Source organism: Hydractinia symbiolongicarpus, chromosome 3, assembly GCF_029227915.1.
Source record: "Hydractinia symbiolongicarpus strain clone_291-10 chromosome 3, HSymV2.1, whole genome shotgun sequence".
NCBI classification, from domain to species: domain Eukaryota; kingdom Metazoa; phylum Cnidaria; class Hydrozoa; order Anthoathecata; family Hydractiniidae; genus Hydractinia; species Hydractinia symbiolongicarpus.
The window spans coordinates 21,074,440-21,218,618 of NC_079877.1; the positions used below are offsets into that span (position 1 = coordinate 21,074,440).

The window sequence follows — 144,179 nt, forward strand, 5'->3', positions numbered from 1 at the left end:
GGGACCATTCCTTAACATGCTCGCCAATGCTTCGACAAGCCAAAATGGACGGTTTGGTCCTTTTTCACCTTCCTCAGCATCATCTGATGCTTCTTAGACACTCAGAAAGGACATGTAATGAACACTTTACGTAGTATATTTTTTACAAATAAACCTTTTACAACTATAGCAAAAAACTGATAAAACCTTTCTCGTTTAGTCCAGTATTCACTTGTTGTTTCATTTTATTCCCTTAGACATCAAGTCTCGCACAACGCCACTGCAACGGAACACATCCCTCATTGTAGAAATATGCATTAAATTCCTCTCTGATTGCTTTCGCCTCGTGAGTAGCGTTACTAGCTTTATTTAATGACAAAGAATTCCATGATTCAGTTGGTGGGTCTCTTCGCCAAGATTCCTCTATTATTTCTCCCGTTGTCACATCTTCACTGTCAACAAATCCTTAGGAATATACACTTTTCCGTAGGTGGAATCCTTCCGTAGCCAATTATGAAGCGTTATGGCAGCAATTGCGATGGTTTTAACCTTTTCTGGTTTCAGTGAGAATGGGCGTCTAAACACTCTCCAACGATTGGCTAAAATACCAAATCCATTTTCAGAAATGCGTCGCATCCTGGAAAGTCGGTAATTGAACACACGTTTTTCGGAGGTCAAACCTTTCTGAGGGTATGGTTTCATCATAAAAGTAGAGAGGGGAATAGCATCGTCACCTGTACATACATATGGTACTTTTCTAAGACGACCAGGAAGTGCTGATGGTTATGGCAAATTAAGTGCGCCGGACTCTAGGGCAAGTTTCAAGGAACTTTGGGACCAATTCCCGCCATCTGAATTTCTGCCATTCATCCCTACATCAGCGAAAAGGAATTCGTATTCTGGTCCAATCATTCCCATCAAAATTATACTATCACTCCCTTTGTAATTTCTATAATGCGAGCCAGAGTTTTTTGGTTGCTGTATAGCAATGTGTTTTTCGTCGACACCACCTAATCCATTTGGAAAATTCCATCGATGATAAAACTTTTTTGCAATTTCCATCCATTCTTCTGTTGTTTCCGGTGTTTTAAAGTTATTTTTTCCCAAAGCTTCAGCGATAGCACTACACACTTCCTGAACTATATAAGATATTGCTTTCTTACTGATCCGGAATTGATACTCTAAAGATCGTGTCCACTTTGTCTGCAAGAGAAATTGGAAATCCTTAGTTACGAAAATAAAGACGAACTTTTAAACAAAAGGTCGGAGATCGTTTCAAAATGCCGCCATATGAACAAATATCTATTGGCCAATTATAAGTCAAAAGACTGATAATGACATTTTAACACTTTTTTTATTGTAAATCACTGATTTTATTGCACGTTTTACAGCCTCAATTAATTTTGTTATACTTATAGGAATTTAGATCAGTTGAATTTATTTTACAGCTGAGGATTGTATAGTGAATACATGAAACTCTGAGTACTGTAAAAGCTCAGTTTACTTTATTACCCTTGTTATATGGCTCCTGTGATTTAATGTTATAGTCGAGCACTGTTTTGAGGATAGCATTACGCATCTGTATTGAATATAAACAGCTCCTGGATTTATCTTGTCGAGCACTTTGTTTTGCTTTCATCAATGGAGAAAATAAACCTTGCTTACTCCTTGAAGAACATACCGATTCCTGATAAAAATTCTTACAAGACTAAATTAATTGATAAAATCGAAGCAGTTATAAAACGTATGCGCTGGAAAATGTACTGGATTAACAACAGGGACGGAAATACAATTCCACAAGCAGAAACCTTCGGATTTAAAAGTAAGAACACTCCTCCACCTTGTACCGAACTGGAAAACTTCGAATCAGATTTACTGGACCTATTTGAAAACATCGAATTTCGTAACACACATGACACCTTCCAACGAAAACTGAAAAAGGACATTTCAAGCATTCGCAAATCAAACAAGGTTTACGTTTTTGCTGATAAGACTTCAAACATTTACACGATGGCACCAGACCTCCACGAAAAGCTATTGAAAAAAAACGTCACCAAAACGTACAAAAAAGCACCGCCCCTTCTCGAAAAAGCGATCAACTCCGAAGCAAAAGAAATTGCATCTTCTTACAAAATAGACAATTGCGCTGAAAAACTCGCAAAATCTCCTGCATTATATCCTTGAAAGATCACAAAGAAAACTTTCATCAAAAACATCCTTGTCGTCTTATAAACCCATGTAAAAGTGAACTTGGTGCCATTAGCAAATCGATTTTGGACCGAATTAATTCAGACCTACGAAACTTACTTCATGTTAACCAGTGGAAAAACACCGACCAGGTATTGGATTGGTTTTCTTTATTGCACAACAAACAAACCTGTACTTTCATCCAGCTTGATATCAAAGAATTTTACCCATCAATTACAAACAACATTCTAGACGAGGCATTACGCTTTGCAAAGGAACACACTACGATATCAGACAAAGAAATAAGAACTATCTTACACTGCCGAAAGTCACTTTTGTTTTTCAATGAAGAGCCATGGAAGAAAAAAGATATACATGGATGCTTTGACGTTACGATGGGAAGCTTTGATGGAGCCGAAATTTGTGAGTTAGTTGGCATTCTTATTCTGCAAAAGCTCTCTTCAATCGTGAGAAAAGACGACATCGGCTTATACCGTGATGACGGATTATTAGTATTAAGAAACTCAAGAGGTAGATCAACAGACACCAAACGTAAAAAAATAATCGAAACCTTCAAAACGATCGGATTCGACATCGAGATTCAAACTAACCTAAAAAGAGTAGACTTCCTCGACGTTACACTTGATTTAGATTCAGAAACTTTCAAACCCTACAAAAAGCCAAACGATCAGCTTCAATACGTCCACATTTTATCTAACCATCCAAAAAATATTTTGAAACAACTACCAATATCAATCAACGATAGGCTTGTCAAAAATTCGTCAAACGAACAAGTTTTTGACCAAGCCAAACCGGAATACGAAGAAGCCCTCCGAAAAAGCGGATACAAAAACCTGAACTTGTCCTTCAATAAAAAGGAACCCAATCGGATTGGCAGAAATAGGAAACGAAACGTGATATGGTTTAACCCACCCTTCAATAAAAATGTTGTTAACGACGTCGGGAGATCCTTTCTGAAACTAATTAAGAAGCACTTTACAAAAGAAAACAACCTTCAAAAAGTTTTCAATAAGAATAACGTTAAAGTCAGCTACAGTTGTACAGAAAACGTGAAGTCCATCATTAATTCACATAACAAAAAAGTTTCTTCAAAACAAATAATCGATACACCAACATGCAATTGCAGAGTTAAAAGAACGTGCCCTCTACAAGGAAAATGCAGAGTTCAGTCTGTCATCTACAAATGCGAAGTCACCGCTCAAAACCAACCAAAAAAGGCCTACATCGGGTTAACTGAGAAAGAGTTCAAAGAACGCTACGGTGGGCACAAATTATCTTTCAACAACAAAAAGTACATGAACAGTACCACGCTGTCCACTTACATCTGGCAGTTAAAGGACCAAAATATCACGCCGGAGTTAAACTGGTCGATCGTAAAACGTGTGAGAAGTTACTCGAACAAAAGCAAATCGTGTCCACTTTGTCTGCAAGAGAAATTGGAAATCCTTAGTTACGAAAATAAAAACGAACTTTTAAACAAAAGGTCGGAGATCGTTTCAAAATGCCGCCATATGAACAAATATCTATTGGCCAATTATAAGTCAAAAGACTGATAATGACATTTTAACACTTTTTTTATTGTAAATTACTGATTTTATTGCACGTTTTACAGCCTCAATTAATTTTGTTATACTTATAGGAATTTAGATCAGTTGAATTTATTTTACAGCTGAGGATTGTATAGTGAATACATGAAACTCTGAGTACTGTAAAAGCTCAGTTTACTTTATTACCCTTGTTACTCTAAAGATCTAAATGATTCACCGCTTGCAAGATATCTTAATGTGATACAGCACATTTCCTCTGGTTTTATGCATTCTCTCATGTTGGTATCTTGCTTATGCAAAACTGGAGCAAGTAGATGGACCAGTTCATCAAAATGGCCAACGTCCATCCTTACATATCCTTTGAATCCTTCTAGATCTTCTTCCTTTAATTCTTTGAACAAGGTGTGAAAGGCTCCATCGACCTTTCTACGTTGTAACCATGGCCTTGTCCAAATAGATCGTTTGGATTGTTTTTTCTTTGTTTCTTCTTCATCAAAAAGAAGTGCAATAGAAGCGATTATTATACTTCGATCAACTGCGACGGCCATCATTAATCACTGTCACACATGTTTTGGTTTCATTTTCATAAATTTTGTTTCATGTGCTGGAACTCATGCGACATGGAAACAACTTTGCATGCGATTGCAACAAATTTTTTTTGTTGCAATCGCGCATGAAAATTGTTGCCGTCCCCAGGAAAACAAAACATGTGAAATGGCTGAGGGCATCCACAGTCAGTATTCAGCTTTCCTTCGTGAATCATACAAGATTCCTTCTTCCACTTGTCAATACGTCTCGTATTATTCGTACAACCAACAACAGCGCAGTTTACAGGACACATAATGAGATTATATTTATTTTGTTTATCTTTTTTATGTCTTTCATTCACTAAAACACCATTACTATAACTTGAAAATTACCGTTTTGTCCATGCTAAACTAGTGTCCAGTTCCTATACCGCGCTACGGCTTGAAAAAGGCCGGATTGGTGTATGTGTATATTTAAGTAAAATGGCAAATCGTTTGTTAAAAGGGTTTGGTAAATTTTCACGAAAGCATCAAGAATTCTCAGTTCTTTTCCGTCAGGTAAGTCATTGTGCATAAATCATAGCTAGACAGCTATAGAGATAGCTAACCTTTGATTTGTGCACACTAGCTACCTACAATCTTGGTCAAAATATGTTGAGAATAAGACCACTAATTTTGAAGTTCACCACCATAATTGTGTAGGCTTCTTCTGTATTAGTTTCACACTTTTATACTTGTCAAAGTTCAGAGCGACTTTAGGACTTCGGATCTTATGCTATTTGGTTTAAGTCTAAACTCTCGTTTTCTAATCACATGCCCATGCTTTTGTGAAAACCCTGCATTTATAATGGCAAATTTGCTTGTGTAATACAAGTTATAATTTGTGGGGGAAAAACGCAGTTTCTGCTTTTAAAAAAAATTGTAATTTCGTAACATTGCTTTTTCTTAACCAAATTTTTAAGCTTTGTAATATAAGTCCAACATCATTTTATCCCTTTAGTTCTCTTAAGTGTTCTAGAAAAAAAGATCAGAGAGGAGATTATATAATACTAATTATATAATTGCTATTTTTTACTTCATTTCATTTTACTCTGCACATCATTTTAGTCCTCGATATTCTACGCTGATGGTCTTTACCTCAACGCACTTAGTATAGCAGTGTAGCAGAATCATAGACCTCTGAAGTCTTTAGCAGTCGCAATTTGAGATTGGATCTTGTCACCCCTAGTAAAAATGTTATTAAAGTGAAGGATACATATAAATGTCAAGAAACGGCTTGTCAATCTCGTTCCCAGGGTTGTTTTTGACTTTTTGATATAGGACGCCATGTAAAAGAATGAACATCGTCCCAAAATTAAAAGTAAAAAAGTTATATATGGGAAAAAGGAGACGGCTTGTTACTAAACAGGAATGTGCATACAAAAAAGTCTTGTAAGAAGTTATATTATATAAACTAGTCGATAAAGCCCGTGGAAAAATCCACTTAGGCAAAACAACAATAGAAAATAGGCTGTTTTCGATTTTTTTGCTGAGTCAGCAGTACAGATACAAAAAACATTTGGTAAAAATTAGTTCATTTGTTGCCTGTAATAAGTAGAGGTTGAAACGCTGGTCAAAATAATGTATAGAATCGTGTGCTTTTGGCAAATGCCTAACAAGATATAAGGGTTTAAATATTTTGTTGACGTCATCAAAGTCTTGTCAAAACACAAAATTTTTTTATATTGTATAGATCTTGGAACGCTGATCAAGAAAATGTATAGGATCATGTACTTATGACAAATGGTTGCAGAGATTTTAGGGTTTAAAGGTTTTTTGATGACGTCCATTCCGAAACAGATTTGGGGACCCAGGTTTGGGAAAATTACCCAAATTAGTCCTAGGTGGTCCCTAGTTATCCACACGGTGAAAAATCATTCACGTCACCACCTCGTTTCCAAGTTATTTGGCCTCAAGGTTTTCAGTGCATTGTAATGGCTTCACTAATGTTAATATACTTTTTAAGAGATGATTTTCTGATTTAGAATTTTTAGCCACAATATTATTAAAAATTTTATTGTGCACTTTTTTTTAATGAAATCCAATAAAATCTGTTTTGCAGGGGGTTATTTTATTGCTAAGTTTTTGTCAGTATCGGTATAACGGGGGATTGTTTCACACAGATTTATAATTCTTTGCTTGGTATATGAAGATATGTAAGGTGCCATTACAATTTTTTTTAAATTTTACAATTTTTTCTTCTTTAAATTTTTATGACATAAGCACATGCATGCTCGATAATCAATTTATTGTTCTTTATACATAACATGTGGTGTATAATTTAGCTGGTATCAAAAATACAAAGTAAAATAATGAAATACACACTCAGAAGAAAAAACTCAAAAGAACTCAAAAGAATTCCTTTCAAGTTATTACAATTTTTTAACTGTTTTAATTAAAACAATTGTCATTTTTTTCAACCAATTATTTAACAATCTTAAGAATTATTCAAGGCTCAAAATGTCGATTTTTAACCAACAAAAAAGAATGATTCTTATATAAAAATGTGTGTAAACTAACAACGTTTTACGCCTCCAGTTAAACCAGGCCCGGTCAGGAAAATTTAACCCGGCGAGCGCTAAATCGCTCACATAAATTAGTCTGGGTGAGCGATCCACGTGCGATCACAAAAGCTCGTCCAAATTAATTTGCATGAGTGGTCCAAAAGTTTAAAATATGTTATTTCTTGTTTAAATGCCTATTTAAATAGCTATTTTAGTGTTAGTCCCTTTTCTCGTTGTTTTATTGTATTGCATAACGAAAAATGTGTGTTCTTTTTACCGCCATATTGAATATGTTTACTTATGATTTCAGTGTAATAAAAGTTGGCACGGCAAACTATAATTACCAAGGTGGATGGGAAAATAATGGGAATTTCTAGAAGACTAAAAGGAGGGATAATGTTAACAAAACTTAAGTCATTTAAAACAAATTTTTTTGTTCATGTTCAAGGTCTACTCTGAATCAGAAAATACAACGCTGCTGTCATCATCGTCACTGTTGCTGTCTTCGTTATCTGACGACAAAATCGTGGTTACGTCAAACGAGCTAGAGCAGGACTTCTTATGTGGTGGTTCCCATGTTATGCATTTCACTTTGTGACGCTTTTCGAGATATTTTATTACAGCCATTTCTGTAATCTCCTCTCTTTCTTTTTCTGTCCAAATCTTGTTATTTAAATTGATGCACAAAAGATTCTCCATGGTGACGTGGCTCATACTTAACCTCCTATTGGATAAAAAAAGTGTGAGTAGGCTAAATGCTCTCTCCACCGTAGAGTTTGACGCTGAAAGGCACAAAACTAACTCAGCACAAGTTTGGAAACTCAGTACTTTTAAAGGCTAGCACTGTTTTCCAAACACTTAATGGCTCTTCCCCAGAATGGTTGGATTTTACAGAGCTTCTTAAAGAATGCCATTCACGAATTGCACCACATGAAATTCACCATAGTTTTGCCGTCAGCCTCTTTAGTTTTATAACCAATAATGTCATCTTTACCCGATTTTTTAAATGTAGAAATCTCAACCATATTTCCGACATTTTTTTTTAACTCATTTTTGCCGAAAAAAACGTGTGCTTCTTCTATTCAATAAAATAGGATAATATAAAGTGAATGTATAATGGCCTAAACAGTTTCACCTGTTCCCACTGGAGTAAAAAATTTGAAAGTGACAGCTAAAACAACTTTAACACCTTCATAAAAAATTGAAAGAAGTGTTACATTTTTAAAACATAAAAAAATCTGATCTTTTGATTTGGGCCGAAACATTTTTAACGATCGACACCAAAAGTAGAAAAAAGAAGTATCGCATGGATAAAAAAATATGAATAATATTTTATCAAGTGAAGGTATATCAACTTAAAAATTATACGAACCTCTCTACTTAAAAACGTCTTTTTCGAACTTTTTATATATTATTAGTAATCTAAAAAAATTAAAAAGAACAGAAAAGATATAAAAGAGTATGGGGACGAAATTGGCTCAGCAAAATATTTAGTTTCGATTCACGATCATATGAATGAAACTTTGACGTCATTAAAAGAAAAAGTTAATTTATTTGTAGCAAACAATGCACCTGTTTTTTACAACTAATAAGAAAGTTTTATGTGCCACATGCACGTGCTTGATCTGTAAAATAAAACTAAAAATACTCCAGCCGCCGCTGATCAAAGATATCAACAAAAAGTACTCGCTACACGTTGCATTACGTCTTTAAAAAATCCTTGATAAAGTAGTCCTACGCAAGCGATAAATCGCACGCGTCTCCTGACCGGGCCTGTTAAACCCAGCGAAAAAAATATTTAATTTACTCTTTATTATTTTCGTCGAAAGTCGGGCAACTTTATTTAATTTCATTTAATTATTATTTCTAAATTATCATAGAAAAAAAGAAACTCTTTAAAGCATTGCTTTGTTTTGTTTCAAGTTCAGCATTTAATTTAAAATAAGTTTTATAATGCAATTTACATCATTGAGTAATACTACACAATAGATCGAGCCTATTGTGACATCCTGATAGATGCGATATGATTCAGTTCTATCGAGACAAAAATATGCTCAAAAAGCTATCGTGTATCATAGGCGCACGATAGAGGGTTGCGATGTTAAATTTTATACAAATGATAAATTATCAATATACTTGCATTTATCCATTGTTAAGCGTCTCTAGAAAGTCTTGATTGTGTTAACCATTTTCTTCTTTAGTTGATGGTTACCCTCGCCTTCAAATATGCTGTTTGAGTTCTGACCACAACATTTCAATGGGATTCAGGTCTGGGCTCTCTGCTGGAATAGGGCAATAATTGATGTTATTGTCTTTCCTAAACTCCATAGCTAAAATAGATGTGTGCTTTGGGTCGTTGTCCTGCTGGAAATGATTTCCTTCCAGGTACAGACCTTGAAGTGACAGCTTTAAGCAGTTTTTCTGGGATCTCCCAAACAAAAAGTCCCCAAAAATTAATTTTCAAATTTAATTTTCAAATTTTTTTTAGGTTCAGAGTGTTTTTTTAAACAACGTGTAATTTTTCCTTATTTGGTCTATACATGGTCAATAAAATTAAAATTTTTATTTTAATAAAGCAGGCTTTTTCAGGAGAGGCGTTCGATCGCACGCGCGCGCCTTGACACACACCTAAATTGTTTCAGGCATGTGCTTAATAGCACGCCTGAAAAATAAATACTGAGTTTTGAAAATCAACCTATAAAATCCATTTTGTAGCATGCGATGGCAGCCCTCAAATAATTTTTGGAGACTCATCAGACATCCGCCACATCAGACATGTCCGTAGCTCGTTTCGAACTTTTGTCAGACAAAACGTCTGATAGATTTCCGTCTTAGTCGGACACTTTCAAATCTCAGAATTATTGAATAGTTCTGGTCCTTTTAATCCACGAGCAAGCCTATTCATAGCCAACCTGACCATTCTAGCTAATTCACCGACTCCTGACTTAGTTAAAAGAACTACGTAGACATAAATCTCTTTTGCCTGGCCCCTTCGTTGTTGGTAACCAGGTCTTACACAAGAAATCCAGCTATGCGGTTCTTAACTAATGCGGAGGTGAACGCCGACGGAGCACGGGTAAAGCAAGTCTGCAAAACTGCACTTACAGGCAGAACAGACATTTTATCATATATTTAATTGTAGATAATTTCTTCATTTGATAAAACAATTGAAAACCATAGCAGGTCCGAATTCAATTGAGTTTTTCTTTATGCCGTAAATGTTATTTTTATTCAAACAATTTTAAAAATGAAACCCAAGCGAAGCATATTTTTTCCTATTTGCTTGTGATGACCTGAAAAATAAACAATAAATTTATAAAAATGACAATATAGTCATGCATGCTATTTCGGCCATATAGAAAACGGACATGTAGAAAATGGAAAACGAATGTTAAGCCGAGAATGATGATGATGATGAGAAAAGAAAGTTAAAATTAAGAGAGTCGATATACGTAGACGCTCGATCATCGTGCTTGGGGTTCACGATGCAAAACGTCCCCCACTTTTCTACTGCAAAATGAATGCACAACAAAGATTAACCTCGGAGACCGTATCGCATGCGTAACATCCTTTGCATGTGCGTTTTACATCGCACGCGTTACTTGATTTGCACTTGCGAATCATCGCACACCTCAATTATTTCTGAAAAAGCCTGAATAAAGTCAGTTTTTTATAAAATCTTGCAAAGATGTGTCGTAGTCATTTCTAGTGTTTTCAATGAATTACAAGGATAAATGTTATATAGAAACATATTTATATAACATTTTTCCTTGTGTGTGTAACCTTTTTCCCTTGTGTGTAATATGTTTTGCTGAGTATAGAATTTTGTTTATTTAGTGGAGATATTTCGTCATCCCAGCACAACCAAAGGTACTTCAGAAATTATATTTCATTAGTACAATTTCTGTTCTACAGAACAAAGACTTGCAACAAAGAATCTAATTTTCTATTAAATTTATTTTAGCCATTTGACAAAGTCCTTATTGCTAACAGAGGGGAGATTGCATGTCGGGTAACTTTATTATGTTTTTGTAGTTGTTAATCCATGGTAGATTATAGTTTATTAATGTATTCAGGGTTCGAATGAACGCCTATAAAGTGATTCGTGATAATTAGTGATTTGCTTAGGACAGTGATTCCGAGAGGCGCCTCCATGGTGGGCACCAAGGAAATTTTTTTTGAAATATAGGTGTCTAGATTGGCGGAAAATTCACTTGCGGCAAATTTATATTGGTGTTGGATTTATTTAAAAAACACTATTTTTACAGTGTTATTTTCTTCGTTTGTTTTCAATAGCGTGTTGAAGCTAACATTGAGATTACATGCTAACACTTTAAGTCCTGGCGTTTGGTTGATTTACGATCAAATCAGCAACCCCATTTGGAACCATGCCACAGGGACCTGACACTCTGAAGAGCCAGACAAGTCTAAACTGATTTGCGTTATATTCAACTCAACTGCGGGAAAGTGCGCACCAACGCAAGCTATATATGATAGCCAGAACGAAGGAGCAATTGCCTTACGACGGAGTCGTAACTTTCAAGGAATTCTCTTTCTTCTGAACAAACAAACAAACCAATGTCACTTCTGAGAAATGATTTTCAAGTAATTGTTAATAAAATTTTTTTACAATCCGTCTTTTGTGAAATCACCTTTAGCACATGGTTTTCTTAAGCTTGTGACTGGTATAACGAAACATCCAGTCTAAAAATACAGAAGGAAAAATTCAGTTGTCGGCAGAATGTTTTCCCATGTAAACAAACATGGTAGGCTTACGCGACACTTTCTTAATTCGACGATCATTTTTAGGGAAGAACTTCCGAAAAAATACAGAGAGACCTCACTTTCCAGCGGAAAAATTATGTATGATGTCAATGTTTAAGTACACAAGGACATTGTGGTTCGTGATTTTATTATAATTTAAAAAAAAATTTTCGTGAAATTATGAAAATGGTTCGGGATTCATGAATCACGAATTGTTAATTCGTACCCTGGCATTGTTCAATCATGTATACATGCAAGTGTTTGAAGTGCAAAACTTATATTTGAATACCATATCTTCTAACCTGGATCCTCAAAGGTTTTTAAAGTAACTAGCAGTGTAGACCATTTTGTGAGAGGCGTGCAATCGCACGCGCACGCCCCCACACACGCTCAGATTTGTTTAGGAGTGCGATTAATCGCACATGTAAATCTTTGTTTTCTTTATGGCTGCGAATTATCGTAACTACGAAAAAAGCGAAATAAATCCGAGAATGATTTAAGAAGGCTTTGCAACTCTTATCGTTAACTTAAATTTTTTTCATGTACGTAGAAAATTACGTAGTTAAAATGAATATTTGTATAAATTTGCTAATTATTTTAATTCAAAGTGATCTAATGAAGTTAAAATAGAAAAGTAAATAAATTAATAACAAGAAAGTGAGAGGTGCTATTAAGGCGTGAGTATACAAAAAAGGTGTGATATTTTAAAATGCTATTAATTCATTAAAACTTTATTTTTATACATCAATGTATATATTTTTAGAAAGCTTGTATGATTTCCTATATAATGGTATAAAAAATTATTAAGAAAAAATAAAGTTTAAGGTTTAATAGACACGAATAAGAAATGACCCCTCTCCTACAAATGAGATCCCATTTACAAAACTACTAGGTTTTCATGTTTGCTGTTTGCTTTTTTGGGTTCACAAAACATTAATCTAAAAACGATTGTTAAATTTTTTCTTAACATTTTTTACTTTTGGAGATATTTAGTATTACATTTTTATCCACAATTTTTAAACTCTAATTGTCGGAAAACTCATTATAACTCGCCTTCTACTTAAACTCACAAAATAAATAAAAAATCGTTTTTAGATCAAACATTCCTCTCCACGCTAGAGGTGCTGTACACCCCAGAGCCTTTATAGTTTTGTAAAAGAGGTTTAAAACGTAAGAAGTACTCTCTTAAAAAATGAACGCTGTGAAAATGAGGTTTAAAGTTTTTACAGAATAGTTATACTTCTGCATAAATAATTGGTCACTATGGAACGACTATTAGCTAACAGGTTTTTTTAACATCTTTTTATGACGCATGTGTTTGCTCACATTCGCAATCACACACACAATCACAAACAAAAACAAATTTTAGAAACAAAAATCACAAAAAACCTGATGACTTTGAAAAGTATATTCTTATGGCAAATGTTGTAGAAAAACTTTTTTAAAAAAATCTTTCAACTACATACAAAAATCGTTTTCTTCTTGGAGGCCACTATTATTATAACCTTGAGTAGTAAAAATTAATACCCACGATGATTGTGTTTGATTAAATATTTGATCTTATCACATAGTAAAAAACTGATTTATGACAATTTTTTTTTTATTTTTGGAAAATACACTCTAACTTAAATACATTTTTTTGAAAATATTTTTGCACTATTAGAAAGATCAGATTTTTTCCTATCCAATCACTGTAAAAAAATTTTTTTTAAAAAAAATCGATTTTTATCCTATACTCACATTACGATGTTCAACACTTTCAGAAGAATGTGAAAAGTTGAATGTGCAACTAAAATTTAGTTACAGCGAATATTGAAGTAAGTTTTTTAACTAGCTAGCCAAGAATTCGGCTTTTTGGTTACTCAGTCAATTTTTATATTGACTGAGTAACCAAAAAGCTGAAGGAAAGAATCTGAAAATAAGGGGCATTTGTTATATATTTGTCGTCCTGTATTTGGTATAAATTTTTGATAAAACTGGATAACAAAACATCGTTTTTTTATCGACAATGTAGCAGCTAGCTAGTCAACTAGTATGTTGAAGAAGCATCTAAACAAACTGTTGCTGAATTTGGTTATTTTAACAGCTAAACTTGACATTGTTTTTGTTTCTATGCTATGAAAATGTTTTTTTAATAAATGTATTGTAGGACATGATAATAATCATTTCAAATGGTTCTTGAAACTTGTTTTTTCGTGCTTGTTTACATTTTAAGCTACCATTTTTCTTGAAGACGGGCAATACCGCAAAATATTGGCCCGTCGTCAAGAACGCTAAACCAATCAGAATGCCTAAAAACCTGTATTGCCCACTTGCGAAATCCAGAGGGTTAACAAATGTCAATAACACCTAAAATGATACCTGCCTTACTGCTCTATTACCAGAAATTAAATTTTAATTGTGTTCTTTATGTCATTTGTTCTGTTCAGTGGCGTTTTTGTGATTTTATCATTCAAGCTTTATATATTTATAATTATAATTCAGAGAAATACAGTTCAAAAATAACTAAAACAAAATAAGTTAAAAATAAAAAAAAATTTAATTGTAACGGAATATTATTTTAGTAAGGAATTTTATGATCCATCCTTAACATTGAAATGTTAAATATTGTTATTAGCCACGCTTCAACTATCCGTAACTTAATTTACAATAAATGTTGTTTGTCCCACAAATACTTACAAAGGTTAATTAATGACTTTATTGCAATTTTTCGTACCGTGGGTTCAAATTCCTGGCTGTGAACTTACGCCAAAATTATAGCCCCTGCGGCGAAGGGGGTTAAGGAAGTTTTTTCTTAATTTCAATTCTCGAAATTCCATTTTTTGAGACTGCACACGCAGAATTATACCTAAAATCTTACAAAATGGCGTTGCAGTGTATTTGAAATCTGCAAAGAAAATGTCACATCTTGCATCAAAATCATTGTTTGTGCATTCAAGAAAATGAACATTTTTAACAAAGCTACATAGCAGGCAAGCTTTCTAGTTTTTACTATTAATAACTGAGGGATTCAAAAATTTACTACTGGATTATAACTTAGTTCCAATGTACAGGATTGCTGCTAAAAATTAACAATATCTACAGGGTAAGTTCATAGCTAGTAAAAAATCTTTTCTAACCAAATAACTAACAACCACTGATCTTTTCTATTTTATTCTAAAATGAAATTAAAACCACCTAGTTGGAACGATTTTACCACAAAAAAGAGAGAACCTAATTTTATGGTACTGAAAATATTTTTTTGAATTTAAACAAGTTTGGTTGGACTTTTTGCTTCGGGATCTTTCCACGCAGAACAGAAAAATCAAAAATAATACCAATGTTTTTTTTATATTTCTTTTTTAACCCTACTAGGGGGAGGCATAAAGTATACACAAACTTCACTGGGCATATCTTCGTTCTATGTGTAACTGAGTGTTGAAATTTTGTAAAAATTTTTAATTTTATTTGGGGTTGTAATGAAAAATATGTTTTTTAGAAAAATTTATCGGAAAAGAAACTAATTTTTGGTAAATTTTGAAAAATGCTGACATCTATTAAAAAGTGTTGTAAGAGGTTGTATTGGTTATTAAAAACAAACTAGTATAATGTGTAAAATCTATTAGACATAACAAATATTAACGGTTCTAAATGGCTTTAAATGGGGAGGCATTAACTGTACCTGTATAACAAAAAGCAATTGAGTAATAACCTATATGAGCGTACTCCTGTACCTCATCGTCCAATTTAATGCTGGCCCTAACTGGCGTTAATTTTTGGAGGGTGCAGAATTAGGGCCGTTAGTAAGTGCTGGCATAAAATAGGCTAAAAAATGGAGAAAAATAGGGCAAAAGCAGTGGTAATTGAGCGACGACAATTAGTGGCTTCGACATGTAGTTAGGGGTCAATTTATTAAGACTCCGCTTACAGTAAGCGTGTATTTGACTGTATGTTTTATTTTTGTACCTTTGTGTTTTATCATTAACCTTGACCCTTCCCAAGAGGTCTTTGTCTACTTCTGGTATTGCATCTGGTAGTACAAAAGTTGTTTTTTGGTCAAACATTAGCTTGGCTGGTGATACTTCCATTGGGGTAAGTGATGTGTTTCTGTAAGCAAATAAATAATGATAAATCGCAACTGTCCTTTCGGTTTGCTCAATGCAGCCAATTTGTGAAATTTTTTTAAACAATCTCATGAATGTCTCGGCAGGCCCGTTTGCTTTTGGTCAGAAGGATGTTACACATCTGCGTTTGATTCTTGACTTAAAGAAATCGGGTAACTCTTTTGAGGTGAAGGGCAGACCATTATCAGAGACTACAGTTAAAGGATTTCTGTAAGTTGCAAACATCTTTGCAATGCACGATATCAGTAATTTTGTTGATGTGAATCGCGTGAACTTGATCTCTAGATATCTTGATGTTTCGTGTATTGCAATGAAGATATACTGACCATTAGGAAACGGGCCAATATACAGTGCCAATCGCGAGTAAAGCTACACATTTTCCAGAGTAAGAGTACAAAAATTAAATAGTGAGAGTGCGAGTAATGTACTCCCGAGTACAACGTGAGTACAATTAAAATATTACTCGCATTTTTGTTAATCATACTCTCAATGATAAATTTATTTTTACTCGCGAGTGTACTTACACAAGTACAGTTTTTAAAGTCAAATACATTTTATTAACACAACGTAATTACGCGCGTGAACACATTTAATTTTTTTGCCAGAGATATTAAATTGTAAGCTTTTAAAAAAATTAAGTTAAAAAAATTAAACTTTTCCTTTAAATAGTGAAAAAGATTTTGTTTAGAAAGTAAAACAACTTAAAAAAAAATTTAGACACAGAGAGTGAGATTACATGTTGTTTTTTTTTAAATGTTTTTTTTTCACACATTCATAGAAATGTGTGATTCGGTATGGGCTGCGTTCTGTCATGGTGGTAACAAAAAACTTAAAAGGGGCGTGAATAGTATCAAAATCAAAGCCACCACAAATACCGCGCTATATTGACTAAAAGTTTTTGTTTATGTATTGTGTTTTTGTGTATAGCAGCGTTTTTTTTTTGTTTTCTTATTATCCTGTTGCTTTATATAGTCTATATTATAATGCCCGTATACATCTGTCTGTCACGCAAAATGGTAGCTTAGCTGCGCAATAGCAAGAAGCACGCAATGCGGCATAAAAAGGACGGGCGAACCAGTGGATTTTCCACGGGCTAACAATAATGAAAGCCTTTTTATTCTAGCTAAAATTATATAGTCTGTACCCTGATCTACGTTTCAAGATCATCGCAAACATTGAGAATAAAAAAGAGACAAAACAAACAACAACAAAAGTGTAGTCAAATAAATGTATTAGTTGTTAAAATCAGAGTACCTATATTATAACACCCGTATATGTCTGTCCGTCGCACAAAATGGCTACCAATATTCCTTTGATCTTTCCGCAATTTTTAAAAATCCGGGGGTTGTTTAATCGAAAATCTTATTATTGATTAAAATATATTTGAGAAATGAATTTATTTCCTTAAATAATTTAATTATTTTAATTTACAAACCTTAATTAAATAAATAAATTAGGCTATTGAAACGAACGCATTATTTAAATACGCCATTTCTAATAATAATTACCCCCGTGATCTCAATCGCCAATTCCGCTCGGGAGCCACAGAAAACAAATAGGACAGTTGTACTGACAGTTTTATTACTTTGTTTTGATTGCTTGCACGCAGTATACCAATCAAAACGCCTAATTCTTTGAAACACCAATCCAAGATTTTTGCAGCCTGGGGATGCCAACAAAGGAACATGATGACAGATGCCATTTTGGTTTTGAAAGTGGTCGTAGCCAGTGCTGGGTTTAAGGTCTGTTTGACCTTTTTTGTCATTTAAAAGCTTTTTATTTTGTGATATTTGTTATTTATATGTTCTGTTAAAATAAATATATTGTCACGTTTTTTAGCCATGTACAAATCTTAAACACACCATTTTTTTATTTTTGGCTGGGAATGAAGATTTTTTAGAATCATTCTACAGCCAGCTAGCTATAGCTACCCTTACCTATTACTACTCAGTTTGGTATAACAGCTTTTTAACCTAGCTAATATTATTTATTTTTATGTCGAAGTTGTGTTTATCTTGCTCCCCTTAGCTCCCTCTGGATAAAAAGTGAAAGAAGCCAAATGCATTATTTGGCTTCAACACAATTCTTAATTCTTTTTCTGAATAAATGCAGTTAGGCAGCTACCACTTTTATTACTGTTAATGAAAACTTTTGCTGCAAAATAAAATTCCTGAGTATTTTTTTAACTTAACAAGATAACAGCAGGCGGTTTCTTGACTTTTTTTTAACCAAAGTCACGATAAAGTTTTTTTAAAAATTGTGTTACGCCTATATACTCATGTGCGACATGGTTTATCTGTACTAAGCGCTCAGTCCAGTGTTAACAACGGCTGTTGTGTTTCTGTTTAACTGAAGTTGCGGTAACGTTTTTCTCAGAAAAGGCTATCACACCTATATGGATATGTCACATTGTTTACCTGTACTAAGCACTCAGCTTGAAATAACATTTCTTTTGACTTTCACAGGAAGCATTCTCCGAAAAAGTTAAATTCTGGTGTTTAACGCCGAGTAACACTTGTGGCTTAATCTGGCGTTTTAACAGAGTCTATCCTGCGTCATAATTAATTTGTTAAGGTTTACTAATTTTTTTTGCTATGACGAGGTAACAACAGGTTGTAAACTGTGCGAAAAGGGTATTAAGCAAAAACACATGTGCAACACGGTTTACCTGTACTAAATGCTCAGTCTATTGTTAACGCAAGCTGTTTCCTCTGTTTCTGTTAAACCGAAGTTGCGATAAAGTTTTTTTTTTGGAAAAACGTATTATAACTACATGAATACGCACTATTGTTTACCTGCAGTAAGGTAAACAATGTCGCGCTGCCTGGAGTAACATTCATTTTTGAACTTTCACCAAAGTTATGTATACCTGTACTAAATTGCACCACCTGAATGTGTGGCACAGTTTACGGTTATTAATAACTGCGCCACAGAGTTTTTAATTTTGGCTAACCCCCGCGTGTGACGCCGGGTCCCCTGGCTAGTATATACAAATAACTTTAAACATGTTCATTTTTAATTATATAGTATAGTTTTAAAATTATTATTATTATTAAAATTGTTTACCCAGGATGACCTTTTCAGTTCCAAATTGGTACTGCTACCAAGAGGGTCCTGCGAAGGGGTCCTTGTGCATTTAAAGCTCTTGTTTAAGCTACGAAAGTCGTGCAAGCACAGCAATCGCTCAACTAGACAACCGCCTAAGATATCAATCCTATTCTCATGCCGAGCGCTAGAAAGAATAATATTCACACATTTATAGTCTCTGGCATGACTCTGCCGGGGTTTAAACCTAAGACCTCCCGCACTGGAAGCGAACGCTCCACCACAAGGCTACCAGTCGGTAAACCAGATGCTTTTCCGTTTCTTTCAATTACTTTCGGAATCACCTCGCGTGGGTGAGAAATATACCTTCTGCATTATTTTAGCATTACTGTTGACCATATTTGTGATGCTCTCTAGGAAAATCGACCGCTTCTCTTTTTGTATTAAAAAATACGAAATACGAAAATTTTGTATTAAAAAATACGGATTTCGTAATTTAAAATACGAATATTTTTAAAAATACGAAATACGGATTTCATATTTTTAAAAATATGCAATTCTATTTTTAAAAATAAATTTTCGTATTTTTAAAACTATTAGTGTATCAAGTGAGTGGTTGAATAAACTGAATAGAAAAGTTACTCAATTTTACAAGTTTGGTTTTAATAGGTTTTAAATTGGCTCAATGATTTCACAGGGACGTTTTCTCAGCATTTTAGAATGATATACGGCAACTTTAAAGCTTCACAGGAAAGTTTTCTCGTCATTTTAGAACGAAATACGGCAACCTCAGAGCTTCACAGGGACGTTTCTCGTTATTTTAGAATAAAATACGGCAACTTTAGAGCTTCACATGGACGTTTTCTTGTCATTTCTGAACGAAATACGACAACTTTAAAGCTTCACAGGAATGTTTCTCGTTATTTTAGAATGAAATATGGCAACTTTACAGCTTCGTAGGGACATTTTCTTGTCATTTAAAAACGAAATACGGAAACTTTAGACCTTCGAAGTGACGTTTTCTTGTCATTTTAGAAGGAAATAATGCAGCTTTGAAGCTTCACAGAGACGTTTTCCCGTCATTTTAAAATGAAATACAGCAACTTGAAGCTTCGCCGGAACGTTTTCTCGTCATTTTAGAGTGAAATACGGCAACTTTTAATTCATATAAAAAATCTTGGAGACGATCCTTAGCCAAACATTAGTTTTTTATATCTTCGTATTTTAAATCTAAAGGGTATTTTCAGAAATACAATTTTTAGAGAAAAATACATGTTTTTATTTTTAAATACGAATTTTGTATTTTTTTAAATTACGTAATATAGTTTTTAAAAAAATACGCGTATATTTAAAAATATGAAATACGGAATTCTATTGCTTTAAAAATACAAATTAAAAATAGAAGTGGTCGATTTTCCTAGAGACCATCACAAATATTCTCAAAGTTAAAATGTTAATGCCTGTAGTCCTGGTCAAGATTTTAGAGTGTGTGCTTTTTCTACGGGGGGAGGGGTGGGCTTATGCTGCTGGAGAGGGCACTTATACCAAGAAGGCGTTTATGTAGAAAACTAGACTTGACGCAATACAAAATATAAGGACCAATAGAACACAGTATTATATTGCACTTTTTTCCATCTAAATAATAATTTTGAACATCTTTTTTCTGTATCTTTGTCATGTAACACGTCTTTGCTGACAAGCAACATGGTTAGACTAGCGTCCACCATATCACCTTTATAGACTTGGAACAGGTCATCGGTGGCACAAGGCATTGCAGAAGAGAGGAAAGAATCTTGAATATCTTCTTGCTCAACTTTTTCCAGAACTTCAGAATCCGCTGAACCACTCCTCTTCTTGGGTTGTTTCAAGTTACAATCTGTCACCTTGTTTAATTATTTTGCAGCATGCCATTCATTATAAAACTCAGTACAAAACTGCTTGAAAGGTTTGTTCCAACTCACATCAATTGTTATATATAACATGTGAACTCTTCTGGAACGATGAGACACGTCACATGCAGAATCTTCTATGTGGCATTAGTACATTCCCAATCCAATAAACGTCTCCCAATAGAGAATGTCTAAAAACATTGTTTTTCTAGTTTGTCCAGTCGGTATTCATCCATACGTAATAGGTGAAGATGTGACCATGCATTTTACGCTAAATTCTTTTTTCATCACCTTGGCGCCCTTAAGAATAATAAACAGTTTCAATATTTTGCTATTTGCAAAAGTTTTGTTAGAAAAACTGAGAAAAAGAAGAAAATTCCCATGTTATGATAAAATAAAAAATAAAATGGAAAACTGAATCAAATATTCAATCCTTTCCATTATCAGGACTCCAGATAATTTTTCTTCTAAAAATTAGTAAAAACCACTGTTTCAGAATGCTGAAGGGTAGGGGTTTAATTCAGATGAAGGGCTTATTTAAGGGAAATGCTTTTATAAGGGGGAGCACTTATTCGAGGCATTACAGTAAATAAATTAATCTATGGGAGGGGGGGTAAAGCTGAAATTAGGCTGCAGAAACGTTCTCACAAGTCCTCAGATTTTGCCTACTTATTTTCCTGCATCAGTATTTTGTACATTTTTGTGGGCCTGTTAGCATAAAGTGATTAAATTACTTTATGTGGAGTCCGGAATTAGGCTGCAGGAAACAATTTTAAAGAGACAGACAGACAGACAGAGAAAATGCTAACTGGATTATGCCTCAAATGACATTTTTTGATAAAGATCCAGAGATGTGTAGCTATCCCATATGGTCTTAGCTTAACCTTGGTCTTTACTAGGCTTGTAGTATGTTGAAAAGTATGGTAAACCTGTTTCCGTATCAGGATTCTTTTGCATCCTGAATTAACTCTAGTTGCGGTTTCATATCCATTAATTTTAACGGTTATAATCTCCTCATCTTGATCACTACCTGTCACTTAGTATACATGGTAAATCCTACCAGCAACTTCTTCCTCTTCGGCTGCACCGAAATCTTCATCATCTGTCACTGTCCGGACTTCACCGCCTGGACAAACTTTGGCGTGTGCAAAGTGGTGCTTTTTTTTGCACACATTACAATTTTTCCTTTTGCAGGGCACTTTCCACTTTTATGAGCTTTTTTGACTCATATCCACAAAAATCACACAATTTTTTTTCACAATCTGGAGAATGGTGTTTGTTTCGTCTATCCCTATGTTTCTGAACGATATGGTTGATGCGGTCTATATTGGCTGCTTTTTAAATTTTATTGGCCTGAGTCGCAGCTGATTCTAATGCCAAACCTTGTTTGGCAAATGCGTCAAAATCTGTTGCTAACGCAAACTTACGCAGCTTATGATTTTCGGTTTGCATAGTCATTGAATCTCTAGCAGCTTTGTCTGCACTATAGCATTCAAAATCGCAAAGCTGTGCCTGCTCTAGTACTTTTGGATACCACTCAGAAAAAAGGTTGCTTACCTTGTGGCATTTCACAAAAAAGTTTGTATACTGGATAAACTTCATTGATTTGTCCTTTAAGGGCATCTCCAATTTTCTTTACTGCTGCTTCGAAAATGTCTCCATCAACAATCTTCCCTTCATGTTCAAACAAGCTTATCATATCATCTCCTCCCCAAATTTGTAAAAAGGATTTCTTCTGGTCATCATTAATGTCCTGTACTAAATATCATTTTCACCCGTTTAATATGCTTCACAAAACGTGTTGTGGTAACTGTGTCTGGATCTTTGTGAAAGGGACCAAGTGCTGCGTTTATACCAGCAGTGGTGGTCGCCATCCTGAATTAAATCAAAATAAACGTGATGTGGTCTACCTACGGTTCGCTCAATCGCGTAGCACGAGGAAGAGCAATGACGGTCTCATTTTCTTATCTGCAAATGCAAACTAAAAATAAAATAAATGTCTTCCGACGTTACAATACACGTCTGTGTTATATGTCACTAAAATACGACTAAAAATACCTTGCTCAGTCCAGTCATAACATATCCTCCCTTGAAAGAACTGTTTAGCTGAAACCTCCAAAAGAAGCTGATACTTTCAATTTCTTTTCCTTGTAAAAATGCAGATTTGATGTCAATAGAATTTCATCTCCAATTATTGTAAGCAATAAGTATGAGTATCAAAGGCAAACTTTTCTTCAAGCAAGTTGAGGAGTCTTTTAAAATGTCATTTTCTGTCTCTTCGAAACCCCGTTCAACTAATCTGGCCTTTATCTTTTTCTTCTGATTCAGTATTTTCTCAGTCATGACCCATCTCACAGACAATGCCTTTTGTCCATGGTTTTTAACATTTTCATAAACCTTGTCCCCCCCCTCAATAACTTTTCATAGGATTGTTCAAATTGAACCAAACTTGGCACACTTATAGTACGTCATAAAAGGAACAAAATGGCGGCAATAAATTTTTGCTTGCATCAGCACATTTTCTGTGACGTCATCAGAAGCTTGAAAATTGTTAAAAATGCCACTATCTGCTTAAAATATAATTACCTTTTACATTCTGTTTGAAGTTTCTGAAAGCTAAATAAATTTCTTTTAACATATCTTCCGGTTTTTACATGGATCGAATAAAAAATTGCCAAAAATTGCCTGAAAATTTGTTTTTTTCCAATTATAGGGTAAAATCCGACAAAATTGGGAAATCGGATTAGTCACGTGTCAAAATTATTCAAAATGATTCTTCTTGATGAAACAAAGTTGTGTTGCAAGTTTCAAGTTCTAAGGATCAGGAGTTATTATATTTTCCCCATTATAAGGATTTCATAGAGATTTTAGGGGTAGTTTCGAGTAATAGCCAATATCAAAGCCTCTGAAAGGTATGGGACCTAAAAATTTAGCATGCAGGTGTCTAATAGATAAATGTTGAAACTTAGTAAGTATCATAGCCATATAAGAAAGCAATCAGGAGTTATTAAAAAAAAACTGTCAGGGGGGGGCGGAATCCCCCCCCCCCCCTCGGACCGAATAGGGTTAAGATGATGGAGGATAGTTGAACATTTAGAACCACTGCAGAAGAAGGCTGCTGCAGTCATCGCTAGTTCAGTCATCCTAATAGTTCAAGACTAAAACAGTTGCTGATAGATGCAAATATTAATGATGTTGAGATATTTAATCATCTTGATGAGTTTGAGCATTCATGCCAAATTTGTTTGAAATACAAAATGCCAAAGCCAACTCCGATTGTAGGTTTTCCAATGTCAAGGCGATTCAATGAAACAGTAGCATTAGATCTAAAAGAATGGTCAGATTTGCCAAAGGCTTGCTTTTTGCATTTAGTTGACCATTTTACTTGCTACAGTACTTCATGTGTCATCAAAACAAAAGGGAAATCAAATGAATCTTTCAAATATGGATTTCCGTATTTGGTTCTGCTGAAAAATTTCTTGTCGATAACAGGGGAGAATTTGCAAATGAGGATTTTGTATCGATGTGTGAAAATGCCAACATCAGAATATGCACAACAGCTTCAGAACGCCCTTGGAGCAATGGTTTGTTGGAAAGACATAATGCTATTCTTGGTTATAAGGTTAGCAAGATGATGGAGGATAAAGTCACAGTCGATTTGGACATAGCAGTAGCCTGGTCAGTGAGCGCCAAAAATTCCCTAAAAAATGTCAATGGCTACAGTCCGAACCAACTTGTTTTTGGATTCAACCCAAATCTTCCAAACTGCGATAATGCGAAGTTACCAGCTTTAGAAGGAAAGACAACCAGTGAGATTGTTGCAACAAATCTAAATGCCATGAACGCTGCACGGAAGGCATTCATACGAAGTGAATCAGGGGAAAAAGTTAGAAGAGCATTAAGGCATCAAACAAGAACGTCAGGTGATAATAGATTTGAAACTGGGGACAAAGTATTTTGTAAAAGAAACACCAGCAATGCTTGGAAAGGCCCAGGTAGTGTCATAGGACAGGACGGCAAACAGGTTTTAATAAAGCATGGCAGTTTGTACGTCCGTGTGCACCCTTGTCTTATCCATAGAGACAAAGGTTCTTCTCTGATTAATGCTACTCCCATAGAAAGTTGCAGAAGTCAACCAATAATATCTTCAACTGACACCGATAATCATGTGAATGAAGAAATAGTAGGTGATGGAGATGTGATGACAGTGGCGAAGAAAAAAATTCTGATATTGATTTGCAAAACTTCCAAAGTGATGAACCAGAAAGTAAGGATGCCATTAGAAAGGAGAGACAAGTTGCATCAGATGAAATTGATGGAATGATATAAATAATCTAACCAGTAGCATAAGTCGACTTTCCTTAGGTGTAACGAACAGTGACACACAAGACCAAAAGTGGTTTGATCGTTCCGTTAAACCCAAAGCTAAGTCATTTGCAAAGTGTAAGTTCAAGAACTGTGATACAGTTAAAGATGTGGAAATTATATCAAGAGGTGGTAAAGGATCTGGAAAATACAAATCCTATTTAAATATACGAGATGATATCAAAATAAAGAAGACTAAAGACATTTACTAAGGAGCTACTAACAGACAAAATAAAACTCAAAGTCGATTTAGAGATAACAGAAGAACATATACCCAAAGATTTGCAGATGGGAATAGGAGATTGAACCCATTACATAGAAATGGTGAGCCTAGTAGATGTGCTATCTGTGGATCAGTTTTTCACTGGGCAAAGTCATGCTCAGATACACGTCAGGGACAGGAAAACAAAAAACAAGCACCAGATGAAGTTCAGGTAACCCTTATTGAAGAATGCATGACAAATCTTGTTGGAGAAACTTTAAGCATGGCCATACTCGACTCTGGGTGTACCAAAATGGTTTGTGGCGAAGAATGGTTGCAATGTTATCTGAACACATTGAATATAGAGAGTTCAAGTCTGTGATTGAAAGAAAAAAGTGCAACAATATTCAAGTTTGGAAGTGGTAAACATGTAACATCTGTTAAAAATGTCACCTTACCTACAATAATTGCTGGACGAAGCGTAATGTTATCCACAGATGTGGTACAGATACCAATACCCTTATTGCTAAGCAAGGAAGCTATGAAAAAGGCAAACACTAGAATAGATTTTGCCAACGATAAAATAATTATCTTTAACACAGATATACCAGTTTCTTTCAGTTCCTGTGGTCATTACTATATTTCAATAGGAAGAGTTGAAAAGTTCAAAGAAGGAGACATTACAGAAGAAGCACTTGCGATTTGTAATGCTGTAAATAAAGGACGGGCACACCCGTGGATTTTTCCACGGGCCACTGACTATTTTTTTCAATATGTCCAATTATGCACATATACTGCTTCTCTGGAAACTCCCCAAAACCTACATTCATATTTAATGAATTTATTGTGACTTAGGGTTTTATTAGGGTCAAACTGAAAGTAATCTCTGTTTTTATCATGTGTAGTTTTTTTTTGCACACGTCTGTAACAATGATGTTTGGAAGGTTTTTTTGACATTTTATATTTTTATTATCTATTTTTATATTAGCAATCAGAATATGTAAAATAAAATAAGGAAGGCGGAGGACATTGTTTCATGTACCTTTTTCACTGTATTTTTTTTTTATTTAAATTGGCCATCTGTTGCTTGAAAGTAACGAAGATAAAAAAAGAGAATTATAATATCATTTAAATTTAATTTGAGGTTTTTTTAATATTTCCAATCCTGGGCACTAGGGTGAAATACATGTCAATAACACCAAGAAATGATTCCTGCTATACTGCTCTATTACCAGAAGCAGATCATTTTGATATGCTTGATGTGTTTGCGAAGATATAAGTAGATTAGAATAGCATTTAACACAAAGGAACAAATATTCTCCAGGGTCGTTTATAGAGAGGGTTTGGATTGCTGAGCGAATTTCCGAACTTGGCACTCTGAATTTGTTTTTCAAATAATTCATTTTTTCATTTAGATTAAATTTCGAAATGAAAAAATAATAATGTTCCGCTTTTAAGTGCAATTATGCTGACTTGTTTTACCCGTATCTCATTCGCGTTCATCCTCGCACTAATGAAGCATAGCCTGGCTAGATAACAGCTGTAATCAGCAGTTACCAGTAATTATTTATCTGTGTCAGGAGTCTGTGGATTAGCTAGGATGCACAGGTTGCCTTTAACCTTTAGTACGTGAAAGACGTATATATACTTTTACGTAAATGCGAAAGGGGTATATATACGTTTTAAGACCATAGTCACTTTGAGCAAGTCATATGGTAGCTACAATGTGCCAAAACCCCCAAAAATCGTTAAAATAGTGAGCAGACAGATAAATAAGCCATATTAAAGAATTTTTAGCACCCTGTGCAACTTGACTTGCCTGTTGCACATATCCAAACTTGTTGTTCTACGACACAGTTGCAACAAATAATGGCGTCCAGTTCAAAACAAGTAAAAATACATTTTAGAAATGCTCAAGACGTTTTAGACTTCATAGATGACTTAGACTCTTCAGATGTGTCAGGTAAGATTGTTTTTTAATATTACATGCAACGAATATTTTTCAGGCCCTTTTTTATATAGCTAGATAGCTTTGCTACTCTACTTATGTTTAGACTCTGAAGTATCTGATGCCCACGAAAATGAAATGAGTAGTTCAAGCTGGTCTAATCAGCAAGAGGACACAACCTTAGATAACTGTAAGAACAACAGTTATCAGGAGAATGACATGCTACCCTGTCTATCATCCACACCAATACCACCGTCTAAAGCAAAACTCAAAATGAAGCATATGGGACAGAAAGAGATTCCACTTCTGATGATGATGATGAAACTACTTCAGAAAAACGGGTTAAAAAAGGCAGAGGCAGACCTCCTACAAAGGCTAAAGGCAAAGAACGACAACATCAGCAGTCTTCATTATCACCGCAAGTTGTTGCGAAGACACGTAAACGTCAACGAATGGCGGTCACTCAGGTCGCTGCCAAAAGGAGGTTACACGGTATCATGTCTTCTGAGCTTGCACCCATTTGAATAAAGTAACCAAAAAGTTCTAATACAAACCAAAATATTCTTCTTCTAATAACCACATTTGAAAACACACTATGCAGGTTTTGTTGCTTTTCTTTTTTACCACCATTAAATCATTAATACACTATATTAAATTTTTTCATCTACTTACAACCAACCATAATGCTGGGCTGTTCTAAATGGACTTAGGTCCTTTTTTTATTTAAATTGAATTTAATATGGACTTAGGCCCTTTCCCATGGACTTAGGCCTTTTTAAAACTGAAACATTTCATCCAGATGGACTTAGGCCCATATGCACTAAAACCTTAATGGACTTAGGCCTTTTTAAAATTAAATATGCTATTTATCAAAGGTTTGTGATCAATTTTCAAGACTTTCTAACCTCAAAACCCATACTTCAGACACATCAAAAGAAAGCCAGTGATCCAGAGATTCAGAAAAATCAAAATTCTTAATTTTCATAAAAATGGACTTAGGCCCCTTTAGAATTGTTGGGGACCTGGACTTAGGCCCATTTAGAATTGGGGAGGACCTGGACTTAGGCCCCTTTAGAACTAAGGTAGCGATTTGCATTTTTGCAGAATTTTTTTGCTGTTTAATAATGATACGTGGTTTAAAGTTTAAGGTTTTCAAAATGGGTTTACTTTTTTATTTTGCATAACTTGCATAACATTCCCAAATTATAAGCGGTTTAGCATGGCGATTATTTATACCAAATATGGAGCGGGCTGGGGTACCAAACTGAAAAAACATAGCGTGTGCTAAAGGTTAAATAGGCTTTTTTTCGTTAATTTCTTTACAGTAAAACAAAAATGATTATTATTTCTGTGGTCTAAGGTGAGTGATCATTACATTTCATAGGAAAGTATAATCACCAGGATTTTGAAAGAACGATCTTACAATCATCAGGTGTAAAAATATTATTTGTCTTTGGAGAAAAATAATGTAAAAGTAAAAGATAAAAAGATTTCTTGACAATAACGGAATAACATTTTAAGTAATAATTTTCATGATCCCAATTGTGAACTTTGTTGGAACTTGTATTGCGCTTGTTCCCCACGTCAAAACAGCAATCTCCATGCCGTCTACAGGGGCAAAGGATTTTAGAATTGCTCGCGCAAACAAAATTATGGAAGCTTTATTGATAGGCCTGAAGTGTAATGCAGTGTAAATTTTTAAATTTACTTGCATACCAAGTAGAAGACATGGTATGCGTTTCATGACACAGCAAAATAAGTAGTGGGGTGGTGGGGGGCGTGCAAGTGCGATTACAAGCTTTTCACGGCCAGGCCTGTTGTTAGTTCCCACTAACATTAATCCGTTTTTCCTTTTTTTGGATTAATTACGAAGTCATTATCTTGGAAGAACCTGCTTACATTCTTAAGCTCATTGTGCAAAGTATTCTTGATAGTAAATCAACGTGTCGTCATCAAACTTTATAACTTCAGCTCGAATAATGACATCTTAAAAATCATTGAAAAATATCAAAAATAGCAAGGGTCAATGTATGTGCTGAATTTCGGATTTCATGTTGTCTAGTACTACTTGTTGCAAGTGATTGAATAAGTACAAGTGACCCAGTTCAATTGGGTGTTGTTGATTTTATATTCAGCCAGTTTTTCAAGTAGTGTATCATAAGAAATGCATTTAACGCCCTTAACAAACCCATAAAAACAATTATAGATTATCTTTGTCCGCTTTTTTTCTTAAGCTATCTAGAAGCAACGTAGCTGCTAAATCTGTTAACCGCTTAGAACGATACCCGTACTGATATCGTGAAAGCAGCATGTTATTCTCTAGATACACTATTAATTGCTGGTGAACACACCTTTTAAGAATTTTTGAAAGTATCGGAAGAATATAATTGGGGGGTAGTTGTTCAAGGCTCTTAGTGATTCAGACTTGAAAATTGGTGTAATTGAAGCATGTTTCCAATTGGGTGAAACTCAGTGTTTTTTAATGACAAGTTAATGATGAAGCATAATGGTAAAGCAATTTCTGAAGCACAGTCCTTTCTGAAGTCCAGAAGAAAGATCATTGACCCAAGTGACTTTATTTCGTTTTAATTTTAATAACTGCTTTTCAATTAATATATTTTTGACACATAGTCAAATTTGAATGTCTTGCATGTTCTATGGGCTGGTTGTCTTGATTTACTTCATATAAAATTCTTAAGTATTCATTGATTAGTGACACAGTGAATTGACTTATCATTTATTTTTGTTGTCGATTTGCGATGGTAGGCTTTCGATATTATTGGCATCATCTTTTTCACAGTATTCCAAAACTCATCTTTTCTTTTCCATTTTATATGGTCATAAATAAAATCCAACACCACTGCACTTGCTACTTTTCCTGTTACAATATAAAAAAGTGTACCCCAGGATTGCATACAACTAACAAATATCGTTATACATGTTAGTTTTGATATGAGCTTCTGTTAAAGTAAGAATCTCCAAAGTTTTTGACGAGAAGTTTTATAGCGTCTAAGTTTGTAAATAAACATTGAACCTTGATGCAAGATTTTCATTCCTTGCCTCAAAACAAATTGTGATAAATCCGAATTTCTCGATATCTCCAGAAAATAGTAAAATATAACATAAGTATCTGTGACGCAAATAAGTAGGGCAAAACATAAAGTTACTTCTTTTTTGGCATTGTACGACCCATATAATTGATTCCATATGAGTTTCAACATCATTAAAAAGTTCGTTTCTCACATAAACTAATAATATCTTGACAGCAAAAGCCTTTTATCTTAATTATAAAGCACAAATTAACACAACTAAAGTTATAAATGGTAAAAAACATGTCTGCCCTCTTTGCCTTCAATATCTTACTTTTTATAAATTCTAGTAAAAATCTTCAAACTCAATGGTATACCCTGTAAAGACATTTCCTTTCTTTTAAATTGCAGAAATGCTCAAATTTTTCATATGTCACATATTTACAATGCTTTACATCTTCAAGGAATATCTTGTCTAATTTTTCAGTAAGTTTCATAATACCATCTTAAGCTTTGAAATCTGGAAACTCAAGTCTTTTAGTCCTTGCCATCTTATGACCAAAAACCACTAACCTTTTGTCTCCGATAAGACTTTCTAATACTCTTCCTTCCTCAGTAATATTTTCTTCCAATCCTTTTCCTTAAGAATTTTCTGATGTAAACCAACACCTTCTGTACAACCAATGTCTTCCATCATAACTTTCAAACAACTCAGTTATTCTTCACACTAATGCTCTATACTTCAACCAACTTTCTATCTTCTGCTATATTTACGGAGTCAGTGACATTGTCCAGCGTTTTGTTATATTTGACAATAAATACATGTAAACATAGGTTTCCATCCATCAAATAGGAGTCCGGTTACAAAAATTGATAACCTCGTAAATGAGAAGGACTTCAAACCATTTCTATGTCAACAGTTTTGTCTAAAGTATACAAGAAAGTGATACTCCATCAACTTGCAGTTCATATCAGTAAACTGTCTGTACTAAAGCGATAGGCAGTCTGCTTTCTATATGGGCCATTATATAACCACAGTGCTGTTCAGATTTAAAGAGGAAATCCAAAGAGCGTGAAATAGCATTGATATAACAGTATCAACTCTTATCGATTACTCAAAAGATTTTTATACTATTGGCCACCAAATATTACTGATTTCCTTTAGTAATTCCGCTATGAAAATCATCTAAGTTATCTATTTAACCAAAAACAATATGCACAAATTGATGACCAACCTTCTCAACCACCTATGTATTATGGTGTTCTGCAATAGAATTCTAGAACCAGTACTTTTTAACCTCTATTTTGCACATTTAGCTGCATGCATTGAGTCAACATCATTTGGACCTACCATTTATCTAAACTGGCAGCAGAAGCTATAAACTATAATACGAAAATTAAACTGTGACAAAAAGGATTTTTTTCACTCAGAGAGGGAGTTAATACAGCAAGAGTCTACAGTAAAATTACTTAAAGTAACATTTGATTGAAATTTATCGTGGATAGAGCAATTTAACAATAGTAAAAAAAGTTTTAAAACCTTTTAACTTTTACACTCAATTTTACAATCAGTAAAACGACAAAGACATCTTTGTTCATTAAGTTTTGTACTAATGATTATAAAAACATACATTTCAAGATCAATCAGTCATTTTTAATGACTTGCCAGTAAAAGTACCCCAGATCAGTGATAAAACTAAATTTAATACTAAAGCAAGACAAAGCCCTGACTGAAGCGTTGTCTATGTGAAATTAATTTTATTCACATAATATTATGTATCTCTTTACCCTTTTCATTGTTTCTTCATATTTGGTGTTTTATACTTTCTCAACATTAAGCATTTTTTATTTATTATAGAACTTTTTTGAAGATGTAAAAATATTTTAAGATGTAAATATATGTGGAACCTAACATGTGAAGATGCTACAAAAGTCCATAGTTAATTTGTCGTATTTTAACTTATTCATCCGAGGCTGTGCTGTTGCTTATTAGAAGCGTGGACATGTCTTATAGTCTGCCGCTTTCTTGTATCTTTATGCTGTTTTTTTTGCTACAAAACCACAGTTTCATCAAGAATATGGAATGAGTTTGACACTGCTTAAAACTGGTATGGTTTAACCTCAACAATCGCAGTCTACGAGTACATTGTTTGATTATAACTCACAAAAAAAATTCAACAACACACGTTAAACACAAAGAAAAAGTTTCTTGGTTATGCCGATATTAATATGTGGAGATATCGAACAGTGTCCAGGACCAACCGATGTGAACTGCTTTTGCAAACAAAAAGGTATCAAATTTATCCATCAAATATATATACGTGGACTCCTGTATAACTTACCACATCTAGAAACTTTTATATTGAATACACAAGTTGAAGTTGACGTTATGAGATAATAAGTAAAAAGTCAACAATTTTAGTTCGTATTATAAAACAGCCATTAGAAAAATAAAGGAATGCGCTTTACCTCTTGTCAATTTTACTTGAAAGTATGTACCACTTTCACCACAACGAACTTTCAAAACATTTGTGCTTGAGTATGTTTTTAATTGAGAAGGAATTAAGATCAATAAAAAGACAGAAAGCCACAGGAATTGACAATTTACCATCAGGACTTTTAAAGCACTGTGGTAGATATATTTAAGTGGCACTATGTTCTATTATAAACCTTTTGAGACCTCAACTGTTCCAACAATTTGGAAAAGTGCAAGGGTAATGCCTAAATTCAAATCCGGGGATCCGTCACTGCCAACCAATTATCAGCTGATATCCATCCTTCCAGTGTTATCAAAAATACTTGAAAAACAGTCCACAAAAATCTGTCAGACTTTTTTTTCGAAAACGAAAACCTTCTAACGAACTGTCAATATGATTTTCGCCGTAACCGATGGACCAAGATGGCTGCAACGTTACTTTGTGATAAAATTACACCAAATATGGACTCTGAGAAAATTAGTCAGTGCTATTTATCTTGGAATCGATACTGGGTCCACTGCTTTTTATTATCTTCTTCAACGATTTAAAAGATCATGTCCGTCATTGTGAGGTGATAAGTATGCTGACGATAAATTTATTTCGCTCACAAAGATGTTTTCTTAATCGAGAAATGTCTTAACAAGGACATGAAATGCATCAGTACGTACTGCTGGAAGAACGAATTAATATTGAATACAAAGAAAGGTAAAATGAAGTGATGCTATTTGGCACATCAAAACGATTGAAATTATCTGGTAAATAATTAGCAATTACTTATAATGGTGTCCCGATTAACTTTGTTACACAATATAAGTAATTGGTATTTTAGTTGATGACAACCTTGCAATGTCTGACAACTTCAATCGATCATACAGACGTGCTAGCTCACGTCTCAGATTGTTAGAGCATACGAAACATTTCATAACAGTAAAGACATGCAAAAGTTTATGTTTGGAATGTTGTTTCACTATTGACATACAGCTGTTCTACACATTCAGTTTTTTTAAATACATAGATCGTAAAATTTGGCCTTCTATTTACAACCAGTTAAAGCAAGAGTGTGTTGTTCTTGTTAATAAATGTCTCAATAGTGAATTAGGATGTAAAATTTTTAACACATGTTTTAATATTACAGCTCATGCTATGAATAAAAAAAATAATTTTTCTTGCATAAAATTACCTCCAGTAAAGTTGGAAATTGCTAGGCGTGGCTTTTACTTTGCAGGTGGTACTTTGTACAATAGTTTAACTTTATATATACGTGATATTACCAATATTTTAAAAAGTCTGTTTCAACTTACATTTTACTTTTACTTTTTCCTCTTAAATATTTTGCATGGTGTGAAAATGTTTTAATAAGGAACAAGAATATTTGTTTCCATGAAGCACTTTACAAAACTCACTGCCTGGCCTACAAGGCACTTTAAAACATCTTTGTAAAACATCTCTAGAGTGCATGCATGCATGCATAAACAGGCAAGTGAAGTGTGTGTGTTGTGAATGATGTTTCCCTTTATTATTATATTACTAGTTAATAAGGCCCATGGAGAATCCACTTAGGCAGAAGGACAATGGAAAAATAGATTGTTTTATATTTTTGCTGTGGTTGGCACTGCATATACAAAAAATTTTTTGGCAAAATTCAGTTTATCTGTTTCCTGTAATGTGCGGAGATTGAAACGCTGATGATAAAAATGTATATTATCATATGCTATTGACGAGAAGTGGAAAAAAATTTGTACTTTTAAAATTTGTATTCCCGTTGCCTTCATCGCAAAGATCTAGAGATAGTCCATAAAGTCTGTGGAAAAATCCACTGAGGCAGGATAAAAATAAAAAGAAGGATCATGTGAATTTTGATGACGTCACCAACTCATCCCCCCCAAAAAAAAATTAGAACCTTGTTTTCATGTTGCCTCTGTAGAGCTTAAAGTGCTGATGAAGAAAATGTATATGATCATGTGCTTTTGATGAACTGTTAATAAGATATAAGGGTTTAAAAATTTGACTGACGTTACCAAAGACCCTTCCAAACATATTGTATACATGTTTGGGATCATGTATCTTTGACAAACGTTGCCGAGATATTGGGGTTTAAATGTTTTTTGATGACGTTATCATTCCGAAACAGATTTGGGGACCCAGGTTTGGGAAACTTACCTAAATTGGTCCCAGGTGGTCCCTAGTTACCAACGAGGTAAAAAATGACTGCCATCACCACCTCGTTTTCAAGTTATTTGCCCTCAAAGTTTTAAGTGCAATGCAATGGCTTCACCAATCTTATTAAACGTATTGACGTCAGTCTAAATGCATTGACGAAGTACCGTAACGTCAGAAGGATTAACAAATTAGACATAACTTTTTCGGCGACATCAAAAGAAAGTGAACACATCCACTATGACCGTCACATACACTTCGTATTATTATATAGCTAACCCTTATTCATTGTTTCTTAAATACAAGTATATTGAGCTGGATCTAACAGTGTTATAACTTCTTATCTTTATTTTTATAAGAGTTTACTATTGTATTTATTATGATTTGCTTATTATGGTTTGTATTGTAGACCAAAGTTAACATAGGAAAATTTAAAAAACTTATAGAATAGAACTTGAATAGAAATTTCAAAGACACTTTTTAAAGAAAACCGATTATACATGAATGAAATCCTAATTAATTTATTTTTTATCCTCTTTTTGTCAAACAGGTGATAAAAACATGCAAGAGGTTAGGCATTGAAACAGTTGCTATTTACAGTGAAGCTGATGTTAATGCAGTAAGTTAGCATTTTTTAGATGTTTTAGACTCACCCATTTAACGATGTGAGTTAAATTATTTTTGGAAAATGTATAAGAACTTGGTACTAAGTTTAAGTTATTCCAATATTTAATGGTATAAGTATTTATATGCCCTTGTAAGGTCATGTAATTTTTGTTGGTCAAATCAAAAATAAGAAGTGCGAATACCATACATTAAAGGGTTTATGAAATGCTCCATATTTGAAGAAACTTGATACCGATTCCCTAAAAACCAGAAAATCTGGTTTGTAGGGAATCATTGACTGTTTTTTTAGAAACATGTTGCTTTGGCTGATGAAGCAGTTTGTATAGGACCACCACCATCCAATCAAAGTTACCTTGTTATACAAAAAGTTGTTGATGCATGTAAAAAAACTGGAGCACAAGCAGTTAGTAAAGTTCTATTTATAAGAATGTGAAAAATGATTTATTTACATTTTTTTTTCCTTAATGTTTGGTGCATGGTGATATATGTATAGCACCTTGTTATAAATTATTTTATTTAAAAAATCTAAAGGAGACAATGTTACATTGTTATTCAAATCTGGCCTATTAAGCAACTCCTTATCACCCTTGTAATTATTTTTATGGCACAGAAAAATTGGATTACCATTAAATAATTCATATCTCAAATCAAAATCCTGAAGGGTAGTTTCCACTGCTACATGATATTGCACACAATATATAGTATATAGTATATACTATGGTATAGTATATATACAATATATAACAATATTGCGTAATAGTGGTTACATCTGAACAATATATTGTTCAAATGTAACCACAAAGTACAATATATTGTGACTTTAAACCTCCACAAGCTTTTTTGAATCAATTCAGTTTTATTAATTTTATTTATCTATTTAAAAAATCATGTAGCTCAAAACAATGGAATAATACTTGGTTTTCTACACATTTAAACATTATATTAAAACAAATGTATGTTTGAGCTGTTCGGCGTATTAAATTTTGTTAACAAGAATTTAAAAAAAGCTAGTCCGTTTGTCAATAAGAGAGACAAATATATTTTTGAGTACTTTATTTTTAACTGAGAGTTCAAAGACTCACGTAAAATAATTTTTACAAAACAAAAAGGTGTAACACAAAGTTAGAAGAACATTGAGAAAGAAATTTAGTAAAAAAAAGCTAATTGTGTGTTTTTTGTAAATATCAAACTATAAACAAATCAGGTTAAAAAAAGTCAGCCTCAGGTTAGGTTATACTAGTTCTTATAAAAGAAATATATAACAGCTAAAACATAAAAATGCTTCAATCTATCAAGAGATAATTCTTACAATAAATTGTTGTCATATTGACTAACCGCAAATTCATGAGCAAGAGTGCATTTTCAGCCATTATTGAATCACTAACAAACCTTACAATAATGAACGTTGACTTTCAAAGCACATTTTCGTCACCAGTGTCTGTTTTATTTACTACAACGCGAATGTCTGTCTGAGCAATGATCACAAATTTAAACATTCTGAATTTTGTGAAATCCATAACGCTGTTATTAATGCATTATAACGCTGCTAATTAAAGAGCCAATCAGTTGGAAGTAAGCAAGATAAATTTTAACCCTGTTATCTTTTTTATGCATAATTGACGCCATTAGAATGCCAAATAAAGTTACAAAGCAATTGATTGATAATTGCAACAAACCATGTCACGTTTAAACAAATTTGACAAGATGCAAATGCATAAACTATCTCATTATTACGTCTATGAAACATTGGCAAGAGTGAAACAACCATTTTACAATTTCATAGAACATAGAAAGTAACGTTAAATCATTTTTTTTGTGTTCTGCATTAATTGGTCATGAGATAAATTTTTTGAGTAAAATAACAATTAAAATAGTTTAAAGGACCCAAATGAGGCCTAAGGTTTTTAGCAGTCAAAGGGTCTGTGGAAATTCCGATCAAGCTGGCAAACGGAAGCTTTTTATTCTAGAATGTTCATTCATTTTAAATTAAAGACAAACAAAAAAAATGTGAGACATGGGCAGTGAAGCAGAAAGATCTTGACAGTTTAGATAGGAATGATATGAGAATGGTTAGGTGGATGTGTAACGCCAGTCTGAGAGACAGAAAGAGTTCAGATGAGTTAAGAAGCAGGCTAAGTCTCCGTAGAATTAAAGATGTTATCCAGATAAGAAGATTGAATTGGCTGGAGGAGGATAATTGGGTAAGTAAGTTTAGAGACTTGATAGTTCCTGGGGCAAAGCCCAGAGGCAGACCGAGAAAGACTTGGCAGGAGGTTATAAGGACAGACTTGATACAGAGGAAGTTGAGTTTAGATCTAACACAGTCTAGATCAGATTGGAAGAGGGTCATTAATATACCCTGTCCAACCCATGCTAGCATGGAAAACGGACGTTAAGCCGAGAATGATGATGATGATGAAAAAAATGTGTGATCAACTGTACAATAATTAAACAACTTATCATCAATATGTCAAATGTAATTCACATTTGGAACAACAACTTTTCTACTTTTCTACTTTTCAACAACTTTAAAGAAGAGGATGCCCTGTATTTTTAAGATTTATTGTTTGCAAAATAATAAAGTAACTACGATTCTTCTTGTGTGGCAAGCAGCAAAAAATCAGAGATAACAGAATTAATGAAAAATCAGAACAAAAGTTAGAGCATGGTTGGTTAGAGGCAGAATTACTTTTATGCTATCAATTTATTGAAATTAATGCTTGTGGAGCAAAAACATCCTTAAATGTCTTATCAAAGTTCTGCATCTTAGGCTTATTAAAAAGTAAATTGATTGTTTAATACCTTTGATTTTTTTGTAAAACAATATACGTGACACATAGATTAAAAGCTGACTGAAAAAGCCCTTCACACAGGCTTCGCTTTTCTTAAAAAAAACAGTGAATTTGAAATACAATGTGTAAACTAGTGTTACATTTGCCACTGTTGCACATATAGTGCCAATCTGAATCAAACCGCAGCAGAAATTTATTTTTAAGAGTACATCATTCTCACTAAATAGTACTAATGATGTACCCTCAAAAAGCTTTTTCTTTTTCCTGACTGTTTTGTCCTGATAGATTTTAGCATCAATAATACGGTTTTGTTAAACAAAAATAAAATAAAAAAATTTACATTTAATGTAACAGCTAAATTTAATTCACCAAGGTCCAGTGGTTAACCGGCTGTGCTAACACGCAGGACATGCATGACAATGTGGGTTCAATTCCCATTACAGTAGATTTGTTAAAATAAAGTTTATGAATGAAACTTGTTAACACAGATTAGAAAAGGATTGGGTACGAGTTTGAATCAGTTATGTTTCAAGTACAATTTGGGATATTGATAGTTAGTTAGTTAGTTAGTTAGTTAGTTAGTTACAAGTTGAAAATAATACTATCCTCACAGGTGAGATAGTAATAATGATATAATAATATAGTATATAAGAATAAAATAAAAACTAAAGATTGAGTTCCAATAATAAAATAATATAAAAAGCTTTTTGTCTTGTTATCAACAACAACCAAACCGACCACAACTGCAAGTCTTCTTTAAACCCAATTAATATCCTGAGTTATAATCACAAACTCGGTACCTGAACCCGTTTCAAAAAAAACAATCTATGTAACCATTCGTTGAAACATAAAGCATATAAACAAATAGATGTACATTTTATTGAGCAGCTTATATCTCCTTTAAAAAGTTTGTCGAGAGCACATGACTTGATACATTATTTTAATCAGTGTTTCAAGATCGACACAAAAAAGGCAACAGATAAAAAAAATTCAAAAAAATTTTGTATTTCGCATCATTAAATCATTTTGCGTTCAGTGGCATAATTCGCCAGCCGTTGAATTAAACGTTTTTACTCAAGGCTAATGGGCTAAGGCATCGTAACATAAACCCAAAGGTTGTGGGTGCCAATCCCCCAAAGGTAATTTTTCTAAAAAAAAAAATTTGCATATAAAAAAGCTTGTTGATGACATAGAAATCACTCATTTGTAACGTAGTTAGTTAGGAGTTTAAAAGCAATACTATCCTCACAAGCAAGATAGTAATTAGCCATGTTAAATTTGTTACAGCTTGTATGGAGATTTTAAAAAAACTAATGATGTTAAAATAACAGGTTTATTTGGAACAATTTTAGTACATTAAGCTTTAATATTAAAGACTGTAAAAATTAGTACAATACTTCCAGCTTCTTTAAATGAAACTGATTTGATTCAAAAAAAGTTTCTCGAGCTTTAAAGCCACAACATATTGTACCAACTATATACTATATATCATGCTATAATAGATCCTATATAGTATATATTGTGTTCAATATCCTTTAGCAAAGGAAACTACCCTTCAGGATTTTGATTTGAGATATGAATTATTTACACTTACTTTTGATTTAGCATGGAAATGATAATGGTAATCCAATTTTTATGTGCAAAGAGTAAATGCGCATCTTTGCACTTATTATTATTAGTTTGTTATGTATATAACAAGAAACAGGAGTAGATGCAAAGAGGAACTGTAAATCAATCCAAAAACAGCAGGTGAATATATCCCTTTGGCAAGCTATTATTCTGCACTTTTTAGGATTGTTACTAAGTAAAGTAAAGAAGACTTTTTTTGTATACAATTACAGGATTTGTGTTACATTTATTACTCCCTTCTGTAATAATGTGGTGTGTTTTGCAGTCACAAATATAATCTTTCTATCTCTAAGTGTTATGTCAATGTATTGTCATCAATTTGTATGCTAATTGAAAAGCAAGAATATGCCTGTTAAAACTGTTTAACCAATAGTAGTGAAATCAATAGAGAATCTAATTATTTTGTGGAACATAAAGGGTAAGTCGGTATTGAGTGATGAAAAAACTAAAAAATCAGTCATATTGCAAAAGAACATCCAGTCACTTCTGGAGTCTCAATTTAATAGAGATTTGATTTTTTTTTTCCTATTTCTTTGAATAGTGGATGTCTTAACCGTAACAGTGTAATTTAGAATCCATAATATATAGAGTTTTGTACTTTCTTGTTTGTAGGTTCACCCAGGATATGGTTTTTTATCAGAGAATTATCATTTCTATGAACAACTGGTAATTCTTATTAGATTATTAGATTGTTTATTACTTGCAGCATAAAAATATTTTGATTTGCTAATAACATTTCCACGATACCATTGGTACAAAAAAGACTTATTTACTGTTAAAATGCCATAATAATTGAGGAAGTAATTTTTTTTCATTACATAGGAACAATCTGGTATTGTATTTATTGGTCCAAATAAGTATGCATTAAAAGCCATGGGAGATAAAATTGAAAGCAAGCGTATTGGAATTAAAGCTAAAGTGAACATAATACCTGGTTATGATGGTATTGTGGGTAATGCAGATGAAGCTGTGAGACTAGCTGAAACTATTGGTAGGTCATTAATACACTAAAAACTTAAAGCAATATAGTTCTCTGTGTACAAAAAAATATAGTTTAAGATTTCAAAGCAAAATACACCTCTTTACCAGTTTATTTGATTTGTTTTGTAACAATCACCAAGATTAAAAGGATAAGATTATCATACTTCACGTGAAATAAACTATTACTTTAATACCACTTCTTGCCTTTCCTCGAATGAGAGTGTATTACAAAGTAAAAAATAACCTTTGAAGAAAAGTTACGCCTAAAATAAAAATTGCGAGTGTGTCAGTTTGGAAAACCTTTTATTTTTTTCGTCTTAAAAGCTAAGACATGGCCTAGCAAGTTTTCCGTAAAAAGTGTAAGCAAAATTCTTATACACACTTTAGTTGACTTTTAACAGATTTTCCGTCATTTATCGCTTGAATTTTTAAATAGCGGGAATAAGGTTGATATATGTGCAAACAAAATACAGAGCGTGAAACAGCCATGAATGATTCAAACATGTTTGTTAAGAAGATGATAAAAATGTAATTATGTTAAAAGTTATAAGTGGTGTTATTAATAATAGTATCGGTAAAAGTGTATCGATAATTGGTATCGTTATTATAGGTGGTATTGATAATACGGTATCGGTAATTGGTAATGGTACAATGTATCTGTAATGGGAATGGAGTTGTATTGGTAATGTAAAATGAACAAAAAGTATCGATACTAATCTAGAAAGTATTGGTAAATTATACAGTTATCAATACTTTGTATCGGTAATTTTATGGGTAGTATCGGTAATTTTATGGGTAGTATCAATACGGTATTATTACCGATATTATAGGTTGTTACCGTTCTCCCTAAAACCGTCACATTTGTTTCTACTTTCCCTTGTGTTAAAGTCAATAAAGCCTCTACTTCACAGTAACACTGCAATTAAAATTAAAAACTTAGGAAGGACTTTAAAAACAATTTCACCTGAATAGTGTTTTTGAGATAGTAAGACCATACAATAATTTATGGGAAAGTAGTTATCAAGAACACTGACTCAATATATATCTTAATAGTACAGTTTTCAATAGGATTGCTATTCATGTTAAATGTGACCAAAGTTTACTTCATTGTATAAAGTCCTTTGCCCCATCTTGTTGTGCTAACTAATCAGATCTGTTCAGACAGTTTTAACCTTTATGCACAAATAATATTTTTGAAGATAGAATCAAGGCAGAAATTTTGTCCCAATTGCCAACATGTTTTGAAGAGGTAGGTACATGAAAAGTGGATTTAGTAATGGGGGAATTTGATCTTCATTAGCTGGCCACTGTTGTAAGTTGGAAGAATTGAATTAACTTCCTGACAAATAGCTTTCCTAACTTTCTGAACTAGTTTTTCAGTCCTAATTGTGCTAAAGTATGTCTTGAGTCTGTTTCATTTCAGAATACCTCAATAAGTTGGTCTTTAATTGTCCATTAATTTCAGAATACCTCAATAAGTTGGTCTTTAGTTCCTTAGTTCATTTCAAAATACCTTAATAAGTTGGTCTTTAATTTCTCAGTTTATTGCATAATACCTCAATGAATTGGTTTCAGTTCATCAGTTCATTTCAGAATACCTCAATAAGGTGGTATTTAATTCGTCAGTTCATTTTAGAAGATGTCCCTTTTTCAATTGCATTCAGGGTTCGAATTAGAGCTTCGTACTTCACAAAATGCAAAGTGATTTTGAAAAGTGGGGCAAAAATGCGATGCGATTTCTACCTTTTTCTTACATTTATGCGAAGCATTACATCAAGCCATGAATTAGTATCGAAAACCTTTAGGTCAGCGTAAGAAACAATCATGATTTATAGCCGTATTCTTTGTGGGACTAACATCTTGTTGAACACTTGTCAATTATCTTTTAGTAAGGCTACCATTTTTAAATGCGCCCCTTTTCCCCTTACCCTGAGTCTATGCGCGAGAATGGTGCATTGAGTTTGTAACAACCTAAGGTTGTTTTTCGTTAAAGATACGACACTTTGTTATTTATTATTTAATAAATAATTATTATTTTTAATTTAGAAGTTTTCTATAACGAAAAGGAAATTATTCGATGACTTTTGGTTCACTTTCCCCGACATTTAGTTCTTCACAACTTATTGCCACTTTTATTTTATTTTTATCGTTAAACGGAGGAGCTGGGAAAAAAGTTATTTGTAGCTTGTCCACCGTAAAAAAGTGAGCATGCGCGATAAGAACTAAAAACAAAAATAAAATGCCCAGACATCGTGATCGCTGAGCAATATGTGTATGCTGATTGCAGGTACAGAAACTTTGTTCTATAAATCCATTGCTGGTGAGAAGAAAACTGGAAAATAAACTATAAAATCATACAAATTTGTTATACCATTTCAGTGTTTAAATATGCTAGAAATGCATTTTCCGGCAATCTGAACTTCTGAAATTGCAAACTTCCTGTTGTGCGGCCACCATGGGCCGCACGCCGGAGACACTGAACTAGTAATAATATAACATGTGCAAAGCATTTTTTAAATGATAATTCGAACACTGGCATTGTTAAAGAAATAATTCACCACATATTTGTGAGCAATGCAATATAATATTGACAATGTTTTTATTTGGCAGGACCTAGATTTATTCATCATGAGTTCTTTGACATAAAAAAGTAGTTCTAAAAACCTTGTAAGATCATCTTTAACAGCCCTACCCCAGTCAAAATAATTGTGTCAATAAAGCAGTTTTCTCTTTCTTTTTTTACTAGATTGCTTTTTAACATTTTAGGGTTGGCGTTTTAATGAAGTTGAATTGCAACAACTTATCCTCATTTTGACGTACAGTACTGTAAAAGTTATTTATTAAATTAAAAATTAAGTATTAAAAAAAATGTTAAATTACCCAGCCTTTTTTTAAATTGATTTAGACACTGCTGTGAAGCCCTGCAATTTTATCCCACTAGGGCATGTTTTTACATGTATCAGACGTTTGCCTTAATGCTTCTTTTTGTGACAAATCTTGTCACAAAAAGAAGCATTAAGGCATCTTGTTGCTTGATAGAATTTTCTCAATCTTTTAATTGAAAACAGTCGCATATTTTTTAAATACTCTTACAATGTTTTATACTAGATTCGTATTATAATACTCTCTGTAAGCTAAAGTTGAGTTTTGTAATCAAAAAACAACATTATAATCGCGCCTTTAATCTAAGTAATAACCCCAGTCAAGTAAATTTCATTACTTCATTAATTTTACAGGATAGCAAGGATACACGAAATAGCACTGTGGGACGTATGCACAACAAGTGATCCCCATGGAATTTTATAAAAAATTGGAAAGAGATCACATTTTTATAATAAAAAATATAGATTCTTCTTTGGTACAACAAAATAACAATACCTTGCACCATGCTACAACTCTCCTGGGGTCCTGCTTTATTTCACTACTGAGAGATGACCTACATTTAATGCTCAAGGTTTTATTAGTCATGTATATGACTCTATCATATGTATTATATGTAATTTATTCAGTTCTTCCAAAAAACATTTAGGTCAAAATCAAAGATTTTGAGAGTGGATAAATCAGGTCATCATTTTCATGTGCGTTAAAACTTAATCGCTTCGAATTAGATCCATTTCTTACTAAACTAACAATGTTTTTTCGAAGAGGTAACTTATTATAGATTTGAAAAAAAAATGTAGTTAAAAAAAATATTTCTTCTAGCAAGGTACGTAGCATGTGTTGTAAATCTTTCATGCGATGCAATGTTTTGAACTATGAAACGTCATACTGGAGTTAAAACCCAGCTTTTTTTCTGATACCCTTTTTTAAAAACAGCATTTTCAAGAGGTTTGTGTCAACATCACAGATATTTATGGAACTCTGATTTTAGTAAAGAAAAGTTTTTTTTGTTTTTAAAGGATAACTACTTGGAATTTTAAAATAATAAATAAATTTTTTAGACTCCATTTCCCCTTTAAGAAGTATATAGTACTAAAGTTTGAGCTATTAATTTACAGAACGTACATCAATAACATTAGATTCCTTTTCTTTTGCATCCCAAAAATAGAAGCTTTAATAAGCAAAAGAATCTTGCTCAAGTGTCATTTGTTTTTACATATAAGAGTATATATATTTCCAAATATAATAAAAATGTTTCAAGGGTCTCAGAGCGTTTTTTAGAGTTAAAAGTATTTTTATATCTCCCACCCACTATCACGTGTAACATTTTATTTTTTACTTTTGTAACCTATTACAGGCCCCTCAATTTAAATCATGTGACACAATCCCTGTTTTTCTATACCAACCTTTGTGTGTGATTTCTTTAATCACCCTTAAGTACTATCCATCTCTCTAAAGAAAGGAATATTTTTGTGCAGTATGGTCCCATTTAGTTTTCATATACATTTTATCTTGTTGATTCTCTTAACCTAAGAGCTGGTTGGGTGGATCAACAAGATAAAATATATGATAAGACAAATAAGATATATTATTATTGGACAGAAATATAACCACATAAAACAAAAAGACTAGACATGCTATTGGGTTGTGGTATGAGGTGCTTAACTTGGGGGGAACTGAGCAGTTTATAGTGGAGGCCTAAAATTTGAAGTGGACCTAAGACCCCTATGCACACTATGAATGACTCCCCTGAATTCTCCAATGTGTGATGATGTGCTTTTTTTGTGCCATTAAAGAGAAGTGCATAATGGGGGGGAATAGTTGGGCATGGCTTTTCAATAACTCACATAATAAATTATTTTTACAGGATGAATCAAGGATTTTCAGAATTTTGAGAATGTCTGGAATATTAGCAACTACTTTTATATGTCTTAAAAATGTCAGAAATTTAATTTTAAATGGCCGATCAAAAATATTTTTTAATGTTGAAGGTTTTAGTAGGCAAGGTTTCAGGGGGTCCTTCTCCCATCATCAGGCAAAGTAAAATGTTGTTAAGCACCTATTTATATGATTTCAGACGATCAAAATTTGTAAGGATTAAACAATCAAAAACAACCTGTTAATTACAGTTGATTAAAGTAATTAACATTTACCAATAACTACTTCTTCCGTAGGGCTGGCAACCAAATATCAGGAAGTTTATACGAGAGCCTGTTTATGTCTTTGTCACCTTCTAAACTATTAATGGTTTGTTTATCTTCCTAGATGTTGTTTAAGATTCTGTCTATGATTTTCTCATCCCAGTTAAACTGATGACTTCTGTTTCAGCTATGGTCCGCAATTTTGTTTTGTTTTCACATCTCCATTTCCCACTGCACGTGCATTTTTGTCAACACACTGCTTGAAATTTCTTTTTGTTTCACCATGAATACTGCATCACAATCTTTACACACGATTTTGGAAACAAAATTGCTTTGATCTTCCAGGTTAATTTTGTCTTTTGGTTTAGACAAAGTGCTTTGTAGTGCATTTTTAGAGTTAAAAATGCATTTTATCTTGTGTTGCTTTAAAACTCACAACACAAGATCAAATGACTACATGATGACTATGACAATGAGTATGTTTACTAATTGATCCCTCTCCTGACACCAGCTTTGCCATACCTTCATTGCTATTTATAATTGCATACATTTAATTGATTAGGGCTGTGTTTTAAGCCCTATTTACATAGGTTTATTTTAACATATAAAAGCGTTCTTTTAAGCGTTCTTAATTTTAATGAAAATTGTAATCCTAAAGTGCTTCTATATCAGTCTACTTGTTGTTGCAGGTTACCCAATTATGTTGAAAGCCTCTGCAGGTGGAGGAGGAAAGGGAATGAGAATTGCTTATGATGAAAATGCTGTCCGTACAGGTTTTAAACTAAGCTCACAAGAAGCAGCTCAAAGTTTTAATGATGATAGACTCCTGATTGAAAAATTTGTTGAAGAACCCCGACATATTGAGATCCAGGTCGGTTCTTTTCCCTGTGTTTATGTATTTTATACAAGTGTATCATGCTGCAATTCAACCTGTTTAAGCTGTACTGTTTTTGAATGCTCCTCTTCTTTAGGTGATGGGTGATAATTTTGGAAATGTGGTATGCATTATATTTCATATATGTATATGTGTATTGTGGATAACAATAAATTGTCACTGCTTATGCATCATGTTATAAGATGTCATTTGTTTTTCCAGGTATACTTAAATGAAAGAGAATGTTCAATTCAACGTCGAAATCAAAAAGTTGTGGAGGAAGCACCAAGGTATAATCAAATATGTCAGTAGATTTACTCAGTCTAATTCCATATGCTATATATCGTGTCTAGTCATCTTAAATGAATTAAAACGTCTGCATAAAGTCACCAAAAAAATTTTGCAAAAATTTGTATCTTGTACACTAAATTAACCCTAACTAGCACAATACTAACCAAAATAAAAATTGAAGAATTTTTCATTGAAAAATCACTGCTGACATTAAATTTTAACTGACATTGTTATTTTTGCTGACATTATCTATTGTTGTTTGTTTTAAATCTATATTTGCCTGAAATGTGTTAAAAATGTTCCAACCAGCCCTAACAAAATGTAAAAAACACGTAGAAATTTCCATAGAATTCCAACATATACCTCATCCAGAACAAAGGTAAAATTACCATCCACCTCCTTCCAATAGGATTAAAAAAACGTTGCAATTTTTTTTACTTTCCTTTGTGGTCATATTTTACTTGTTGTAATTTAACATGTAAATATTATTCTTATAAACTTGGGTTGTGCTTGATTAAGTTTTACCAACAATTTCATGTGACAAGTTCCACTTTTCAAAAGCAAGTAATGTTCTATATGCTAACAAAGTGAATGTATATATTTCGCTATTAACATAATTTGTTTATTAAGCAAAAAAGGAGAATTAATCAGAAAAATACAAAGAAAAAGAAAAAACACTGTCACTTAAAATTACTATTGCAATAAAAATAAGTTTTCTCGTCATTTCTTATTTTTTTTCTTATATGATATTTTAGCAAGTCGTTTTTAAATAAAAGCATGAATTATTTTCTCTTGGAGTGGCCTAAATAAGAAGTTCATCTTTGTTTCCATTCTTTTGGTGTAGTATTGTTTTGAGCACATCAAAATGGCCTGAAAGTCAGTTTATGCTTTTTATTTTATTAAGAACCCAATAAACGAGTTTAATTGAATTTCTGATTATTCCTTGCTAATGCTGTGAGTTTTTTCGCTTCTCTTAAAGAGATTAAGGTGTTAAGTCTAGTACGGCTGTTTCACAGTTTTTTAGCTGTCCGGCTTTCTTGTTTTCCTTTGAAATTGCCAAAACATACCATGTCTCTAATGTTGATTGACAAATCAAGCGTCACAACAGCAAATACGGTAATTTAACGTCAATTTAAAGTAATGCACTTATAAATTTAAAGCCAAATAACTTGGAAACAGGGTAGTGACATCAGGGTTTTTTTACTGCACAGGTAACTAGGGATCACTTGGGACCTAATTGGGTAAGCTCCCCAAACATGTGACACTCAATCTGTTTCTGTTTGGATGGGTTAATGACATGATCAAAAACCTTTAAAATCCTAGTATCTCCTTGACAATTTGCCAAAAGAACATGATCCTATCTATTTTCTTAATCACTGGTTGAAGCTCTATAAAACACAATAGAGGCAAGAAATAACATATCAAAATAATGTGAAAATAACGTAAAACTTAAAAAGTTGTTTAACAAGTCTTTTTAATTTTTTTAAAAAGCTGTTTTCGTTCTCAGATATGCACGTTTAAAGAATTTCAGATTTGATTAAGCTGAATAAATTATGATGTCATAATAAAGTAATAGCAAATTTTAACTTTTTTAGTCATCAGTGATTTTAGACCTGTTAGGGATTTGCATTCAAACTTTTTCAATGCATAGATTTTATAAAGGTGACTTGATTAACATTTTTTTGCCCTAAGTGGTGCAAAAGTGTTAAGTATATTAACAAAACACATTTCTTTGTCGTATGTTTTCTAACAGTTTTTTTGCTGAAAAACTTATGCTGAAAGACTATAACTATTCTTTTTCAAAAAAACAAATGAGAATGTGCAGAAGATGTATTTCAGTAGCATGTGTTTGCATTGTATTAAAAATAAAACAGGTCCTCAAGAGCTTGTGGCAAAATATGAATTTTAAAAAGGCCAATGCCGAAATCATTCTTTGTATATGATTATTGTGTAACATTTTTCTTATAAGAAAGGAAAAAAAGATTTAATATAATTCTAAGCAGTTAAGAATTTGAAAATAATATACTTTCTATGAATACAAAAATAATGCTCAATGTTTTAATCACTTAGTAAAGAAAAAGATAAATGTTCTAAAATAGCTTGGCAGGTTAATATTGCCATTTTTCAAGAGTGATGTGTAATTTTTGCGCGTGCGATAGTTCGCGTACCTGGATACCATTTGCGCGTGTGGGCACAAGCATCTCATGGAATTCTCTGCAATGGTTATATGCACCCTAAAAATAAGGAAGAAACTATATAATTGTTAATTGCAAATTAGTTATTTCAATGTTACAAACGTTAATACATTAGATTACATCAATGTTTTTAACTAAAATAATGAAGTCATTGCATTGCAGTTTTTTAGGTCAAATAACGTGGAAATGGTTGAAAATAAAAGACCTCGTCTCCTGCTTGACTAACTAAAGAACAGCTGGTACCAAAATGGGACCAATTTTTTTAAATAGACCTATTTCAGTATCGCCTTTTCATGATTAGCCGTGGTGGCAAAAAATCAAAACATTGCATGAAAACGAGGTTAGTTTAGATAAAGTTCAGGACGCCAAGTTGTTTACTAGCTGTCCTGACCTTAGTTATCAACAAATGTTTGTTTTATAATTTTCAACTGCCATATTGAAAGGATCGTAGTGGATAAAAGTATATTGAGGGTATTAGTAGTGGTAGTGTGACAAAAATTATGAATATTTATTGATATTAAGTGTGTATTTATGGCAAATTTAATGTTGGCTAGCTATAGCTAGCTAGCCAACAAACGTTTTGTTTCTTACTCAACCCAGTGTACTCAGTAATCACAAATTGTTTATTGTTTTGGTTTGTCTGTTCAGATTCATATCAGTATTGTAGGTTTATCATTTCTTGAACATGTAAGGCTGTTTATTTTATTTAAAAATTTCTTAACTTTCTTAGGCCATATAACTTATAGGTTATAAGTTATTGTGGTAAATCAATCAAGTACTAAGCATATCTAAGGGAGAGCTGCCCATCTTACCTGGCTAAACATTATTGCATTGACACAAGATGTGACTTGAAACAAATGTGAGCGGGTTGCTCATCTACAATTCTCTTAGCTTTTGAACGAATCACCCCCCTCCCACCAAAAATGCCTATTGATTATCATTTCATTAAAATACATAGTTTTCTGTATAAAAAATCTATTGCCCTCTTACAGTACCTTAAATTCAGAAACTCAACAAGTATAATACAGAAAAGTTTTTATGTTAATTCTATCAGATTTGTCTAAGAAGAGCACCCCTTAAGAAAATTATTTTTATATACATAAGTTTTTGATCTGTGTTTTTACGTACAAATAAATTACAATACCCATAGTTATACTTGACATGGAATAACAATTTGGTAAAACTTATAAATATAGCTAATATTACTGGCAATACTTATAGAAATACTACCTATTGACAGAACATTTTGTGAATTTAAAAAACAACAATTATCTGTAGCTGCAACTGTAATATTCTGTCAGGCCATAATTTTTTAAATAATCAAGGCTCAAGGATACTTATAAGTACTGTCTTGGGTGATTGCATTGCTCTTATTACATTTTGGTTGAATATATAACATGAAGACCAATATTCAGTCTAATACCACCAACCCAACATGCTTAGGATAGCCTTGGAGGAAAGGGATAGCCAAGTCATAATGTTATTTACAGATGTTTCAAAAAATATAAAATCCAAACCATAGTCATAAGAAAAACAATAGCTAGGTAGCTAAACACTAGAAAAAAATATAAACCAGTATAAAATAACTGCCATGTTCTATTTTTTTTACCTAAAGTTCATAATTTAGCCATTTGACAAGTTAATTTGAGAAATAATAAAGGTAAACAAACTATGTATACATCACTTCGCTGGAGAATTAAAATTGTCTCTAAACTAACCTCGTTTTCATGTTAGTATGTCTATTCCGGCTGTGCATTTTGCAGAATGGAAATGGATATTGAAATAAGTCTATTGGGCTGACCCACATGTTTTTAAACTGTCAGGATGATGATGTCATCAAAAAACATTTGAACCTCAATATCTCTTCAACTGTTTGTTGAAGGCACATGGTCCTATATATTTTCTTCTTCAGCATTTCATGCTCTATACAGTAGATGTGATTGATAAATAAATTTGTGAAAAAATGGGTTGTTGCTGATGTCATTACAAAATTAAAATGACATATCTTTTTCATTCTTTTTCTGCCCAATTATTTTTTTCCATTGGCTTATGAACCAGTTTATGAATTACAATCCCAATTAGTACAATCAAGTGAGAGAAAGTAAAGAAAAGTTTGGAATAAGGTTTAATTAAAACTATGAGGATTTGTTTTCTCAAAAAAATCCTTGACTTAATTTTATGTATTTTCTATTGCTTGACTCAGAGTTTGATCCATCAGAAACCAATAATAAAACTCAAAACAAGTACCAGTAAGCCTTTTTTACTTTAAAACATAACTTTTTTCTTGAACAATGAAGTGTTTCCAAATCTTTTTTCTTTGCAAGGCTTGTGTTAGATTTATAATTTGAGGCTACAATTCTTGCCAGAAGTAGTTGAGACAAATGCAAAAACTGACCATAAGCAACAGAGAAGACAATAAATACAAAATTAGGGTTCTTTTTATCCCCTCCCCCATTGAACACAATCAGCAGACTTCTGTTTTCAAATAACTGAGTGCAGCATTGTCTGGAGGTTGCCGGGGTAGAAGTATGTGAGTAATTGGAATTTAAAAAAAGTGTCTCAACACTTATAGCAAGGATTGTAGGTTTCTTATAGACTGATTTCTTATAAGAAACGTAAAGGTCATGGTTTAATAAGTTACTTAGTTCCCCCCACCCCCCCCCCCCCCCTTTCTTTAAAAAATAAATAAAAAAGGGGCGAAATTTTACAAGTGATTCTGTTTTAAGAAATCATTGGTAAATTGTTGTTGTTATTGGCCATTGGTAAATCTCTAATTGTTACAAAGAGACTTTACTAAACCTCTCACAAGTTAAAAGGCATTTTAAAGTTTAAGTCATGCAGCAGTGAAATCATGAATACTTTTTCGGGGTACATAAGTTGTAACAAATTGAAATTTAAAACTTTTATTAAATTTGTCACTGGCTCAACTGTATTACCAGCAAGCATTACTATAAAATGTCCAGTGATGAAAAATGTGATGGTGTATTCGCTGTAAAATTTCATGTCCAAAGACAGTGACTGGTCGTCAATACGTTTTGCTTGTATTAAATTTTATTCTTATTATTTTGTTCACATTTCAACTTCAAGAATCCACCCTAAAATAAAAAAAATGTCCATTTTTTTCACTTTGTTTTTCTCGTACTCTGTTCATCTGCAACTTCTTCACTTGAAAGAAATTTTTGATCATAGAAGTCATTGCATTGCTCACTGGGCTGAAAATACCACATAGGACTGATTGGTATACAGTGAATAATAGTTTTACCCTGCACAATAAATGATGGTATATAATTAAGTATTGCGGCGACTTTAATGGTCATGTTGGGAAGTCATCTGAAGGTTATAGAGGTGTGCATGGAGGCTATGGATTTGGGAGCAGAAATAAGGAAGGGGAGAGATTGCTTGAGTTTGGAATGGCAACGGACATGGTGGTTTGCAACACATCATTCAGTAAGAGACAGAGTAGGCTCATAACATATGAGTCAGGTGGTTGTAAGACACAGATAGATTACTTCCTGGTTAGAAAGTCAGACAAGAAAGTGGTGAAGGACGTGGAAGTTATATTGGGGGAAGAGTGTGTTTCCCAGCATAGGTTGCTGGTTTGTGATATTATCTTGAAGAGTGTTAAAGAAGCCAAGGGAAAGTACAGGCCCCGTCGAAAAGTCTCGAAGCTGAAGGAAGAGATTGTAGCAAGACAATTTAGTGCAAAAGTTCAGCAGTTAGCCCACTATGGTCAATGTGATAATGACAATGTTGAAAGTATTTGGATTACTTTAAAGAATTGTCTTCTAGAAGCTTCTGATGATACCTGTGGGTGGACGAATGGACCAGCTAGACATAGACAGACCTGGTGGTGGAATAATGAGGTTGACCAGTGTACAAAGGAAAAGAGGAAACTTTGGAAAGAGTGGAAGTCAGGTGGTAGTAAAAATATTTACTTAGAAGCTAAGCGTCGTGTTCGTACAGCAGTGTATAAGGCAAAATCAGAAGCAGAGAGAAACAGATTTGCAGATGTGTTATGGATTAACCATTCACTTAGTGATGAATTTAGTGTAAATGTTGGTGTACATCAGGGTTCTGTACTTAGTCCTTTGTTGTTTGTTCTAGTCTTAGGAGCGCTGTCGATAGAGTTCAGAACAGGTTGTCCATGGGAGTTATTGTATGCAGATGATTTGGTTCTCATAGCAGAGTCGATGGAAGAATTAGTTGAGAAGTTTGAGAAGTGGAAGAAAGGACTAGAAGAGAAAGGGCTAAAGGTAAACACAACAAAGTCTAAAGTCATGATTAGTAGCATTGCAGCCAGATGTGATCTTGTAGTTGGAAAGTGGCTTTGTGGAATTTGCAGGAAAGGGGTTGGTAGTAACTCAATTTTTTGTCAGACTTGCAAGCATTGGGTACATTAGTGGAAGGTTAAGAGCTGACATTCAGTTTGTATGCAAGCGTTGCAAAGGTGAGATTATAGAGAATGAAGTATTTCCAGCTTTAATGATGTACAACAATGGCTCGTTAGAGATAGTTGAGAACTTCTGTTACTTAGGTGATATGTTGGGCAGTAAAGGGGGTGTTGGAAGAAGTGTTACTTGCAGGATAGGTTCTGCTTGGAAAAAGTTCAGAGAGTTACTTCCTTTGTTGACTAGCAGAGTCCTGTCAATTGAGGTAAAAGGTAGGTTTTATGAGGCCTGTGTAAGAAGTGTTATGTTGTATAGTAGTGAGACATGGGCAGTGAAGCAGGAAGATCTTGACCGTTTAGAAGGGAATGATATGAGAATGGTTAGGTGAATGTGTAACGCCAGTCTGAGAGACAGAAAGAGTTCAGATGAGCTAAGAAGTAGGCTAAGTCTCCGTAGAATTAAAGATGTTATCCAGATAAGAAGATTGAATTGGCTGGGGCACTTGGAAAGAATGGAGGTGGATAATTGGGTAAGAAAGTGTAGAGACTTGATAGTTCCTGGGGCGAAGACCAGAGGCAGACCGAGAAAGACTTGGCATGAGGTTATTAGGACAGAAGTTGAGTTTAGATCTAACACAGTCTAGATCAGATTGGAAGAGGGTCATTAATATACCTCGTCCAACCCATGCTAGCATGGAAAACGGACGTTAAGCCGAGAATGATGATGATGATGATTGCATGCAGGCGGACAATTTTTCGCTCGCAAAATGAGAAATTGTATAAAATAAGTCTATAAGTCATAAAGCCTTGTAAAAATTCCAATAAAATATCAATAACCCTTGTAGAAATAACCTGACATTTTACACGTAGGCTGAAAAAGGTTTAACAGGACGTCAGAAACAAAACAATAAAAAATAACTTAACACGTGCACTTTTTGTTTGACTACTAAATACCTAAAAAAAGAGGAATAACAACAAACTCATAAGTTAGAGCTACTTATGGGATGGAGCTTCGAAGCTAACATTAGCTAGTTAGCTAACAAAACAGTAGCTAAGACACCCAGTTAAATATACTTAAGCTGGAAGACTTAGATACGTCTATAGCTAACTATTTTTGCTTAGTAAAACATATAAAGGCAAACAATAGCAATGTAAAAATTATGACATTTGCAGTTGTTTATTAAACCAAAATTTTCTATTTCGCTAGCACATTTGTTTGGTAGCCAGCTAACAGCTTTATGTAGAATTTTGAATTTTAGGACAAATACAATAGTTACTCACCAGGACACACATTAATTATGCAACAAAATGTAAACAAATATGCTGGCTTTTTTATAAAAAATGCGGTAAAATATAAAACTTTAAGAATTTGAGGCTTTAATGGATTTTTTTTTAGAATGCGATTCTCCTTGACAATTTTAAGTGTGCTACATACAAAAGCGGAACGTCAAAAATATCAAAGTTCTTACTTTTTCTGAATTCCAATTCAATTGAAACTCTAGCATTCATTTTCCACTTCTAACATTACTTTACTACTTCTAGCTCCACTCTTTACTTCCGAAGTAACTTATTGTGGCTTTCAACTTCACTTTTCTACTTCGACTTCTTCACTTGAACATTTTTTTTTCTTTTTCATATATTATTTTTTGAAACAATTTACTTTTTGCACTGTTTTCAAGACCAAGGGAACGTTCTTTTGTTGTTATTTTGTGTGTCGATGTTAACCCTGTTCCAAATTATATGCTTTTTTAATCCACTCTACATATCCACTTTGATTTTTCTTGCTTTTAATATCTGCACTTTTTATGAATAATCGTCACAAATGAGATATGTTATGTCGAGAAATTTTATGTTTTGTTTTTACGCCAACGGAACTTTCTATTCAAATGCTGTCCTGTTCGAAAGTATGTATTTGAGCAAACCATATTGCTTATTTTCATCACATGGTTTCTAACGGTTGCGAGACAAATGTAAACAAAACAAAAAAACTCGAAAGCCGCGCATTCTGGTTGTAAAAAAGATTGTCTTTGCAAAAGTGACAGACAGACAGACACACCGAGGCTCTGTATTATTATAGAGATGCATCTTTGGCACACAATGCTCTTTGCTACAGCCATAAAAATGAACATTGCAATACCTATGTGTCACTTTTAAAAATATCATTATTAAAAGCTTTTCAGGTCCTCGTTGATAACAGAACATTATAAATATTTCTGACGTAGCCAACCCGTATAAGTATTATTAATAATATTATTATAATAATAATAATAATAATAATAATAATAATATAATATTCAATTAAAATTTATGCACAAATATTACATTGCTATAAGGGAAACAAAACACCCATCCAATATTTTTGCAACATGCCACATTGCTAGTTATCGCATGGATTAACGGCCGAAGTTGAATGGCATGAAACATGCTGAAAATAGATCTTGAGGTTATTCTAAGGTAAGGAAATCGCCAATCAAAATGCTAAACGTCAATGTTTTCCCTCTCCCTAAAATTATCAATGTTTTATGGTATGATGTACCGCTCTAACCTTGCATTGATGTTTAATCTATACTTTTGGATTTGTGAGTCACCCCTAATTATCGTTATAAGTAACATTCACTTTTTTATGTGTTCAAAAGAGATCTGTAAAAGGAGGAAACATGCATACTTGATTATAAGTGTTTTTCTAGTCCATTTTTGGATCCAGAAACAAGACATGCCATGGGTACACAAGCTGTAATGTTGGCCAAAGAAGTTGGGTACAATTCAGCAGGAACTGTTGAGTTTCTCGTAGATAAGCACAAAAACTTTTTCTTCTTGGAAATGAATACAAGGTTGCAAGTGGAGCATCCAATCACGGAGTTAACAACAGGTGTGGATTTGGTTGAGTTAATGTTACGAAGTGCTGCTGGCCAAGAGCTAATATTAAAGCAAGAGGATGTCCCTTTAAATGGTTGGGCTGTTGAATGCAGAGTTTATGCTGAAGTACGTGATTAACTAAAACGTCAAGAGTGAAATTTTAATTTTTAAATTTTTGTTTCGCGAGGATAAATTTTTTCATTTGGTAAATTGTGTTGCTATGTTTTCTTTTCAGAAAGTGTCTTTTGTATTGTGTAGTCTTAATCTTATCTTAGGATCCCTACAAAAACTTTGGTCTGCCATCTGTAGGACTGTTGCAGCATTATGAAGAACCCACACACATACCAAACGTAACCTTTTACCTTTATTTGCAATATTTTAAATCAAAGATCTTGTAATAGAAGTGAAACTGGATTATTCGGTTTTAGGTTCGATGCGACAGCGGAATTAAAGAAGGGAGTGAGATTAGCATATATTATGATTCCATGATATGTAAGGTATAATAACTTCCCTTACTTATTCTTCTTTTTTTCCTTTTTTTACTGAGTATATTATAATTGAAGTAGATTTGAAGTAATCCAGATCAAAAAATCATGAAATTATACATAATTCGTGTTTTTTTGTTCTGCTATTTTTGTGTTCCTGTTGCACAACTCCATCTTTTTATTCTCTTGCACCCTAAAAAGTATTAAAACACAAATTTCTGTTCACTCTTCCAAACGGTGAATCAAAATAAAAGAAAAAATTAGTAGAATTAAGTTAATGAAAATGACAATTAACAGTATTTAGATATGTTCTAAAAAACGTAAAAACATGTTCCTTTTTTAAAAAATTTAATGGCGAAAGTATTTACCGTAAACTTGGCAAAAAAAACATGGGCTGTCGTAAACGTTTATGGCCTAAATTTGGCATTTTTCTCACCATCGCACAACGCTTTACCCTTAATGTATATGCATCAAGTGGTTTAACTACAGTCCCTGATTTTTTTAGTTGGTAACATATGGTGCAGACCGACAGGAGGCTTTAAACATTATGGACAAAGCATTAGATTCATACGTCATCAGAGGGTTGTCTCACAATATCTCATTGTTGCGTGATATTTGCGACAATAAAAAGTTCAGGGAAGGGAAGATTACCACATCATTTCTTAATCATGAATACCCTGATGGCTTTAATGGTGCGTGTGTTACAAGTGATTTTAGCCACACACGTGTATTTACCTTTTCCAAGTTAATACTGTTTTTGTTCTTTAGGAAGAAGTTTAAGTATCCAAGAGAAAAATGAGCTCCTTACGGTAGCAGCATTCATGCATGTAAAACGAGAGGATAGAGCGTCACGTTTCCTGAACTCAGAGTTAGTGGTTGTATTTTGAAAGCGAAAATTTAAAATCGTATTTTATATTGTGCCAAACCCTTGGTAACCTAATTGTGCAGGTTGATTGGGGGACTCAGTAATGAGAGCCTGTATTTTTTTTTTAAATCCATAATTACGGAGGGTTTTTTTAATCGAATTGTGACCTTCATCAAAAGCAATGCCTTCAATTAATGCTGACTTTGTTGGATAGGGTTTTTTATGTTTTTGAAATTTGGTGTTGCCTCCCCTACAGTTATGTTACAAAGAGTGCATCTATTTAGTGTTGCCTACCACTCTTCGAAACCAATCTCTTGTGATCTGTTTTTGCAGTTAGGCCACAAAAGGAGAAAATATGGAGTTACTGGCTTGTACAATGGGGGAAATTTAAAAGTATGTCATATTTTTTTTGTGCTTGTAGTAAATGTTTTATGTTTTACATGTGCACATTTTTTCAAGGGTATACGTGTCGATTTTTATGTTATTTTCTTTTGTTCCTAATGTCATTTTTAGATCTAAAATTTTAAAGAGTACTAATTTTTGCTCACATTGATTTTTCAGACAAAACCAGGTAAAAGGGCCTGGACGACGGATGGATAGTTACCACTTTATTTTAAGAGACTAGTTCTTTCCATGAATCTGCTTAAAATTGGTCTCATTTTGGTGCCAGGTGGTTCCTAGTTATCCACACAGGAGATGATGTCAGTTGTTTTCACTGGTTTCCATGTTATTTGCCCTTAAAGTTATAACTGCAATAAAATGGATTTATTGATTTATTTAAAAAAATTGACATCAATCTATTTTATCGACTTGTGACATAACGTCAAAATAAGTAATTTTTCAGGATATGGACAAGTCAATAAGTCAAATTTTCATTCTTTCATGGGCTTATCGACTAGTTTTTATTTAAGATGAGAGATTTTTTCAGATTGGTATTGATGGCAATGAAGCTATTGAACTGCGAAGTAATTGGGACTTGTCTTCACTTTGTATTGAAGCAAATGTAAACGGGAGAGATGTCGTCCTTCAGGTAGGACATTTTATCTGTGCTACTTAAACAAGAGCGCAACGCCAAAGATTATCTTATATTCTTATTGCCTAGCGTGAGTGAGCATGGTTATCCATGGCACAAAAATCTTCAGTCACTTCTTTACGCCCCACGCATTGCTCCCCTTACGTGTGGCGTGACGAAAAAATTTATTAAAAAAAAAATTATCAAAATGAAAAGTTGTGACTATATGATAATAATATCCTTTAATTTTTTACACACCAAAAATAAGTCGATCTGTATAAAAAATAATTTGGTAGGCAATACATATTTTTTAATATTCACTATTAAGCAATATTCCTCATTTGGCATGAGAAGTATGAATGTACTAACTACGTTCAGACATACAAAGACAAGTTCACCAAAGGTTATTGCCTTACCTGAAACTATATTATTATTATAGCATCATTTGATGGGCTTTTCTACCGAATGGCTCTGTTACAGTAAATGGATATGTTTTGGCATCAGTTGTCTTTATTTTAAAAAACAGTCCTTTGTTACTTCCACTGTTCTTTTTATTGGACACATCAACAAATTTTACGTTTTTCCGCTACTTTATGTAACTCAATCAGATTTCAGCTTTATATTTTGTTGCAAATAAATTATGATATTAAGAAAAGCTTTACAAACTTGGGTAATACTTGAACAGGCATTTTTTGTGTGTAATTTCTTTAGTTGTCCATCAAATGCTGCATTTTTTAAATTCCACGAAATCCTACGTTTTTACATAAAATTTCAAACATTAGCAAAACAACTCTTACCTCTATATTTTCCTTGGTTGTCTATTTAATGCACCATTTTTGTTTTGAAGTTGAAAAAAAGGTGCTCTTTTGAATAACATTTTTCCATTGTCTAGTAAATGAGAAAAAGAGGAGTAGAAAATCGTAGAAAGGTAATAGCGATTTTATTGTCTTTTTGACAGTGGCCATTACTATGATGATCAAAATTAGCTGCCAGCATATGTTAATGTCACTCTAGAATAGGCGCCCATAAAAACGTCCCATTGGGTGTACCTAATTTATCGCCTGGTATACTTATTCTTTAAATTTCGGCTGGACCACATCTAAAAGAAATTCCGCTTCAGGAAATAATGGTTTGTTTTGTTATGATAAAATATTGTGGTAGAGGACATTAGCAATACATCAAAATAATATTATATTTTGTGTCAGTAAGCATTGATTTTTTTAATTTCGTTTAAACTTTTTTGGGAAAGGACGGTATGCAATACTGAAATAACAGATTTTTTTATAAGAAAAGAACTGTTTTTGTTGTATCTGAAGTTATTACTGAAACTGTTTTTGTTTTTGTTTGTTTGACATTTCATGTTCAAATTTTGTGGAGATTTTGTGCAACATAAAAAGAACTAGCTGTTTCTTATATTATATTTTGTATAAACTTTTCTTCAGGGATCTGTATTCAATTTACCGAAATGACTCATTCTTTTAAATTTAAATTTAATGTGTTTGAAATCATGGTTATTGGACATCTTGTGTAAGGTCGTATGGGTAAAAACAATATGCAAAATGTTTAAGATTTTTGTTGGTTTGGTTTTACTCCTCGCAAACTATTTAATATTTGGAATTAAGATATTGTTGTCGGGGGCAAAGTGCAATATACTGAAATAGTTGCGAAATGTGGATTTTTCTATGACATGAAATATGTTTGAATAACATTGTCAGTGATTTAAATCTCATGGGTTTTTCCAGATTTACTTTTCGCATTGTTCAAGTAATTTTAGCAGATTTATTTTTTGTATTTTTTCATGCCTAATTTTTTAGTCCTTTGGTGTTAAGGATTATAACCATGAAATAAATAAAATGCAGATAATGTCTGTTCAAAATTCAAACTAGTGTTGTTTGTTTTTGATGCACATTATACCTTCAGAAATACACAGACATACAACTAGTATTACAGTAATTCGCCCTATTTATTTGTACAAATTTTTCATTTACTTTTATCAGAATGGCAAAAAATTATATATATTATACTCTGTCTATCACATATTTAAATGGATAGATTGGTTTTAACATTGGCGTGTTTAGAATTATGGAAGAGTGGGACAGACGTATAAGATTCAACACTGTGGCACAGTGGTGAGTTTTTCATTTATAGCACATATTCAAAGCTCATTTCCAAAATCCTTGCACCAGTGTTTTGATTTTACTGTTAGTTTGAAGTAGATGTAATGGAGGCGTTACAAGATGACTTAAGCGTTTACATGAAAGAAAAACCAAAGGTGTGTTAGAGATTTTTTCTCATTGTTTCTTTTTTTTGAAAGTAATTTATTCTAAAAATAACATCACTTTGTAGGAGGATGCTTCACCTTTTTTGAGATCACCTATGCCTGGTGTGGTAATCTCAATCTCTTGTCAAGTTGGAGATAAGGTAACGTTTAACTATTCATCATCATCATCGTCATTATCACTATTATCATCATCATCAAAATGTTCTGCCTGTGTTAAAGAGCTTTTTCATTTAAAATATTCTCTTCCTTAAAATAAATTTCAAATTAACGGAATTGCAGTTACTGACACAAGCAACTGTATTAAAATCAAAAAAAAAGTACGCACAATCTGAATAGGAGAACGCCATTGTGGGGTCTCCAAAGTGTAGCAGAAATCCAGAAAATTAAAGCTAAGTAAAGCCAAAGTTAACAAAGGTAACAAAATTTCAATGTGTAACTATAAACACAAAAAAGGTATTTGGAAAAAGGAGATTTTTTTTCGGGTGGAAAGTCCCTTTAGTTATTACATAAATCAAATTTCAAGAAAATCTTAATGTGTTTTGATTTAGTAATGATTTTTACTTAAAACTTTGTAAGTGTGTAATCAAACTGCTTTCAAATTATGTTTGAACTGTTTATCTTTCAGGTGTTTGAGGGACAAGAAGTTGTGGTTGTAGAAGCCATGAAATTACAGAACTCGTTAGCCATGGCGAAAACAGGAATTGTGAGTGCGAGATCTTATTCTTTAGTCTGTACAATTCATTAGACGCCTATATATCTTGTCATAAGAATACACTTTTTTATAAGAATCATAAAATTTCGCTTCAGCCTGAGGGTTATTGTTCTTATTTTGTTCTCACATTTTACGCCGTTTTATCTTTTTAACAGTATGAGAACTATTCGTGATGCAGCATCTAGGTACAATTTCGCAAAATCGTAACAATTGATTCTGCGAAAATTTCAGCCCTAAAAGATGTTTTTTTGGAAAAAAGAATATCATTGTTTTTATTTTTTAACCATTACCGGCTTCTCTGTTCCTATGTTCTTTGTAAAAAAAGCATAACTTATTTAGAGCCTGGGTTGGGTACATATTGTGCTCAATGTTCCTCCCTATTTCAAGTGTCATTTTTCTCATTTATCTGTTTTTGTTGCAACTTTCAGAAAGGTAATCCTGAGTAGCAAAACTTTATCTGAATAACCTTCAATATAAATTATGACAATAATCACAGCACTTCAAGAGCCTCAACACCACCATCATATCCAAACTAAAATGGCCTTTGTAACATGATTTCGTTATTTGGGATTCTAAAATTTAAGGGATTCCTGCATTGAAATGATATTTTTATATGTTGTTGAGGATAAAAAATTTTTTATTAAGTTCTTTGGACTTTTTAAAAAATCTTTTTTCGTTCGTGAGATATTTAGCTTTAAAGATCTCCATCTGACCTTATGACATCATCATTGATGATTTAATAAGGTAGTAAGCAAAAAATTAATAATTTAAATATATCATAAATTCATGAAAAAGGAAAAACATAAACACATCAATAACTTATTGCAAACACAACAATCACAAATCACCAACTAAGAATGGAATGTACTATTTGATACAACTTTGTAATAAAATAAATGCTCAAATGTGTTGTTCATTGTCTTATAACTCTTCATCAGTAGATACGTCGTCGTCACGTTCATTTGAATTCATCGAGATTAAATTCTTGTAAAATACACAGAAATAAAACCCACCTTAATCGAACAGTTACTGTAGGTAGAGTACAATTATCATTCATCAACTATCCTTCCTCAGAGAACTCTGCATTATCACATTCAACACATATATCAGGTGGCTTTGGTGACTTATATCCCTCGAACCAATTTATCTTCCTTAATTTATCTTAATGTTGTTCCTTAAGAATCCATCTACAACATATTTGTAACAGCTAGGGTGGAGCAGGTAAAACTGATGTTAACCATTTCCCAGTTATAAAGTTCATTTTATATATCTTCTGTTTTAAACTTGAAAGCAAGGTGGAAGAAAGCTACAATCCATAGGAATATATAGCTTCACCGCTGTTTTCTGGCTTATACTGAAGAAATAACTCCAATCTCAATTCACCAACAGAAACAAATGGGTTTTTTCCATACAATTTGCAAACGATCTCTTCAATATTTAACAGAATTGTCAGGATTTTCAGTGGTTGAATCTTCCCCTTATGACTGAAAGCATCAGTGTAATAACAACCACTGACACTGAAAGCGTGATATGCAGGGAGTGACTTACATAGCACGTCACCAAACTTTTTTTACAATTGGCTGACACTGATATATCTGAGTGTATCTAACCATAAATGGATTTGCTGATCGAATGAAGAAAAACTATGCTATAATTAAAACATCAGTCTCAGTTATGCATATTACTACATTATTTGCGATGATGCTGATGTGAGGTGATAAATCATTCGCGAATCTGCTTCTTCATGTGAAGTAGCAAATATTACCTGATTTTTCTTAAAGTACAGAAATAAGGTTGTCATCCACCCAGATCTGAACAAGAAATTGCACTGGAGATTCTTTGAACTGGTCGTTTCTTAAAGCCTGCACCCAGCTTCCAGGGCACTTCCTTCTCGAGAGGTATTTCTATATGCTCATCACAATCTGCCATTCTTCTTCTTTGTGTTTTAGAAAGAGCATTAAATATCTATAACATTGCATATGAAAACCCTGTACACATCTGTTTTTTCTGGAACAGAAAAGTTGCTGTATTTGAGATTTTGTTTTTTTCTACTGCTTAAAACCTTTTGACATTTCATAAGATTGTTTTTTGAAAAGCGTTAATTTTCCATCACTGGATCCATCACCAACATGTAAACTGAAATACGTTCTTAAACAAAAATCCCCCACCAAATGTAATTCTAGTTACTGCAAAGTACAAATTACAATAATGATTGAAAGCAAATAAAATTAGTACCTGACTCCGCGTTCTGATTATTATTACATTCAGAATTTGCTGTTGTTGAAAATTCAATTGCAGACTCTGCAAAAATGAAATAATTACCTCTGTGTTCAGTATTATCATATTTTTCAAAGAACCAAAAAAAACCAACAACATTCTTGCAAGAATTATGAAATAAGATTTGGAGGCTTCTTCAAGTAGAGTGTTCTTAAAATAAAATGTGTAGTCAAGAATAGATGTATATATCATTACCATTAATCTGTTTTTTAATACGCCACATTTCCATGTTTAAACTATCTCTTCAAATTATCTTTCGTCGTTTCACTTTCTCACATGCTATTCTACTATATCACAATATCTAGTTATATGCTATTAAAATTTGGAACATGGTCTGTATAGAATATGCTCAATAAAAACACTAAAAGAACATGTTCATTAGCATCTTCTAATAAACTAGGGATTTTTTTTCATGAATTGTGCATGAATGATAATATTTTATTATCTTTGTGGGGGCTCTAACTAAGACTTAGGACCTCAATATCTGGTAAGTTTTTTTTCGTTTAAGTTCCTTTATATAAGTAGTACAAATTTTGGTGCATCTACTTTATGAGGTATTTTATAGGCCCTTTGAATTCTTTGTGTACCTTATGTGGGCCTTTTTAGGTCTCTTTCGGCCTCTTTGAGGGAGGTCTGAATTTCTAAATTTCGAATACTTAGCTTATAAGAATATTTTTAGCAAGATTTGATGATGTACCCGATGGGGTGAAAACATGACCAATTTAGGACAATTTAAGAGGCATGGGGAGACAAACGGCCCCAACGCAATGAAGCTTACAAATATTTTTTTGTATTTCCAGTTTATTACTCTCGGTACATCAGGTCAAACAATCTGTACCTTATGGGTTGAACGAATACGTCACAAGCTCTTGAACTATAATTTAAGCTGTATTATCAGAAAGCAAAAATGGACCTTTTCCCTTCTGTTCTTCTTTGGTATATTTCTGTAGCAATTTCTCAGTTTATTTAAAACGTATGGTCACGAAATTAATCTCTTTTACTATTGATGCTTACGTACTATTCTAGATTTCTCTGAGTCCTGAAACTAGAATTTCCTCCCGTTGTGCATCGCAATCCCCTTTGGACTCACACCCAAAGTGCTGGTCCAACTTGATAAATCTTTCCAACCGATTGGGTGAAAGGTCTGGCTTTGGAATTCAGAACGTATTTTGTAGTTGACTTTTTTCTTGTACGCTTTTCCTTCTATGTAATCTTGGTCGTCATTTTTAGGTCTCCCCTATTATGCATTCTCACCTTTTTGTATGCGTTCTGCAGATGGTCACTTGTCTCCTGTCCTGTCTTCTCTCACTAATTCATCATCTTCTTTTTGCTTTCTGTGGATGTTATTTCTTCTTCTACACCACCAACTATATACGAACCTGTATTAGTGCCACTCGTTGCATCGCCATCTGTCTAATCCTTTTTAATCGAAGATGCTGACACATCCTCTTCTGTCCAAGATGTTGACGCATTCTCTTCCCCGTTATTTCGGTATTCTTCATCTGCTGAAGTCTCTGCAATATCAAACTGTACTTTCTGATATTCGCCACAATCCTCGATCTTGTTTTAAGGTTTTTCTTATGTGAAATCGACATGTTCTGTCTGTATATGGTTAACAAGATGTTTAAAATCTGCAGGGCTGAATGCGTCATCATCCGAGTTATTTAAAGATTGATTAATGTCATTTTCATTGTATGTCAGTTTAGAAAATTTGTCCCAGTATTGATCCTGAGATATGGCCGCTTTTGTCAGTAAGCTCTAAAATAAACAGCCTTTGTAATTTAAGAGCAACAAAAATACACTTCGAGGGTAAAATGGCTAAAAACGGAGAAGATTTCGTTTTAGCCAAACATTTAGATGTTATTTTTAGTCTATGGTTCAAATTTTATACACAGAATCTCGTCAAAGAAAGAAAGAGAAATCGACCATCAATATGCATGTATATGCCTCGCTGCTTGTGCAAAACTTCTGTGCTTGGATTGTTTATTTAGCTAGCTAGCCCTCTTCTTATGGCAATGATCGCATCTCATCTGGGGGCAAACAATACACTCACCTGAATTTACATCACTTACGAAGAATAATGTTTTAGGAACATTTGACCACAGTGTTTGTTTGCCCCCAAACATGCACTAATTAAACAAGTCACATGACGTTTTGCCAGCAGACTTGTTTGTCATATGCACTGTAGCATTTTAGTTCTGTCGTCAATGAAATTTGCTGCATAAAATCACAAATACATACTGTGTTAACATATATTTAGTGCACATACAAGAATGATGGTTTTAATATTATGACAGTTAACTATATACAAAAGCTACAGCTATGATTAACAAATCTCTATATTGAGAAAACAACTTGGGAAGAGATCATCAAACCCAGGGAGAATTTATATCATCTGCCACTTGAACTAGAGCAGCTAGGCTATACAATTATAGCTAGCTAGTTAGCTGCATTTATTAAAAACATATTTTAATGCTATATATATATATTATGAAGACAACATCAATCAATTTTGTATGCCATCAGAATTTGCAAGGATTTGATCTTTTAGAATTGTATTAGTCGTACTATATGGAAAGCAAAGGTCATGCTTGCCTTATAGACATTAAGACTAATATATCGAAAATTTAATTTGTTTATCAGTGTTGCATAATTTAGATTATTTAACTCATTTAATTTGGAAAGTGATTTTCTTGTTACACCTACAATCCCAGGCTTAGTTAGAATAAGAATCGATAAAAATTATTATTAAATTATAAAATTATTATTAAAATTAAGCATAAAAATATTTTATCTACATGGGAGGGAGATAAGATTTTTGATGACAATTATAAATTTTAACCAAATTATATAAAAAATGATGATATATGATAATGCACAATTAGATTAATCAAATTTAGGTTTGCCAAAGTCCCATTAGAATTAAAATAAAATCGAAACTATATGAATGATGCATGGAACAAATGTTGTTGTTGTTGTTTTTGCCAAAATGAAATCAGAGAGTAAAGAACGCATAGAAAAATTATCATGATGTATTGGTAATGCGCACAAGAAAAGCAATGTTTTGACTTGCTACTAAGTACTTATTTAATGATTGGTGCAACAGCATACTATATGAATTTTATCTGAGGTTTAGAAACAATAGTTAAAATCCCTAGAAATGTTGATCTTTTAACATTAAATATTTAAAAACTTGAATAAGCTCCTGTTTGCCTATTTTAGTTTTGTTTAAGCAGGCGGTACACAATACTCTTTTTTCGAATTCGACAAATTTGATCATGTATCTTGATTTTCTTCGTTAACTTGATAGTCGACACTTTACACATTAGGCATTTTTTGATTTTTTTTTGGATTTATCGAAAGTTCCTCTACCAACCTGTTTTTTCAAAATTGTATCAAAGAATTGGAGCCTAGTGCACTCTTTTAATACTCTATAAAATGAAATTTGAACACGGTTTGAAAACATGAAAGTTTGTTTTGAATTCACCATTTCAGTAAATACACTTAAGCGCAATGCATTATGGTAGTTGTAATCAAAATTGTCAACAAACATGGAGTGTGCTACAGAAAATTCATGAATAATAACACGCATAACACCTATGAACAGCGTTTTAGTAGCTTTGGATCTCCTGATTTCACAAAACCTCTCTAAAACCTAACTTTTTCTACAGAAGAGAGCTAACAAACAACTTTCTTTCATTCTCTAACAAGACTTTTGACGCCAGCACTGTAGCTACATGAGGGGGGCTTTCCTTGTTGTGTTCCCCAGTGTTACAATAATTCAAAGCGCAACAAGAATTTATTTTTTATATCATACCAAAAGAATAAGAACTGAGGAAAAAAAGGCTTTCGAAAATTAGCAGAAAAAATTTTAAGCCAAGAACTGGACACAGAGTTTGTTCTGCTCACTTTAAAGATGGGAAAAAAACCTATATGAACAATATACCAACTATAAAACCTGTGGCTTTTAAGAATGGCAAACCAAAAATAGTCTTGGCCTATCTGATCGAAGGTTACCATCGCCAGAAAAAAAACGAAAAAAAAATTGACGCAGGAGGAGAAGTTCCAGTGAGCTAGCAAACATGCCACAAATTTAAGCAAAAAGGCATGGAAATGAGAACTGAAATATCATTTTTAACATAAACATAAGTAAACACAATTTTTTACAGGCTTTGAAAGCTGTACTAGGACATTTCAGCCTGCAGCAGATTCACTTGTATACGGGGGGTTCAAAATAGTTGAAAATACAAAAACTGTTAGTAGTAGTAAGAGTGGACTATCAAGAAAAATTAGCACAGAATAATTTTTTATGATTTTGATCAGACTTCCCTCTGCCTTCCCTATTGGGGATATAGCTATTCGATTCAGTATTTCTACTACTTGTGCTAGCCGAATACTCTTGATTTATACAAAGCGTGGGTATTTTGCTGTTATATGGTAAATTTTCGTACACTTGTAGCTACAAATGACAGTGACGGTTAGATAAATAAAATACCAAAGTATAATATATAAAACTATATATATAACCATGTATATAAAAACTATTTTTTTGCAAATATTTTGGGAGGAGCCATATAATGAAAATAAAATTAAGACATGTTGTTCCATTTGTCCTTTTTAAATCCTATTCGTTCAATGCACATTGATTTCTCTGTATACCTTGACACTGTGCATAGTAAACCTGATTTTGCTTTAATTTTGGTTAACCATTGCACGTTTGCCTGTAAATCGACTTATCTTGGCATGTTTTTTTAATTATTACGCCCCTTTTTGAAAACCGACACTTGATTTAAATTACTTTTTCTCTGAAATAATTCAATCAGAGCTACATCCCATCCAAGGCCACTTTGGGTTAACAAATAACCCACATTTTTCAACTTGCACTTTTTCTTTTGCCGCATATTTTGTAATTACCATCCTTCATTTTTAATTCCCCATTGACTTGCCTCAGAGTAAAAAGATTAATTTTGTGATAAAACTTTCTTTAAAATAGAAGTGGGATAAAGTGCATGAAATATTCCAAAGAAAGCCACACACAAAATATAAAAAAACAACAGTTTGCAAGTTGTAAAATCTAGTTGATAGAAAGTTACAACATCGACAGTCACAACATCGACTACAACAACACCAACAACAATAATAATAAAGTCAGAAATAACACATCTCAAATATTTACATCTGATTACATTTCAAAAAAAACCAGCTAACCGCTTTGTGACGCTGTAAAATAAAAAAGATTTAAGAATTTAAAGCTCCAATGGATTTTTTTGAGAATGCGACTCTCCCTGACAGTTTTAAGTGTGCTACATAAAAAAAGTAGTAGAAGGGATGGTGTATACCCAGTTTTTTTAAATCTCACGGTCAAACTCTCATAAAAAATAACATACAGTATTTTGCTTGTGACGTCACAGATTTCATTGCGCCTCATCACCACAAAATCGGCAAAAATCCGCTGATAATCAACGCATGCTCAAAACCTTCAACATGCTCAGCAATCTTTGGACAAATCTGTGTGTAAGAAAGGAGATGAGTTAGTTCAAAAAGGCATCAGATCATATCAAAATACAGAAAAGGTGCAACAAGGCTGTTGAGGAGAATCCCTGCATGTTCATGTACATACCGGACCAGTTCAAAACGCAGGACATGTGCAGCAAGGCTGTTGAGGAAGATCCCTTGATACTCAAGTTTATACCATAGCGGTTTAAGACACAGGAAATGTGCAACAAAGCTTTCATAAAGGACCACGAGATGTTCTGGTTTATTCCGGATCAATTCAAGACTCAGGACATGTGCAACAAAGCCGTTGAATGACATGTCTGTCATCTAAGGCTTGTACCAAACAAGTTCAAGACGCAGGACATGCCCAACAACATGTGCCCAATATGTAGGTGAAATTCCCAACTTGCTCAGCAATCCTCGGACCTCGTTTAAATGTATAATAAAATGGTACTCTGTTACTGGTGCTCTGTAGAACTGTGCGACAAAATAGGCGTCAGGTGCAACCCCCACAGGTGAGTACAAAACATACGACGAATTCTGGCTTTTTTCATGTCAAAGAAAACATGGCTGCTCATATGGGCGACGATGGCGGCGAGTATGTGTACGAGGGCTACTTTTGTGGAAATGCGTGCTGCTTGGCTTACGTGGAAGGGGCGAAAGGTGTATGACAGTGCGTACGAAATATCGCTGTGGTTGTTGAAAAGGCGCTACAAAGGAAGGGCTGCCCCAGACTAGAGACGCCTCGTCAGATTTGGGGGCGACTTGACGCAAAAGGAATTTCTGGCATTGGGTTTGGTTTGAAAGATAAAGGGAACAATGCAAAAAAAGATACTATAAATAAATGTGCATTAACCGTTAATCAAAATTTGAAATATTTGAAAATTTAGTAGCTATGATCTTCATAACCGGCGTTGGTATCTCTCTACCATTTATGGCGTTGGCATTAGTACAAGAATCGTCGAAGGAGCAGGAGAATGAACAAGCAATTAAAGATTTGGAGGATTGTATTCATGCTTTAGAATAGCTAGTAATGGAACAATGCAATGACTGCGAACGCGTACTCGATGAGTACGACAGGTGTAGCTGCGGACGTAGGTTCGTGGTAGAGGCTAGGATGTTGTGTTGGTGCTGCTATCAGGAGTATATCACATATAACGGGGGTAGTTGCGTATGTACAAGAAGAAGCAATCCTCTGACGCTGTTGAAAATTCAATAAACGAGGTGCTAAAATTTGAGAAAGAGCTTGTCAACCCTAAAAATTTCTATAGTTGTGCTGCTAGTTTTACTGACATCAACGATATTAACGTGAACTATCTGACAGTGTCAGATTCTATCCCTGCCAACAGAGCAACAGTATATTGTGGGGTCATAAACGAGACCTCGTAGTAGCCCTTAGGGTAAAAACACCAAAAATCTAGTCCCCGCATGGAGTTAGCCAGTACAACGCCAGTGCTGTACCAGCAATGAGTCTTGATTTCGAAGAGTACCCCGACTGGATTGCGAAGTATCGTCAAATTTGGAACAAAATTGAAGATTTGATATCTCAAAACTTGACGACGAAACCTGTGAAAAAAGATCGCTACATGAACGACAAGCTCAAGTACTACAAGGACGCGATAACAACTAAATTCCATGGTCAAGCAGTACCCTACGATGAACTCTGCCAAGTAAGTGCCATCCTGGCTATATCATCGGTATATATGCAGGGCAAAAACTACTACCCTCAGGTACATGTTATGGAATGTAGGTACAAGGATTTTAAAGTCGAATGGTTGCTGAGTGATGATTAAAAAACAGTTTTGTAGGCCCCACAAGACCTAAAACATACAAAATTAAGGCTTGTAATCAGGTGGAGACTCTAGGTACTGCTTGCATATTGTACAGATTGAAGTTTTTTTAAAACCTCCTTCTTACCCTCCTGTCTCCCTTTTGCAACTAGCTGAGCACGTTCTCGTTCGATGATAGATTCAACGATCCATGTTACGCGCTGTTGTATTTGCTCCTTTAGTAGCATATAATCGGTTCAGCTTTGTCTCTGCAAGTAACCTTATAGTTTCATGTTTCTTGGATTAACACCAAGCATCTTTGAGGCGTTCCGCAGACCTGCCTGTCCAACCCCTACAGCAACCGTAATGCCTCCCATCGTTATACAGAGTGGTGCACCAAGACCTGAGGCTAAAGCTCCTATTCCAACACCTGATGTTATGATTGTTACACCTAATAGCCCATAGTCACAAAACCTCACCCAGGTTCCGTTCATCTTAAATTTTTTTGCGAGTCTGTTTCTTTCTTTAATTTCGTCTCGTAAATACTTTTCAATTTCTCCAATCTTGTTAAGTCTATAATTCTGGCTTTCTTCAGGTGCACTTGGTAAATTCGGGTATAACTTGGTGACATCATTCATTTATTATTCAATGAGCAAATTCATCGTAATTCCAGTAAACGATACATTTTTGTTGTGGTGAAATTCGTCTGTCAGCATAAATTCAAGGCGATCCGTAGAACTCTTCAAGGAAAGGTATGTTGAAATGCCAAAACTCCATGTAAGCATGTCCCCCCAAGCGTTTAACTCCTTGGTGGGCAGCAAGGCAAGAATTTTAGACTTTTTACCATCTAGTAGGCAGTCGTCTTCGTCCAACTGAGGGCAAACAAGTCTCAATCTTTGGTAAACGTCAGTCTTGTAAAATGCATCATAGTCGCCTTTTGTGTAGTACTTTCCACCAGCTGGAGCAGGTAGGCCCAAGAGCTCTTGCAGAGGTCTGTTAATCACCACCGTGTACCCGTCATTGACACGGAGCCTGCAGAGTCCATTTTTCAGGACAAACAGCTTGATTTTGTCTTGTGCTTGACTGTTGACGATAGTTGCCAGATCCTCGATCCTGTACAAACCATTCATAATCTCGATCCGAGTAACCCCTGATCAGGCCCTGTCTTACGGATGGTAAAATCGTTGTGGGTATAAATGTTCAGCCACATGGGTCGGATACTGATAGTCTTTAGGGCAATCCTCGTATTCTGCCCCAGGTAATCCTCAAACATCGTGGGTTTTTCAATATCAGTGATGTAGAGTTGCTTCATCTTTCTTATAACAAAGATGAACATTTACTCGTACAACCCCAAGGCAGAGTACAAATCCAACAGGGGAGAATGGCCCCTTGCTATAACAAACCTGGAGCACCAGGACCTGTACGTGTCTACGGAATCACATATTTCCGTGGTATTTCCCGAGTTTACAAAGTATGCCATCAAAATCCCAACAAATTTGCTGAATGACCCTGTCAGGGTGGGTTGGACATGACAAGCCTTGGACTACTGGAATGTCTAGGTTAACTTCGCAACCCATTGCGCAACCACAGCCTTGAGCATCTCTGCCAAGCACATGACGGGCTCCGTACCCCTTGTCAACTCGATCTTCAAATTCCATGTTTACTATCACCAATGGCCGTATACTGTCAAGAATGAAGGTGCCCAGGCCTTATGAAAACGGTTTATCGCAGTACAAAAATCCCTACTCAACCTCTGGATATGCACAAGTATGCCGCGAATACGGTGCTAACCCCGATAGCCTGTACAAATTTAAAGCTGTCATGTCGTCACTCACCAACGGTTCATGGTGGCCCCAGGTTGATGGTGACTACGCCAAGTTTATCATGCCGACAAGCCAGGGTCTGACGTCGGAACGTCTGACAAAATTGAGTGAAGTATTAGCGTCTACGTGGTCTTGTTGCTTGGGTCGCAGGCGGGGACCAAGGCATCCCTACTCGGTTCTGGTGCGGACCACTATGCAGCCAGGCAAATCTTGATTCAGAAATTTCAAAGTATGGTGAAGAGGGAAGAGAATGTAGGCCACGATATAACGTTTTTTCAGAAAGTGTACAATATGCCACAACTCCGGTGAATTTTGCCGTCATGCCCAGCGTGTACATGGTGCCCTCAGACATAAACCTATGTATCGGTAAAATTGAAGGTTATAACAACAATATCCTGATTGCACCTGCCAACGTAAGCGTCGGGGTTCAGGTTTATGTGAATAACAAGCCTATTGCAAAGCCTACGAAGATGGCCATCAAACATGCGGCACCCCCTAAGCTACACCTCCCAAGCATACCACACCTTCTAGACATACTACACCACCTATACATACCACACCCCCTAAGCATACCACACCTCCTAGGCATACTACACCTCCTAGGCATAGTATCAAACCTGAACACAGGGAAGCCCCTAAACAACACGAGGATACAAAAACTGCGTTGATCACAGCAGGAGTAGGATTAATTTTTGCTTGGCTTAAATAGGTCTAATGTTTTTCATCGACATATTAGACTTTTTCCCTCTTTCCAACGTAGGCGACGACAAAAGCAACGGCAGCCGCGTTTGCCATGTACAGATGCTTGGCTGCGTGTTCGACAATTGTTGTTGCCACTCTGAGGAAGAACGAGACAACCGTACCAATAATCCCGGGTAATGCAGCACCTGCGTTGGCTGCCAAGTATTTCAGGAATTTTCCCAATCTGTACAACTGTTTCTCTACAAACCCCTTTCCTGCGGCACTTCTTCCTGCGGCGCCTCCGACACCCCCCCCCCCCCCCCCTCCTGTAACTGCGAGTACAGTGGTGGAAATCAGTAGCCCAACAGCCGAGACGATACTCGCTATAGTCAGACCCTGTTCCTTGAACAAGATCTTGAGCTTTTGAAGTAGGGACGTGTAATCTCCGGCTATTTTCATTATGGTTTCTTTGATGACCTTCAGCTGACTATATATTTCAGAGGATAATAAGCCATGTGCTTCTTGGGTAGCCTTTTTTTTTGTTTCATAGTCGGTAAATCCTAGGGCTCTCATACGCGTACTACCTAACAATGTTTGTATAGTGCCAACGGCTTTTAAGGCACCATCCTGATTCGTCAGCACTATTTTTTTCAAAGTTTTATTCCCTATCACTATTTCTTTGACAATGAGTTGATTCCCTTCCACCCTAAAATAATCGTAATGTTTCGCATTAAGCAGCCCCAGTTTCTCGCTAAGACGTTCGAAAAGGTCGTCGACTTTACCGTCTACCAGTATTCGCCTCTGCCTTGTCGTGGTGGGAACACCCTGTTGTTCTCCTGGGGTTGACCCTGAAGGCCTTTGCGTTGCTGGAGTATCTTCATGTCTGTCATCCGGACGGTCCTCCTCATGTGTAATATCTGGTTCGTATGCTGGGTTCAGTGGCATTTATTTAAAAACAAATCTCTCTATAAATAAATGAGTGCATTCGAAACTAAATTGAACCCCTACGCAGAAATGAAACAGCTTTTTGGCCTAAAAGGGAGAAGGCAGCGCGTTTAGATAAGCAACGTACCCTCTACGAATAACCAGAATGAAGACTTGTACGTGGATATGCCCAACATGCGAGAAAATGAGGTTATTTTTCCAGAAAACATCTAGCTACTACTTGATCTAGAAGTTACGGCTACCAATACAAAACGTACCATTGTCAGCAACATCTGCAAGACGTTGGTGCGAGATCTTCGTATACCTTTGAATAACAACGAGGCACAGAACATATCTGATTTTCATATCTTCGCGGTCTACAGAGACTTTGGCTACCCAAGTTTGATCGTGACAATAACCTGATCCTGGAGGGTATCAATCCAAACGACGGTACTATCCGGGCTCCTTAGGTGAAAGCCACTGACCATGTCGGGACGGACGAAGAAAAGGCCATTGTTGCGGCGTATGGCAACACCTGTTGTGTGGCCCTCGGGAACATGTTTGAGTTGACGAGAGACTTGCCCTTCTATCAAGCGGGTTTGTACGATCGACTCCAGTTCGTGATTCATTTCGCGTCGCACGGTGACGTCATCAAGGATGGAGGTACGGCAGCCTCGGGATCTACCGCCGCTAAGGCGGCGGATGCCGCGTATAAGATCGCCAATATCAAGCTAGAGTTTGAAAAGCGGAACCACGAATGTCTCGCGAGCGCCATGATGTCACGTTATGCAAGACTAGTGCTACCCTATGAAAGAGTGCTCTGTAGCAAAGTGATCACCATGAAAAAAAGGATACCTGCTACAATTTACAACTGGATACTCCTTCCAAGAGTTTTAAGGGTGTCTTTCTACTGTTCGTGAACCCTTCAAAAGTGAAAGCCTACTCAGCTGCCAACGAGGTCTTCTATAACCCCAAAATCGAGAAGATAGCCTTCACTGTGGAAGGCGAACCCAACGAATTGTACTCTCATTCTATGTTACCTAAAGATCATCTCGAGCAGATTGTGAACCTTCGGCAGTCACGACTCTAATGTTACGATTGGATGGTTCGGGAAGCCCCTTACAACGCCTCAGTGACGGCAATACATTGCACATGACGGAAAAAGCCAACGGAACTAGGGATATACGATGTTACGTGTATTTGCTGCAGGATGCCCAGCTCAATATCCTAGATGGTAGATTTCACAGCGTGGAGTACTAGTAGACCAACATTTGTGTTCGTCCTAACGGCAAGCACAAGTCAACATGGAAGGAACCAAGAGCTGCTCAAAATGTAAACATGTTTTAATCCTAGAAAATTTTAGGAGGTGGAAGGTGAAACTGACAAAGACGTGCGCCAGGTGCCTCGATATTAACAAAGCGTCAAATATCGCAACATGTGTCCTCATAAAAGGCGGAGGACCTATTGCAAGGACTGTGGGGGAATCAGATTTGCCCTCATCAAAGGGTGAGGTCCACTTGTAAAGACTGTGGAAGAAGTCAGATTTGCCCTCATTAAAGGATAAGATCGCGACGCAAAGACTGTGAGGGAAGTCAGATTTGCCCTCATCAAAAACAGAGGGCCTATTCCAAAGACTGCGGGGGTGGAAGCATCTGCGAACATCAAAGGACAAGATCTCAATGCAAAGACTGCGGAGGAAGTCAAATATGCCCCCATGAAAGGTTGAAGTCTCAATGCAAGGACTGTGGAGGTGGAAGCATTTGCGAACATCATCACATGCATGCTTGGACTTTTTCAATTCAGCCTTGATTTCATCCCAGTCAGATATCATGTTAGTCTCTTCGTCGATTAGCCTGATGTCCGACCTCTCATGAGGGCACCAGAGGAAGAGCTGTTTCTTCTGCCTTCTAAGGGTCTTGGGCAAGGCTGTGTACAACTGCGTTAGTAGCCAAAGACTTTGCTTGCGATGCCTACCAGTGATGGCAAGCTCAAGTAGAGATTGTCTCCGCTTCTCGAGGTTTTTATCAGATATCATATCGTCAACGACAAACAACATCTCTTCACCCGCCAGCAACGAGGCAATTTTTTAATCCATTCGAAAAGTTGATCTTTGGGGTTTATCAGGAACACATAGTCATCCCTCCAAAGTGAGGACCTATCAAGGTAGGTGCTGTTCCATTGTATAGTAGGACATAGAATGACTATGTTGTGAAAATGTCTTCTATACTCATTTTCAAGCAGGTCCAGGACACGTTGTGTTTTCCCGCAACTCGTTAGTCCCGTGAAGATTGCCGTGTGTGAATCCTTCACAACGTCTAACATTTTATTAAACGCCCTGTTTTTTATGTATTTTTGGATATATCGAAAGGCAATCGATACAGATCCACGCACTGCCGTGGTTGTTGACAAGATGCCCCTTACTGCCCGTACGTGGTTTTGTATATGAGGGGAAGGGGATCAAACGATAGCTTGCCATCTAGGTACCGCAATATTTTGCGATATCTCTCAACGAGGCGCGCCTTTTCCTGAGAGACGGGACAGGGTCCGCTGTTAAAAAGGGTATCTTGATGGGTGTTTTTAAAAGTTCAATGTACCGAGGTACAATGTTGTGGGAAAACAAGGTGTATAAACGCAGGTAATTTTCGTCTTGTTGGGACCCTTTTATTTCTTTATCAATTCTCGCTATATCAATCATTTATTTCGGAACGATACTTGCGGGGATCCACCCCTTCTTCACAGCCATCTCGCGACTAGCTCTGCCCGCTGCAAAGTAGGCTGTCATCTTCTTGACGTCGTTGGTGTCCATTTTTGCAAAGGGTCGTGAAATGCCTGGGAATTTCTTACCGGCGAGAGCGTATGCAAAGGTGAAAGATAGTTCTACGACAGTCTCATAGAGCATGTCCAAAGTTTCCTTTTCCTTAAGGGTAATGTTGCTTGTCATGTGGGGTGTTGCTTTACTCGTCATTTATTAGTACATTTTGAAAATATCAATTTGAGGCTTGCCCTGTTGAGGTTCAGGGGCGGGCTTGTCCTCATTTTTGCTTCCAAATTTATACCATACCCCGACCCCTATCGCGAGTACGGCAAGCGTCCCTACGTTGTAGATGTAGACATTGTCCATCGACTTGTGAGGACCTGATGCAGGTTCCTGATCACCTGCTGAAGAACTTTTACCTACGTTCATCTGTAAGTTTTCCTTGTTCGTGCGATTCCATTCCCCAAGTCTCTTGCCAGCAGCAACACGACCTTCGTTCTTCTTGGTTATGACTTGGTTAGACTCCATTTATCTTATAGCTCTGAAGGACTATAAGATAAGTTTTACCTGATCATCAAGGATCCATCTTTTTTGGCCATATGTCTCGCTGTATGCCCAACTACCAATATAGGCGCTAAACACCTGCTAATTGTGCAGTACACGTTAATCCCGAGATCCGCGATTGCATCTCTGATAATGGAGTCTTCTTCGATATCCTTACGTAAATCATCAACGCTATCGATGTCCATGAAATTACTAATCATGTTTGCATATAGGTTGACTACGTGGGTACATAGTGCCTTGGCCGTTTTTTCTCCTTTTTCCTGTAATTCACGTTGAACATACTCGGGATGTACCTTTTCGATGGCGTCATCAGGAGCCTTCTCGACAAAATCTTCGTTACATTTCTTCGGTAGAAGATCCCCTTTGCCCTTACGCAGAGCTTCCTTCAGGACCTGGCGCTTATCGATACGTTTTTCGACATATTCAAAAGAGTCTGCGGAGGTATCTTCAAATATATTCGCGAGCTGAATCATTCTCTTTATTGTATTGCGGTATCGCAAAAAACAAAACGCGATCAGGATATAGGGTAAAATTACACCGATATACAAACACATTTCCATTTATTCGAAGTGTGTTTGATCAACCGCGCTAGGCTACAGTCTACTCGCAGATATATCGATTACCTTTCTTTTGATTATCCTCAATCCACATGGGTTGCATGTTGGTGTAGTGCAGTCTTTTCAATTGTTCTTCCTCGCTAGGATATTCTCCATTCTCTCTGTATTTTATCGGTATTTTATGGTCGAACTCCCACTGCCTTCGGTTTCCCCAGTTCATGCCGCCCTTAAACTGTGTTTGGATGTGCTTCATGAATGTAACAATATCACATCCTAGATATTCCTGGAATGTTATCTCTGTATCACGATTTAGGACCTTCTGAATCCTGTCTAAAATAAGCTTATGGAGATATCCAAGCCGATCGCATGCTTGACATTGGTTTCTTTGTTTTTTGTGCGAGCATTTTTGTACGTTCCCTTGATGAATTCTTCATATCGCGGCATTTGATGCATTGCCTTGCTCGTTGTCCGTTAAGTTGAATCACCCTTAAGTTGTCTCGTGATAAAGTCTGCTTACATTGCGTGCATTTTCTGGCCCCCTCCATATTGTTTTGTCTTGTGATGGTAGAATTTTACAAAACTTTGGACAGCTTTTAGAAACCCTCGTTATTCAGAGATGCTTACAACATTTCTGAATAGGCAAGTTGCTTAGTTTAAAACATAAGCGGGGATGTATGTACCCCATCGTCATGTACAGCTCTTTTGTCGTAAAACGCCGAGAGACCAAGCTTATTCTGTTCATACGTAACCATACCCTGGTTGTGCACCCTAAAATCTACGTTTTTGGTCATGTCTCGACCACCCCTCAGCGTACTCAGGTACTTAGACCAAGTCATTTTGCTTCTTCGACATGCCCTTACATGAAAATTTCGTGCCATTTTTTCCTTCTACAAAATTGTACTTGGCCGTCAGGGCAATCATCCGAAACCCGATGAATTCTGCTTTGAATAACCCTCCCGTTCGACTCGAATATTTATCAGTGACGAGCCAGTTTTTTACGTCCTTGTCGTAAACGTCAAGCAGTTAGGGGCGAACGACATTTTGCAACTCTTCTTCAGAGATAGCAAAATAGGCACTGTCAGTGTCCATGTAAATGTGCTCAAAATCTCGACGATCCACGTACTTGTCCAGAAAATAATAGTAAAATTCCAGCATACGAAGCTTCGCCAGTTGGTACACTGCGATACCACACTGGTAGGCCCTATCGATACTATATTTGTGTTTGCTCCTTCTGAGTTCGTAAGCATCTCCAATCTCTTCAAAGTCTTCGAGGTACGTACTTCGGAGGGCTGCATCAACCTCCTTTTCATCCCTCGTGAACGTAGTATTTGCGTGCCTCGCTAGCTCTTAAATCATCTTGCCGTAGAAGCTGTTCCCCTTTAACTTGGCAGTATCCCCCGCCATACGCTTGTCGGGGTCTTTATCAGCTTGTCGTCGTGCATCGGCAATCTCCCCGGGAACCATGCAAATGGTTTACCTTGAGTGTACTTGAGGAACTGGTAAAAAGCAGTTACTTTCAGCCCATGCTCAAGGTACCATTTCAACATGGGCGTATACAGTAACATCTTTTCAGCTTTTAGCAACCCTAAAAGCTTACGCGTACCTGGAACACGCTTGCGCCCCGTAGTTTTCAAGTACTTGTGCATGTGGTCGGGAAAGTCTTCATCAGGTATTTCTTTGACGACAAATAGCGGGGCCATTTCGCTGAATTTTTCACGCAGATCTTTAGGTACCTCGATATCGACCTGCGCAAAGCCAAACAACGATCCATCTCGGATACCTCGCGTCAATAGCTCTAAGTTATGCGCTGATGTTGGTGTAGCCACCTTGATCAGCTGTTCCTTCACACAAGGAAAGTCTTGCATCAGGGTACTTGGGTAGAGCATGTTTGCGTCGTACCCTAGTATGGTCTTACACTCGTGGGGTTCTTTGTAAATATGAGATCTGATACCCGTCACGTCTCTTTCGTGGTACCTACAAAATACGATCGCGGGACCACCAACCATCCCCGTCCGCAAGAGCTCGTAGACCTTGTTCCTCGTACATTTTTCGCATTTCTTGCGTACCTCTTTACAACTCTTACAAGTCTTGCTATAGCAAGAGTCATCGCACTTGTGCTTGCAGGGTTCACCTTGAGCGTATAGCTCCAACTTGGGGTTCAGCCGTAGAGACTTGTTCAACACGTAGCGCATCGACACACCTGGAATGCTTACCGCTTCAAAATGTCTATCCCATCGGTGTAATACTGCAATCTCGTCTTGTCCACGGCTTCAATAAACGGTTCCACATTGGCTAGGTTGTACTCGCGCAGCATCATGGTGACGCAGCCTCGTCTGTAAAACTCCGCGCGGAATGTCTCGTACTCTTCATGAGATAGCGTGTTTTTCCCACTTAGCCGGCTTTAAAAGTTCTCGTGCGCGACAGCCCCTACATGGTCCAACTTGTAGCTCGTCAACCATTCGTATGGAAACACAAGCTTTTGGAGCTTACATTCCAGAGACTTGCACCAACCGTCATAGCTCAGACCAGGAGCAAGGAAATTTTTTTTAATATCGATAAATTTAAACCTCGAGGTTGTGAGGAACATGTAGTCGTTGTCTTTCTTAGCCACCTTATTCTTATCCCCTTGCGCAATTTCTTCGACAAAATACCGCTTAATCAGGTTGATGTCGTACTTGCCGCTGTTAAACCCTATTACAGTTACTTGGTTTACCCACTCGTTCCACAACTCCTTGTTCTTTTTGGATAGCATGTCGAAATCGTCAGGCTTGGGGTACATTCTCTCCACCTCTTTCACAATGAGGGCATGCCTTTTTTCCAGCTGCCCCACAAACTGTTTAACCAATAGCTTGGGTTCCTTGTGCTCATTGAACGTCGGGTGGTTATTCAAACTATCGCCAATACCAACACTGACGGGGATATGTCTTGAAAGGTATGTTAAATCAGATGTTTGCTGGTAATTTAACGGTAGGAGAAGGGCTTCGAAATCAAATACAATGTAATGAGGATAGGGTCTAAATTCCTTCTGAAAGTACCTCTTGATTTTGGGTGGTTTCTCACATTTCCAGGCGTTGTTGTAACTCTGTTCCCGTATTATATTTTCCTTAGAGTGGGTTGCAATGTCCCGATTCTTGTCCGCTTTGGTTCTCTCGGGCCGACAGGGATATCCGTGCCACTTAAAACCGTTGTACTCATAAACGGTCTTTGAAATAGGCTCATAGGCGTAAACTTTCCACTCCTTTTTACCATTACGGATAACGCGTTCTCCTCCATGCCAACAGAGTGCATGATGGATATGTCTTCCAGTTTCCTTTGACATGTATTCCAGCCATTTTGAGGCATCGTAGCTAAAACCCTCATCGTAAAAGACCTTCTCCGCCTTGCTCGGCATGCGTTTCACCTTCCCACCTTTGCAAATAATTGTCGTCTTGACACCCTCGCATTCGTTCCTCTTATGCGCGTGAGATTCCAGGCCTCGTTAAAAACTTGGCCGCATACCTCGCATTCCCAGTGCTTGGTCAGCCTGTCTAAATCCTTGATGTAAAAACAGTGCCCGTCCAGCATACCAAGATTGATAATGTCTAAACCCTTTTTGTACTCCTTTTGTCCGTAAACGAGTCGCCATGGTGCTTTGTCAGAGTTTGTCTTGGGCTCAAAGACTCTAATGTTGACCTTGAATTGTTTGGCAACGCCCTCAAAATCCACCAGCCTCGTAGGTCTCACATCTTTACGCTTAAGCTTGGAGTCCTTGTAGTACTCTTGGGCTAACTTGAGGGCTGTTTTTGTTTGAAACTCTGTTCCCCGTACTACGTCGTCCCTCTCTCTTACCGCTAAACATCGCCAAAAGCATAAGTTGTTCGTTCTGGCATCTTTACCATCCATGGCTTAGATGCACCTTTTTTTTCGCAGCCAGTCCAAGAGAGGGCCGCATCCCAGAAGAAGTTCACGCGTGCTTATCACCTTGATCTGTACGTGACCAAAGACGATTTTGCCCTCGTATGCTCCTGGGGTCTCGGTGGTCCTAACGGGTGGTAAATAAACCTTAGTCCAAAACTCGCCATCCTCCAGATCGAGACGCTTCATTTCGCATTTTTCAATGAACCCTTCGATTTCCGCTATACTTGACAGCGACCTGGAGCTCTTAGTTTTGTGGTAATAAGACACACCACCTCCACCCTTGTAAATATCACAGCTGAAGCTGTACACGACCTTAACACGAATTTCTATGTAGGGTTCAATTTTTCGCATAATAGCGTCCTTTAGAGGTTGGTTCTAATGCTTGTTGAACCGCCATGTTTTGATCCTATTTCCATCTTCCAACATCTGGATATTGTCCCCCTGATATTCCTCTGTGTAGTCTTCCCGCGCTTCCTGTTCGACCTCGTCGTGCAGCGTTGTCCCTCCCGAACTTTGTTCCTTTGCCTTGTTGTCACTGCTGCCACTGGTGCCGACACGGTGCTATATAGTTTGCTGATTGCATTCTTAAACCAACTCATTTATTATATACAGATTTTTTTGAAATGGTGCCGATGTTTGCCATGGTGTGATTAGGGATTTCCCCTAATTAAACATGTTGGTCACGTTGCTGCGCATGCGTTGATTATCAGCGGATTTTTACTGATGATTAGCAGGATGAGGTGGAAATGAGGCGCAATAAAATCTGTGACGTCACAAGCAAAATACTGTATGTTATTTTTTATGAGAGTTTGACCGTGAGATTTAAAAAAACTGGGTATACGCCATCCCTACTACTACTAAAAAACGGAACGTCCAAATATATCAAAGTTCATACTTTTTCTAAATTCCAATTAAATTGAAACTCTAGCGTTCATTTTCTACTTTTAACTTTACTTTACAACTTCTAGCTGCACTCTTTAGTACCGAACGAGCTTATTGTGGCTTCCAACTTCACTTTTCTACTTCTACTTCTCCACTTGAACATTTTTTTTCTTTTTCATATATTCTTTTTTGAAACAATTTACTTTTTGCACTGTTTTCAAGACCAAGGGACCGTTCTTTTGTTGTTTTTTGTGTGTCGATAGTAACCTTGTTCCAAATTATATGATTTTTTAATCCACTCTACTTTTACACTTGGACTTTTCTTGCTTTTAATATCTGCACTTTTTTTAGACTAAGGTATCGTCAAAAGTGAGACATTTTTTATCCGCTTTTTTAGTTCGCTTTTTGTCGAGAACTTTGTCGAGAAATTTTATGTTTTGTTTTTACGCTGAAGGAACTTTCTATTCAAAGGCTGCCCCGTTTTTATCAGATGGTTTCTAACGGTTCCGAGACAAATGTAAACAAAAAAAAATCGAAAAACGCGCGCATTCGGGTGGTAAAAATATCCCCTTTTCAAAAGTCACACACAGAAGCTCTGTATTATTATAAGATTTAGCTACCACTCCTTTAGAAGCTAATATTCAATTAGTTATTTCTCTGAAAACTGGTCCTGATCCTTTGCTAGAGCTTTGAGAAAAGCTAGGATCAAGTTCAGAGTAAAAATTCGTCAAATTAATGTTTAATTCTTCGTTACTATCCATACTATAATTATTCTTGTATTAACTTTCAATTCCGCAACTAAACTAATATGTTTATTATTAGAACCTGTGTATAATATTACAGGGAGAAAGGAGGTCCAGAAATTTTTAGTAGAGATTTTTAACGGAGATAATCAGAACCTAACAAGGAATGTGTCGCCGCCATTATAATGAGCTACCTATTGCGAATAATAATTTATAGCAAGCTGTCGACGCAGATAAAAGAAATTCTTGACTACATTACCATAATGCATTGCAAATCATTGTTTTAATGGAAACCGTGAATTAAATCAAATTCGATAAGATTAGATGTTTACATATTTTAAATCGACAAATTGAATTTGAAAAAATGGGCCATGTATCGCGGAAATCGTGGACTATTTTGAAGTGTTCAGAACTTGCTTAATGATAATACCTTGTTATATAATAGCAAAATTTCAAATTATATATATATAATATTACTTTAAAATTATTAAAAATTAATACTACTTCTACTATTTGAAATGTATGAAGCATATACCATGCTTTTTGTATTTTATTATCGAGAGTGAGTAGCTAGAATAGTAGCCAGTGCCTGCCTGATAATATGCATGACTAGCTAGCTACAATCTTTGCAAAATATGTTAAGACAAGACAGCTAATTTCAAAGTTGGCCACTACAAGTAATTGCGTAGGCTATTTCTATCTTAGATTCACACATTTGTACTTGTCAAAGTTCACTTGTCAATGTTTAGAGTGGGGTTTCAAAGTGGAAGTGAAAAGTGAAAGGGATGTTCAGATTGGATTTAGGATCTTAGGCTATTTAGTTAAGTCTAAACTCTTAAATTGTTGCTTATGTCAGCAAATCGTTTTTCACGATTTTCGGGCCTGCGTAGGCTCCGTCGTGGATTGTTTCGGCGTGCCGGCGTGCTAGAGAATGTGAGAGGCAAATTTTTAACGCTATCTGCCTGGTCTACGTGTATACATATTTGAAAAAAACTACTTCGTCTCATAATTCTTATCAAAATTGTAGCTAGATGGTTATAGCCTGTGTGGTGTGTATTTTGAGTGAACATGCATAACTACATGATGAATTGTATGTCCAGAGTTGGTAATGTACTCAGACAAACCTAGACTCAAATGTCTTGGTTATCCACTAATTATGCAGTTCATAGCTCCTCCTATAAAGCCTACATGGCCTGTATTTTTTTTTAAATATATATATACAAAATTTCATAATACCTGCAAAGTCTAACTTCCATTTAACATTGAACCATTATTTCCACATATAACCTAAAATACTGTAAAAGTATGCATTTTACTGTCTCCATTGGTTTTGCACTAAAAAGTAGACTGGGTTCTAATTACCACTGGAACGTAACTTCGATGCGCTCAGTCTCCTATATCCAGGGCATGCTTCCAGACTATCTCTGGTTCTTGTACTACCATAGGTAGAACCGTTTTGTAGCCTCTTTAATAATCGTATTTAACCTGTGACTTTGAAGTCACAAATAAACTAAACATTTTTGGCATTGGAGAGCAATACCTTATGCGAACAAATGAATAATTGAACTGTGAATATTTATGTCCGTTATATAAAATTATGTTTCATTTGGAGAAATTTTTGAATAAATTTACCGACAAGTTCGCCTGTTTAAAGAAAACAATAACATCCCAAAAAAACATTTTTTTGCACGTTATTTCAGCCAATCGGAGAAAAAAAAAGCTCTTTGTAAATTGAAAAATAAATAAAAATTGCACTCGTTTCTTTGTAGAAAATAAAAATATAGTGTAGATAGCCAATCAAAGTGCGAGAAAAACTCAACCATATCATAATAATAATTACTACTTAAATAGCCCAAAGAAAAATCCACTGATTAAGGATTCGAATAGTTTGAAGATATGTTTTGTAGACGTTATTAATGAGTTGCACATATCTGAAAGGTTGACGTTAGTCTGATGCATTGTCGTCGTGTCGTAATATCAGACAACGTAACAAATAAGAGAATATTTGGTTGACAATAGACGCAAATTTTACAATTTCCTCTATACTGCGTCCTCCAGCCACAGAGGGGTCTCTCGAATAACTAAAGGCGGTTTCCTGTGGGGAAGCAGGAGAAAAGGGCTTTTTTAGCTAGTAAAGCTATTTTTCAGAGTTTAATACATCAAGTACTGACGTCCTTCGGACAATGCTGATTTCAGACATACTTATGATATCCAACGGGTATTTCCGCTGTATAATACTGTATAATTTCACTTTAGGTGAAAGAAATCCATGCAACGCCAGGGACACTTCTTAATGAAGGCGATTTAATTCTAGAACTTGAATAGATTACCGTCTCGAAAAAAGGTTGGTGCTGGAAATATAGATGAGGTCTGACTCTTTATAATTATACCAATGAAATGTTTTGGAAAACAAACACCGACTAACAGAGAAACTCCTTAATTATTTTCTGCTTATCACTAAGGAAGGCGTTATTGTCTATCAGGACCTGCGAAGCCAAAAATATTTTCACCGGAAATTTTGCATGATTGTTTCTGTTATTCGTTTATAAATATTTGTAAGAAACTCTTTAGTAAGCATAAATAATTATTTATCGTTTGTATTCTTTGTAGGTATATGTACCCGTAATAAAAAAAGAAATTTCTTTTATAGTCAAATTTTTTTTCCTCAATTTTAGTTGCATTTTCTTGCTAGCCTTACCCTTTTTGTCTAATCAAATATCTACACGATTTTTTACGCCCAACTGTATCTGATTGAATTACTAAGCGTTTGTATTTGAATATAATTACTGAGCAACTCCATTCCAGGCTATTTTCTTCTATAACTTAAAGGCGAACTACCTTATTCCAGGAAATAACGAAGCACAAAGTAACTATCACAAAATTAACACGAAAAACTTAAATACAGTCGACGCTCGTTATCTCGAACTCCCAAGGGACCGAAAGAAAAGTTCGAGATAGCGAGCGTTCGAGATAGCGGAGGTTCGACATAACGAGCGTATTTCATGAAAAGTTCGAGATAACGAGTTTTTCGAAATTTTTTGAAATTTTCAGAAAAGGGCAAGGGTCAGTAGTTCGGTCATAAGTATCTGTGGGCAAGCTTTTAAAATTAAAATGCACCTGAATTAAGGGTACTTGAAGGAACTGTTTGGTCAAGAAAGGGAAATGGATAATAAAGAAAACAGCATTTTGCGTACATGTATAATTATTGTTGATTACAATTACATACATTATTTTTGATCGAAAAAGCTTAAAATACTAGTTTGCTTCTTGTTTTTCATTTCACTTTTAAGAAACAAATCTTCAAAGCGAAGCAGGAGGTGTTGCATGTCATTTCCATCATCAGTGAATAGACAAGCATTTTGTAAAGTCTCCACTGCAGTGTTTATTTCTGATTTTGTTGGCTTGCTCACTGGCTCATCAAACACCTCGATGACATCGGCATTTTCATCATGCTCCTCGTCATTCTCATCTGTACTTGGCCGTACCGACTCAAGGATTTCTTCATCAGTCACGGGATTTTCTACCTGTTTTACAATGGAATGTCTTCTTTTTATTGCAACATTTTGTGACTTTAAAACAAGCAGTGCAAGGTCTTCTTTTTTCAAAATTCCTCTTCAAGAGTTCGAGATAACGAGCGTAAATCAGTCCAAGGGACTGAGAAAAAAGTTCGAGATAGTGAAAGTTCGAGATAACGGAGGTTCGAGATACCGAACGTTTTTTTGCCTACTATTGCTTACAGAACTCAAGGGACCGAAGAAAAAGTTCGAGATAGAGAAAGTTCGAGATAACGGAGGTTCGAGATAATGAGCGTCGACTGTAACGCGATTTAGCTCAATTAACTTACAAAAAGCATTAAAATACCGTGAATCAGGAAATATGTTTATCTTTATTTTGAGAACGGGTTCGTTGACTGCCTGTTTCTCTTATTTTTTTTAATTACTTTGCAGCTGCCCTGCAGCTTTAATGGCATTAAGTGAACCGTATTAAAAGGACACTATTTTTGTGCCTCAATTAAGCAGAACAAGAAGCCCAGGGGCGTCTAAAATTTCCGCAACGAAGACAATAATACAGAAACATTTCATTGAACGATTCAACAAAGTCTAAGAGATTTTTTGCTTGAAGCATTACGCGACGTTTTTAGAAAAAATAATCACGGCGTTACAGGTTACGTTTTCGGCTAAATTGGCGTTTGAAGTGAAACTTTAGTAGCCTTGCTTCATTAAATACAAATTAAAAAAAGTATATAAAAACTTGTCACGCCATTATGTGCATAAGATTAAATGTTTGCTGCCTGATCTAAATTTCTTTTGAGTATAATCAGCCTTCTTCGAATTGTTTTAAGAGCAACAATACGTTAAAATACAAAAATGAATTATAAGTAGAGTTAAATAATCTTTAAAAGTTTTGATGGAAAGAAAAAATATCTTGTTAAAAATTTTTTTTTTTGAAAAATAAAACAGCGTGATGATAGGTCTGTGGTTTATCAAGAGACACAAAAAGTGATGGGCGGATAAATAGAATGTGGAAATCAAGCAATTTACTCGCAGGGCGCAGAAATTGAAAAAGAATAAAGTACCTTATGTGTGAGCTTTATTGCGAATACTAGAAAGTATATTTTTAAACTTTTAAAATTAACAGGTCACTTTTTTAACGTCCTGGATATTTGCCTTATGTTTTAATACGGGCTATTTTATTAACGCGAGTTTTGAAAATTCGCGTTAATTTTGAGCCTCGTTAATTTCCTGGAACAGGGGAGATTATTTTCTGATATGTCGTCGAAAGGGAGTGGTATATATTAAAAATATGAACCTGAATAGCAGCAATTTGTTTGGTAAAAAAATGCTTTTTTGAACGTGACGCGAATTATAATTTAACAACATAAACAGAGAGTGCAATTCTTCATGGAGTGGAAGCAAAGATTTACCGGATCTTACATCACCAGACCTGTAACAGTTCGAGCCTTTATTACCTTTATTACTATTACCTTTAGTGTTCCCTGAAATTTTGAATTTGATTACTTATGGTAGTGATAACAACATATGAACAGTACTTTTGTGTGTATTTTCCCTTTAACCCTATTTGGTATGGGGGGGAGGGGCATAAAGTGCCCGCCGCATTTTCAAAGTCTAATAACTTTTTAAATGCTGGATGAAATTACCTGAAATTTTGTGACTTTTCCTAACTTTTATTGAACTTACGCAAAATAAAATAAATATTTCCAAAAATTGTCCTGTCAATGTCACTTTGTCCTTTTAGACAGGTGGTCGTATCAACTATTTTATTGTAGTGCTAAAAATAAATGCTTTCTAAACTAATCCTACAATATTGACATGCATACTATGTAATTTGCAGACCGGAATGTTGGTAATTTACAGACCAGAATGGTTGTAATTTCCTATTTCTCTATTTCTATTGTCATATGATAACGTCATAGGTTATTTTGTCCCATGTCAATACAAATTGTCTTTATTGAGTAGCTACTGACGTAAGTGCTAATGTATATACCAAGTTTTATTCCATGACAGCTACTAACACTAAGGTTCTCAAAGGTTTCAAAAAAAATTCTTCAAGATTTGAATTCTGATCGATTTCCTTTTTCTCCTTAGAGAAATCCTTTGTCTTTATACTCCCTGTTAATGTTTCTAATAATATCTTACATTCTTATATTACTTTTTAAATGACTAGTACTGTAAATAGTTTTAAAAAAGATAAAAGAACAAGAATTTCCAAGAAAGACATATTTTCTTCAACCATTGTCTCATTATGACGCCATCACTTCCTGTGATGACATATCAACCTAAATATTTTGTCACTAATTCAATCACAACATATTTATGCTTCTTTGTGCCAAGTTTTGTCACTTAAAAGCAAACTGAACAAACGTTACATCCCGCAGGCACTTTATGCACCCCCCCCCCATACTTACAAGGGTCAAAAAAGCCCATACCAAATAGGGTTAAGGGACTGAATTTTCAATTCCACTTACCTTACAGACAGCTTGTAACTTTACACCATGTTTGCGTGTGCGGGAAGCGACTAACATGTGCTAATATATTAAAAAATTAGCAACCAGTTAAGCAACCCCAATACTAATTTTGGTCCACGAAATCTAAGGTGTTATTAAAATCTTACGTTGCTTATAAAAAAACGTGAAAACGTTACTTGGGGAGTTAATCGCAGTATAATAACTACGGTGACCCACAACTGCACGCCGAAAGAAAAAATCGCACCAAAAGAGAAAAATCACGCCTCAGATACATGTTGTGAATATGAATTATCTTACAACCCTCGCTCTAGCTGCCCCTAATTCTTTTTTCCTACGATTGTCTCTTTTTTTTACCTACAGTGAAGCCTAAATTGCATTCATGTTGCCGCGATTGTTCATGAACATAGTTATAAAGTTTGATTAGCAACAAAACGCCCAATTTTCTCATATAAACACATGTAAATTCTGAATTTGTTTTCTTATAATCAAGAACATAATTTGAACAAATCGGACCACTTAAAAGGTGCAAGAAATTATACACACATAGACGTCTAGGTATTACGCCATATTGGTAATAAATATGCGCTCAACTATATAATATATGTATTTGTGTTTTATATATAGAACTTTTATAGAAAATTCAACCCGGCACGTTTTAAGAAAGCCAGCCTGAAAGATTTTTGTGTATAAGCGAAATACTATTTTGAAATTGCAACAACAATGCTTTCAACGAAAAATTAAGTACGTCCACCCGACTAGCTTGACATACCCTAAATCCGCCACTGTGGTTGGACGTGTAAAGAAAATGACGAAGGCTTAAAGGGCCTTAGAATAACGTATTTCTATGTGCGACTACCAGGATAAGGGGAGGTCTTTAATTTCACGAAAAAACTTACATATGTTTTTTTGTAATAAAAACATTCTTTCATATCACAACATGGCATGAAAAAATAAATTTTTTTAATAGTTTTATCTAAATTTTATCTCCCAAAAACAATAAATTACATTAACGGTCGACACCATTATCGTACAAAAGCCCACTTGGTTCGTACATGTTCATTTGTGACGTCACACGTCGTACATAGCTCAACAGGACTCGTGAAGATTCACTCTCTTCTTGCAAATTTATTGCGAGGTTTGAGTGTTGAAGAATTTAACAACATGCGAAAGTAGGTAAACAAAGTAAAACTTTAAGACTTTTTTGTTGTGTTTTGCTATCACAAAATCACTTCCATCAGTACACTTTATTGTGCATAATCCGTTAAGTTTTGTTTACAAGATCAGAAGTTTATCATGGTAAGAGAGTAGCACGCGCAAGAATACACCTTGAAAGGGTTAATGGACGTTTGAAAGAAGATGGCCTTGTTAGGTTTCATGTCGATCATGAAAGTCATGGAATTATTAAGGCTTTTGACGATGGTATACAGGTGCTTCACCCAAATGGTACTAGGCTCGCCGGAGAGTAGCTCCTACGCATCCTGAGGCTTGAATAGCCTTTCTGAAAGGACTTTACTGTAGCTTTCCACGAAGGTCGTGAACGTATGGTGATATCTAGTGGTGGCCCGCTTAATCTCAACCCTTTTACCCTCTAGTAGTTTCGTCACATCCGATTTGAACTCAGAACCATTGTCACACCGGAAGGTTACCGGGTATTTTAAGGGTCCTGCCTTGTATATGTCCTTCAACATGTCCGCGACTTTTTTGGTGCGAAACGGCCTCGCTACCTTATACCTTGAAGCTACATCAATGCCTGTCAGGATATATTTTCCATATACCCTGTTGTGAGGCATGTACAGTAGATCGAATTGGTGCATCTCATTCGTTGTCGTAAGTGAAGTGCGGATAATCGATACGCTTCGGACCCCGAATGTGCCTGAGCCAGAGCGGCTGCCTACTCAGCCAGTAAGTGACTAGCTTTTTTGAGAGACCACTCCCCTTCGTAAGGAGTTTGATAGCCTTTCGCCCAACCCAGACATGTTCCGGCATATAGTAATTTTGGCTTAATTTTTCGGCCTCTTCCTCGGTAACGATATGTGATACTTTTGACATGTCTTTATTTATACATGTATAAACGCACGTTGTTACAGATACTTGTAAGCCACGAAGTCTAGTAGGAATAAGGAGCCAAGTACGAATGTTAACTTACCATCCTGTTGCTGCCTTGAGGGGGTATAAAAGTCCTTCAATTGCGGGGCTTTTTTGTCTGAGACGATGTAGAGCCGATACATATCTTCATCGAGTTCTCTCAGACTTTTACCGGCTTTTATTTGCAGTTCGCGTTGCTTGTTGAACCAGTCCAATTTAGCCTGCCTTTTCCTGATCCACTCCGCATGGTCGTGTCTTTTCCTCTCCGCCTCGCCGGGTCCTGCAAGTTTAGAAAACAAGAAGTTGGTCCCGCTGAATGCGAGGGCGTTTATGGCAGCCCCGGCCACGATCAAAGCTATTGTTGCCATATTCCTTTATTCCGAAACGAAACGGTTGCCCTTAGCCATATTTTGGCTTGCCCACATAGGTTGGGTATTGGTGTAGTGCAATCTTTTCGCTACCTCGGCAAGCAATGGAACAACCCCATTTTCTCGATATTTAATCGGTATCTTGTGATCAATGTGCCACCCTTTACCACAATTATCCCATGTCATACCCTCGGAAAACCGGGCTTCAATATGGGACTGTAGGGTAGCGATATTGCACCCGAGATATCCCTTAGAACTAAGCTCCTTGTTTTCCTTCAAGGCCTCGTAGGTTTGGCTGCGTACAACATGGGCGAGATGACCAACAGGATCGCAAATTTGACATTGTCTCCTCTGCTTTTCATGGTGGCAGACGCTTCCACCCCCGCAGTCCTTGCAGGTGGACCTTATCCTACCATGTTTGTAAATCTCACCACCCCCTCTGCCTTTGTTGCGCCCGCAACAACAACAGCGATCGTTGCCATTTATTGTTTACTCTTCTTGCAGTCTTTGCATCGATACCTTATCCTTTCATGGGGGCATATTTGACTTCCCTTACACTCCTTACATTGGGATCTCTGCCTTTGATGGGGACAAATCTGAATGCCTTTGCAGTCTTTACAATAGGCCATCACCCTTTGATGGGGGCACTTGTTTTTGGTACGCTTCTGTTTCGCCTCATCCAGGCATTTGATGCATGCCTTTGTAGTTTGACCATTTTTCGGCACCCTAAACGCATCCAGGGCCAACACTTTTTTACATCTTGAACAGCTCTTGCTTTCCATATTGATTTGTGTTTGCCCTTGGGGACAAGCACAAATTGTGGTCATTTAATACTCCACGGAGTGGAAACAGCCATCGAGTATATTCAACTGGGCATCCTGTAAGAGGTAGACGTAAGCCATGAAATCTCCGGTTCCGTCCGCTTTCTTTGTGACAGGGTAATACCATTACTTAGACGTTGTAGAGGCCTTCCACTACCATTTAGGGTATGATCGGGAGACGCCAAAAAGTCTAGAAACAGGGCATACCTTTCATTGAAATAATGCCCAATCGTGACGTTCGAGTCGTGACTACCAAAGAGGTTCACAATCTGCTCAAGGTGGTCCCTGGGTAACATGGCATGAGAGTACAATTCGTTGGGCTCTCCCTCGACAGTGACGCTTATCCACTCAATCTTGGGGTTGTAGAAGACTTCATTGACACCGGCATAGGGCTTCACTTTTCCAGGGTCTATAAAGAGTAGCAAGACACCTTTGAGACTCTTGGCCGGGTTATTTAGCTGGAGGTTATGTGAGGTGTCATCATTCTGGGGCATGTTTGGGATATCCACATTGAGGTCTTCGTTCTGATTAATGGTTGAGGGTATGTGAGATATCTGGACCCTTTGTTTTCGGCCCTTGATACCAAAGAGTTGCTTGATCTCTACATATGGGTCTAGCGTCGTTCCAAATGCACTCATGTTTATTATATAAGGGAAATAAATAAAGATGCAGACTAATCCAGTATTTGTACTTGACATTGATATTGATGATGACGAGGAGGATGGGGGCCATCCAGATAAACCCGATGATACTACGTCAAAACTCTCTGGAACGCCAAAACTTCCTGGAACATCGGGGCCTTCAACAGAACAACAGCAGAGGGATCTTTCGGGGCAGAGGCAAAAACTACTAAAATCAAAGAAGGATGGCCTTGAAGATCGTCTCACAGAAAAATTGGGGTTACAGCCTAATGCAGGAATGTATGATACGTTTAGGGAGGACGAAGGGAATCAACTAATCGTTAAAGAGATAGTGAAGGGTAAGAAAACGTTCAAAGAAATAGTGGTTACAAATCAAGATGGTAGCCTAAAAACCGTTGGTCAGATACAAACGTTGCTAGGTAGTAATCGCCTGCATGTCCTGGGGTTTGTCGACTATGCTGCACCCAACAAAGGTGGTAAATTTAGGGCCCAGAACCTCTTAAAAAAGGTATAATAAAATAGAGGAGGCCGAACATATTGAGATGGAATCGTTGGAGGAAATCGATGAATTTGTAGATGCCACATAGCCTTGTACAAGACACTTCGTTTGTCGGGCCTGATGAAGGTGGCATCATCCCACGTGAAAGAAGGGGGCTTGACCTCGGGCTTCAGACGCTACGGGGTAACTTGAAAAGCCTGAAAAATAAGATGATCTTATACGACAGCGAGATTAACAAGGCAGAGGGTAGGGTGAAGGAACTTGAGAAGCAGAAGGTTGGGGCAGACGAAGGACAACAAGCTCATCTTGAGAAGGAAATAGAAAATGCGAGGAAAGAGATTAAGGATCTGAATGATAAAAAGAAGGCCATAGGGGAAGCGCATGGCATACTATCCACTGTCATATACCCCCGGCTGAGGCACATCAAAGATACGCTATTAAAAATCGCCAGAGATAACACAACTCTGCTGGAGAAGCTCCGGATACTCTTCCGCGAACAGGGGATAACCATAGCTAGTATAGTCTCTGCTGTTGGACTGTTGATAAGCACTATTGTACTCTCCGTTACAGGAGGGGGAGGTGCCGCGGCAAGTGCTGCAGGTGCCGCAGGGGGTAGTTAAAAAGGGTTCGTAGAGAAGAGACTGGAAAGGCTCGGGAACTTCCTTAAATATCTAGCAGGCAAGGCAGGTGTTGCGTTACCCGGGATTATTGGTACGGTAGTCTCGTTCTTCCTGAGGGTAGCGTCAACCATCGTGAAATATGCGATAAAACATCTGTACATGACCATCGCGGGAGCTGCTGGGCTTGTCGTGCTATACGTGAAATAGATCTATTTCAACCATATATAGGCAAGGATGATGCCTACTCCTATGGTGATTAATGTGGCCTTGGTATCCTCGTGTTGATTTTGCGGGGGTTGTTCGGGTATATGGGGCGTGACATTTTCCTGTATATCGGGGGTATGTATGGGAGGTGTAATAGGTGTTGTATGCCTAGGGGGTGATTTGGCAGATGCCAAATGCCTGGTAGCATGCTTTAAAGGTGTAGGTGGTATGGTATGTATAGGAGGTGTGGCATGCCGCACAATAGGCTTGTTATTCAGGTCAAGCCGTATACTTATTATGGCGCTTGCCGGTGCAATCAAAATGTTATTGTTGTACCCCATGATTTTTCCTACGCGCAAGTTCATTTCGGAGGGTAACATATGCACGCCATGCATCACGGCGAAGTTCACCGGGGTCCTCGCATACTGTAAAACCTTCAGAAATTCGGTGATGTCATGGCTTACAATTTCTTGGCGTTGGACCATGGACTCGAACTTCTGCAATAGCATCTGCCTGGCCGTATAGTTGTCCGCACCGGTCCCCAGAAGGGATGCCTTGGCCCCTGCCTGAGACCCCAGTAACAAAACCACATAAACCCTGATACTCACGCTTAGCTTGGTCAGACCTTCAGAGGTCAAACGCTGACTTAGTAGGCATGATAAACTTCGCCCAGTCGCCATCGACCTGGGGCCAGTATCTACCATTTGTAAACGAGCACATAACAGCCTTGAATTTATACAAAGCATTAGGACTTGCACCATACTCACGGCATACCTGTGCATACCCGGAGCCCAAGTATGGGTATTTGTACTGCGAGAAGCCGTCGTCGTACGGCTTGGGGACCTTCATTCTTGCCAGGACACGACGCATGTGGTAGTACACGTGAAATTTGAAGATGGAGTTTGTGAGGGGTACGGAGCCCGTCATGTGCTTCGCAACTATGCCTAGGGCCGTCGTCGCACAATGGGTAGCGAAATTAACCTGGATATTCCAATAGTCCAACGCCTGCCCTTTCCAACCCAGTTGAACGGGGTATCGTGGTAGGTTGTTGGATTTTTGATGGCATACTTGGTAAGCTCCGGAAATACTACGGAAAAATGGGAGTCTGTACTCACGTACAGATCCTGATGCTCCAAGTTGGTTACACCAGGCGACCATTCTCCCCTGTTACTTTTATACTTTGCCGAATAGTTGTATTGGTAGATGTTCATTTCTTAAAACAAAAGGATATGAAGCAACTGTACATCACTGATATAGATAAACCTACTATATTCGAGGACTACCTGGGACAGGACACCCGCATTGCCTTGAAATCAATAAGTATCAGCCCTGGATGGTTGAACCTATACAGCGACAATGATATTACGATCAGGAAAGGGTGACTCGTATCGAGATCATGAAGGGTTTGTACAGGATCGAGGACATGGCGGCTATTGTCAACAGCCAGGCAGAGGACAAGATCAGGATTTTCGTTTTGAAAAACGGCTTCTGCAGGCTCCGTGTCAGCGATGGGTACTCGGTGGTGATTCATCGACCATTGCAGGAGCTCCTATGACCCCTCAAAAAAGTATTATATGAAGGGTGACTATGATGCCTTATACAGGACCGATACATACCAGAGATTGAGACTTATTTGTCCACAAGTGGATGAAGACGACTGCCTTTTGGATGGCAAAAAAATCCAAGATTCTGACCTTGCTTCCTACCAAAGAATTGAACGCTTGGGGAGATATGTTAACCTGGACCTTTGACAGTCCTGTATACCTTCCACTGAAGGGGTCCACTGACCGTCTTGAGTTCATGCTAACGGACGTCTACCATCATGAGAAGAACGTCATGTTTTTTAATATAACCATGTGCATTCTGACAGAATAAAAGAATGAGTGATATCAGCAAACCTTATCCGAGTTTGCCGAGTGCACCCGCACAGGGCTCTGATCAGGATGAGGGGCAGGTCTTTAGGCTTAAAAAATAGAGGAAATAGGATGAAATAAAGGAGCGGAATAGACTTGGCAAAAAATTCAAAATGCACAATACGTGGGTACGCTTCTGCGACCATGGCGTATCTGTGATTACGTCAGGGCTTTGGATTGGAGCTATGGCCTCGGGTTTGGCGGTTCCCCTAGCCTGTGCTATGGGAGGACTCGCGATTGCCGCCGGAATAGGGTAGGCTGGTCTCCGGAACGCCTCAAGAAGGTTGCGTCTTAAGTCCAAAAAACATGATAGCATAAGGCTACTCGCGGAGGCGAAATTAAACTCGATTGTAGACCTGATCAGCAAGGCAATGGAAAACGGCGTTATCAGTGACCACGAGTATAGCCTGATTAGCCGTGAAAAGGAGAGGTATATGCTGCTCAAAGAGCAAATGCGGCAGAGGTTTAATAGGATCGTGAATGCTATCAACGAACAGGAGAGAGCCCAGTTGGTTGCCAAGGGTAGGGAGGAGGGAAAAGACGAAATTTTAAAAACACTTCAATCTGTGCAATATGCAAGCACTATGTAGAGTCCCCACCTGAATATAAGACTTAATTTGTATTATATTTTATAGGCCCAAAAGGTCTATAAAATATATGGTTCTAGTCCTCGCTTAGCAAACATTCCTTCCTAAAGTCTTTGTACCGGCATTCCGTAATATGTGTTTGAGGGTAGTAGTTTTTACCTTGTGCATATACCGATGAAATATTCAGAATTGCACTAGCTTGGCAGGGCTCATCATAGGGTACAGGCATACCATAAAATTTTGTGGTAATTGTGTCCTTGTAATATTGGAGTTTGGCATTCACATAACGGTCCTTTTTCACAGGCTCTGTCGTCAATTGCTCGGAAATAAGCTCTTCGATTTTTTTGCCATATTTGTCGATACTTTGCAACCCAATCGGGGTATTCCTCAAAATCGAGGCTCATTGCCGGTACTGCATTGGTGTTATGCCGTGTCACCCCATGTGCGGACCAGATCTTCGGTGTTTTCACCCTCAAGGCAACCACGAGATCTTGTGTATGGTACCTTATAATGTACCGATTATCCTTCCACTGTTGGCGGGCATGGGATCTGACACCGTCAGGTAGTTTACATTGATATCATCGATATCTGTGAAGGTAGCAGCAAATGAGTAGAATAGTTTTCGGATAACGAGCTCATTCTCAAATTTTAGTATCCTGTTTATTGTATACTTCGAACGACTGCAGAGAATTGCATGTCATCGTACATACGCAACCACCTCCATTGTATGTGATATGCTCATTATAACAGTACCAGCATAACATTTTACCCTTTACCACGAACCTCCGACCACAGGTGCATCTATCATACGCATCCAATATACGCTCACAGTCATTACATTGTTCATTCATTTACTCTATAGTCTTCAAGACGATCCTCCAGGTCTTTAATCCTCTGCTCATTGGACCCCTCCTTCTCTGATTCTTGTACTAATGCCAGGGCCATAAGAGGTAAGGAGATACCTACGGCGGCCATAAATGTAATCAGTGTTGCGGTCCCGAAGATATCGAATTTTGATTGACAGTTAATGCACATTTATTATATCTTACCACCATGTTGATAGGGACTTTACTCTCTTTGAATTCCATGACTCAACACCGACATTTTGTATGATAGCGCATGCGTTGATGATCTTTGCTGATGATCAACGTATTTTTGTGTAATGGAGCGTGACGAAAAGTTGTGACGTCACAAACAAATTGTGTATGATATTTTTTATGAGGGTTTGACAGTGATTTTTGAAAAAGCGTGTATAGAAGGACCCCCTACAGTAGCTATTCTATCTGAATATCTTTATTTGAAGAGCATAGGACCATTATTAAGTGTCGGGTGACGTCATAATTATTATAATTTATAAAATTCGGGAAAGGCGTATTTATGTTTGAAAAAATTCGCATCCTCGTCCACAGGGTCTCTTAAGGAGCGCTATATCAAATTGATCAAAAAGGCAAAATGCCTTGGGAACGAGTTGGAAAGTATCGTTCCTCATCATTTTATGTTTTTATACAGACATGTGGGATGCGGAGATACGTGGATATTTTGCAAAAATATTGAGTTTCTTACATTATCCTTCCCTTTATCACTACGACTGTGCTAATATCTTTACAATATTACAATTTAACCACTTGAAAGTGTTTCTTTTCAATACAAAATTTTTTTTGTAGATCCTCTAAAGACAAAAATTGATTCGTTTCAAGATTCTTATATATCTTATCACCTGCAATAAGAACATTATCTAAATCTGCTGTAGACCCTGCACCGATGCGTATAAACATAGACCACCTAATCGCATATAGAACATTGCAAATACACTGTTGTCCAGATGTATCAGCAAAACTAATATTTCTCTGGCTAAACGATATTTTGTATTCTTGTGGGCCAGGGTTTGTTTCTACAGGATTACATGACTGCATCGTGTATTTTCAATTAGGAGTAGAAATTTACAGCGAGTTGTTCTTCGATTTAAAGGATTAGCTAGCTAACTATGTAGTGTTTCAAGCACGTAGCTAGCATGTCTGTAAACAATTTATGATAAAAAATTATATTTCTTGTATATAGCTATCTGACTTGAGAGTGTTCACGGTCAGAATCAACAATGACAAGAGACTATGGTCAGTGAGCCAGTCTGACAATACTGGTAGTTAGATTCAATGTGACAAGACTTTGTGGTCAGTATCAATCTGACCAAGCTAAACAGTCAGTATCAATCTAACACATCAATATGAATGTGATCACATTCACTACATCATGGGCCAGAAAAATAAAGGAGACTGGCTTACCTACGTACAATTAGCTGTAGCTATAGGCGATGCAAAAATAGACATACAAGAACAATCTTGTTAATACTTCAGGAAATTTGATATACTCACCTCGCTTTTTTTTTTTCCTGATGACTGGTGGAGTCGAGGAAAGAAATTTATGCGATCAGCACAGCCAGCGTGTCGTGGCCACTTTGCCCAAAAAAATAATCGATAAAGCTACTATTGTGTCCAGTGTCGAGAATGTGCCAATGTATCGAACCGTGAAAGTTGTAAAGAAAGAAGGAAGATATGGGACTATTTTATTCATATGCGAACTCCGTCCGCAGCTGAATGATCCTACAGATTCTTTCTAATCAACCCACTGCACTCCTGAACAGAGATTTTTTATTAGGAGCGTTTTATAAGAAGATGAGATTCGTGTCTAAAATTTTTAGGAAGTCCTGAAATGTCCAGGCAGATAGTATTCTTTTTGTTACCAACATCGTTTCAATTCATTTTCATTTAATACGCGTTAATCATTCTTTCTTGTTCAAAAAGTCCTGGAAATGAAAGTGTTCGAGGTCAGTTATTGACAGAGGAGTAGAGTTTCATAATATGTAAAATTGCAAAAAATTTAACGCGGCGCATCATACAGTGACAATTTCTAAGGGGGTTGTTATTGAAACTGTTTTACATGGATTTTGAGAAGTAAAATGTTCAAAGAAGAAAATTAATCTAGGTGAAGAATTATCATGCTGAAATGAAGTTTTTTTTCAGACAAATATAATTTTCTATATGTTCATAGGGAGAAACGAGAAAATGAAAAAGCTACAGAATTGTTTTTAGAAACCACTCATGACCAAAGCCACGTTAACGACTCTTCAATTCCAAATGTTGTGGAAAAAGGTGAAGTGTTTTTGACTTCTTTAGTAAAAAAAACTGTGGAATCTCTCTTACATATTCGAGTATACGCTATTGATTTCATCAAATAAATTTCTAAGTAAATTGCTGAACGCCAACTTTTATTCAAAGATTTGTCAATATTATGTTTAAGGAACTAATCTATCCAACCTTCTTTATTGATAGAATTCCACTTAATCAATGATACTGTAGAGGGAATATCTGACGCAGATATATTAAAATATTGTGGTTAGTATGACAAACTTCTTATCAAGAGATTCACGATATATTAACTGTATAATTTTAATTGTTATCTTTTTAATCTTGTAACACATGGGCCGGTTACCTTGGTAGAACCCCAGTGCTTCGTAAAGAAACTAAAGTAGTATAAACGAGTTGTATAAAGAGAGTATAAGAGAGTATAAAATATAAAGAGAGTGGAGAGAGTATAAACGCTCTAAAATCAAAACGCCCACACAAGTTAAGCTCTATGTTGTGCTATCCTTCTTCCGTCTTAAAAACTGTATTCTCACCGTGTGTATAATTATTACTTTATTTTTTCTCACAGTGCCTAAATCAACTGTAGAGACTGAACAGGAAAAGACTAATGACATTGATAACGGTAACTTAGTTCTTCATCTATACCAAGTTTTGAATTTTAAGAGTAGTTTAGCATCGTTTTCTTATCTTCATTTGGTCCTGACACAACTATTAAGATAAATGAGTAGTACAACAACAACATTGACGACGGTACTATTCAAATAAGAGTCTGTTTAGTAATGGGTTGGTTCACTGATTCATCATCGAAGATTTGGTCCCGTCAGCATTTACGGTCTCACTAACTGAAATCTATTTCGAACTCCACTACCGTATTCCTTCTATTTGACGCTCTGGGCGTTTAATGAATTTTCGAGATTTTAGAGTTGGGCGTTAACTGGTGAGGGGCGTTAAATAGAGAGTAGACGTTAAATAGAGAGAATACTGTATCTCGAACTTCCCGCTAATTGTTAGTCCCTTGGGGCAAATTACAATCTTTATCTCTAACTTTTTATAAAATGATGGTGATAGAAACAGTTCCGCTTTTTTTCGAACGCTTTATCACTTTTGAATTTTGGAACGCTTTACAGGATTACAGGACAAAGAAATAGAGAAATTTGTAAATTTGAAAGTTTAATTTCAAGAGAAGAGTTAGACAAATGTCACTTAAGGCATTTAATGAAAGATTTAAAGGCGCTTAACGTTTATCAAATAAATATCTATCAACACTTAATCTTCATGTTTAAAGTTAAAAATGAGTTAGCACCACAAACATTCCACAATAGTTTTGAACTAATAAATCACAATATTCCGAATAGATTTCGTGAAAATAATCTAAGGCAGCCAAAAATTGTTACGCAGCGAACTAGTTTTGCTATATCTAAAAGAGGACCACGTCTAGGAATGACTTTTTAGACAGGGATCTTAAAACGTTAACATCATTATGTGTTTTTTAAGCAGTGTGTAAAAAATTTTATTGCGAAATTTGAAAACAAAGTTACTTTCTTTTAAACAACAACAAGGAATAATAACTCTCTACTCTAACGAAACTTATGATGGGGCTTGGTGATAAGGCAAAATTGCTTTCTGCAAGCTCCAGTCAGTCTTTTAATTTTTTCGTATGGTTTAAGATCTTTATTTTACTAGCTGATGTATGTATATATTTTCTATTTACTTTTAAACGATACGAACTTGTATATATAAACGAACTTGTAACTCTCCTTGGCGGAAAAAATACACACCACTACACTAGATGAAATGGAATTCAAACGCGAAGGGAGTGTGTTTTAGTGGAGGAACAGCCTATGAACGTAAGCGTGCATTACTTATAATTTCTCCATGTACTGTACAATCAAACACTCCTATAAAATATGAGAACTTTAAAACGTCCATATTTATTTCAGTCGTTCATAACAAGGCATTTCCTACAGATCCTGAAAACCTGCAATGACTCATAAATCGAAAAGTTTACACTAAGAAAAAAACCTTTGATGTTAAGATACTACATATAAAGTTTTTGCACAGTGTGTCTTCTACATCCTTTACGTATGAACAAGCGTTGGAGTTTCTATTTTTGACGTTTAAAGCACCGAGTGCATTGACGTTAAGCGTGCACCTTTAGATTTATAAGTCGTCTTTGAACTAAAGAACCTATTTTGGATTTCCAAACCCTTGCCTTTTATGATATCCAGATTATGCTCGGTACGAGTTTTACCACTGCAAGAGTTTTCTTGATTTCCTTCAAAAAACAAACTTTTTTACGATTTACGATTTACGTTATTTCTATATGAAAATGTTGTTTATATTCACTTCTTTAATAAGTGTGTTAATTACACAGTGCATTATATTGGAGCTATGTCATATAATGTCTGCTTACTATTTAGAAATGCTTGCATTAAAGTCGTCAATCGAAAGCAAAAAAGTTATCGTAAGCCGATTTCCAGAATTTGGAAGCGTGCCACTGACCGACGTTTTGTTAAAGGACGCTAGTGTAAATCTTCGTAGAGTGTAAAGATTATTACCCCAGCATCAAAAATGAAACAGGTGAATACAGGCAATATCGAGGCTGTTTTCCAATTTACCATTTTCACATACAGAATTTTCTTACCACTCGTACCACTCGCCTCGTTCCCATCGCTTCTTTACGATGTCGAAAAGCAAAAAAGGGCTTTGGGAAGGAGGTTGCGCATAAAGAAAAAGAGATTCCAAATTGAAATCTCTTGTTTGAACAAGGTAAAACAACAATGGAAGTAAGTAGACAATGGATTACAAATTAAAAAGTATTACATATTCATCCTGAAAAACCGTGTTATTATTCTATATTCCTGCTAATTATGGAGTTGCCGAAACCTTTCATGTTGAAATTGTGCCACATGCACGACAGCAGGACTGCGTTTCGTGTGGCATATTTTGTTTACAAGTAAGTATACTTCTGCTTTTCAAATAACTACATATCCAAATAAATTTTAACAACAATGCTTTCTTTTAGTTTGCAGAATGCCTGATATTAGAAAAACAAGAAGTACCTATAACATGGACAAGAGAATGCGTCCAAGTTACAGAGATGAAATGGTAAGAAAATTGATCAAAAAGGGAGGTACGCTGGGTTTATTTTCACCTTACAAGTTGTTTTAGAGAGCGTACTTTACGATTTTAATATGTTAGGTCAAAAAAAATGGTGCAGTAGTATCTGCAGAGTGTGTGGAAAGGCAGTCGGGCCGAAAGGTCCAAGGAAACCAACTGACTCTTGGGTATGGCGTTTGTAACTGTGTCAGTACCTGTTAAATATTGTTTCGCCTTTTTCATCAAATATTGTGTATAAAGTTGTCGCTCTGTATATATAGGTTTGCTGTGATACTTGCTCACTTGCAAGATGGCATCACCAAAAGTACTTACACCAGTCTCTCAGGAAAGCATACAGAAAGTTGCCATTCAATTGTTCTATGCTCAAAGTGGCACCTCCCGATTTTAATTGGACACTGGAAAGTATTGGACAAAAGGAAGTAGTTGTAATAGAAGACAAGGAAAATAATGTACGTCTTTTTGAAGGCTTAGATTAAAAAGTTACTTTATCAACTCGAAGATAAAACCTAACAATGAATATATTATTATTTTTACCTATATTACAACGAAAATTTAAAAAAACGTTAGTCGACATTAACCACTAAAAAGACAGGTTTCAGTGATTCTGGAAAAAAATAAATTGATACAGAACAATATAAAATATTGTAATATATTTCAAATTTTATTCAAAATAAAAAAAGCACAGCGAAATCTAATGTATGTTTTTATTTCTGAAGATCAGGTGAAATCTTTCAAAAAAGAGGCAGATATTTAAAGCAAACCAACCATTTGTAAAATACTTGACATTTTAATTATAGATATATATTCAATTATAGAATTTGTATCTAGTAATAATACCACTTTTAGTCATGGGCACTTAGTTATCAGGAAACGCCATAGGGGGGACTATATTGTAAATGGCTAAAATGTAAGGTCCCCCTTTGGTTATAGGCGAATAAATCCATGAAAACGTCACGGTTGGTACCAAATATTTCATGTATAGATGCTTGAATTAAAAGATACCCCTTTTGGTTATGGGCGCTATGTTATGAGAAAAATCCACAGGGGGACCACATATTTTAGGTGTAAATTGCTAAAATAAAAGGTCCCCCTATGGGTATAGGCGAATAAATCCGAGAAAAACTCACAGTTGGTACCAAATATTTCATGTATGGGTGCTTGAATTAAAAGGTACCCCTTTTGGTTATGTGCGCTTTTTTATGAGCATACGTCAGGGGACCACATATTTTAGGTGTAAATGGCTAAAATATAAGGTCCCCCCTTTGGTTATAAGCGAATAAATCGAAGAAAAGGTGACAGTTGGTCCTAAATTTTTTATGTATGGATGCTTTAAATAAATCGTACCTCTTTTTGCAATGGGCGCTTAGTTATGAGCAAATGGTGTAAATGGCTAAAATACAAGGTCCCCCTTATGGTTATAGGCGAACAAATCCGAGAAAAGCTCACAGTTGGTACCAAATATTTCGTGTATAGATGCCTGAATTAAAAGGTGCCCCTTGGCTAAAATATAAGGTCCCCCCCCCCCTATGGTTTTAGGCGAATAAATCCATGAATACGCCATAACATTATTTACGTCGAAAATGTCCAAATCTTTTGCGAAATTAAATTAGGTAAGCTTAACCAGTCTTGCAAGGCGCAGTAAGCGTTCCGCCCAGAAGTTGTCCTTTTGTGATCGGTCACCGTAGAAATGAATCTACGGAGAAATAGCTTGTAATAAAAGTAATACATGGAAACCCACGGGGGTACCTTATATTTCACAAAGCCAAATTGCTGCATCTTACGTCCACTTCTTCTGCTAGACGGCGATAAATTTGAGTTTCCCCCCAGCTGCACATGCGTAGTTAGAAAAAACTGACGTATTTTTGCTTGCCGTCGTCATTGCGTAAGGTCGCTAATATTACCCAAGGTCAAAAGTATAGACCGAGCTTGCGAGGTCGATACGCTGACCGAGGGTAATATTTCTCGGAATAGATAGACAAAAACAGTTTATATTGTATTTATTAACTGATGCTATTTTCCAAATGTTTGTAGAAACCAGGATTATTTTCTAAAGATTTACTTGTGACAAGGTTGTAAAACCCAGGTTTTGTTAAAAAAAGAAAACGTTCGATTAGAATTTCATTGTTTTAATTTTTCAAATACATGTACAAAGAGCAAACAAAACATTTGAATAACTATATATAGATCTTTTTTAAACGTTTTTTGAACCAAAGTTTATTCTTCTTTATTATGCTTTGATTTATTCCTTCTGCTCTACTTAGTGTCAATTTTTGTTCATTTGCTCGATTGTTTTTGTTTATTTCTTAAGCCCGTCGATTAATAAATATATTTAATGTATGTATATTTTTATATTATATATTTTGGTGTATAATTTTTATTTTCATATGTTCTGGTCTTAATTCTCCGTCAGAATCTAATATATCGATGTGTTTCAATCCTTCGCCACTTTGAACTCTGCTAATCTTGTCTACAGTTCACAGTGTCTTTTTTTTATAGAATTAAGTTATTTTCTTTATTTAAATATCTATATTATAATAATAGCCGTATTCCGTCTGTCTGTCTGTGTGTCCGCGAAAGCGGTGTCCCGTAACGGAAACACGAAATTTTTAAAATGCGCACCAATACCAAAGGCGATATATTTCTGCCAACTTTGTTGCAACGGGTTAATTTAAAGGACGGGCGTCCCCGTGGATTTTTCCACGGGCTAACGACTATCTCTATAATAATAGCCGTCGTCTGTCTGTCTGTGTGTCCGCGAAAGCTGTATCCCGTAACGGAAACACAAAATCTTTAAAATGCGTATCGATACAAAATGTGATGTATTTCTGTCCACTTTGTTGCAACGGGTTAATTTAAAGGACGGGCGACCCCGTGGATTTTTCCACGGGCTAACGACTAGTCTCTATAATAATACGCTAGGTGTGTCTGTCTGTGGCAGGCAAAGTGGATGTCTTCATTTTCCTTTGATGTTGCCGAAAAATGCATGTCTAATATGTTAAATTTTCTGACGTTACGACGCGACGAAAATAACACTACTTTAACGTCAATATCCTATATTAAATTAATGAAGCCATTACAGTGCATCTAAAACTTTGAGGCCAAATAACTTGGAAACGAAGTGGTGACGTCAATGATTTTTCACCGCGTGGCTTACTAGGGACCAACTAGGACCAATTCGGGTAATTTTCCGAAACCTGGGTCCCCGAATCCGTTTCGGGATGGACGGGTTGATGACGTCATCAAAAAACCTTCAAACCCTAATATCTCTGCAACCGTTTATAAAAAGTGCATGATCCATTTTCCTGATCAGAGTTTCAAGATCTATGCGATGAAAGCAACAGGTATAGAAATTTCCAAAAAAATTTTTTTTAGGTTTTGACAGGCCATTGCTGACGTCAGCAAAATTTTTAAACCCTTATATCTCATTAACCGCTCATCAAAAGCACATGATCATATACATTTTCTTGATCAGCGCTTCAAGCTCTACACAATAGAGGCAACGTGAAAACAAGCTTCTGAATTATTTTTTTGTGGATGGGTTGCTAACGTCAAAATTCAAATAAGGGCTTCTTTTTCATTTTTATACTGCCTCAGTGGATTTTTCCACGGGCCTTATCGACTAGTTATTATTATTTTAATAGGACGAAATAGCCATTGTAAAATATGGAAGTGCCTTTTAGTATTAGCCAGTTAATATTAAAAGATAAAAATAAATAAAAATAAAAAGTCTATCACACAAATTTGACGTCTTTTTGCTTGTTGCTCATTGTACTGGTGAATGTTTATAATAAAAACGCAGTTATTTATGTGTGCACCATCAAACATGGATTTAAAATTATCAACATTTCTTGATGATGAGATGAATGTTGTTGTTTTTTGTAGCTTTAAAAAAAGCTGTTTTGTAAAAATATAGTTATTAAAGTAAAACTTCAAGACTTGTATGTAGCCTTGTTTTCACAATTCTCTGGCAATGTTATTTGTTCACATTTATAGCTACCATTATGGTTTCTAAAAGGTTAAAAGTTATACCGTGCTGTATAAAGCCCGTCGTTAAGGCTTTTTATCCAATCAGCGCTACGGATTTCCCGTATTAACCGGTTGAAAATAGCTATCAGTTATTAACTAAGGATATAACAAAAAGATGTCTTCCCAAAAGCTTGTTATGGTGCTTGCCCGCACGTAGAAATTGTATTTGACGATTGTGAGGTTCCATGGTTTAAACGAAGCCATGTTGGTAAATATTGTGGGATTCGTGATATACGAACAACATGCAGAAATTTTGAAGGCCGAGCCAGATATAAACTTTCGCGATCAGGTTCGTCCCGGTCTGACCTGCACGGAGGCGGGAAAAATGGGCACGATATATTCATTTCCGCTGAGGATGTTAGGGAAATCTTGATGCTATGCAAAAGTTTGGATTTTATTAAAATTGCGGAGCGTTGTGGCATAGAAATTTGACACATAAAGCTTTTATCAAAGAGGGAAGGCTCCCTTAGCGCTATCCGCACCGCTGGGGAAGATTAGATGGTGAAGATATGGTGGTGCAGCATCATGTCGATGGATATAAGATCGACAAGTATTTCCCAAAGCACAGATTAGCTATCGAATGTGATGAATTTGGACATTTTGATAGAGATATTGACTACGAGGTGAAAAGGCAAAAACATATCGAGCAAAGCCTTGGGATGCACCTTTATACAATATATCCCAGATGCGCCCGACTTCTCCATATTTCACATCATTAACAAAATTTATCGCTATATTACACAGTGAAGTTTCTTACGAGATGACAGCAACGCTGAAATTATTTTTTGTCCACTAAAAACAAAGAAAAAAAGCGATGGAAGCATACGTACGACAATTAAAATTTAACAATATCTACAATATCTCTGTGCCTGTACTACAATGTTGTATCAAAGCAGCGTCAGTTACTGGTTATTGCTCGCAATGCCTGGAAAATTTTAGGTTTTGAGGGGGAGAATATTACGAAGGATTTGAGTACCCTGAAGATGAAGAGCTTTTATATAGAGTAGCATCAGGGAAAAAAGCATGGGCAACATTCCCAAGGCTTGAGGTCGACATGGTGTTAGAATATGATATACAACGCCTAGGGCTGCATATTATTGATGCGGATGTGAACAAATACGGTGTAATCTGTTATGAAGTAATCAAAAATAAGGAAGCAAAGCTATCAAATTTGGCGGATTTGGAAAAAATAGGCGACATCCTAGACTTTCCTATAGCAGATAGACGGCTGGTTGACATCGACCTTGATAACGAGCCAAATAAGATTCAGATGAAGATGATCTAGATGATGATGATGATGGTTTGGATGAAGATGATTGGGATGACTTAATATTTTTTATAGCTTATCAAAGCCACAAAAATAATTAAAAATCTACCATTTCATCACATGCTCCGGAGGTATTTCAACATCCTCTGGGATTAGCATTAATTCCTCTGCGACAAAATTACGGTCAGCTCCGTCTTTTAAATAATACAGCGCGCGACTATTTGGTTCTGCTACAATGCTATCATCATGTTCTTCGCCCAGTTGAAGAAGATAGAGGTACAACCCATCTTAACGCAAAGGTTTTTCCTCAGGGAACTCTTCACTTTTTACAAGTGGTACATCATCCAACTTGATAGCTTTTGACGGTTTCATTCCAATCATGTCAGTCTTGGTGTTATTTAAATTTTTCACTATAGTGTACGTATTTCACCCATATGGTACTAGTCTCCTCAGTGACCAACCCTTGTGCATCTTGAGGTTTGAATAGTCTTTCTGCAAGGATCTTGTTGTACGATTCTACAAAGGTAACTTTTGCGGCGTCTGATTTAAATTCAGATCCATTATCACATTGAACAATTGTAGGATATTGCAGAGGACCCGCCTTGTAAATATCCTTGATCATGTCCGCAACCTCGCTGGCTTTTTTCGTACGCAATGGTTGTGCCACCTTGTAACGTGAAGCTACATCGATCCCCGTCAGGATATATTTGCGCGTGTTGCCATAAACTTTGTCATGGGGCATATGCAACAGATCAAACTGATGCATTTCATTCGGTTTTGTAATGTTAAAATGGGGGTAATAAATCTTTTTTTTTACCCCGAATATGTCGTAGCCATATTCCTCAACCAGTAATTTGATGGCTTTTCGTCCAACTCAAAGATGTCCTGGGTTGTAGTAAATACTACTCAACTTTTCGGTCTCTTCCTCTGTAACGATATGTTGTTTTTTTGACATGTTTTTTTATTACATGTCAAAAACGTGTGTTTTTTATAAATATTTATAAACTCCATAAGTGCAAGCGATCCTAGAATGAATGTAATATCTCCATTCTTTTTGTTCTGGGGAGGGTACGTAATAGTCGGACAATTTTGATTCCTTATCGATCGTGGCGATGTAGTACTCCCGCATTGATTCATCGATTTCCTTAAAATCCTTCCCGGCTTGCCTCTGCAACTCCCGTTGTTTATTATACCAATCGATTTTCGCCTGACGTTCACGGACCCATTGCGTTTGGGCAGCCTGCAGTTGTTCAATAGCCTGATCATGAAATTTGATCCGGAAAATGTAAGTGCATTAATTGCCGCACCGGATACAGGAACTCCAATAGTTGCTATTTATTTATTATGTAAAGCCTCGTGAGTTCGGCTGTCATTAAAACATTTGATTCAACATTTTGTCAACTGTGCATTACGAGGGTTCATCCTGAAATAAAATAAAGAGAGTTTGCATTTTGAGCATTGCTTACTTTCCATGTCTTTTTCATCTATTTTAAAGCACACAATTTAACATTTTGTCAACTGTCTATTACAAGGGTTCACCCTTAAATAAGATAACGAGTGATTACAGGCTATACAAAACTCTTTCATGTTGTTTTGTGTTTTTCATGCAGGCAAACACAACATTTTGGGGACATTATTATTATTTAATGTTTGGGGACAATACTGGCTGGGATCCAGCCTTTTTTCACAGCCATTTCTGCGAAGTATCCAGTTATCTTTAAAACGTCATTCGTATCCATCTTCGCCGAGGGTTGACCTATCCCTATAAATTTTTTCTCTGCTAATGCATATCCTAGTGTAACCCTATATCGACAAGGGTCTCGTATAACATATCAATTATTTCTTTCTCGTAGGGTGTCATGTTTGTCATTTATTATATGGGGTTCTGTTCATTTTTTTTCAACAGCAGGTGGTTGCTCTGATGATTTTTCAGGCTGATTCTGCTGCTGGTTTATAAAAAATTTATAATAGACGACACCAACGCCTACTATCGCAATACCAACCGTTACTGCCGTAGCCCCTAAAACTGCGGTAGAACTTGATGTCCTTGTAGTATTTGGTAGTACTTGATATTGAGCTGTCTCCAGAAGAGTGTTTAAGTTCCTTCTTCTTCTTCTTTACAGTGCAGCTAACTTGTGGCCTTGTGCGACTTGACCTGGATTCTTTACTGGTTTAGTAATATGCTATTCTGTACCATGTTGTGTACTGTCGCTTATTTATTTTATAGAGGATGGCCTCTATAAAAATTTAAATAGTATTCAAACTATATTTTCATAAATCCATTTCGAATTCTTTTCACCTAACTCCGATTCGCAGATGTGGGGCGGGAACCTACCCGCAGGCGGAGTGAGTATAATTTTTCGACGCATATTAATGCCATGACTGTGCCATTCGTTGAAGCTTGGTAAAATCCTACGTGGAGCCCTAAAATTGAAGTGCTTGATGTCTGCAGCATATTTTTCATATAATCCTAGTTGTAGTTTTGACATATTTTAAACCCCATCTTTTTCTTCTTCTCAATCTTCAATATTTTCAGGGGTTTTTTTGTTTGAACAACTGAGTATGATTCACGGTGTGTGTAACAACCAATAGTGGTGCTAAAAATTTACTGAAGGCAGAGTACACAAGAATACCCAAATCAGCCATACTATCCTTAATAATGGGTCTTCCTCAATATCTCGCTTTAAATTTTCAGCACTATCAAGTTGAACAACATTACCTATAACATTGGTGTACATGCTAATCGCGTGAGAAGAGAGTGCTTTAGCAGTTTTTTCTCCTTTCTCGTGGATCTCTCGTTGAACATATTCAGAATATACCTTTTCAATCGCGTCGTCTGCTGCCTTGTCAACGAAGCCTTCAGTACATTTCTTCGGTAAAAAACGTGCTTTTCCTTTGCGTATGGCATTCTTCAAGGCTTAAAGTTTGTCCACTACTTTTTCAGGTTGTTGCAAGGACCCTTCAGCTGGGTATCAACAACATCAAATATATTTGCAAGCTCGATCATTTTATTTATTAAACATCGAAACCGTAAAAAAAAATAGTAGTACTATCATATTCGGTATAATTATCGCAATATAGAGCATCAACAACAACATTGAAACCCCACCATGTTTTATTTATCGATTTACTCTGATGAGTAGTCGTACTCACGGGCTAGTGTTGATATCATATCTTTTTGCACGAGCCTTTTATCATCGTCGCGATTAAGGGCAATTTTATTCTGGATAAGGACCTGACATTTATAAAGATTTATACCATCATCCAAACATTTTCTATAATCGTCAAATGTGATTGATTTTTTAATCACGCATTTTTAACACCCTTCCATCGTTTGACTGCCTTTTCTAACGTTTTGTAGGCATACAATTTTGCTCGCAAGGCAATAAACTCCGTCATGATTTTTTCGGCTAATTCATCTTTCATCAAACCTTTTTATTCATTCCAATTGAAAGTGGTCTGCCATCTTCCTTTGTATAGGCGCTTGTATCAAATCGTTTCTCTACGTCGCCCGCGATATCCTTATAAAAATCTTCGGTCTTGATGTAATACACGAAGCTATCCGTATCCATATATTGTATTTTACTCCAATATTTTGGTTGCACGTAATCAAAATGAAATTCATACATCACAAGTTTGCTGAAATCTAATATGGCCTGCCCAAGATATACTGGTTTATTCATTTTGATCTCCGTCTTACCCATTTCAACACCCATTAAATTTTTACTAAATGCATGACCACTGCTAAAATTCGGCTCCATCACATATTTTTGATATGCTTTTTCGCTTGTTACCAATTTTGTATCGCGATGATGCTGGATATTTTCCATCGTTTTTCCAAACACGAGAGGTTCATCAATTTAAAAAAGTCCTTACCGTACAGATTGTTGGTATCGACGATTCTTCATCCCTATTATATTGATCGCCCATATACTTGTTGTTGGCCTTGGCATAGCGATGCACAGCTTGCACAATGCCACCTCGAATACCTGTTTCATACATTAAATGCAGGTCAGGGTCAGTTAAAAGCTCTAATTCTACTTATAATTTAGAAGACACACACCCCGAAAATTTTCAAAGATATCTGCTAATAGTAAAACATCAATTTTGAGGTATATATCATGGTAGTCACCGAGCGTAACATAATCTCCCTTTGGTACTATGTAATTCCACACCTTTTAAGCATATTTATGCTCTATATTAGAGATGCCTTTCATATTCAGCTTACTGTAAAATGATTCCTTTGGGGGTAGCTCCGATTCTTCAAAATTATCCCAACAACTCATATATTCGTAAGGATACACGCCCTTTCTAAGAAAAATTCTAATTATATCATCATCATTAAACTGTTGTGCCATGGAGGGTAAATTTGACTTTAATTCTTCTTTTATTAATTGCTTTGGGGTCACTACTTTACAATTTCCACAATAAAATTGCGATATATTCAGATGATATACCCTTAAATTCTAAACACTCCTGTGCACATTTTTTACACTTCATTCCACATGCGTTTGTTCCAATGAGATTACTTGATAATTTATCGAGACTTGATGTCATAAATCTACAGCTATCGATGAATCTAAGCTCTATTTTTTTCAATACCTGCTTTCTATTCGAGTTGGTAACGCCTGCTAATGGCACCATGATTTTTATATTAAAACTGATATATTTCTCCTTGTTTTTCCGCGATGCACCCAATATCTTGCGCGTTGAATTTTTTTCCAAGCTGTCTGATGAACAAATACGCGTCGTAACCGCTCAGATTGTGGAAGATGATGGGGATGTGGTTAGGAATTCTATATTTTAAATTACAATTGTTGTGAGCCGCCCCTTGATAAATCTCTGTATAATGACAATGATTGCAAACTTTTCGGTTTGATGGATCGTTGAATGGTTTCATACAGATGTGACATTTTGTTGCCTCGTTGTGCTCTTTCTCCTGCGCCTGTGTGATCTCAGTCATCGGCTGCTGTTGAAATGTATCATATAACCTCTTCACGTCATCTTCCAAATGATCCACGAATCTCTTAACACAGTCTTTACCACGGTAAACTCTTAATGGATCTGATACATCTCCGTAGGCAGATTTGCTATATGTGCACCAGCCTGATGGTACATGTTTGTTCAATTTTAAGGTCTTACTTTTCCTACGATTTTCTACCGGGAAGAGTAAACTTTCAAAATCGGCTTGTATCGCAAACGAAACCTTGAGTTGCTGTTGACCATCTTGATATTTCAACCATTTTTCACTTTCTTTTCGCATCTTATTTTTAACCGCTTCGAGATCCTTGCAATAGATATAATGTTTGTCCCTGGATTCTACACAATTAAAGCCCTGCAGGCAATTTAGGAAGAAATGCATCGCTTTGCAGTCCTAGAGTTCCCTCTGCCCAACAGCCTTGAGAGATTTTTGATGCAGGTATAGTGCATCTTTTCATTATCTGTAATCAACAGTAAATTTTTTTTTCACGTGATGCGTTGTAGTTGTGGGAACCAACAGCTCAGAACTAAAGGACTGTAACGAAAGAGGTTCTTCTAAATTATGACCTAAATATATAAATAAACAAATAAAGTCAAAGTATATGTTTACGGCGTTCGTATTTCCGACACTTCCCCCTTTCGCGAAAGCCGCGAAAGTTAAGGCGCGAATGTTAAGTTTCAACAGGATACAATAAGTTCACCGCGTGTTTCAGCAACAAATTCTTCCCATTGGATCTTGTTCGAACAGTTGCTACTCGAATTTGTTTATCCTTGCTAAGTTGAACGGATTCAACTACACCAATTTTCCATTTGAAAGGCGACATGTTAACATCCTTAATTAATACGGCATCCTCCACGTTGATAAGTAATTCGCTCAAATAGTCTGTGTTAAATCGTGACCAGGAATTGTTCATAAGTTTGTTAACAAATTTGTAACACTCATAACTAGATACATCGTTATTTTCTTCGCTCGATGGGTTGACATTTAATCGTCTACCGTAGTTCCAATGATTCGGTGTAATAATTTCGTCACCAATCTCACTTGTAACATAAGTTGTTGGTCGATCGTTCAATACAGATTCGACTTCAGCAACAATGGTAATAAGCTAGTCTAATGTAACACGTGCTTTAAACAAAATACGGACTAAACATCTTTTGGTAATTTGAACTAGTCTCTCATAGAACCCTCCCACCAAGGGGCAGCAGGAGGATTAAATGTCCAGGTTATTCCAGTACTGGTTGCAAACGATACAATAGATGACACGAATGCTTGGACTTCTTCACTGACAAAATTACTCCCATTGTCCGAATACACTTTTGATGGGGTACCTCGTCGTGCAACAAATCTTCTGAATGCGAGTATAAATGTGCTTGCAGTATTGTTTGTAACAACTTCTAAATACAACGCTCTGGTAGCGCAACAAGTAAACAACGAAATCCACGTTTTATGTGAATTACTCAAGAGCGTGTCCTTTACATTAAGAGTACCAAGATAATCAACACCAATAATTTAAAGGGACTATCCAGCACAACTTGATCAGCAGGCAGAGGCGGTGAAAGCGGATAACAATGAGGTTTGCTATTAAAATATCGACATCTAAAACAGCTATGGAGCACATGCTTGACAATGCTTCGGCCCTTGCGAAGCCTATACTGAGAACGAAGCTGTGATAATTTTGATTTGGTACCTTGATGCTTGACTTTCTCATGTGCATGCAAAATCAATAGCTTCACTAAAGGGTATGCACCATCAATAAGTACAGGAAATTTCTGATCATAGTTCATGTTTGAATGTTCAAGCCTGCCTCTGCACCAAATTATGCCATGTTCATCACTAAAACAATTTAATTGTTTTTTAAACATTCCAAGCGTTGGATAGGAATATTGCTCTGCAAATCTGTGATCCATATATGCAAACTTGAAGTAACATCACCGGAAGTAATAAGATTACCAAAACTATGAACGCTAGTCTGTTTAATATTATCGCCATTGTTATAAACCACACCAGTTACTTTATCTTGATCATCATCTTCAGGAATGGATGCCAATCCCTCGTGCAAATCATTATTAGGCTCAATTTTTGGGGGTGCTTGTGGGGCAACAAGTTCAGCCTGTTGGTCCGCAAGCACTTTACTACGCATACTGTACTGCTTTTTAGGAGCAGAGTTGTTAACAACCATAACAAATTCTTCTTCAGGTTGACTTACAGCATAGTTTCAACCACATCACCAACATAAACAGACCGACTTACAGTAGAATCTGCGGCTGGTGAGCTAAAAGTATATAAATGTTCTGGTTGAATTACAGTATAATCTGCAACCATATCACTAACATAACCATACCGTCTTACAGTAGAAACAGCGGCTGATGAGCTACAATTACATAGAAGTTCTGGTTGACTTACAGTATAGTTTGCAACCGTAACAACTGAATCACCATTTGGTTGACTAACAGTAGAATCTGCAGATGAATTATTATTCAGAGTTTGCTGACTAACGGTACATTTTGCAGCAGTATTCAAACACAATTTTAGTTTAGCAACAAACTTTAAAACAAAGGAAGTGACAAAAAATAACCTCTGTAAGGTCGAGTATTTGCCAACACGTATGACAGCAGAGACCTCATTGTTAGCATTTTATCCAGCATTAAGATTAACGGAAATTGGCAAGTCTTTATGATCAGTACGCAGTTTCGGCCACGTATTTAGAGATCGATAGAGAAACTCAGGGCCGGAAAACCAAACGTTGACTGCCACTAGCTGTACAGGATCAAGTCCACGTGAAATGATATCAGCTGGATTGTCCTTGTTACCGACTAAAAACCACATCTTGTGACAACAACTTGACAATTTTTGCTACTCTATTCCGAATAAACACTTGCTCGTTTCTATTATTTACGATCCGGTAGAATGCAACAGTACTGTCTATCCATGCATAAATAGATGGAATTTGGTAGGAATGAAGTGCATTTTTAACACAATTGATCAATTCAGCTAATAAAAGTGCACCCTTAAGTTCTAACCGAGGAATTGTCTGTGGCTTGATTGGAGAAATCCGCGATCGAGATGAAATTAAAACACATTGAACAGCTCCAGACAATTTTATCTTCGGGTGAATTAAAACAATAAACTCTAGGTAAGTAGATTGGAACAGACTTTGAGAAAGGTTGACACAACTCCAGCCATTCATTCAAAAGTTCACTTGACAGTTCTGCTTCCCATTCTAGCTTCAAAATACAAAGCTTTTGAAAAAAATGCTTTAGCTTAACTAATACAGGATTGACCAAACCAATCGGATCATAAAATGATGTAATACAATGCGAAATGTCACGTTTAGTAACTGCAGATAAACATTGTTCAGTGAACGTTTCAAAGTAAAAAACCAATTGTTTGACTTTTATTCCACCAAACACCTAAAACTTTGCACTCATTATCAAACTGATTGGGACCAAGATTGTCAAACAGTGAATTTTCATAAACATACCTTTGAACATCAGGATCATTACATTAAAACTTTTTCAGACGAAACGAGGCCATACTCAACCTTTGTTCACTCTTTAAATAGAAACATTCAACATCCTCTGTCAAATCAAAACTTCCAACTACATCATTAACATGGAGAAAATCAATTAATTTTTTTACAAAATCAAGAAGTCCCAATATGTTCTTTCAAAGTGACTTAAAGTAGAAATGGAGATGACGTACAACCAAATAACACACGACACAACTTCAAAGTGACCAACTCCAAGTCATCAAAATTTGTTCCAGGTGCGAAGTCTTTAAACCACAGAAACCGTACAAAATCACGATGAGATGGATGTAAGGAAATCTGCAAAAATGCCTTTTCAATTTCAGACACATATCCATAGTTATGCATTCGAAACCTAAGCAACACACCCAACAATGATGAAGTCAATGATGGACCAGCATACAAACATGAATTTAATGAACCAAAAGAGGATGAACAGGCTGACCTATCTAAAGCACTAGCATCAAAAACAACCCTTACTTTTGTGGTGGATTTATCCTTACGAATAACTGCTCTGTGTGGAAGGTAATGAACATGCCCATGTGAAGGAAGATTCTCATGGTCCGGAACAATTTCAACAATACCAGTTTCAAGCTGATATTCAATAATTTTCTTGTACTCATCATACAAATTGTTATCTGCAGTAAACGTTTTAGCCAAAGTACGCAATCGATTTTTCGCAAGCAGAAAGTTATCATTGATAACATCAAAATCCTCTCTAAAAGGCAGTTTCACCTGATAACGGTTATCTTTAAACTCTAGTGATTCTTTGAAATCCTTAACTATGTCAGTGTTTGTTGATTTTGTATCAGGCGGATTTTCCCAAAGATGACTTATGGTGTCATGTAAAACTTGCTTTTCAGTTACCTTGCTGGTAATCTTGAGTACAGTTGTTTCAACAAAGTTGGATGACAAGGAATTACAGGCAGCAGAAGGGATTTTGCATGCGCCACTGAGTATATAACCAAGCTTGGATTCCAGGGCAACTGGGCCTGAACCATTTCTAGGCCTTATAACTCTGCCAGTAAAAAAGGACCAGTAAAAATTAGCTCCAATTAAAATATCAACTGGCAAGTCTGAATTTTCCAAATTGGTATCTGCCAAAACTAGATTTTGCAAATGAGAGTGGCATGCTTTAATATTGTCAATAAATTGTCCAGAAATAGGTAAACAGATATGGTCAACTAGGCCAGAAACACGTAGAAAATTTCCATCTGCTACTCTCACTAAAAAATTCGACTTTTTCTAATGTTTTATTAGACTGTTTTTTCGCAAAAGGTTTTGATAGTAATGTCGGTTTTGTCAATAACATTCAAATTTAGCAAATCTTTAGTCTTTGGGGATATAAATGAAATTTGAGACAAAGAATCAAACATAATTCTCAATTTCGATGATTTACTTTTGGACACATTAAAAACCTCAGCAATTGCAGTTTGAAGCAATCCAAAAACTTTCGAGGAACCAGAAACGAAGCTTGTAGTTGCATTTTCCTTGTTCTCATTTTTCTCGCTGTCTTTTGATTTAAAATTACACAATGCGGCATGATGATTACCACCACATTTTAAACAAACAATTTTGACTGGCATTTTTTACTCATATGCCCAACTCTAATGCACTTGAAACATCTTTTCTTGTTAAACAATATTGTTTTTCTCACACTAATATCCACAATAACATCACAACACTGTGATGACTGTTTTTCTGACCCACAAAAGGAACATTTTGGTTTGTTAAACTGGTTGTTTCTATTTTTAAATTCTGACAACTTGTTTTGCAGTTTTGAATCAGTAAAAAAGTTTTCGGTACAAAATGGTTCAACACTTGAGGCATAAAAATTACCAGTTCGAGTTAACGCTCTCGAGCTTCAATTTCTTCTGCTAAATTTTCTAAAACAATTTCAATGTCCCAAACTCCACGTCTCATTTTTCTAGACAATATCAGGCTAAGCTCTTCTGGGAGTTTACTATTTAAAATAGGAATTAAAATTGGGCCATATTGTTCGGATTTTATACCCAAGTTTTGAAGACTTCTAATTTGCGATTCAATATTGTCAAATGCTTTGCGTAAACCACTGACATCTTTAATTTCCTTAACAGCATCTTACTTAAGCAGAGCGTTCATATGTGATGAGATTAATACTTGGTCATCACGGAAACGTTTTTTTCAGTAAATCGACAGCAACTTTATAATTATCATTGGTTAGATTTAACCCAGACAATATTTCAGCAGCAGGGCCAGTTAAATATAACTTAAGATAAGAAAATGTCTGAAATATTCGACTCATTTATTATTTAAAAAGCTTTTCCAATGCAATGGATTTCCATCGAATGGTTTGATACTCAGCTTTAAAAGTTTTGCAGTAGCAATGTTTTTTGCTTGTCCGACACTAAGGTTTAAATCCGCATTCCCAATTTTAGCACTGCTAGCTTAGACCTTGCCAAACTAATCGAGCTCCCAATGATTCGCTCAAATTTGAAGTTGTCACCACTACCTGTGCTGTTATTTTATCATCTTTCTCCAGCAAGTCAATTATTTCCCCATTAAGCTCATTCAATGAAGTACGACTATTTGTCAATGTTTCAATGTAACTGTCCAATAAATGTAACTCAGTCGCGTTTTCAACCTCCTGAAACACATCTTTCAGCTCATTTCTTAATATATCTTGTGCAAATCGCTTCTTTTTGCGAATCGAAATGTGGAGCACGTTTGCTACGCGAAGTAGCAAACGTGTGAATGAGGTGTGAGTGAGGTTCTCAAAATGCCGATAGAAAAAAAATCATATCAAATCAGCGTAAGGTAATATGACTGATATTTTTTCACGAAAAGGTAGGTATTTTTTTGTCTACTAGAACAAATAAGTTTGGACCGAGCAGCTATGATAAAAATTAGCTAAAAATGCCAATAAATAGGCTTTGTACCCCCTACCCCACGGCGAGGTTTTGAATAATACGTATCTAAAATATAAACGAAAAACAGTTTATTGTAAGGAGTGGGTGGGTTGGCAGTATTAGATCTTCTTTCGATTTTATTCATAAAATCAGAATTACATTGCATAAAATCTCAATCGATCTGATGCTGGATTCTTACAACCCAACCGGCTCCATTAAACACAGCTAGTGGAGCCCGGACCTCCTTCCTCAGTTCGTAGCGTTTTGACCTTTCCTAAACACAGAATTCTGAATTTTTTTGTATTTGGCATTGGAACAAATTTCCTTCCTATAAAAACGTTGCCATATGGATTCCTTACACCATGAGCGCCTCCCTAAAATATCCTTTACAGAGAGCCCTGACAGTTCTGCTTTTGATGTAGAAGCTGATCTGGTAGAATGGGCAGATAACTTATTGGTATCAATCCCTGCCTCCCTGAGCACAGTTTTAATCCAACCAGCTATTGTGGAGCTGGCCACACCCTTAAGAGGACTAGGAGTACTAATTAGCAACTGTGAAGCACCCCTTGCTTTCCTCCATTCACTGGTGCGTTCTAAATAAACATTCAATGCATTAATCACACAAAGATCCTCATCATCGTGATAAATGACAAAAACAATAGATGGATTTGGCTGTCCTTGTCTCCACGACTTATGAAGTTTATTAAAAGTAAACGTATATTGATCATTAGTTTTAGTCATAAAATTTATATCCAGATTATGAATACCTAACACCCTAGACGCTGAAGTTAAAGCTAATAGCATTGTGAGTTTTAAGGACAATGACCTTATAGAGATTTGTCTGTTATCTTTAAATGTTTGTTTAATGTAATCTATGACAACCTGAACATCCCAAATAAAAGTGTGTTTTGAGAACTAACCTTAGGATGTTCTCCTATAGGCCTTCTTTGAATCTTATCGTGAAAGGCTGAAATGGCTGATCTATGGGAACAAATAGTTCTATATCCTTTTTGAATAACTCCCCCAAATAATTTATCACAAAATTTATAGGGCATTGAAATGGATCAACCTGTTGTCGACCACACCAGCTAGCCCACTTATTCCAAGACGATGAATAATTTGCATTAGTACCCTTTCATCTGGAAGCAATGATGAGATTGGAAGCCTCCGGTGAAATTCCTTCCTCAAGGAGTTTTCCCCTGAAACTATCCAAGCAGCCCCTGGGGTGGTTTTCCATTTTTGGATTTTTCAAAAGATTTTTCTTCATAGGAAGAAGAAACGGTCTTTTCACTGACAGACACTTCTGGATACCATGGTTGTGACTGCCATGCTGGTGTGATCAAAATCAGAAAAGGAACTTGTTCCTCTTCCACTTTTTTCAGTACTCTTTGTATCAGAGCAAAAGGAGGAAATGCATAAAGACACTGTTGATTCCACTTTTGGTGAAATGCATCCGTACCCTGACTGTGAGGGTCCGGCTTCCAAGAATGATACATTGGAAGTTGATGAGATAGACGGGAGGCAAACAGGTCCAGTTTGGGATATCCTATTCTCTGACAAATTGTTTTGAAAACCACAGGACTTCCACAAGCTTCCATTCTGCTGAGTCCTGGGTATGCCGAGACTCCCAGTCTGCCCTGATATTTAGACAACCTGGGAGGTACTCTGCAGTAATCGTGATCTTGTGGAGTAATAGGAAATCCCAAATTTTCTTGGCTATTTTTATCATAGTTAAACTCACACATAAAAACTCATCATTGTAGAGTACAGTTCTATTGCTGTAGATAGGACAAAAGTTACAAAACATTTATATATAGTAATAGCTGAAAATATATACAGGCATGAAATGAAAGTAGAACACATATATATTATAAGCAACAACAAAGCCAAGGTAATAACACATCTCTATATAATATTAATAAGCGTGAACAAAATATATATATACATAGCATAGATCACAACGTAAAATATGTGAAAACATATAGGTATATATAATAGCAGCAGGGAGGGAGGAGGAAAAAAAACTGCTAGAACTGAAAAGGAAAACCATGGGGCAACTGCAGCTTAAATACTAGCAAGACTGCTGACCAAAATATATGCTGCTGACCAGAAAAGGCACATAGGTAAATGGTGAACTAACTATGGGCAATACAAACCAGAGTACTGTAGGAAGAAGATCTATACATGTGTGCATTTAAACACTCATAAATATATATTTATGAGTCACTTAAATTCTTTGTTCCTCCCATTTTGAGGAGGTAAGACAATGCTGTCATGTTGTCTGTTTGAATGTGAACTGATGCAAATTTTTTTGTTTTGTGAAAAGACAGAAGTGCTAGTTTGATTGCCAGTAATTCCAAAACATTTATATGAAGAATTTGTTCTGTTAGGGACCACATGCCTCCCGTTCTGTTCCCTTGACAAACTGCTCCCCAGCCTTTCAGGGAAACATCAGTCTGTAACAAAACTTGTGCTTGAGGTTGAATAAGGGAACGCCCATTGTACAAAGTTAGATTGTTCACCCACCATAGAAGTTCTTCCAGAGACTTCCTCTTCACATGCACTAGGGTTGCATAAGATTTTGATACTTTTAGACTTCAAATTTGTTGTTGTTGTAGAAAACGAAACTCTAGACGAGCTGGCAGAACTGCTTGTATGGTGGAAGACAGAACTCCTATTAATTGAGTCAGCTCCAGTATAGTGGCTTCTCTCGCCTTGTACAAACTCAAGCACTGTTTCTGTATTTAGATACAGAGACATGGTTAATGAATCCACAGACATTCCCAAGAACTCTATTTTCTGGGTTGGCTCCAGGACAGATTTTTTCAAATTTATTAACAATCCCAAATTTTGTAAGAGAAAAATCAATGTGTCTCGTGCCATAAGGACCTCCTCTCTGGACCGTCCCAAAATTAACATGTCGTCTAAGTAAATTACAATTCTGATCATTAGACGACGAAGAACTGCCATGGGAATTTTCAGCAATTTTGTAAAAATCCGTGGAGCTGGACCCAAGCCAAAACAAAGACAGAGGAATTCGTATAGATTGCCTGACCACTCGAACCTCACAAATTTTTTGGAAAAATTGTGCAGTGGAACACTGAAATAGGCATCTTTCAGGTCTAACTTGCACATCCAATCGCTTTCGTTTAATAGGAATTTTAGTGAGTGCAAACCCTCCAAGGGTTCGTAAGGAACAAATTTGTTTAACTGCGTGAGGTTTATTACTGGTCGATTTCCTCCATCTTTCTTTCTTACTAAGAACAGATTGCTTAGAAACTGCCCCTTTGTGGGAGCTACTTTTGAAATAGCACCTTTTCTCAACATGTCTTCCACTTACCCATCTATTAACTTTTTGTCTATTGAATTCCGAACAGGGAAATAAGGTACTTTTGCCTGTGTTGGCTCTGAAATAAGGGGTAATTTGACCCTTGTATTACTGACAGGATACTTTTGTCCTGTGTTAACTTTTGCCATGCTGGAAGAAAATCTTTAAGGCGTCCTGCTAAGAGTACAGTTGGGATCTGCCACCCTGAGAACAGATTTTTTATGGCAGGATGAACTTTAGTGAGATCCTCCAAGTTCACCCAATTTTCGATTTGTGGAAGTGGTGACTGACTGTTAAGAAAAGGAACCTTTTTTATCTTTAGAAAAGTAGGTACCTTTATAATATGGCTTTGTTGGTGCTTTGTAGCTGTTGTAACGCCCCCCACCAGTCTTCCTGTAATGGAAGGGGCCACCAAGAAAGGGCTGTTTATGCCATTTTCTGTTGTTAGAAGGCTTCCCAGAAACTATGACCTCCTGTTTCATCGATTTTTGAAGTTCGGTCATCTGTTCCCGATATTTTTTGCCAAAGAGATCTGCGTCATGTTGCTGAAGAAGTGCAGCCTTCTCTTTTAGCGTTGCTGCAGCTTGTACGGATGAAATTTTTGATGTGGCTGAAAGAACATTCCTCCTGCGTTCGTAGGTCAGAACATTTAAACACTGGCCTACCATCGTCACTGTCTTTTCGACTGTTTTGGCTACTTCTTCAGGGGATGGAAGCTCCTCCTCCTCTGTTGCTGTCCTGACATTTTCCACCATCATTCATACTTTGGATAGTGGTCCCATTATGTCGGCCACTCGCTCTTGCACCTTTTTCAGCATCCTGTCAAGCTCTAAACTCTGAGGATGTTCTTTTTTAAGAATATTTCCCAAGGATTCATCAAGTAATTTTATAGGATCCAAATTCGATGGTCGTGGCGCCTCCAATAAAACTTGTTCCTTGAGCTCCTTTTCTGGAATAAATCCCTCTGAAACATCGTTGGCATATGTGACCAATTCCACAGGAAGAGACCACTTGTGAAGGTCCTCCTCCCTGGTTACACGGAAGCGTTTATAATCATCCCTCTCGAGCGGATGAGTAGCTTTTCGTTTGCCATGTGGGTCAATATCTGTGCTGTGATCAGCCACAGAAGCCCTTGACATATCGCTGTCACCGTCTTGGTTGACAGAAATATCCACTACATCAGATGTGGATTCCATGACGATAAATTATAAAATAAAAACTTGTAAAAAATATGTGTTGATTATGTAGAAATAACTGGATAATTACGGTAGATAATTAACAATAAATCCAGAGCTCCTTTCTCAATCGTGAAAGAAATTCAAAGAGGAAGGAGGTCCAGACTCCACCAGCTTTGTGTAGTGGAGCTGGTTGGGTTGTAAGAAGCGCTGTTTCCGACGTTCTGCGACAAGTCGGATTCTGCACTACAATGTAACCCGACTTTTCGGGTTATGCGCATGCGCATGAGCATAGTATAAATGCACGTGTTGTATCCTCGGCCAGGCCTCAGTCTTTGGTCGCGTGGAAAGCATCGCAAACTTTAAACAGCATGTCAAATCCTGAAGAACTCGATACACGTATCCAACAGCTGGTGGAAGATACACTTCAACGTCACCAAGAGCAAACATTGGCAGCTGCTACCTCTGTTGCTAAAACAATTGCTTCACGTTTCTTAGACAGCCACAGTCAAAGATTGATAAAGCGTTGGAATCTCAAAAGAAATTGGCCAGCGTCAATCTGAAAGGCAAAGGAAATAGGTAGAGTAGTACACCCTTACGCGTACAGTTTAGGTTTTCGACGGTCAAAACCCTATTAAAAAACGCTGCTTTTAGACCCCCTAAAAAATCTGTGACGTCACAGATTTCATCATGCCTCAAATGAGTAAACAAGTCACGTGACATCATGACGGCACTCGACAAAACTGCTGACACCAACAAACGCGCATGCGCAAATCTGTTTGAGTAGAAAGGGAAATTCCCTTCTCAAATTGCGACCGTTGTTAGTTGAAGTCTGAATGTACTTATAATAAAGAGAAATGAGTTGGTTCAAGAATGCAATTAGTAAATTATATAGCGCTGTCTCAGCGCCAGTAGCAGCAACTCGCGATGCTATTGCAGGTCGACTACAGAGCGTGCGAGACATTGTTACTTCTTATTATAACAGAGCAAGGGAACAAATTCCTCTAAGGCCAACGCTGCACGACGAAATCGAAACCGAAGCGCGAGAGGACTTCTACGATGCTGGAGACATAAAAGACGAATACAGCGGAGTCGAAGACATCAAGCACATGTTCCCACAAGAGAAAAATCGATCCGAAGGCGTCGAAGACATTCAGCGCATTTTTGACGAAAATGACACACGGAAATCGCGTCAAGACATGGCGGTTCAACAAGAACCTCAATCGACCATTGGCAGATGCTATCATGCGAAAAGTTACGCCCTACATAGACATGAGAGTCAAGGTAGTCTACAGTTTTGCTTGCACCATCTACGAAGCAGGAGGTGGCACGGCTCCGTATCACAAGACCAAGGGAAGCGAAGGATCGCTTACGAGCCTAGCTGACATCGAGGCCTTTGTTGAAAAATGCGAAATGCAGCGATTAGATCTAGGAGATAACGAATTTTGGGGGAAGGCGTACTTGCCACCAGAAAGAACAATCGAGACCCTAGGATCGTACGAAGGGAAAATAGTCTTCAATCATGTGCAGATCAAGATCATAGCGACGAGGGAGCCTTTACTTGGATGTGGACCTTTGCCAGACTGGTTGCGAAAGAAGAGGTGCATCTACAGCTTTGACAAGGAGGATGAAAGAACCGACAATTTATGCGTCTGGAGATGTATTGCCGTAAACTACCGTGGAGAAAGAGAGCAGCGCGAGAAACGTGTCACGAGACCAGCCCTCAAAATAGCACGCGAGTACTACGAGAATCCTAAACTAAAGAGGGAAGAAGTACGTGCTACGAAGCTCGTTGACTTCGAGGGCATAGCGAAGCGTTTCAAGATCAATATCAGAGTCTTTGAACCCAAAACCAACTCTGAGAAAGCGCCATGGAGACTCGTGTACGGTCAGAATCAATACAAAAAAGATTTAGACACAATCAACCTTGGTATGCTGGATGGCCACTGTTTCTACATCAAGGATTTAGACGTACTGGCACGACAGAAATGAGAATGCGAAGCCTGCAAGCAAATGTTTACAAGCAACGGAGATCTTACGAGACATAAGAAGATATGTGAAGGAAAAAACCCTTCTATCTGTTGCAAAGTCAAGAAGGTCAAGCGCATGCCTAGCAAGTCAGAGAAGGTCTTTTACGGTGAGGGCTTCAGCTATGACGCTTGTAAATGGCTCGAGCACATGTCGAGGGAAACTGGAAGACACATCCATCACGCACTCTGTGGGCATGGAGGAGAACAGGTGATTCGCTACGGGGAGAAAGAAAATGAGGTCTACAAGGTAGACGGCTATGAATCTCAGACCAGGACAGTCTATGAGTACCACGGTTGCAAGTGGCACGGATGCCCCTGCCAAGGAACAAACAAAAATCGATTTACGGCCACCAAATCAAAGGAGGAAGGCATCCGAAAACTTGGCTACAACCTTGTGACAGTGTGGGAGTGTGAGAGCCCACCCAAAGCCAAGAGGTACTTCAAGAAAAAATTTCGACCCTACCCTCACTACATCGTGTTTGATTTCGAGGCCCTCATGCTCCCTCTGAATCAGCGACAAACATCCGATCTAACATACATCTCGGAGCATGTGCCGGTCAGCGTCGCTATTTACGATAGTCTGAACAGAGATCCAACGTTCTTAGAGCACGATGATCCCAAGATCTTGGTTAAACGGTTTGTGGAGCAGCTCGAAAAGAGACACGCCCTCATCGTGAAAGAGGTGGAGAGAATGTACCCGAGACCCAATGATTTTGACATGCTTCCAGACAAGACTCAGAAGGCATGGAACGAGTGGGTAAACCAAGTGGCCGTGATCGGCTTCAACAGTGGCAAGTATGACCTGAACATGATCAAGCGGTACTTTGTCGACCAAATTGCCAAAGACGATAGCGAAAAGATCAACGTGGCGAAGAAAGACAACGACTACATGTTCTTCACGACCTCGAGGTTCAAATTTCTCGATATCAAAAATTTTCTCGCTCCTAGTATGGACTACGACCAATGGTGCAAGTCTCTGGATTGCAAGCTCGAAAAGCTGGTGTTCCCATACGAGTGGCTGATGAGCTATGACAAGCTAACCCACGTCGGACCAGTGGCGTACGAACACTTCTATAGCAGTCTTATTGGTAAAAACACCCTCTCTCCTGAAGAGTACGAAACATTCCGTGCAGAGTTTTACAAGCGAGGCTGTGTCACCATGATGGACTGGTTGTGTGAGTACAATCTAGCCGACGTGGAACCTTTCATCGAAGCTGTGGACAAGACAAGGTTGCAGTACTACGACGACGAGATAGACATTTTGAAAGACGCAGTAAGCATACCAGGCGTATCGATGCGCTACGTCTTGAACAAGTCTCTACGACTGAATCCAAAGCTAGAGCTATACGCTCCAGGAGAGCCTTGTAAGCATAAGTGTAATGAAGACTGCTTCAACATGGTCCAAGGCGTGCAAAAAGGTGCAAAAGGCTTGCACTGAGTGCACGAAGAATGAGGCCTACGAGCTCTTGCAGACGGGCATGGTAGGAGGGCCTGACATCGTGTTCTGTAGGTACCACGAGAGAGACGTGACGGGTATCAGATCTCACATCTACCAGGAGCCACGGAAGTGCAAAACTGTTTTGGGGCTTGACGCGAACCTGCTGTACCCGAGTACGTTGATGAACTACTTTTTATGCGGTAAAGAGAAGCTGATCAAGATCAAACCACCCACGGCTGAGCACAACATCAGACTGTTGAAAGAAGGTATGCAAAATGGATCCCTCTTTGGTTTTGCGCAGGTCGACATCGAGGTCCCTCTGGAACTGTATGACAAATTCAGCGAGATGGCTCCGCTATTTTTGGTCAAGGGGATACCCGACGATCAAATCCCCGAGCACATGCACGAGTACCTAAAAGCAACAGGGCGCAAGCGTATTCAAGGTACACGTAAGCTCCTAGGGTTGATGAAAGCTGAAAAGATCTTGTTGTTCACAACCTTGCTCGAGGAGTACCTTGACCATGGCCTGAAAGTGACTGCTTTTCACCAATTCATCAAGTACACTCGAGGTAAACCGTTTGCGTGGTTTCCGGAAGAAATTGCGGATGCACGACGACAAGCCGATAAAGACCCCGACAAGCGCATCGCGGGAGATACGGCCAAGCTGAAAGGGACCTCGTTCTATGGAAAAATGATCGAAGATCAAGCGAGGCACGCAAACACCACCTTTACGAGAGATGAAAAGAAGGTGGATGCAGCGATGAGATCGCCGTACCTTGAAGATCTTGAAGAGATAGGCGATGCTTACAAGATCCGAGAAGGAAAGAAAAAGGTGCATATCGACAGAGCGTACCAGTGCGGCATTGCGGTGTACCAGCTGGCCAAATTGCGCATGCTTCAGTTCTATTACAATTTTTTGGATAAGTACGTGGATCGTCGAGACTTTGAATATATTTACATGGATACGGACAGTGCCTATTTTGCCATCTCTGGAGAAGAGTTGCGTGATGTCGTTCGCCCTGAACTGCTCGACGAGTACGACAAAGACGTGAAAAACTGGCTCGTCACTGATAAGTACTTGAGTCGAACAGGAGGGATATTCAAACCGGAATTTATCGGGTTTAGGATGATCGCCCCGACAACCAAGTGTTACTTTGTGGAAGGAAAAGAGGGCACAAAGTTTTCGTGTAAGGGCATGTCGAAGGAGCGGAACGCTATGACATGTGAGAGGTATAAGAACGCGTTGAATGGCATTGACACTGCGAAAAACGTAGGTTTCCGGGTTCGCAACCAGGGTATGGTTACGTACGAACAAAACAAGCTGGGCCTCTCGGCGTTTTATGATAAGCGAAAGGTATTCGAGGATGGTATACATACGGTGCCTTTGGAATTGTAAGTTGCGTTGAAAAATGTAAAGGATGCACTATACAAGCAAGTAAATCGGGCTTACAGGTCAGGCTTAAAAGGATGTCAGGGGGTAGCTTTGGACGCTACCGACTTCACCCCTTACCACGAGGGTTTTGTTTTGAAAAATAAAAATGATGAACGACATAGGCACTGTAGCAATAATTCTTCCGTACGTCTTGATCGTGCTCTGCTTTTTGCGTTATAGAAGGCTTCTAATAAAGATGAGTGAGATTACAGCTATATTTGATGACACACCTGCGGAAGCCTTTCAAGCCAAAGAAAAACCTATCGACAAACGTCAAGCTTTGAAAGATGCTATACGCAAAGGCAAACAGCATCTCTTGCCGAATTAATGTACTGAAAGCTTTGCTGACAAGGAACCAGATGAGGTGATCGAAAAAGCGTATGCGGAATTCATTCAACGAGAGCTCCACGAAAAGGGAGAAAAGACCGCCAAGGCACTATCTTCACATGCGATTAGCATGTACGCGAAGGCTGTAGGTAATGTTATTCAACTCGATAGAGCAGAGGGTCTGAAAAAAGACATCGAGGAAGATCCGATTATCAAGGACTCCATGGCAGATTTGGGGATCCTTGTATACTCTGCCTTTGGAAAATTTCTAGCGCCACTATTGGTTGCTGCTCATACCATTAATCACACTCAGCTCTCCGCGAAGCATAAGACAGATGAAAAGCGAGATGACGAACAGCAAGAAAAAGATGGGGAGCAGTCTTTAGAAGTTTCACATGAGCAATCGTGAAAATATTGATAGTGTAAGCAGGGGGAAAATGCTCAGAATAAGAGCAGGGTACACAGATTGGTGTGGTATCTACGGTGACTCCCACTCACGCCTGTGGTGGAAAGCGATCAGCTTTCCACCACAGGCGTGTAATTTAGTGAGGACTTCGTATAAGAACGCGATAAGATACGCCTTCGGTCATTTAAAACAGTATATGGCTTTCCCCTCGTTGTAGGTGGGGGATGAAACGTCCCCCGCTACCACCCCGATCTGGGCACTTCAGATAAAGACTTCTTTTCATCCTCATCTACTATTTTTCCAAGGGCAAGTCTCCAACTAAATAAATGAGTGAATCTAACCAAGTCATAACCAAGAAGAATGAGGGTCGTGTTGCTGCTGGCAAGAGACTTGCTGAATGGAATCGCAAGAACAAGGCTGACTTACAGAAGAACTTGGGCAAAAGTACTTCGCAAGAGGGTCAGGAATCGTCGCAGGTCACAAGTTCAGTGCATATATCTATGTCGCTGGAGGTATTGCCGTACTTGCCGCTTGCGTAGCATTCTATTACATACGTAAGAAGCCTGCTGAAACCCCAGAGCCTAGCGTCTCCACAGGTGCGCCAGCGGAAGGACCGTCTCAACCCACGCAACGCGATCGCCTGGCGTCTCCGCAGGAGCAAGAGCGTCATATCGACATTTTCAAGATGCGATAACCTATAATAAATGAGCAGCAAAGAGTATGAGAAAGAAGTCGTCGATTCCTTGTGGGAATCTGTCAGACTAGTATCCTATACTATTGTCTTGGCGCTAGGCGCGAAAAAGGCTCTGGGAGTTTCTAGACCGGGGGCCAAGATGGACATGGAGGACGGCTTGAAGCTCGCTGGATATATGACAGTAGCGATATTATTCGACGATTACGCGATAAAAAAGGGTGGTATAAGCGTTCCATGATGCCTACAAAATAGTTGACCAACGAGAAGACTACATAATACAAATACCCAACCAATGTGGGCAAGCGAGAACATCAGAAAAGGTCTTCATCTCTAAGTAAGCGCCCTATAAGCTTCGTGTCTGTCACTAGGAAAACACAAAGCAATACCCTCAGAATAAATGACTCTAGACATTGTCAAGGAGCCGCATACGGCAATGGCAAGACGCAGCGTGTCCTGGATTTGGTTGAGAATGAGTATAGCCAGCATTTCGATAACCTTGTCATTCTCTGCCCTACCCTCCGGTGGAACAACACTTATCAAGAGAGATCCTCGCTATGGAGGGATGACCATGTCTTTCTGATAGAGCCCAAGGATCAGCTGTTCAAGTGGATTCAAAAACTGTCGTCATTGCTGGCGGGCGAAGAGACGTTGTTTATCGTTGACGATATGATAGACGACGAGAGTCTCCACAAAACTCGTGGTGCGTTGCTAGAACTAGCTGTTTCGGGTAGACATCGCAAACACAGTCTCTGGCTACTAACACAAAGATATAAGAAGATTCCAATAACAGTAAGGGATCAAATGAAACAGCTTTTTGTCTGGTATCCGAAGAATCGGAAGGAGTTTGAGCTCATTCATGAAGAGAACGATGTAATTTAAAGTAGGAAAGAAATTTCCATTATTAAGGCTCAGCTCAAGAAGTCCAAGCATGCTTGCTTGCACGTAAGACTGGAACATCCTAGAAGTTACAAGATTGTTGGATGCAAGTTAGACTCTTGACATGTAAGAAAAGATGGATAATGAGAGTGTAATTAAAGCTGTGTATTAAGCTCTTTTAAGAGCCCATGCCAGACTAATAAATGCTGTGAATGATGACGCTGACAGCAAACTGGTAAACACGACTCGGTATATTGAAGAGTTATGCGAAAAATATCCATGGCTTCCTCAGCTTGGTGTTCATTATTGGATCTATGAGCCTTGGCGTATATAGTGCCTGCGCTCGAAGACTCAACTTTTTTGTAGCTTCACGAGGCTACAAAAATATCCATGGCTTTCTCATCAAGGTGTTCGTTATTGGTAATTTTGTGACTTTTTTCGAATCACAAAAAAAATTGTGGTTGAGCCTTGGCGTGTATAAGAAAGATGTCCTTGGTCAGTAATTTTTTCGAAGACAGCAAAGTTCGTTCTTTGTACATTAAGGAAAGAGGCCAATGCCTCGTAGCCAAAGACGTGTGGAGAGCTGTCGGGTATAACGATAATCGTGATGGTAGAAAAGCTATTCGGGCACATGTACCGGAGAAGCATGTAAAGCGGGCCTGGGAGGTTAAAAGTGCCGCAGAAGACAAAGGGCCCCCCGATATCGCCCCCTTTCATCCAGACACGATGTTACTGACAAAACCTGGTCTCTACTGCTTCCTTTGGTGTAAGGTGTAAGAAATCCAAGGCACAACCATTTTTGGATTGGGTTGTTGAAGAGGTGCTACCCAAAGAATTGCGAAAGCTTGCCGCAACCATCGAAGAAAAAGATATAGCCCTGGCGCTCCTTGCGGATGATCTCGATCAAAGGGACGTGACCATTGCCAACCTAGAGGACGACCTCCAGGAGAGGGACGAAGAAATCGTTGAACTACGAGAAAGACACGTCCCGCATCGACATCAATATGACAACGTGCTATGCGTGTTTGACAAGAACCATCCTCATGATAAGCATCCCTACTACATGATCAGATGTCAGCGTAGACAGCTGGGCAAGAGCATGGGTATACTGATGACAAAGTACCCCGAGAGCACTATACTCGGGAGATGTGACGATCCTAACGCGATACACACCTGGTGTCGGTTTAAGGAGGACACACTAGGGTCTGCGAACTCTTACAAAAACCAATTTACCCTGCCCGACGATGATACGCGTGAGCTGTTCGAGGGAATGTTTGACATCGATATGGTGTAAGCGCGCACATTTTTTTGTGGTTATACAAAAACCACAAAAAAAAGACACACCTGATAGACGCTGCTTGACCACTTCGGCTGTATGTTAAAAGGTAGATAAATGTCAAAGAAAAATGGAGGCCTATGTAGAGAGCTTGCAACTTAGAAACTTTTACGATATTCAGGTACCTGTGCTGAGATGCTGCATCAATGGATGCAGCATCTACTACCGGTTATTGTAATGGTTATTGTAATTATGGTAATGCAGGATCTACTACTGGTTATTGTTCACAGTGTTTGGAAAATTTTAGATTTAGAAATGGACCATACTACGAGGGGTTTGTATATCCAGATGATGACGAGCTTCTAGACAGAGTAGCATCGGGTAAAAAGCCGTGGGCAACAATTCCCTGTGAGGAGGAAGATGAGGGGATCGAGGTTGATATTGAAGACCGGGAGTTGCATATTGTTTCCGCTGAGGTGAACAAGTGGGGCATGCTCTGCTACGAGATTATCAAGGATAAGGACTTAAAGCTCTCGGATCTGGCGGACTTGGAGAAAATTGGCGACATACTAAACATTCAAATCGATGACAGAGCATTGGTTGACATCATCGACCTTTATAGCGAGCCAAATGTTTTCAAGGGAATCGTCTATGGCTATCCATTCTACACCCTACATCCTTATGATTATACCCGCCTTCATCCGATTGACTCCAACGACTCTGAGGACTCCAAGGATGACTAAGACTTTATGTTGGTAAGTATTAATGTGAGCCACAGGTTCACATTAACCACGCTTATACAATGCCAATTGAGCAAGTCCCCCGCTGCGGGGAACTTGATGAAATGGTCATCTGGCTCGTGAAATTTACCATTCTTTTACATGCTCCGGAGGTACTTCAACATCTTCCGGCACCAGCATCAACTTCTCTGCCACAAAGCTTCGATCAGGCCCATCTGCCAAATAGTACAGGAGACGTGTACCAGTCACGATACAATCGAGTCTATACGTCTTTTTGCTCCACCAAGCGTCCGTTGCACGTCTTTTCGCATCACCATGCTCTTCTCCAGGCTGCAGCAGGTACAAGTAAAGACCGTCCTCAGGTAACGGCTTTTCTTGCTCCAGGCGATCTTTCACAAGCGATACCTCCTCTAGCTTGATTGCCTTGTTGGGTTTCATCCCGATCATGGCAGTCTTGGTATTGTTCATGCTTTTGACGATGGTGTACAGATGTTTCACCCATGTGGTACTAGTCTCATCAGTGACCAACTCTTGTGCATCCTGGGACTTGAACAGTCTCTCAGCGAGCACCTTGTTATAAGACTCGACAAAGGCTGTGAACGTATGATGATATTTGGTGGTTGTGCGCTTAATCTCGAACCTTTTCCCCTCTAGCAGTTTTGTCACATCCGACTTGAACTCACTACCGTTGTCGCACTGGAAGTTCTTCGGATAGCGTAAAGGTCCTTTGCCTCCGGGCTTCGCGTAAATGTCCTTGATCATGTCAGCGACTTCGCTGGCTTTCTTCGTTCTCAATGGTCTAGCTACCTTGTAGCGCGAGGCTACATCGATCCCTGTGAGGATATATTTGTACACGTTGCGGTAAACTTTGTCATGAGGCATGTAGAGCAAGTCAAATTGGTGCATTTCATTAGGTTTTTTTATGGTAAAATGCGGGTAATCAATCCTTTTAGTTCCTCGAATATGTCAAAGCCATAGGAGTTGCCTAGACAGCCAGTGTACGACATTCTTTTTAGGTAGTCCACTCTGCTCAGCGAGCAATTTAACAGCCTTGCGACCAGTCCAGAGATTTTCAGGGGTATAGTAAATACTGCTCAATTTTTCTACCTCCTTCTCTGTGGGAATATGTGCTTTCGACATGTTTATTACATATCGAAAACATTTTAGAGGATGTGTGTAAAATTCTGGGATTTAAAAATGTAAAGGATGCACTATACAAGCAAGTAAAACTTATAAATTGGACTTAAAGAGGTTATTTGAGACAGATTATTTATCTGCCAACTCACTCCCTTACCACAACGGCAAACGGCTGTGTACATTTCGGAGCCTGGTTTGTACCAGCTGGAACTGTGTTCCCCTCTCGGGTTATATTCCCTTTCGGCCTTCGGTCATCAAAAAGCGTTACAAATGCTCACTTAAAGCTGTGTGCGGGTTGCAACAGGAATCCTGTGGTAACTCACTCCCATACCACGACGGCAAAGCTGTGTACATTTCAGAGCCTGGTTTGTACCAGCTGGAACTGTGTTCCCCTCTCGGGTTATATTCCCTTTCGGCCTTCGGTCATCAAGACTGGAAGACGCTGAAGCTTTCAGAACGTGGGTTTTCGAAATATCGAAAACATTTTACATATAACTCCTGTGGAGACGCTAGGCGAACTTGTATGCAAAACCAAGGAGGGCTAAGGATCCAACGATGAACGTCAGCTCGCCGTCTTGTTGTTGCTTGGAAGGTGTGTAAAAATCGGATAGTTTTAGAGCTTTTTCGATCGTTGAGATATAGTACTCCCTCATGCCTTCATCGAGATCTTTCAAGCTCTCTCCAGCTTGCCTTTTCAGCTCTCGTTGATGGTTATACCAATCGATCTTTGCCTGCCTGTCACGAACCCACTGTGCTTGAGCAGCTTGCAGTTTCTCAATTGCTTTATCATGTCGTTTCCGTTCCTTTTCGCCATGGCCTGACAGCTTACTGAACAGGAAATTTGATCCGCTAAAGGCTAATGCATTAATCGCAGCACCAGCCACAAGAACACCGATAGTTGCCATTTATTTTCAGTATTCCACAGAGTGGCATCTACCATCTGAAATGTTCAGTTGAGCATCCTGAAGTAGGAAAACGTAGCATTTAATATTCCCGGTTGTTCCTTCTGCCTTCTTTGTTATATGCAATGTTATACCGTCTGATAATCGCTGTAATTGCCTTCCGGAACCGTGTAGACTATGATCAGGTGATGCTCGGAAATCAACAAACAGGGCGTATCTCTCTGTGAAGAACTGCCCAATCGTGACCCCCGAATCGTGGCTACCGAATAAGTTTACGATCTGCTCGAGGTGATCTTTAGGGCGCATCGCGTGCGTGTAGAGTTGATTTAGCTCACCCTCGACAGTGATCGATATTTTTTCGATCTTTGGGTTATAAAACACCTTGTTAGCGCCCGGGTAAGCCTTCACTTTTCCAGGATCTACAAAGAGCAGTAAAACGCCTTTCAAACTTTTTGCAGGCGTATCAATTTGTAAATTGTAGCTTGTGTCAGCCTTTTTCATCGTGACAACCTTGCTACGGAGTACCCTTTCATAGGGTAGCGCAAAACGACTATACCATGACATCATAGCGCTCGCGAGACCCTCGTTATTAGCCTTGTCAAACTGTAGTGCGATATTAGTGATCTTATACGCGGCATCCGGTGCTTTAGCTGCGGTATTTCCAACAGCTGCCGTACCTCCATCTTTGATAACGTCACCATATGATGCAAAATGTATAACGAATTGCAGCCTGTCGTATAATCCTGCCTGGTAGAACGGCAAGTCTCGTGTCAATTCAAACATTTTTCCCAAGGGCACGCAAAAGGTGCTGCCATAGGCTGCGACGATCGCTTTTTCCTCGTCCGTGCCTGCATGATCAGTTGCTTTTACCTGTAGGGCGCGGATTGTACCATCGTTGGGATTGATCCCCTCTAGGATCAAGTTGTTTTCCCGATCAAACTTGGGCAACCATAGGTCCTTGTAGGTAGCGAGCACCCTGTAGTCGCTAATATTTTGCACCTCGTTGCTATTCAAAGTGATACGAAGATTTTGCACCAAGGATTTACCTATATTGCTGACGATAGTGCGACTCGTGTTTGTCCCAGTAAGTTCCAGATCGAAAAGTAGTTTGATACTGCCTGGAAAAATTACATCGTTCTGCCCCATGTTGGGGATGTCAACATACAAGTCCTCGTTCTGATTAATCGTACTAGGCACATGACTTACTTTTACACGCTGCTTCTTCCCTTTCATAGCCATCATTGTTTTAATCTCCGCGTAGGGATCGAGCTTAGTTTCGAATATGTTACTCATGCTTTATTATTAGCTGATTTTCGTTTCAAATAAATGCAATGCCGGTTAATCCAATATACGAAGGAGACGACTTTACGCCAGAGGAAAACATTCCAGACGAGGATGGATCTTTCAATAGGCTCCAGCCTGATGCCAGCTCCACGCTAACGCCAGATCAGGCGCAAGAGCAGGGTCAATCGCCTAGCGGCTCAGCAAGAGCACGAGACACCATGACAAGGCAGAGGGAAGAGCTACTAAAATCAAAGGTCGACGATCTTTACGAGCACCTTGGTGAGGAGCTGGGGCAGCCAATCGCGAGATATTACAACGAGTTTGAGGCACGAGGAAACCAGCTTCTTTTCGATGGCAGATCACGAAAAGGCATGGTGAATTAAGGAGCGTTGCCGAGATACGGAGGAGGTTAGGTACAAATCGCTTGCGAGCCATGGGGTTTACCGAATATACTACACCAAACAAAGGCAGTAAAGCAATGGCTCAGAAACTCCTTAACAAGATTGTTCACATTGAAGAGAAGGCCGATGATATCGAAATGATGGAGCTTGCCGAGAACGTCCTTGATGAAACAGAGAGCCTGATCGATCGCCTAGCGGCCGTGTCAGCGGAAGGGCCGTCTCAGCAAGAGCAAGAGACTCCCTTTGGCGCCAGCGAAGCCTTCACAGAGTGTGAAAGAAGAGGGCTCAACCTCGAGCTTCAAACGCTAAGGGGTAACCTGAAGCACTTGAAAAACAAGATGATCTTCTACAACAGCGAAATCGCCAAAGCAGAAGCCAAGGTGAAAAGGCTTGAGACGAAGAAAGCTACACCTGGACTGCTAGCGCAGTCTGCGACTCTATCAGAGGAACAGCAAACTATATGGAACGAAGACATTGCAAAGGCTAGGGAAGATCTAGAACGACTCCAAGATCAAAAGGAAGCAGTACGAGAAGCACACGGTTTACTATCATCTGACACTCAGAGCCAACTGAAAGCAATTGAGGAAACGCTGATGAAAATCACAGAAGGCAATAAATCTCTAGCTGAAAAGCTTAGAACCTTGTTCAAGGAGCAAGAGATTACTATAGCAAGCATCGTCTCGGCTGTTGGTCTACTGATTTCCACCATCGTACTCGCAGTTACAGGTGGAGGAGGAGCTGCTGCTGCAGCGGCAGGAAGTGCCGCAGGGAAGGGGTTTTTGCTAAAACAGCTGGAAAGGCTTGGAAAATTTTTGAAATACCTGGCAGGTAAGGCAGGTGCGGCGCTACCAGGGATTATTGGCACGATTGTCTTGTTCTTTTTCAGAGTGGCAGCAAAAGTTGTTGAATACGCAGCCAAACACCTCTACATAGCGATCGCTGCCGCTGCTGCTCTTGTTGTGGCCTACGTTGGGAAGAGAGGCAAACTATCGTAAATATTAGTGCTCCTGCGGAGACGCTAGGCGATCTAATGTGTTTTGATCAAAACACACTAGATCGCCTGCGGCTCAGCATGAGCACCTTTTATTTATTCAACCAAATGTACAGTAAAATACTTACTAACCCAGTTGTAATTAAGGCAGCTTTGTTTTCATCGTGTTTTTCGGCCTCTATTGCTAGCGTAGTCTCCACCCTGTGCTTCTCATGTTTAGGGATCACGTGACTCACCTGTGGAGGGCGGCGCTTAATGTCAGTCTGCTTCGCGTTAATCTTCGGATTTATACCGATTAAAAAATAATCCTTGCTAATCAAAATTTTGTTCGTGAAATTCATAACATTTCCAATATGAAGGCTCATGTCACTTGGGATCATATAGACGCCATGAGCAACACTAAAATCCAACTTGGACCGTGCATATTTCAGCACATTTTGAAATTCGGCAATTTCCTTACCCGTGTCGCTAGGTCTAATTATCACGTCCTCAAATGTCGTCAGGTACAGGCGTTGAGCATTAATTGCGCTGCCTTGGTTTCCAATGATTCCAGATCTTGCATTTGCCTGGCTTTGGAGAATTAGGTAGGCATAGAAGCGCACGCTTTGGGATAACCGTTCAATACCAATACGAGTGAGGCCCTGGGATTTTTCAATGATCCAGCGACTCCACGAGTCCTCGTCAAGATTGCTAGGGCCTGAACCAGGATAATCTTTGCGATGAAGTTGCCAACTACTGAAGATGGTTTCGTTCTTCCACTCCTGCTCACCGCCAGGTACTCCAAACTCGCGAGCCAGTTGCTGGAGTTTTTGTTTGTTGAAGGGGTTGTTTAGACGTCGAAATCTAACTGAGCTCGGTAGAGAAATATCAAGCTCCGATAGAATTTTACGGATTTGGAAATAAGCGTGAAATCGATACACGGCACGAACCATAGGCAACTCGGAGGTAAGATGCTGCATGGAAATACCGCAAGCAGATGTTGCACAGTAGGTAGCAAAATTAAGTTGAGTGGACCAGAGACTGAAAGGGTGGCTGTTCCACTCCTTTACCAGCCCGCTAGTGCCAGAATAGAATTCATAGTCGACAAAGATGTCTGGAAATTTCACCCTGAACGAGGACCCTTGAGTATCAATAACGATGTTCTGCACTGAAAGATCCTTAAGTCTCTCCAAATATCTCCCATGGTTGGGTGCATACTTTGCTTTCGGGTTGTATGAGTAAATGCTCATCTTTTCTTTAAGAATAAACATGAGACAGCTGTATGTCACGGATATAGAGAAGCCTACGATTTTTGATGATTACCTAGGGCAGGACACGAGAATTGCCCTTAAATCGATAAGTATTCGACCTACGTGGCTGAATATTTACAGTAACAACGACTTCACCATCCGTAGGACAGGGCCTGATCAGACAGAAACTAGAATCGAAATTATGAATGGTCTATACAGGATAGAGAATTTGGCAACCATCGTCAACAGTCAGGCAGGGGACAAGATCAAATTGTTTGTATTAAAAAATGGACTCTGTAGGCTTAGGGTTAGTGACAGGTATACTGTGGTAATCCATCGAAAACTGCAGGAGCTTATGGGGCTACCCTACGACCCTGCAAAAAAGTACTTTACCAAAGGCAACTATGACAGCTTCTACAAAACTGACGTGTACCAAAGATTAAGACTCGTTTGCCCCCAGCTGGATGAAGACGATTGCCTACTCGATGGGAAGAAATCAAAAATTCTTGCTTTGCTTCCCACCAAAGAGTTAAACGCATGAGGAGACATGCTTACATGGAATTTTGACACTCCAATCTACCTTCCTTTGAAAGGCTCAACAGACAGACTGGAGTTCATGCTGACGGACGAGTATCATCATGAAAAAAATGTTTCGTTCGTCGGAATTACGATGCATTTACTCATAGAATAAATGGTTGATACAATGAAGCTTTACCCAACTTTGCCGCCAAGTGCGACTGAGCATGAGCCTGAAGAAAGTCAGGTATACAGACTCAAGAAGATCGAGGAGGTGGAACAGTACTTGCGTGGTGACATCAAAGAGCGTGACAAACTGGCCAAAAAGTTCAAGATGCATGGTACGTGGGTTAGATTCACTGATCATGGATTGCTAGCTGTAAGTATTATAACTTCAGGTGTTGGGATTGGTAGTATGCTGTCCGGAATAGGTGTACCACTAGCTGTGGCGATGGGTGGTATCACGATCGCTGTAGGACTAGGGCAGGCAGGTTTACGGAATGCGGGAAAGAGGCTAGACGTTAAGTCAAAGAAGCATGAGGGCATCAGACTCTTAGCAGAGACTAAGTTGAACTCCGTTGTCGACCTCATCTCAAAGGCTGTGGAGAACGGTGTGATTAGTGATTATGAGTTCAGCCTAATCATGCAGGAGAAGCAACGCTACATGTTGCTGAAGGAGCAGGTCCGACAACGAACGAGAAAGATCGTAGATTCCATCAATGATCGGGAGCGACAGCAGCTTGTCGCAAAGGGGCGTGAGAAGGCCAAAGAGGAGCTTTTGAAAAAACTTCAATCTGCGCAGTATGTCAGCGATACTTAGAGTCTCCACCTGCTTATTCGTAGATCTAGTGTATTATTCAAAACACTAGATTACCTACACAATCTCGATCACTTCTCCCGTATCTTGATCTATGAGCAAGTCGCCATCATATACAACACGTCGCTGTTTTTTAGCAAGATCCCTCAAATATTGTTCAAGATTTTTCTCCCATGCACTTTTAGCACAAGGCTCGCAGTACGGTCTTTCCTTTTGTGTCGACGCATCCTTATACTTGACTTTGCGTATGGCCTCGACAAGGTCTATTCGCTTCAACGTAGAGTACCCTTTGAGATCTAAGGCTTTAGCTTTTTGTCGCAGTTTGTTCATTTGTTTATGTGAACAGCGCCAGGCTACATTCTACATGGAGATATGTCGGCTGCCTTTCATTGTAGGTGGTATGCGATCTAGAGTCCACCACCACCCCCAAAAAACTCAGAACAGTTCATCGTAAAAGTCCTCTCGCGCTTCGGTTTCGATTTCGTCGTGTAGCGTTGCCATTTATTTTGTATATTTTTGGGTCTAACCTGCTTTGTCTCATGGATAAAAAAGTCTCACAAGGGCAGTGGCCACCATTGTAAGTGACGTAGTCTTGGTAGCAATACCAACAAAGCACCTTCTCTCCCATACCCAGACGTCTTTGACATCTACCACACCTATCGTAGGCATCTAGAGTTCTTTGACAGTCATCGCAGATTTCTCGCATTCATTTTATGATCCACCAAAAATTATTCAGTTTCTTCTAGTTCTTTAATTCTCTCTACTAGAGCGTTGATAGCACTCTTGCACTCTTCTTCTTTCGCACTTTTAATCACAAGTGCGGTAGAGGTGAGGGCTAGGGCAAATCCCACACCTCCAAAAAGCGTGAAAAGGATAAAATTTGCGTACCAATCTAGCTCTGTCTTTTTATCGTTGCTTGACATTTATTATACCAGCAATACGTTTGTTTTTGTCGCTATCCGCAACAATTTTGAGACTTTTTATTTCCCTTTCTATTCAAACAGATTTGCGCGTTTGTTGATGTCAGCAGTTTTGTCGAGTGCCGTCATGATGTCACGTGACTTGTTTACTCATTTGAGGCATGATGAAATCTGTGACGTCACAGCTTTTTTAGGGGTCTAAAAGCAGCGTTTTTTAATAGGGTTTTGACCGTGGAAAACCTGAACTGTACGCGTAAGGGTATACTACTCTAGCTAAAATCAACACCAATTTAACCTACCAATATAACAAGTTACTCCAATACTGTTGTTTATTCTGTTCTAATTTATTGTTAGGAAGATGTAGAGATAGGAAAATGCGGATGTTAGGACAAAATCCCTTAGCACTTTACCATTTTACGTCAGAAGAATAGATCATACCCGTTAAATCAACGATAGAAGAGTCCATAAAATCCCTTAGCACTTTACCATTTTACGTCAGAAGAATAGATCATACCCGTTAAATCAACGATAGAAAAGTCCACAAAATCCCTTAGCACTTTACCATTTTACGTCAGAAGAATAGATCATACCCGTTAAATCAACGATAGAAGAGTCCACAAAATCCCTTAGCACTTTACCATTTTACGTCAGAAGAATAGATCATATCCGTTAAATCAACGATAGAAGAGTCCCCAATCCCCCTGGCCCCCCACCCCCCCAACCCCCATTACAGTGATAGGATTCAACTGTGTCTACAATGGCCTCTAGCGTACGTGGTAATACCATCAATGATAATAAAACATAAAAAACAACACGCAAGCAGTTTTTGTTACAAGAGTCTTGTTAAAACATCTGTCAATCAAACGCTTATAACAATAGGATTTTACATACCAGAAAGTTGTTTACATAAGAAAAAAGTCAAAACAAAAGTAGCCGTTGCTAAGGATATTTGGTATGTAAGGAATGCATTGTTCTCTATTGTTATTCTGGTTTGATTTACATTTAATTGACGTCATTCTTTATCTAAACAAATACCATATGAAATAACCTGTTGTCATAGCCATCACGAGAGCGATCTTCTCATCTTCATGTGTAGGAGTAGTAGTATCTTTGTGGTAAGGTGCAGTAATGTGTTTATCAGTAGTATTAGTAGTAATAGTACTATGGATAGGAATATGTCTATCGGGGGTCTTTTTATCGGTAATGTGTTTATCAGGACCAGAGGTCCTAGGAATAGGAATAGGACCGGATGTCCTATCAGGAATCTTTTTATGTGATTCAGTTGTTTTTTCAATAACATTAACCTTTCGATTAATCCCAATCGTCTGATCTTCACCCGATATCAAAATCTTGTTGTTGTAACCTACCACCCCTGTTTTAATTTTGAGATTCATGTCACTAGGCAACATATAAATGCCTTGTCCAACCG

The 144,179-nt window shown here is 37.1% G+C and overlaps 2 protein-coding genes and 1 long non-coding RNA gene across 7 annotated transcripts; 2 read left to right on the top strand and 1 right to left on the bottom strand.

Moving 5' to 3' along the window:
* Positions 1-3,908: 3,908 nt before the first annotated feature.
* On the bottom strand, positions 3,909-4,370 carry LOC130636175 (uncharacterized). The gene has a single exon (XM_057445812.1). The coding sequence runs from the start codon at positions 4,283-4,285 to the stop codon at positions 3,926-3,928; it is 360 nt and encodes a 119-aa protein (XP_057301795.1). The 5' UTR covers positions 4,286-4,370; the 3' UTR covers positions 3,909-3,925.
* Positions 4,371-4,665: 295 nt separating this feature from the next.
* LOC130636174 (propionyl-CoA carboxylase alpha chain, mitochondrial-like) lies at positions 4,666-86,814 on the top strand. Of its 5 annotated transcripts, XM_057445808.1 has the most exons (22): positions 4,666-4,819; positions 10,642-10,674; positions 10,769-10,816; positions 35,334-35,402; positions 35,700-35,813; positions 40,444-40,497; positions 40,654-40,822; positions 46,523-46,704; positions 46,805-46,831; positions 46,930-46,997; positions 56,268-56,562; positions 56,712-56,786; positions 56,865-56,933; positions 57,427-57,613; positions 57,690-57,789; positions 58,071-58,179; positions 58,715-58,816; positions 60,877-60,927; positions 61,005-61,070; positions 61,145-61,219; positions 61,705-61,782; positions 86,416-86,814. In XM_057445808.1, exons 1-22 carry the CDS (start codon positions 4,745-4,747, stop codon positions 86,482-86,484), a joined length of 2,115 nt encoding a protein of 704 aa, XP_057301791.1. In that variant the 5' UTR covers positions 4,666-4,744; the 3' UTR covers positions 86,485-86,814. The 5 variants fall into 5 exon arrangements, with proteins under 5 accessions (XP_057301791.1, XP_057301793.1, XP_057301789.1 ...); XM_057445806.1 differs by lacking the exons at positions 4,666-4,819; positions 10,642-10,674 and adding an exon at positions 27,227-27,612 and having other exon boundaries at positions 10,795-10,816; XM_057445807.1 differs by lacking the exons at positions 4,666-4,819; positions 10,642-10,674; positions 86,416-86,814 and adding exons at positions 27,227-27,612; positions 71,929-86,407 and having other exon boundaries at positions 10,795-10,816.
* Positions 86,815-96,578: 9,764 nt separating this feature from the next.
* LOC130636176 (uncharacterized) lies at positions 96,579-104,958 on the top strand. The gene is made up of 7 exons (XR_008982235.1): positions 96,579-101,029; positions 101,210-101,272; positions 101,592-102,870; positions 103,444-103,979; positions 104,049-104,131; positions 104,225-104,310; positions 104,404-104,958. It is a non-coding gene; the product is annotated as an uncharacterized LOC130636176 (long non-coding RNA).
* Positions 104,959-144,179: the final 39,221 nt, after the last annotated feature.

Excerpts from the sequence above, each read along its gene's own strand:
- LOC130636175 (XM_057445812.1), bottom strand. The coding sequence starts at position 4,285 with ATGATGGCCGTCGCAGTTGATCGAAGTATAATAATCGCTTCTATTGCA.
- LOC130636174 (XM_057445806.1), top strand. Across the intron at positions 56,934-57,426 it reads ATGATTCCATGATATGTAAG|TTGGTAACATATGGTGCAGA; the intron begins GTATAATAACTT and ends TGATTTTTTTAG. Across the intron at positions 57,614-57,689 it reads ATACCCTGATGGCTTTAATG|GAAGAAGTTTAAGTATCCAA; the intron begins GTGCGTGTGTTA and ends TTTGTTCTTTAG.